This window comes from Mus musculus, chromosome 2 (genome assembly GCF_000001635.26).
Source record: "Mus musculus strain C57BL/6J chromosome 2, GRCm38.p6 C57BL/6J".
NCBI lineage: Eukaryota > Metazoa > Chordata > Mammalia > Rodentia > Muridae > Mus > Mus musculus.
In genome coordinates, this window is record NC_000068.7 from 35399765 (window position 1) to 35519980 (window position 120216).

General features: G+C 47.6%; 1 protein-coding gene, 2 long non-coding RNA genes and 2 pseudogenes across 15 annotated transcripts; 1 reads left to right on the plus strand and 4 right to left on the minus strand.

Annotated features, from left to right (window-relative positions):
• Positions 1-414: 414 nt before the first annotated feature.
• Positions 415-64617, minus strand: Ggta1 (glycoprotein galactosyltransferase alpha 1, 3). 13 transcript variants are annotated; one of them, XM_011239029.1, is made up of 9 exons: positions 64401-64617; positions 32750-32868; positions 23468-23648; positions 22416-22504; positions 16708-16743; positions 14455-14520; positions 13562-13663; positions 8181-8318; positions 415-3038 (listed from the first exon to the last, which is right to left on the minus strand). In XM_011239029.1, exons 3-9 carry the CDS (start codon positions 23561-23563, stop codon positions 2345-2347), a joined length of 1221 nt encoding a protein of 406 aa, XP_011237331.1. In that variant the 5' UTR covers positions 23564-23648; positions 32750-32868; positions 64401-64617; the 3' UTR covers positions 415-2344. The 13 variants fall into 13 exon arrangements, with proteins under 13 accessions (XP_011237331.1, XP_011237328.1, NP_034413.2 ...); XM_011239026.2 differs by lacking the exon at positions 64401-64617 and adding an exon at positions 62581-63029; NM_010283.4 differs by lacking the exon at positions 64401-64617 and adding an exon at positions 61431-61685.
• Positions 64618-83415: 18798 nt separating this feature from the next.
• Gm13444 (predicted gene 13444) lies at positions 83416-84138 on the minus strand (annotated as a pseudogene).
• Gm13445 lies at positions 91443-92165 on the minus strand (annotated as a pseudogene).
• A 5992-nt stretch (positions 92166-98157) lies between these two features.
• Positions 98158-105072, minus strand: Gm35260. The gene is made up of 2 exons (XR_374283.3): positions 104461-105072; positions 98158-98550 (listed from the first exon to the last, which is right to left on the minus strand). It is a non-coding gene; the product is annotated as a predicted gene, 35260 (long non-coding RNA).
• Positions 103760-106328, plus strand: Gm35202 (predicted gene, 35202). The gene is made up of 2 exons (NR_168303.1): positions 103760-104260; positions 106109-106328. It is a non-coding gene; the product is annotated as a predicted gene, 35202 (long non-coding RNA).
• Positions 106329-120216: the final 13888 nt, after the last annotated feature.

The window sequence follows — 120216 nt, forward strand, 5'->3', positions numbered from 1 at the left end:
TGCAAATACAGCACTCATTTTCATAGAAATCAGATTGTCCAGAAACCAGACTGCTGGCGAGAAGAGAGCCACATGTCCTAGGTGAACACAGGGCAGCTGGACAGTGCTCTCATAGACTGTCTTTTCATGAAGGCTCTGCCAGGCGATCTCACACATGTACACATGTGTACACACACACACACACACACACACACAGAGAGAGAGAGAGAGAGAGAGAGAGAGAGAGAGAGAGAGAGAGAGAGAGAGATTGAGAGAGAGCACACTTTATAATTTGAGAATAAAGCCTGTTCTTTGTAATCTTGTCTTTGTGAAGCTCATTCAAGGTATCGTAAAATCCTTTATGATTATGGACAATCACAACTGACACTTCTGAACATCTTCAGGATACAACGCATAATCCATACCAGACCAGAATATACTGAGAAAATAATTTATTCAATTATAAACAAGAATTCTTATTTTGAAGAATGTCTAAAAATTACCTTTAATAAAATCCTAAGCTTACTCATTAGAGATTTAAACTTGGATCAATTTTATTTTAAAAAAAAATCCCCTCAAATTCCCCAGCCTTTTTGAAACTTTCAGACCATTGAACTGTCCCACTTTAGACGGATCCAGCACAGTGACAGAGAGGCAGAATTTTTAGCAGATGTGCAAGCTCTGCTTCCATTGGCATCTCCCATTGGTTCAGGAATTCTGTGGGTTTTGTTGCCTCTGGGTGTGCGACCTTTTTTGTTCACAATTGAAAAGTAAGAGGTAGAGCCCTGTGGACAAAGGTAAGATCCTATTTTTTATTGAAACCCCTCATGCTGTTCACCAAGATGGTGCAATGGCCTTTTAAATAAACTGCTTAAAGGAAGAAACAGATGACCTAAACTGGAAGACAAGCAAAATATAAATATATGCATACACAGAAACACAGAGCGACAACCCCCTTTGCAATAATTTGCTTAAATACCCAAGTAGAGCTATGCTTCTCAACTTCCCTAATGATGTGACCTAATGTAGCTCCTCATGGTATGGATGACACGAACCCCAGAATTATTTCCCTTGCTATTTCATAACTGTAATTCTGCTACTGTTACCAGTCAGAGTGGAAATATCTATGTTTTTTAACCGTCTTAGGGGACACCTGTGAAAAGGTCATTTAACACTTCCCCCAAAGGGGTCGCGACCCACAGGTTGAGAACCACCTATACAGGGGCTCCTGCAGGCTCTCAGAGCGGGGAACAGAACCTTCAGCAGCTCCGTTGTAGTGACTGCGGCTCCCATTGCCATAAAGTCAGTTCCTATGTTGTCCAGTACATCTGGCTGGCTGGCTGTCACACTTGCATAGTACTAGAGCAGGGGAAATGAGGTCATGTGACAGGGGGCTTTGTCTTCAGTCACCTGCTCCATACAGGCCCCCACACTGGAACACGATGGGCTGAGGAACTCGGAGGTTCAGAGCAGGTTGTAGGTAGGACCCGATGATGAGAGATTGTCTTCTGATATAATAGGGTGCTGGTCCTCAGTCCGCTGAGGTACTCTCCTTCCCTGATACAGTCACACCCTCTCCACAGGGCTCAACACACAAAGCTAACAGCATGAATACAATTTGGGCAAAACAAAATGAACACACTTTCCATTCAATTCCTGCTGTTAGTCATCCTGAAGAAAGCTGTCTGTGTTTGTAACTCAGTTCAATCACCAACCCCAAGTCCTATGTCCCTCTAAGTGGTCACCCTGCCATTTTTCCTGGACTCTGAACATGTGCCACCAAAGTACCTATTGGCACTCTCTGCCTCCTTTATGCCCAGGACAGAAACAATAGCCTAGTGGGGCCTGGACTGCCAGCGGCTCCTGGAGCCATCAGCTTTTACAGACTGATGGTCACATTGGCATCCTTATTAAAGGTCTCTGGCTGCAAAGCCTCTCTGGGTTGCTTTAGAATCTCCATGAGGAGGAAGATAATGAAGCCAAAGGGATGGAGCCGTCCAACTCTGACACAACCCACACTGTTCCCTAATGCTTCTCTCAGCACCTGGCCAGTGGTGAATTGTATGACAGACTGGGAAGAAGTTTCCGGCATCTGCTTTTCCTTTGTCAAATTAATTTTGATTTCTAGAATCAAGTTTTCCCAAGACCCAGAATATATAAGAAATCATTGAGAATTTATACCTGATTACTTGCCATAGACTCTTTCTCACATATTACAGGCTCAAGGTGTCAGGAGAAATCATCTGTTTGCCATGGTAGTGGGTTTTGGTTTTGATTGTTTCTTTTAAAAGTTGAAATCAAGTGTTGCTACTTGTTTGAGGAATTAGCCAGAGTAATAGTGTCAAGTTTCCATCACAATTTGAAGTCAGACATTATTTCTAACCAAATTATACTCTTTTGTCTGCCAAGCTACCTTGACACTTTTAATATCTGAAGGCAGGCCTATCTGATAGTCCCAGCAATACTCTGGAGATAGGATTTTAGTGGGTTTGTTGAAAAGGAAGTATTTGTTGAGGTGGCTCTCATCATGCCACTGGGCTTCTATGTCATGTTTCTTGTCCTGGAGGATCCCCTTAAAGCACTCCCTGGTGAGGTTGAGAATGTGAGTAGGCGTTCCTCCAAAAATGGCCGCGTGGTAGTAAAAATCCCCCTCTCCGAATGGAATGTACGCGGCCGACAGTTCCCGCCTCTCATAGGTGAACTTCTCGGGACTGGCCTTGTACCACCAGGCCTGGAGCTGTGCTACCAGCTGGCCCAGAGTTTCCACCCCGAAGTTGTCTTGAAAGACTTGATCCACGTCCATGCAGAAGAGGAAGTCGACCTCGTGCTGGATGTGGGCCAGGATGTGCTCCCCAATGGTCTTCATGCGCATCATGCTGATATCCTGCCACCTCTTCTCAGACCTGATCTCAAAGACTTGTAAGGAATGTAGAGGGTTCAGGTGCACGACAGGCATCCGGGAGGTGTCGTCTATCATGACGTAAAATATGACCCGATGGCCAACCATGAAGTACATGTCAGCAGACTCCAGAAAGTCTTCTAAGTAATGCTCAATGTACCTGAAATAGAGAGGGCTACATTGAACCACCACGGGCTATCACACTTATATATGGGTACATATATACATGTAATACCATACTTAACATTACAGTAGATGATCTGTATTGTATGTTAGGAGGGGATGGCTTCTCCACATACCACTCGACACTAGCTGGTCATTGTGTCCTTGGGGAAAGTGGCATGACTTATCTCACTGCCAGCTTTGTTAAGCAAACTGGGGATGCACAGCCCCGACCGCATGCTCTTCGATGCCTGCCACACTGAGAGCTCGGTGTTCTCAACTACTCTGCGTTGCAGTAAGGTTCATGCTAAGGCTCTGTTCTCTGATTGAGAAGCTGGCTGTCAGAGAAGGAGCTAGCTCTTGAATATCCAGAAGAGGCCAGTGTATCTGCTAAGCCAAACACAAAGAAAATTCTTCCCAGAATCCTCTGAGCATTCAAAACTCAACCTTACCTTCTCGGTTAGGTTAACCCCAAACACTAGCACTGTCAGCCTCCTCTGTGACACAGAGGATGCATGTTCATAGGATGGACATCTAATTCCTTACTCATGTCCATTCTACAAACCTCTCACGGGCTACCCCAAACACCAGTGGACCATCTAGACAAAAACCATGTTATGATTCCATTCATATACTAGAACAATCTCAGATTGCATCTTATTTATTTATTTATTTATTTATTTATTTATTTATTTATTTATTTATTGGGGGGGGGGGGAGACAGTGGGTCATGTATACCAGGCTATCCTCAAACTTACTATGCGGTCTCGGATGACCTTGAACTTCTCATAGTCTTGCTAGGATTACCAGCAGGACATCTGCTATTTTTAAGGTGCCTGGGATCAAACCTAGAGTGTCATACCCACTATGCAGCCAACCACCTGAGCTACAGACCACACTATAGTTTGCTTATATTTTAACAATTTTATCTTTTTAAAAATAGCATTCTTTGGGGTTGGAGAGATGGCTCAGCATTAAGAGTAATAGTTGCTCTTCCAGAGGACCTGGGTTCAATTCCCAGAATCCTATTTCATGCACCCACATGACAGCTCACAACTGTCTGTAGCTCCAGTTCCAGAGAACCAACGTCCTCAGGCAGGCAGGACACCATTGCACATAAAATAAAAAACAGATATAATGTAAAAAAAAAATTAGCATGCTTTAGAATAATTTTGAATTCTGAACAAAACTGAGCTGAAAGTGTTGAATGTACCCATGTACCTACCTGGTATGTGAATAGACTTCCCTACTAGGGCCACCAGTGCTCCTGGTGGCATGTGTGTGACAGTTGGCACTCACATTAACATAAGGTTATTCTATGTTATACTATGGTTCATGTTGGGAAGTGTGCAAAAGCATGGCATCAGCAAAACCCACCAGTGCTATATCACAAGAGTCTGACTGCATTAGAACTCACTCTCCCAGGCTCCTCTTTTTCTGCCTTTCTCTCACCCCAGCTGCTTTCAGGCACCATTCTTTTCCCTGACACCATAGCTTGGCTCTTCCAGAATCAGAATCAGAAAGTGGACAGTAGAGATCTGTCCTATTTGGGGACAGATTGCTCTGACAGAACACAAGACCAGAAGCAAGTTGGGAAGGAAAGAGGTACTTGGTTTCCACTTCCACATCACTTTTCATCCTAGAAGAAAGTCAGGACAGGAACTCAAGCAGGGCTGGAGGCAGGAGCTGATGCAGAGGCCATAGATGGGCTCTGCTTACTGGCTTGCTCATCATGGCTTACTCAGCCTGCTTTCTAATAGAACCCAGGCCCACCAGCCCTGGAATGGGACCACAGACAGTGGGATGGTCCCTCCCCCATCAGTCACTAAGAATGTGTCCTACAGGCTTGCCTGAGGCTGCATTTGATGGAGGCAGTTTCTCCATGGAGGCTCCTTCCTTTCAGATGACTCTAGCCTGTGTCAAGCTGACACAAAACTGGTCAGCACTGGAACCTTTCCAGCTTGTGTTCTGCACTAAGTAACAATTGACAAAAACTTCCTCCTCCTTCTTCTCTGTGGCTCGACAGCTCACTTTTCAGCAGGAAATATTATCCTATTGTCTGAATTGATCCGTTCATCTTTCCATTTGACTTGTTTGCTCCCAAGTTTTAGCAGTTACAAAGAACATTTCTAAAAATATCTACATAGGTTGTTGTGAAGACACGTCTCAACTCATGTGGGGGAACACCAAGGAATCTGACCAGAAGATTATATTATGATCAGAGCATGTTTTGTTGTGTAAGCAACTTCCACAATTTCTTCTGCAGTGGCTGCACCATTTTGTATTCCCAACTAGCAATAAAAATGGTTCCTATTACTTCACATATTTTCCAACATTTTATAGTATCAGTATTATTTTTCTCATTTTTATAAATATCTCTTGTCAATTTGAATATTTGCTCAATCTAATGACACCATATTGATCATTTTACAAGCTCAAGCTATAGACTGTCTTCCCAAGAAATACCAAGGAGGGGCTGGTGAGATGGCTCAGCAGGTAAGAGCACCCGACTGCTCTTCTGAAGGTCCAGAGTTCAAATCCCAGCAACCACATGGTGGCTCACAACCATCCGTAACGAGATCTGACGCCCTCTTCTGGAGTGTCTGAAGACAGCTACAGTGTACTTACATATAATAAATAATAAATCTTTAAAAAAAAAAAAAGAAATACCAAGGAGACTGCAGGATGAGGGTGACGTCAGAGGGTCCTTGTGCAAACCCTACACAGACATGGACCACAGTCAGTTTGCTGAGCACACAAGTAGCCAATCACAATGTTCTGAATGTAATGAAGGTGGCTTTGGTTTTGTTTCTTTTGTTGCTGTTTTGTTTTTCTCAATGCTTGGGTTTTTCCAGTGGAGTTGAAACAAATTGCACTTTTTATTTTTGGCATCAGGGAGCTCAAAGGCTTGTAGGTGTGACTCTTTAGATGGGCAAATAGGTCTGAATGGTCCAGGAGAGCCTCTGACAGGACCACAAGGATAGAGGTCAGGACACACCTCTGTACTTGGACCTCTAAGGAAACCCAGTGTGCCCTGAAGCTTGGGAAAGAATCCGTAGGAGCAGGGCAGGGAGGGCAGTGTCACCGCAGTGTCTAACAGTCAGCTTAAGAGGCTAAAGTGCTACAGGTGGCTCCAGGCATGGAGCCTGAAGACAGGCAACTACCAATCCCTAAGGTCCAGATGCACTTTCTCTGGCATTCACTGTGGCAGACTTGTCTATCTGGGAGCACAGCTTTCCCCCAGGAGGTGGGAGGGATCACAGGGCTCTTGTGGTGTTCTGGCTTCTGTTTTTCTGCAGAGTTGTGATTGGATGATTGATAGCATTGTGGGACAGTGGGTAACTTTCTGTTCTTTTAGGGAAACACTAGGATCAAATCAATGTGCAATGTGGCTGTCTTGTGGCTTCAGTGCCCAGAGGCTTTGCTGAGTTGAGCCCTGACTCCAATCCCTAAACAATACAAATGCCTCTAGTGAAATGTCAATAGACACTGCTTTTCACTTGATGGCATTAGGCTCAGGGAATGAGCACACTGAGCAATGTCAGGACTTCCCAAAGCCAAGGAGGACTGCTGGCCCCTGGGAGGGGATCCGGGGATATCACCCCAGCATCTTCTGTTAGGTCCTGTCCTGTGAAAGCTCAATGGAAGGTCAACCTGCTCCTTCTACTCCTCTTGTCTATGGCAGGCGAGCCAACTTCCTGTTGATGTGTGTGTGTGTGTGTGTGTGTGTGTGTGTGTGTGTGTGTGTGTGTTTAAATCAGAAGAAGTACCAACACCAAGGGCCTGGGGACAGAAAAAGAAACAAGCCAGAAAGACTTTTCAGTAGGTATGGGTGCCAGACCTGAGCATTGAGGTGGATCCCCAGAACCCATATAGTGGAAGGAGAGAGCCAACACCCCTAAATTGTCTTCTGACACACCCAAACATCCACACCCTGTCCGTGGCCCTGGGCTTTATAAGAAAGGAGGAGCACTTACATCCCAGCCAGTCAACAGCTGGCTTTTGGGGCCTTTCTAGAAAGGTTCTGAAGGCAGGAATGGTCTTGGTTCTGGGTACCAGTGGCATTGAAGAGAGTCTCCCTCCCTTGTGTGGTGGGAATTGGTGGACTTACCTCCTGTTTGGTTTGGAACCCAGGAACAAGGGACCAAGGTGCCTATTTTACATAGCAAAGCAGACCTGGCCTCCAGGTTTTCCCAGCATCCCTCAGTCCCTACCTGACATACCTTACCCCCATGCCTGAACTTTCCAGCCTTCCCCCCAGAGGTTCTTGCCTTTGTAATCCAGACACTTTGCTTGTGATTATAAAAAGATAAAGAAATATAAGAATATGTTCTATGGGGTGTGGTGAGGTATGGGGGGAGGGGGGTGCCTTAATGGACCCATGCCAAGGTGTCCTTTCCCCCTGAGGGACCAGCCACATGGCGGTATAGTATAAAATAGCATTTATTCAGGGCCTGAGGAGGGGAGTTAAAGAGTACTAGAGGCAGAGAAAGGCAGAGAGAAGGAGAGAGTAAAGAAGTAGAGGCCGGCCATGACCATGGTGATAGAGGAGGGAAGGGAATGGGGAGAGAGGGGGAGCAAGAGGCAAGAGTAAGAGAGAGAGAGAAGGGGCAAGCAGCCCGTTTTATTGTGGGCCAGGCCTACCTGGCTGTTCCCAGGTAACTATGAGTAGGAGCATACCTGGCCGTTGCCAGGTAACTGTGGGCGTGGAGTCCAGACAGAATCTTAACATGCACACATTTGCGCTCTCTTTCCCCCAGTCCTCCCTCCCTTCCTTCTGCCCTTTCTCTCTCTCTTTCTTTGCCTCTCCCTCCCTCCCCTCCCACCTCTCTGCCCTTCCCCACCATACTCCCCACGGTGACATCTCTGGCCTCAGTCCTTGGGGTCAGTGACCTCACCTGAGAGCAGCTTCCCAATAAACCTGTATTTAATACAATCTACTCTGGCTTGGATTGGCTCATTCACTGGCAGAGAAATACCTCATCACCTACTATCATTGTTTTTTCTCAGCCATTATAAGAAAGAAGGGGGAAGTCTACTGTCAAATTCCAGCCTTTGTGGGGCCCTGGAGCCCCACACAAATCCTTTGATGCTAGAACAAGAACAAATCATCAAGGGTGAGTTTGTCAGTGGTGCTTACTTTCCCACAGCAAACACTGTCAGCCCCACAGTGAGTTTCTGTGTGGCGTAGTACTTTTCCAGCAGAGCTGTGTCATAAGTGCCTTCCCACACAATCGGCGCCTTCCACGGGGTCACTGTCAAAACATCCGGGCGGTTCCTGGTGAGAAGAAGCATGCAACACCGAGTCAGAAGCATTACACTGAGGTGTGGTGAGAGACTGGCCAAGGAAGGGAGGCCAGTGACTGTCACTGAATCTTGCCTGCATGAAAGACAGGAATTACAGAAGGGGTGGAGTCTTGGCAAGGGCCAGGCACAAATGCATAGGGTACCTCCAACTCTTGGAATAGAGTGAAGTACAAAGATAGTAGGTCCTGGATGGGTGAAATACAAGTTGTGCAAGCTTGCTTGGCCTTGTGGCATTTTCCTGTTATTTAAAGCTAAACCTCACTGGTTCCCAGTGCTGTTGTCTGCAGTATGGACAGTCTGGCCCTTATCTGCCTAAAGTCACACAGCTACTAAGGAGGAAAGCTGTGACTTGAACCCAGAGTCTTTCTGTGGAGTCTAGTGCTTTGAGCCCCAGTTTTCATTGCTCCTTAGATGGACACGTGCTCAGCTGATAAAGTCTGGCTAAACCCCAGATTTGCCTTTGTCCACTCAGTAGCTACTGCAGCATTTCGTCAGCACTGAACTGTGATAGGCCAGTGTGGCACTGGTATTAGGAGCTCACAGGAGGCAGCTCTGAGGGGTGTTCACCTGCAGAGCTTTACCCTGGTAGAACATTTACTCCCTTCCCAGGCTGGCTTTATTGAGTGATGGTATTTCAAAACAAAAAGGAGAAAATAAATAATCATATGCAGATTCTCTTTCTCAAAAGCAGCGTTTGTGAATGTTATCTCCCTCCTATGTCAGAGCCTCATCTGCTGGGCTGTTGACTTTGCTGTCAAGGAAGGAAGGAAGTCTCAGTAGCTCTAACCCAGCCAACCTCCTCAGTCTGTCTTGTTGTTGCTGTGCGTGAACTACAGTGTTGCTCATTGTTCTATATGAGCAGATGATGTTATACTGTGGTTAATGAAAAGACTAGGCCTGTATTTAATGTGTCGTGTATACCAGGAGCTAAGAACAGGCCTTTCCCTCCTGCACTTAGCCCCACACCAGCCATTGCCAGCACTCACTGTCAAGGCAAGAGAGGCTCCGGAAGGGGAAGGGGGCTGAGCCACTGGCCTCTTAATTTTCACAAAGAGCCAAACTGAAGTTTAAGCACTGAGAAATGGTGGAGTGGAAACCTAAGGGTTCTTTGGAAAGTCAGTTAGATGGTGTTTTGCTGGGGCAAACATGTAAAGGAACACTTCGTCAAGGTGCACACAGGTGAAAGACTAAGGCAGACTTTTGAAGGAACGTTTCACTGAAGCAGACAGAGGAGAGAGGATGTTCTACTAAAGTAAGAATGTGAAAGGACTCATGATGAAAAATTCTTTGTATTGGTCCGCTATACACTGCATAGTTGAGGTGCATTTGTCGGGATGCCATAGAGAGAAATGCACCAAAAGAAATTCTGGTGGTGTGCTGTAGTTTGCTGCTGCTTTCAAGGACTTAGCTGATTAGATGCAAGTGCTGAGGCAAAGTATATGGAGGACACGTGATGTTTGGAGGGTATAAATAGGACTCCATGGAGTGACGGAGACAGAACTTGGCTTGCTGGTACAGTTACCTGTGCAACACTTGTGACTCTTATCTTTCCTGATCTTCACTTCCCTGAGAGAGGCAGAGCAGAGACTTTCTCTTGGTGTTCTTATTAGTCCCTCCTGCTGACCCGAGCTGAGGCTGAGCCTGGCTCTCTCTGCTAGGTCATGTAACCACTGTTGCTAACCCGACCACCAAACTGGACTGCTGGTGTATATGTGAGGTGTTTGCGAGTGGATGGAGCTGGCACTCGCTGCCTGCTAACCTGTGAACTGAACTGCTGATTTCCAAACAACACAGACAGGAGTTGTTCCAAAGAACCTTTGTAATATAGGTCTACTTCCCCCATATCCTTTCTTTTCCATTACCTCTGGTGGGTGGTGGGTTACAAGGAAGGTTAAAGCGTTTAAGAACTATCATTAAAAATAGGATTTGAAAAAGTTAAAGTTACAAAATGGCACCCAGTTCTTCCCCTGAGAACCTTCAGTATAGTGGGTGCTCAACCCTGCCATGCCACTCCTCAGCTCTGTGGCCTCTCGGGCCCTACTGGCTTGAAACTGAGTGGAAACCCAGTGTCCACCTTGGCTATTTGAAAGTGAGAACCTCCTTTGAGCAGGAAGACAAAACAGCGCTATTAAAAATTAAAGCAAAATTAAAAATTGAAACATTCTATTTCCCGGTCATTAATTGTTCAGTTCCACTGGCAATTTCAGCATGTCAGTGGCGCGTGACGGAGAAGCCAGACAACAGCCTGGAAGTGCAGGTGGGAGCAGGTGGGAGGCAGGATGAGGGGACTCCAGTTTCTAGGGGGAAACTGTGCCTGAAGCAAGCTCAGTCATCAAAACCCACAAGCACATCCCCTCAAAGAAGCCACTGTGATACTATCAACTGCCTGAGCCAAGACCGCCATGATAAGGTTCTAAAGAGCGGGAGGAAACGGTGCTATGTGACACTCAAATGCCCTTCCTTCTGCACTGGGCACTCAAACTGTGTGACCTCTGTATGGCCAGGTCCACCATAGGGGGCAAAAACTTCAGGAAAATGACCACCTCCTGCAATAGAGCATCCGGGTCTCTAGGTTACTAGGAGTTCATGCCCAACTGTATGTCTTCATGCACAGGTACATTAGTGGTATCCACGGGTTAGCTAGAGGAAGTATTACAATTCTGTGTATTAGGCTGGACAGGTGGCTCGGCAGGCAAAGGCACTTTCGTGGGAGCTGACAGCCAGAGTTTGATCCCAGGAACACACACAGTGGAAGGAGAGAACCAACTCCCACAGGTTGTCCTCTGACTTATACATGCGGGCCTTGCCACACACAAATAAATGAATCGATGTTTAAAATTCTTATGAAGCACACAGTAGACTGAGGAAAGATGTGGAACACACATCACACAAGCTGTACAATCCCAATAGAGAGGTAATGTCAGCACAAACAGCGGAGGTGGCTATGGAAGGGAGAGAGGCTGTGGAAAGAATCTGAGAGGGAGAATTGATAATAGAATTTTACTGTTGGTGGACAACGGAAAACTTCTCCCAGGCTAGGACTGAGGTATTTAAGAAGATGGGAAATGAGAAAGAAGAGGTTGGGGCGGAGCTGAGATATCTACAGCAGCCATCTCTAGCTGTCTAGCCCTGGGTTTGTGGGGGGGCGGGGGTGTCTTACCTCCATAGGCACCATCTCTAGCTGTTTAGCTCTTAGACATCATCCCCATAGCTGCCATCTCTAGCTGTCTAGGCCCCGGACCTCATCCCCATCTAAGAGGCTTAGCAAAGCTGCAGTGCTCCCAACATTTTACACTCATAGTGTCCCAGGCAGCTACTCCATGCCCAGCCTATGGTAAGATACGGGCAGGATGGAATTCTCAGTCTTGCACACTGGCATGAATCTCCTGAGAACTCAGTGGACTTGCCAGAACATCTCCAGTTTCTCCAGAGCCTGAGCTCCGTCAAAAAGAACGAGGCACTGTTCTCTCCTTCCTCTACAGCTGTGCCTCACCCCTTGAGAGGTCTCTTTCTCTGCCTGCTCCTCCAGGGCTGAGACAGAACACACCCGGTCCTACTCCTCTGCCCCAATGACCTCATCTGTGACTACAGATCTCCCTGCTACCTGTAGCCTGATGACACCTCACCTTCTGTCTTCAGCTCATCTTCAGCCAAGCTCATGAGCAGCTGAGGCTTTCCACCCAGAAACTCCTTAACACATACACGACACAGTGCCACCTCTCAGGTCCTAAGCCTGTGGCAGTTCCTAATGTCCATTTCCTAGAAGAACCATCAATCACAAGTCTCCCAGGGCTGACAGTCGCCCTGGGCAGCTCTGATCACACCTTTCCCGTCAGCTGATCACATGACCTTAACATCTACTGCCCTCTAGGACTATGACGTACACACACCCCACCCCTCTACCCACTCCCCACTTCCTGCCCATCCCGTCTCCTCCCTTCTTTCCTGTCTTCTTTCGATATTAGTCCTTGGGATCAACCCAGGGTCGCATGCATGCTAACTACATACTCCGCTACTGAGCTAAGAAACCCCAGTTCTGAGATGAGGAACTTCTTAAACGTATCATAGTGTCCCCAACACAGTGCCTAACACAGTATCTTTTAAAGCTTTAATTTGAAAGAACTACAAGTTTGGTTGTGATCAAGTGAAGAAATAGTTTATATTATATGCAAATAATACACATATGCACAGAAACAAAACTCTACTTACAAACACTCATCCTTAGGGTATGCACTTTGATCATCTCTTATACTTCAATGCTATGTGTAGGTGTGTGTGTGACGTGTATGTAGTGTGTGGGCATGCAGATTCCACAGCCCACATGTGGAGGTCAGAGGACAACCACAGGTGACAGTTCTCACTTCCCACCATGTTTGAGGCAGGGTTTCTTGGGGGTTCCCACTTCCTAAAGCAGCCTGACTGACCTAAGACCTTCCAGGGATTCTCTTGTCTGTATTTCCACCTTTATGCTTGGGCTCACACACGCAGGCCACTGCATCTGGCTTCACACAGCTTCCAGGGGTCTGACCTCCAGTTTGCACACTAGCACGGCAAGTGCTTTGCCCGCTGCACCAACGCTACCATTCCTTGCTTGTTTTTAAAGTCTGTTTAGGCTTGATACTTCGGCTGCTTTCTGAGAACGTGAGTGGGTAGCGAGCAGCAGTTTGGAAAACACCAGCTACCATTTCCTAGTTTCTGATAGACACGCGTTCTCTGCTTGTGTACGGAGTGGATTCCTGGCTCTGGGATCTCCTAGCTCATAATTTCTACCTCATGGATATGTTTTAGCTGAATCTAGAGAGAGTTTTCTTGGCTCACCCTAGACCTTGTCATTTTCTCAGCAGCATCCTATGTGGCCTGTAAAGTCCTTAACACCCAGTGTTTATGTTTAACCTACCACTGGCCATTTCCTGCTGCAATTACCACAGTGTTCAGTCTGGTTCAAAGCACCCAGATCTTAGTTTCTTAGCCAAAGCCCATTGAGGAAGGTCTACCCACTCCTGCCAGCATCCCCTCCTGCCAGCACCCCCTCCTGCCAGCATCCCCTCCTGCCAGCACCCCCTCCTGCCAGCATCCCCTCCTGCCAGCACCCCCTCCTGCCAGCACCCTCTCCTGCCAGCACCCCCTCCTGCCAGCACCCCCTCAGCACTCCCCTCAGCATCTCCTCAGAACCCCACTCAGCACCCCCCACCCCAATCTCCTGTCTGTCCTTACTTTGGATTGAACCAGTCCCATAGCTGAGGCTCTTCAATGCGATCTCCATTTCTACCCTTTTCTCTCCGTCCTTCTACGTTGTCTTCTTGATAACTGTGGGTCCTGTGGACAAAGGTAGGACAAAGTTGGTAAGGACAGGTGGCTTCCATGACTCGTGTCTCAAGGGAAAGAAGGCATCACTCACACCACTGGGTGGACTGGAGGACTCAGGGCACTGACCCCTTGATCCCTACACACTTCTGATAAAAGGTACAGCATTTGCCTCTCTGGCCACCATGTGGGTCAGGGGCTGAGGTTCCAGTGACCCTGTAACCCTCAGTTATTTCAGAAGTCGGTGAGATGTTTCAGAACAGTACTCCAAGGGACATTTCTGTTCTGTGTCTATTCTGAAATTTCCACTTCAGCCTGAACTTCACCCTTAACTGGAGAAGAAAGGGCAGAGGAAGGAGGAAGGCAGACAGGAAGGGGGGGAGGAGGGAGTGGGAGGAGGGGGAGGGAAGCGGGGAGACACTCAGAATTCCACTTGTAAGTTAGCCTCCTCTGAACTGGTGAGATGGCTCATCCTGTAAAACTGCTTGTCCTGAAAGCCTGAGCATCTGAGTCTGGTGATCACACACTGGAACCCGTACTGGAAAGGCAGAATTGCCTCCTGAAAGCTGCCTTCTGACCTCCGATGAGTACTATGGTGTACACACAGCTGCAATCATACACACGTCATACACACAAACACACTCCCCACCCCTCACAATAACAATAGAAGCTAACAACAACAAAAACAACAACAGCAATGAGGAGACTCCATGAGTGAGTCCAGTGAGCCAGAAGAAGGGAGGGAGGAGGCCATGGGTCCTCTGTGGGTTTCAGGGACTTAGGAACCCATCCTGATCCCTTACCCATTTTTAAACCAGCTTGGGAACCACCAGTCCTTCTGCCATCTGTTCTCACCAACCTCTGGAATTCTAGGAAATGAAAAAGAATATAAACACATCTAGAAATCGAGGCGGTCCTGAACTTTAAGGGTCGGGTAGCACTAGAAAAAGTGAACGTCAAGATGCAGCTCATGAAACATGGACACGCAAAAGGCAGCTGAGCTAAAGGCAGAGAGTGGACTTGAGGGGCCTCAGCTGCGCCCTTCTGGGCAGCCCTGAGCACTCTGCTCATCCCTGGGACCCCTGAAGGATAAGGGGCAGGGAAATCAGAATGGTGGAGACCCTGCAGACCTGAGAGCCTGTGGTCACGATCTCCTCCTGCTAGTGGAGTGACTTTGGCATACACTCACACTGTCTAAACTGCCACGTTCTTCTCTGAAAAGGGTAATCAATAATAATCCTTCCACGAAGGGATCTGTAATGACCAATGAGACAGCAGATATGCAAGAGCCTGGTGAACATAAAGCGGCTGTAACGAGGGGTAATATTAAAATAAGAAAAAGCACCTTCCCGAGAATGACTGCATGCGTGTGTGTCTGTGTGTGTCTGTATACATGCATGTATTATAGAGATTAATCTGAGAAAAAAATCCCATTGCCCAATCAATGAAAGCTTCAGGAAATCTGAAGATTGACAACAGAAAAGTTAGAAAATAGTTATATATCAATCTTGGCCCTGACTTTTGATAATCATGGTTAATAATCTCTACTTTCAGGTGTCTCTAGTGAGAGAAAGTTGGATGCAGTGACAAGGTGACTCTGAACAGGCATACAACATTAGGGACCCTGTTTGGAGGTGGGGTCCTGGCTTGTAGCTCAGGCTACCACAGCCGCCCTCCCATGTGGCCTATGGCAGAGACAAGAGGCTCACTCCACCACACCTGGCTAAGAAATTCACTCTAGGCCTCAATTGCCTCTGGAAATGTCTGAGATAGTTAGTGAATTCAAGACGTGCTTATAATAATTGGGAAAGAAAACACACACACACACACACACACACACACACACAAAAGTCATAGGCAATAGAGAAAGGCGGATAAGATATCTCAGTGGGTACAAAGGTACTTGCTACCAAGTCTGATGACCCAAGTTCAATTCCTCGACCCATAAGAGTAGAAGGAAAGAACCAAGTTGTCCTCCAATCTGCGCACGCACACGCACGCACACACACACACACACACACACACACAAAGACACACACACAATTTTAATAAAAGAAATATTAGTGGCTAGGAAGATTGCTCAGTGAATAAAGTGCTTGCTTCAAAAGCATGAGGACCCCAGGTCAGATCTCCAGCACTCTGACAAAATCCAAAGCAAGCGGTACAAGTGTAGAACCCTGGCACTTAGTGGGGGGTAGGGGGGGAAACCAGGAGTCCTGGGTTGGCTGGCCAGCTGGTATAGCCAAAATTAATACCCAAATTCAGTAGGAAGCTTTGTCTCCAAACTTGAGGTACAGAAGAATAGAATAATAAACCTTGCCCTCTGGCCCACACTGGTACATGCATAGGCAGGCATAACCATAGACACCCACTCACACACGTGCACATACCACACACATACACCAAGAAAATGCCACTGGTTCATTTGGTTACCCAGTGTATATTTTCGCATGACCTTGGCAATCTCAAATTCAAGTTTCACGTCTATTCTCCTCTTTACGGCTGAAGTGAGGGCTCAGTGGGTTTGAGTGTGTGGCCAAGACCCCTCAGCAGGTAAGGATACAAGGCAGGTGTAACACCAGGGAATGAATTACACCCAAATGAAGGCTACGTGTGGTGAAAGCTGTTACAAATTATTTCTTCTGAACTTCCTGGCCACCATGCAGAAGATAAGAAACTGGAACTGAACGTAAGTCCTCCCTCAGTGCCTCACAGCAGCACTGAGGGTACACACTACAGCATGCAGTTCCCTGGGCTCTTTCCCTACGTCAACCAAAAATGGTCCCCATGACAATATTTGAGGAGAGTCCCCTGAGCAGAACCGAGAGCAAAACTCATCACTATTCTACAAAGACCAGTTTGGGGACTAGCAGAGTTGCAGCCCTGACCCCAGGGCCCTAGCAATCCTCCTCCCTGTCCTGGCCTCTCTCCTCCCTTTACTGTGGCCCGAGCACTACATTGGCTGGCTTGAAGAGAGGAAATCAACTTTAGGGGCTAAAAAAAAAAAATCAAGTGATCCAGACATCCAATAGATACACAGAATTCAGAACACTTACTTTGTGTGATATATCCACAAGAAAGAGCCTTCTGGGCTAAGGACAAATAAGAAATAGAAACGTCATATACTTTTAATTCTCAGAAAGGCTTCACTGCAGTGGTTTTCCTTAAGCGTTTGGGTTCTCAGGGGATTCCCACAAGCATCACTGAGGAACAGAAGTGGGCACCCAAACACTCTCAATTCTTGTTTTTATTTGGGGGATTTTTTTCCCTCTTTCTCTCTTTTAAAGTCACCCAGCTGTTTGTTACATGACAGGAAGGTCCTCTTCCACCACAGTCCCAGAAGCTGGGCAATGAGGAAGGCGGGGAAGGTGGAAGCGCCACGGCCAGCCACCTCAGGCTGAGGATTCTTCCCCACAGGAAATAGCCGCCACATTCAGCTCAGATCCCTTCTTCTGAGCAGCCCCCATGGGTGTTGCTTTAACCAGAAGGCTAGGCCAGCTACAACTACTTTAGGGCACTAGCTCTCATCAGTCTTACACGTGCTAGGCAAGTCCTACACACCGAGTGCTGGGGCTCATGAAAAATATACAATGTAACAGAGAAGGCAACATACAGCAACATACATCCTGGCTAGGGAATTTGCCTGGGAAGAACTGGTAGAAAGCTAGTGTGGCCAGAGAGCAGCAATGAGCATAAAGAGTTGGTGTGGAGAACAGTTAGGAAGTGGGCAGTGGTCAAGGCAGCCATGGCTGGTGACAGTGCTGACCAGAGAGGCTACTGGAAAATGTGTGTGGTGGCTTGGTGCCTCTAATTCCAGCCTTGAGCAGCAGAAGCTACAAGTTTGAGGCCTCCCTGCTCTGCATAGCAATGACCAATGAGAAGTGTCTCAAAAAGACAGGACTTAGTGCCATACTGAGTAATTTGGTGCTGGGCAGAGGCACTGTGCCTAAACCCTATGGCTGACTTTGCTCATCCCATCGTTAATAGTTGTTTCAGATTCTACCAGGGTCTCTTTGGCTCTTATCTCCTCTCCCCACTTCCTCCCCACACCAGAGATCAAGCCTCCTCCCAGGGAGCAAACATCTGCCTTCCTGCCCTGTTACCTCCTCCAGCTTTGCCCCAAGATCCATACTCCAGGACAAAGCCCTAATGTACCTAGCTCCTAAATCAATGTATTAATGTAGTGCTTTGGTGAGCCTAGCCATGCACTGTTCCACGCAGTTGACACACAGTGGCTTTGGGAATCCTCACACCACTCTGTCCCCAGCCTTACTCTGGAGGGCAGGGGCAATCCATGAGTCTTCTCAAAGTCATTCTACTAATGAGGTGCAGAACCCCACATCTGAGCCTGTGGAGTAACTCCACATCTTACCATAGGAGGAGGAGGAGGAGACAATGAGAAGGAGAGGAAGGCAATGAGGAAAAAGGGGGAGACAATTAGAAAAGGGGGGACCATGAGGAAAAGAGGGCAACTATGAGAAGAGAGGAGAAGACAAGCCAACATTAAGAACACTACTTGACATTGGGGCACTATTTTGTAGTTAATGGTTGCCATCATGTCTTTAACAGCCTTCCTTCTAAATTTTACCATCTTCTCCTAGAATCTGCCAATGATATTCAGGCTCAACTGTCACTTTAGCAGCACTAATCCTCCAGGCACAGCTCAAAAAGTCACCTCTTCTGTGCCCTCCCTGATCTGATCCTGGCATGGCACTTGGCCCACAGAATGTGTTTTACAAATGTCTATGAATCTCTTTCCAGGGCAGGCAGTCTCTGCCTCCTTGTCTCACAGTCTCTCACGGTCTCCTCTCTACCTCAACTCCCTTCATTCACCTTAAATCACAGGCTCCTTATGCACGGAGCTCACCCAATCCATACTGTAATGCCCTATGGTGAAGGGCTCTATTCGGCTTTCATGTGGCCCTTGAGCACTCAGAAGACGGGAGCACTCTTCCATGGAGCCTGAGGCGGAGGATCTCAAGATCTAATACTACTTAGAACAAAGATATAAACCACTACTGACCACCCCACCCTGTTCCCCTGCAAGGCTGGCCCCCAGCAAGGCTGGCCTCCACTCTGTCATCTGCATAAAATGGCCCAGCTCAAGGACAGGCGTGCTGTAAGTAAAAGAATGGCTCACAGGCAGGCAGGCAACAGGGGCTCAAGTCCTCCCCAAACATGACCATAAACTTTAATTGAGCATTCTTGAGACTTGGTGTTGCCATCAACACACACACACACAGAGTCATTCCCACTTTGCGGAACCATTCTAAGAACAGGAGTGACACAGCCTGGGTATCCACACATGCTCAGTAACTCCGGCCACCTTCACCACCTTCTTTATCTCAATGGTTATACTAACCTGTAAGATTCCTTCTGGCTCTAAAACATGGCACTGGATTTTCAAAAACCTTGAAATCAAATGCCTTCCTGGACCATATTCTCCTTATTCATTTATTATTTTCTTTAAAAAAATTTATGGGAATAGGTATTTTGCCAGCATCACTTTCCACAGAGGCCAGAAGATGGCATCAGAGCCCCTGAACTAGAGTTACAGATGGTTGTGAGGCACGGTGTGGGTGCTGGGAATCAAACCTGGGTCCTCTGAAGGACCAGGGAGTACTCTTAACCACTGAGCCATCTCTCCAGCCCTTATTATTATTTTTTGAAACAGGATCTCACTGCAGTCCTATTTGGCCCAGAAGGCAGTATTAGTTTTAAATGACTTATATACTAGTTCTTGGATATAGTCAGTTATATTTAAATCCCTTTGAGCACAGTGCCACCTGCCTCTCTAGGGTGAATGCCCTTGGTCCACCTCAGGTCAGTGCATAGCCAGTTTGGATAGTGCCAGAGACCTGTTCCCCTTTCTGTACTCTGGCAGAAAAACAAGTGATTTCATGAATCAGAAAAACAATGTATCTAGAGTCTTAGTATCAAACAACTGCCTAAAAAGTAGCCAGACCACCTACAGCCATGATGCTCAGAACATATGCCTGGCAACAAAGATAATAATGCTCTTTCAGAGATGCCACACCCGTATGTATGTACTCTTGAGCTTTCAACTCTCCTCTCCTCTCTTCTTCTCTCCCTCTCTCTCTCTCCCTCTCTCCCCCTCCCCCCTCTCCCTCCCTCCCTCCCTCCCTCCGTACCCCCCCTCGGTGTGTGTGTGTTGCGGGGGTGAGGGGGGGATGCTGATGTGTGCAGTGCCTATGGAGGCCAGAGGAAGTCACTGCATCCCCTGGAGCTGGAGTTACAGGCAGCTGTGAGCTGCCCAATGAGGGTGCTGAGAATTGAACCCAGGTCCTCTTGAAGAGCAGCAAGTGCTCTTAACCACTGAGCCAGCTCTCTACTCACCATGTCTTCATTAGTGAGCCACTCAAAAAACAGAGGCATGGCTCTAATAAGACAACACCAAAGGTGTCTAATCAAACTCCGTTCAGAGCTTGCTGGTTATCTAAATGAGTGTTCCAGCCCCAGAGGACAAGCCCAGTGAGTGGTTGGAGACATACCTTCTAGACACCACAATCTTGATGCATGTTTTGCCCATCAGAGCAAAGACTGCTACGGTGTAGTGAATGTGTCTGTTAAAGCCCTGTCCCCAAGATGTGGCACTTGGAGGTAGGCATCTGGGAAGTATCTAGGTTTAGATGGGAGCCTAAGGCTGGGGCCTCATGATGGATTTAGTGTTTTCATAAGAAAAGGAAACAATTACAAGTTGCTTATTCTCCATCATATGTGGGTCTGGGGAGAAGGTGGCTGTCTACAAACCAAGGAGAAAGGTTCACATGGGAACTGACAAGGACGGCACCTTTGCCTAAGACACTCTGGTTGAAGCCACCACACAAGCTGTGGTACCCGGCTATTATGACAGAGATGACCAAGATGAGGATGATGAAGGCAGTGGGAATTTTCTTGTTTGCTCATCAGTGGTACAGGGATTCCTTGCAAAGCTAGGCAAGTGCTCTACCACTGACCTGTGATCTCTACAGTTTTGTTTTTAGGGTTTTTCTTTTTCTTTTTAAAACGGAGTCTCATTCTGTAGTTCAGGCTGACCATAAGCTTACTATGTAACCCAGGTTGGCTTTAACTCACAGTGATCCTCCAGACTCAGCCACTCAAGTATGGGGATTGCAGGTCTGATCCACCATGCTGGGATATTATCCTCATTTTTTAAAAGTAGGGAACTAAAGAACAGAGTAGCTGAGTAACTTGCCCAAGGCCACACAGGCAGTAAATGGGCGTCCAGGACCAACCAGGCAGTCTGGCTTTAAGGTCTAGCCAAGATGTTCTTCAGCCCAAGAGCCTAAGGGTAGCCATATCCAATTAGTGAATCATCTCTTAACTTGAACTAGCTTCCTCAATTCAAATGGCCTACTCTCCAGACCTTTTAAGTTGGTCACACCCTATCTTGTCAGGCCTTTTCTCAAAAGTGGCTATTCAGAATGAAACAACAGAACATCCCAGAAGTGGTTACATGTTTGCTACACTTTGAAACTCTTATCTTGCTCATTCCGACTGGAAGGTTGCCCCTCCTACTCCTGGACCTAAAGATACAGTTTTCTTTTTGTAGCCCCAAGAGTTCTGCTGGCTCATCTGATTTTAAAACTCAAGAGTCTGAAAGAGATAAATCAGATGGCTGACAATCTAGATTAAAGAACTCTCGGGCCACTAAACACTTCACCTTTAAAAAAAAAATGTATTCTTCTGAGAAAACTCTGGACCAGCTGAAGTGGAACTGAGCTCAGGCAGTGCTCCTTCTTAGGAGCCTGCAGGGACTTTTTGATGGAGACATATCTCCCCCTGAGGCCTCAAACAGCAGAGCTTCCAGGAGCAAAGGCAGCTGATAGATTTTAATTCACAGATGCATTTGACAACCTAGAAACATTTCATTCACCCTTCTTTCCAAGGGAGGGCGGAAGAGGCTTTCAGCCACTCACGAACGAATCACTGGTAAAACTTGGTATTTTTTTGCAGCAAATCCCAGCAACTTGGATGGTCCCTTTCATCCTGCAAATATTTTAGGACTGCGGGACTCAGAGCTGGTTTCTTGTGGAAGTCCTACCTGGATCATTTGTTTATCTTTTTTTCCTTTCTTTATTTTTCGAGTTTATGAGTATGTGTATTTTGCCTGTGTGGATGGATATGCTCCATTTGTGTTTCTGGTGCCCAGGGAGGCCAGAAAACAATGAAGGAGTCCTGACACTGGACACAGGAGTTTGTGAGCCACCAAGGCATGTGGGTGCTGGGAGTCAATCCCAGGCCCTCTGACAGAGCAGCCAGTGCTCTTAGCTGCTGAGCCACCTTTCCAGCCCCTTTATTTTTAGAGTCAGGGTCTCCTTGTAAGGCTACAGCTGGCCTGGAAGTCACTATGAAGACAAGCTTGGTCTTCCATTTGTATGATGCTCCTGCCTCTGCCTTGCAAGCACAAGGACTCCATACATGCACTACCCTGCCTGGCCTGAATCTTCTGGGATCTGCTTATACAAATTACTTGAGATGGTGGTTTTGGCTTAATGTACTTTCTCTCTCCATCTAGCTTACAGAAATTCGAGGTTTGAGGAGCACGGCATGAAAGAGGATAATTACTAAGGCAGAAGTGACTTGGATGGTCTACAGTTTTAATGGCCATCTGGGGCTCAGGAACACAGGAAGACTGGACTCCTGCTCACGGCTCCGTCCCTTATGTTCAGACTGATTGGTCACTCAGCTGGCACCAGTCACAGGGAATGAAAGCAGCCTTTCTAGCTGGCTTCATAATTACCTGTTGACATATTCCCAAAACACGACAACCACGGTTGAGACAATCAGCATCAACAGGATTACTTTTCCCTTGACATTCATTATTTTCTCCTGTAGAGGCAGGGAGAAAAAAAGAGGGGGAAATAGATTAAATAAACTAAATCTGGAATGAGAGATGGCTTCTGGGGCTGGAGAAACAGCTGTGTGGTTGAAACACCTCAATGAAACACCTGCTCGATTCAGTTCCCAGCATCCACATTTGCAGCTCACAGGTGTCCATAACTCTGGTTTCACAGGACCTGATGCTCTTCTGGCCTCCATGGGGTCCACATATACAAGTGGTACATATACATACTTGCAGGCAAAACACTCATACCCATAAAATGTTTGATGCAGTAAAGATAATGAAAGGCATCTGCCCACATCCTTCCTAACAGGATACATTTGTAACTCACTCAGCGACAAGTGTCTCCCCTCCCCCTATCCCTCAAGCACACAAACTAGTCATGGCCAATTAGGCCAGCACAGTTAATGAGGCTTCATGATCTGAAAGGATGCTGAAGCCCATCCATGTGGGCATTGGAAAGAGAGGAAGTAGCTCTAAGATGTTCCGTAGAATTCTAGTTACCTCTGAGGCTCCCATTCAAAAACTGTTGTTGCTGGAACACTGAAGACTTGCTCTAATGGCTATAATCTAAGCCTGCACCCACTTTTCAGCCCCACCTGGTTCACCCCACTACACCCCCCACAAGCCAGCAAACAACTGGAACTACTGAAGGAGTCAGGTATTTTTTAAATTCTGCATAAGATTGTGAAAGAAAGGGAAGAGGATAACAAAAGACTGAGAAGAACTTTGGGACGGTGATTGTTCAGGAAGGCAAGATGCAGAGTGGGAATGACAGTTGTACACTGGAGATGAAGACAAGAGCTGCCACAAGAAAGGGGTGAGAGCCTCAGGGGCGCGCGGGGCGGGGGGCAGGGGGCAGCCTCCACAACGGGCTTGTGATGGCTATTCCTAGTGGTCAACTTGACTACATCTGGGATGAACTATAATCCAGAAACAGAAGGGCACACCTGTGATCCAGATCTTGAGGATGGAAGACTTGTTTCTGACTTGGATCTTGACATGGAGATCTTGTTGACATGGAGATCTTGAAGCATAGTGATCATGAAAATCTTAGGTCCAGGCAAATGTAGTACAGGCCTTTAATTCCAGGAGACTGGGGTAAGCAGATCTCTTGAGTTCAAAGTCAGCCTGGAACAAAGCAAGTTTTAGATCCAGGCATGGTGGTAGACACCTTTAATCTGAGCCACACCTTCTGCTGGAGGCCTACATAAGGACATTGGGAGAAGGAATATTCACTCTTCTTCTTTCACCTACTTGCCAGTACCATAGGATGATCACCAAGAACAGCAGCAGCAGTGGAGTGGAGTCAACTAGAGCCTAGAGTACTACAGAGGGCAGAGATGGAGAAGTGACCCAAGCCCTTTGGAGGATCCCAGAAGATCAGGTGTGGATCCCAGACATTGAAACAAGAAGCTGTGAAGCTGAAGTTGACTTGGGTACATCAAGATCTTAAAGATGCCGGAACTGTGGGATACCTGCTGAAGAAAGCTGCTTACAGGGAGTGGAACCAGCCCAGGAGAAAGAAGTTTGGTGCAGTCAACAAAGATGAAAAAGAAGTTGGAGATCTGAAGACTGCTTTGATATCAAACATGGAGGCACAGAGTTTGGAGTTTGCCTAGCTGGTTTCCTGTTTTGCTTTGGGGATTATAGTTAAGTGATTGGGTGATTCTCAAAAGAGACTTTGAACTTTGGACTTTTAACATTGTTGAGACTGCTACAGATTATGGGGACTTAGAAGTTGGACTAAATGTATTTTGCATTATGCTATGACTAGGTATGACTCCCTTAGACTCATGTGTTTGAACAAGCCTATGGGGACCAGGGAATGGAATGCAATGGTTTGTATATGCTTAGCCCAGGGAGTGGCACTATTAGGAGGTATGGCCTTGCTGGAGGAGGTGTGGCCTTGTTGGATTAGGTGTGTCACTGTGAGCTAAAGCTTTAATACAGGATGCACAGAGCTCTCAGTGGCCTGAGGGGAGATTGGCAGATGTCAGAGCCTTTGGGGTAAAGAAGAACTGGATCTGAGTTCAAAGAACCTTATTCACCTGTTGAGGGGTGGGGGTGGAGTACCAGAACCCTGGCATTACTGGGGGAGTCACAGACAATTCTAATGGCCAAAGAGAGAGGACAATTGTAGTGTACACCTCATGTTGCTGTTCCTATATTAGGAAGTTTTGTCACGACATTTTGATCCTTTTCAGCACTCTCCTGTCTGAGGAGAAACCGTTCCTCAAGACCAGCTGGCCCTTTGAGATTCTAAAAGCTCAGAGAGGACAATCCTTTGGCCCACAGATGAGCCAGGCCTCCTGTCTGGCCCACATACCTCACAGGCAATGGGTCCTGGCCTTGTCACCCAGAGCTCTGAGTAGATCTTAACTGCTCCCTCTGCCCTGCCTGCTGTTCTGCACGCCCCAATTTCCAACTCATAGTATCACTAGAGTGGCACTCCAGAGACCTCAAGGCTAGGTAGGGCACTCAGAAGAAAGCAGGCTGAGCAAGCCACGGAGAGCAAGCCAGAGCAGCACGCCCCCATGACCTCTATGCATAAGCATTAATGTGCTCTGTCTCTTGGTTCAGAGAATGCACACCACAGATGTCAAGCTATTCATGCGCGCCAAAGTCTGAATTCAACCCAGAGCTTCAGATTAGGCACCCCGGGTCGGGAGTGGGAGGCTCTGCTAGATCAAATTAAACTAGTTTTCTTGTTTTGACAATGGGGATAAGACTAGTGATGGAGGGGTGCAAATTTGAGGACAGCCTGGGCTATACACAGCAAGACTATCTCAAATAACAAACAAGGGCCAGAGTGATGGCTCCGCGTGTAACCTTTTCTGAGAAGTCTGCTGCCTGAGCCTGATACCCAAAATGTACCATGGAAGGGGAGAACTGGCTCCTAAGTGGTGTCTTCTGACCATCAAATGCACATTCTGGTACATGAGCTGCCAGCACCAATCACCACCCCCACACAAGCACATGTACACGCACACGCACACACATTCGTGCACATCTTTAATCCCAAATCTCAAGAAACAAAACTATGCTGCCAGATCAGCCAGGCTTACATAGTGAGACTGCCTTAGGAGGGAGAAAGAAAGGGAGAGGAGAGATAGAAGAAGGGAGGGCAGAAGAGAGGGAGAGACAGAGAGGGAGGGGGGAGGGGGAGAGCAGTGATTTCAGAGCCATGCCATAACAGGATACATGCTTTTCCAAAATGTTAGCCTTCGTTACTGATGTTCATAAAAGACGCTGCTGGGAGGATCTGCTGAAAACGAGGACTGGTCCTTAGAAAGTGCTCAGAACACTTGGAGAAAGTTCTGGAGTGCTGCAAATGGATGAGAACGGGGGACATTCAAGGCCTCGCCACCTACTCTAGCCCAGCCTGAGCTAGAGCTGCTGCCAAGAGAGATGAACTTTCATTTCTCTGATCAAGTCTAAAGACATCCTGGGCTTGCTGGGAGATAAGGGCAAGCCCAGGCCTCCAGGCTCAGCCGTGCCAACCCCACTTACCTAGGATCAAATCCAAAGCCTCTTCCTAGTAGAAGGAGCAGGACACAGAGAAACAGAGTCACCCGTGCCACCAGAGGCAGTCCAGGCTGGTACTCCTGATCCCCACCCTCAGCAGCCTGGTAGGGGTGTGTGTGTGTGTGTGTGTGTGTGTGTGTGTGTGTGTGTGTGTGTGACTTTTGTAGATTTCAGGAATTCATATCAGAACTGACTCCCAAGGTTGATTTCTTCCTGGGCTTCACTAATGGTTTGGAACCACATGCCCTTTGGCTGTGGCTAACTGAAAGCTGTCAGAGCTAAGTGTTAGAAATGGACACAGCGGGATGGAGAGATGGCTCAGTGGTTAAGAGCACTGACTGCTCTTCCGAAGGTCCTGAGTTCAATTCCCAGCAACCACATGGTGTCTTACAACCATCTACAATAAGATCCAACACCCTCTTCTGGTGTGTCTGAAGACAGCTACAGTGTACTTGTATACATAAAAATAAATAAATAAATCTTTAAAACAAAACAAAACAAAAAAGAAACAGGCACAACATGTTCCTAGGATCTAGACCCCAAGTTCCCAGGGAAGCAAGGGCTGTCAGCATGGCCAATTGGTCTTTTAAAACCATTTTGATTTTCTCGCTGATCCAATATGAGACATTTGCAGCCAGCATGGCCTAAAAGTTCTGTGTGTCCTCAGAATTTTCAAACTGCAGTTCTGAAGATTGGTGGATGACCATCTTGCCTATCAGGTAAGAAATGAGTTTGGCTTCTTTCAGATCTTGGCTCCAAGATGACAATCATCATCAGGAGGAGGAGGAAGAAGAGGAGAAGGAAGAGGGGGAGGGGGAGGAGAAGGAGGAGGAGGAGCAAGAAACAAAGAACCAAATAATGGTTCCACCAAAGCGGGCCGAGGGCCTGCACAAACTGTGCCTGGCATATGCTCACTAGAGGCCATTAAGTTTGCCATTCAGAATATTGTAGAGGCCACCTTGAAGGACCAAATACCCCCAGCATGATTTAGACACTGATGCTGCCCCACGACCTCCACTAAAGCCCCTGTGAAGAAGTGGCTTCAGATGGACCTTCACCTACGCTGTTCTGCTTGCTACTATATAAACACCTGCTCTCATGTCTCACCTGTTAACTGCATGGCTTTACAGAAGACTTATACAGTACGTCCTTATAGTTTTAGAGAGCCCAGTGAGCTTACTACAATAATTTTTGAAAGAGGAAAAATAAAAAGGCATCTCATATGTTAGATGGTTGCGTTTATAAAACACGAACATTTCGTATGGGTCAATCTGAGATCAAGCTCTCTAATAAGTATGTTTATCTCTTTTAAAAGTGAATGTGTTGTCTCTCCTATAATTTGTAAAAAAAAAAAAAATCTGGGAATAAAATAAAAATAGGAGTTACACTTTAAAAGAAAGAGGGCAAGGTGTGGTGGCCTGCACCTTTAATCTCAGCACTCAGAAAGGCAGGTGGATCTTTGAGTTCAAGGCCATCCTAGTCTACAGAGCTAGTTCCAGAACAGCCAGAGAAATCCAGTCTTTTAAAAAAACAAAAAACAAAATAAAATACATCAAAACAGAGAGACAGACAGACAGACAGACAGATAGACAGTGGTGGCTGGAGCCCTCCTGTAAACTCTGAGACCCTGTGACCCAATGTTCTTGTCACTTCTCACTTGCTCCTCTGGCCACTCCCAGAGTCAACCCTGCAGAGCTTTGACAGATTAGCACCTGTGTCCCTCCTCCTGGGACACACCAGTGTTAGTGGCATCTCATAAGGCAAGCCTCCACCTTCCTGGATCCACTTCATGGCTCAATGAACACCCCTCAGGAGAACCTCAGAGACCCACTAGCCAGATGGAAACATTCCTTCCAAACAATCCCTCTCTGAGGCAGACACTGGGCGCTGCTGTTTTCTCCATTTCAATCAGGGTGAAAGGTGAACCTCAGCTGGACACACAAGGTTCCCTGGAAAAGCCATTATCGTTGCCTTGGAGAGCAGGAGACAGGCAGGGAAGAAAGCACTTGCCAAAGAAACCAAACCTCCTAGGATGTGCTCTCCACCCCCTGGGCCTGGAAGCCACTCTTTCCTCCCCAAGGAATGAGCAGGCAGGATGAGTCCAGATTGGCACAGACCCTGCAGGGGGCTTGGTAGATGCACCCATATGTTTGTGGCATAAATAAATCAATGAGAGTCCTGAGGGACTTCAGTCCTGCACCACTCTGACCCATCAGCCACCATGAACTAGGTTACTGGGCACCAGTGGGCTCTTGAACACAGAGGCATGCGAGTAAACAAGGCCACTGGGGACCCTCCATTCCCTGGGGGCTGGGGGGGGGGGTCGAGGCAAAAAGCTAAAGAGTGTCAAGGAGTGACAAACGTTACAAAAGCAAACAAAGCAATAGAATGGCAAACTGGACATTGCCTGTTAGCTACACACACACATACAGGCACACAGACACATCCAGACACATATAAACACAAAATACACACTCACATATAGGCACACATGCACACACACATGCACACATATGTGTGTGCACACACATGCACTTGCACGCACACTTTCACACATGCACAAACTCGCACACTAACATACTTGCACACTCTCACACACACACGTGTGCACACTTGCACACACTCACACATCCATATGTGTATGCGCATGCATGCTTACTCACACACATGCACTTGCATACATACTTTCACACATGCACACACTTGCACATTCACACACACACGCACACACACATTTCTAGTGATAGAACTCTCTATACTAGTCATGCTAAGAGAGCACTCCACCTCTATACTAATCCTCTGCCTATAGCACCAGCCTTTGGTATCCCCAAACCCTCAATTATATCCAAGAGTGTTTTAATCCAGCACTACAGGTAAAGATCAGACTAGGTGGTGACTCTGACCATGGCAGGGTCCCAGATGTATCCCCTGGGGAAGTTGCTTTAACCTGAGGTTTTGTCCCATGTGTAATATAGAGACACAAAGATCTCCCTTAGGGCTTTACAAAGGACAGAAATAGACTGTGCCTGCAAAGCATGCTGTACCAGGCAGTCAGCGTGTTCTCCACAACCGGCAGCTATAACCTGACAATGTTCTTAGGGAGAGAGGTTCCAATCAAGAATGCAGAACTGAGTGTTCACCAGAGACAAGAATCTTAGGCTCATATGACACCCCTCACAGAGCAGCTGGGATGAGCCCGAGACCCCAGGTGCAGGCTGAGAGAAGCCTCCCATGAGTGCCCACAGAAGGCATTTGCCAACATCAGGCAGGAAAGTGGCTGAGGGTCACTCTTAGAAGGCCAAGGGTCAGCTTCCTGCCCTGGAAACAGAGTTTCACAGTCCATAAAGAAGTCATTTGCAGCAGGCTTCTCTTCCAGGCTTCTCCACTTACCCAGGTCTGGATGGGAAGTCAGTCCCAGGCATCTATATTCCTTAGGCACGCACAAGGGCTCACCCTGCTGCCATGGCCTGTATGCTTTAATGATAGACTCCTCAGTCCTGGATGATTTAAAGATAGACTCCTCAGTTGACCAATGTATCTGTACTGTGGTACAGATGCTAGCTCACCAGGCCCCAGCAGCTTGGGCCTCTGGGTCCCCTCACAAGACAGAGCTTTATTTATATCAGAGTACAGGTAGCTCTGTCTAGCTCTGGTAGCTGTCTGGGGCTATAGGAGGAAGCAAGGAACTGCCCCACTTACCCACCAGGGTCCCAGAACCTTGTATAGCATCCAGACCTTACTTTCTTCCTGTTCAGGGGTCACGATGTACCAAGTCTCCAGCGCTCCCTCAAACTGGTACCCAGCCCAGCTGTACTACCTATCAAGGTACAAGGACTATACTCTGGGGATCTGCCTGAAGCCACCTGAACAGGAAGCTGCCCAGACCATCCCAGACACAATAACAACAAACTATGAGGCAAAAACAAGTCTGCCCAGTGCTACGTAGTAAGCAACAACCACTCCTGAACATCAGCTATGACGGAGACCAAATGAACTAACCTGTCTTCTGGTTTCCTCCTCTCCTCTCCCTCTCCCTCTCCCTCTCCCTCTCCCTCTCTCCCTCTCCCTCTCCCTCTCCCTCTCCCTCTCCCTCTCCCTCTCCCTCTCCCTCTCCCTCTCCCTCTCCCTCTCCCTCTCCCTCTCCCTCCTTCCTTCCTTCCTTCCTTCCTTCCTTCCTTCCTTCCTTCCTTCCTTCCTTTTAAAATTTTGCTTCTTTAGTGACTTCCATTCCCCAGGTCCTGGGGTCTTACATGATAGAGAGAAGTAGCTGCTACAAGTTTTCCTCTGACCCCCACATACAAGGCACAAATGCATGCACACGCACGCGCGCGCGCGCACACACACACACACACACACACACACACACACACACACTAAATAAAGTTAATTTAAAATAAAAAGAAATTGCCACTGGAACAGTGGTTCTTAATCTTGGGTCATGACCCCTTTGAGGTTGAATGAATGGCCTTGTCACAGGGGTCATCTAAGACCATCAGAAAACACAGGTATTTACATTATGATCTATAACAGTGGCAAAGCCAGTTATGAAGTAGCAACAAAGATAATTTTATGGTTGGGGGTCACCGTGACATGAAGAACGGTATTAAAGGGCCGCAGCATTAGGAAGGTTGAGAACCTCTGGTCTAGAATATCCTAGTAAAGATACTAGGTCTGCGGCCCTGGGGCTGGAGAGCTGGCTCTGCAGGTCAGAGTGCACACCGCTCTCCTAGCATCCCTATCAGGCAGATCATAATCAACTAACTTGGGGAATTCAACCTCTCTGGCTTCTGAGGGCACCTGGACTCATGTGCACATGCGCACATACCGTTACACTGACACACATACCTGGGCATAACCAAAAGTAGAAAAAAAATTACTTTTTTTAATTTGCAGCCAAAATATAGTACATGTATCACGCAGCTCCACACATCCCATCCATTTTCCAACTTTTCCATCATTTTATTGATTTCTGAGTGTCTTGTTTGAAGGACTTGGCCGTACTCGCTTACATGATATACCCCTTTTCACAGTCTACATGTTCACTTCCCTAGGGAATATTGTATCTATGACTTTAAATTCTTTTTCTTAAAGTGCCCCGTCCCCCATCAAGTCAGCTCCATACCTGCTTCCGTCCTGAGCCAGGCCCAGGCTGAAGCATTCTCCAGCTGTCTTTCAGTTCCGCTACAATGGTCCTGGGATGTAACTCTATTAATCCCATTTGTGCATACATGGAAACAGGCTCGTCGGGTTAATCAGCTTACCTGTGTGCACAGCAGACAGCTCTGGGGCTGGGATTTCATCCCAGGAGTTGGCCCCCGAAGGCCCTGCCAACCATCATGGGAAGACTCAGATCTCTTTGTGCTACTCAGGATTGCCTTGTTGTTGTGACTGTTGCCTCCCCACACACCACCCCCACCCCCAAAGAGCCCAAACACTAGGTAGGGTCAGCTTCTCCTCAGATGAACTGGGGGGCCTGACTCAATCACTTTTCTGCCATTAGCAGGGATCTCCTGGTGTGCTTGGTGTTGACTGTCCTCACTTGTATGTCCTATCCGCCTCACACTCACCAATGGCCATCGTGGTGCCCATGGCTCTGTTTTCTGGCCGAGACCACACTTGAGTGAAGAGGTGGCTGGCACGAGGTTGCTGAACATGTTCAGAAGCAATGATCTTAGGTCACAGTGTCTACCTCTAGGTCTCGTTTTGGGCAGTGGGGCAGTGTTGGAATAAGGGGAGACCATTTTATTATAAAATTCCCCATGGGGAGAAACATGATACAATGGATGGGGAAAAAGAAAGAAAAACTAGCTTTCAGTCATGTTTTCATTAAGAAGGTTGGAATCGGAGTTGGGGCTGGAGAGATGGCTCAGTGGGAAGAAGGCTTTCTGCTTCTACAGAGAGACTACAGCTTGGTTCCTAAAACCCACACCAAGTGGCTCTTAACTACCTATAGTGCCAGCCCCAGGGATCCAATGCCCTCTTCTGGCCTCTATGCCCATAAGTACACATATGTACACACACACAGAGAAAATATTAATACTATTAGGGTCAGAATAAACACAGATACAGGAAAGTGAGAGCCAGGACTCTGACTAAATCTACAGACACAGCCATCACACACCACCATGGGCAGTACAACCTGTTCTGAAGTACACCTGCCTCACCACCTCTACTTCAGTCTCCTTTAGGAAGTCTAACGTTAGGATCCAACTACAGTTTTTCCTGGCTGCCCCCAGGAACCACCATCAAAGCATTTTCTACAGCAGAGCTGCTAGGGGAGTGCCGGGCTGTCCCTGGGAGCAGTGTCATGTGGAATGCAATCAATCTCAAGTGATACCTCCCAGGAACAGCCAGCCAACGGACATGTACGAGACAGCCCAGAGCAGAGAAGACTCAGCACCCTCCCACCGCGCCCTGCCCAAGACTCAGCCCCGCCAACCCAAACCCCACACAGAGAACTCCAGGCTGCAGCCTTGACTGGCATAGCCCCGGGGGCTGCCAAGAGAAGCAGAATACCAAAGTCCCCAGCCAGCATTCCACCAGCCCCTGTTTCAGAAACAAAAGGGAAAGGACAACAAATCACAGAAGGGACCAAGGAAAGCTTCGGAAGAGAGCAAGGGTCCTCCCTCAGGTGGAACCATTTGGTGACCTAACAGTAGCTCGCAGTGACCCAAGGCTGGGAGACACAAATCCTTTAAACATACCTCATCGTCAGCTGTGTTCCCTCCAAAGCAAACAGCAAAGCAACCGAGTTCTGTCGAGCTCTGGCCTGCCTAAGGAGGCAGGGCTCAGCAGAGGAAAGGAAGGTACAGGGTTCCAACTCCTGTCAAAAGAATAAACAGCTGTTTCAGGAAGAGGAGGGGTGGGGTGGGCAGACAGATCCCTCGGCAGCAGCCACAGGCTTTGTTCCCTCAGCCCCGGGAAATGGGCTGTTTATCAGGGCTGTTGATTCAGGTCTACGCAGCAAGGCAGAATCAGGGCTCTGGGTTGGTCCTCTGACTTCCTCACCCAGAGGAAAAACTGCAGGACCAAACCAGGCCAGGAGTCACAAGCGATGAGGCCACCACCCTCCACATCACCCAGTCCCAGGGAAAACTGGGAGCCCTGTGAGATGCACTCATTCTCAAGTGATGCCTCCCCGGAGATGCGTATGACACAGCCTGGGGCAGAGGCAGGTGAGCGGACAAGGCACTTTGATGGGACGCCAAAATGTGGTTCTGAGATAAGCTCTTCCTCCACAGCCTGGCTCTGGAAGCCACACAGTTATGTGGAACACTGCACTTTAGAAAATGGTGTAAATCTCCATAGAGAAGCCTTTACCATATGCACTTGGGACAGCCTCAGAAACCCATACCTGCTCCTGAGGGACAAGGCTTAACCCTGCCCACCCTTTGTTTGTTTGTTTGTTTTCCTTTTTGAGATAGGATCCCTAGCAGCCTATGAACTCACTGTGTAGCCAACGACAACCTAGGGCTTCTGATCTTGCCTCCCCAACAGTCCTAAGATGATGGGTATGCGCCATAACCAGTTATGTGATATGAGGGATGGAACTCAGGCTGTGTGCACACTAGGCCTGCACACTGTGTGCACAGAAGCGCCCTGCGATCGGCTGTGCTTTTCCAAAAGCCTATTGTTCTCAGAGGCAATGCTGTCTATGGCACACATTGGCTCAAGCAGGGAGATGGTACTCAGGGCCCCCTGTCCCATTCCCTCCCCAAGTGACTGGGACACTGCCGGGAAGTCTGGGAACCCTAGACGACAGGGAAGGGGCCAATGCCAGACAGGAAGGAGTCAAGGCCTGGCCCCAGGTCACGCAGCCTGGAATTGAGCCTCTTCCTCCTGTTCTCAGAAGGAAGTTTCACGGCTTCCTCCTCTGAGAGCAGGAGCCAGCTGACCATAACCTTCAGGGACTGGAAGTTCTTCCTAATAGCTTGCTGAAATCCTCTCTGATGGCATCCATTCAACCCACAGGGCACATTCCTGAGACAAAGTCATTCTCTCAAGTCTATTTCCAAGTGATGAGCATCAGCTACATCCCACACTGGACCAAGACCCAACAGAAGCGGGAAGTTGCCACCAATTGCCACAATGGCAACCTTTCTGTAGCGATGAGAACCAGCAAGCTGCAGCCAGGTCACATCAACAAGGGGACCTCAGCACTCAGTACTCAGCAAAAGGAGACTGATCCAGAGGACACATTCTTAAGTCAGGCATGTCATGACAGGGCCTATCTGTCTAACACTTGGGAGGGGTGGACAGGGTTCCAAGGCCAGGCCTAAGTACACAGAGAGCTTGGAGCCAACCTGGGATACATGCAACCTTGTCTTTTTAAAGGTGGGGGAGGGGGTATCAGCTATATGCTTCAACTTAAAGTCCTACACAAGTAAAATTAACTTATGGTGTTACAAGAGGGGACGGCAGGCTCCTTAGGGGTGGCAAGCTCTGGTCTGGATGGTGGTTACACAGACCTGTCTGCTTGATTAGAACACACAAGTGGGCCTCATTAACAGGCTTTTTCCATGTGTATTGTTAAGGATGGAAAATTCCAGAAAGCTCCCTGTGGAAGCTTGATATACTCTGACACCATCTCCCCAACCCCCACCCTGCCCACCTCACTCTCTAGGGTCCCAGGATCATGGGTAGACCCTGCCTCTTCCATCTCCTGGATTCCTCATTGGGACTGAACTCCTTGGGAGGGTGCAACTAAGGTCTTCCATGGGAGGGAGGCCACTGGGGAAGGGACTGGCCTCAGGGTAGTGGGGCCTCTAAATGTTTGCAGTGCTGGAGATGGAACACAGGGCTCTGAGCATGCTCCTCAAACTCCTCATCAACTGAGCCATTACCAGCTCCCCATGGGGCCTCCTGCCGATCCCAACTCTCCCACACTCCAGAACACAGGAAGCAGCTTCCCTCCTTTAACTCAGAGAACCCTCACTTCTGCCCTCCACATGGCCTTCATAAAGGGAGATGCTCTGAGAGTCAGCCCACCCAGTTAGGATACTCCCCCGATGCATCCCAGAACTGCCCTTCCTCCCTGGGGGCCTCCAAGGGATGCTCCCCAGGTCAGCTGTTGCGCTCAGTGCGGTGGGCAGGTGGGTACAAACGGGAGAGGGGTGAGGAATGTCACCATGCCACCCTCAGGCCTTGGTCTGTTCACACTGTCCATCCAGAAGTGGCAGCTGCAGCCTCGAAGTGGGGAGCCCTGGTTTTGTTTCAAGTCACTTCTGGCTGTGATTCCTACCCCACTTACCTCTATGGGAATGTGGGGATTAAGTGTTCTTGGCAGAGAGCACTAGTAACACAAAGCTTGCTAGCTGTCATTTGTTCAGTCCCAAATCTATTTGGGATGGTCACAAAAGGCAATCTTGCTGAGCCAGGGGGCAAAGTGACTTGGGTTTCTTGTCCTGTGTGATGGGGATGATCATGTCTCAGAGTGATGGAAGGGCTGGAGCAGGCTGGATAAGAGATCAGAGATCTAGGGTCTGGATGCCAGTCATGGCTCTGCCACGTGAGGTGTGCTATCCTGGGAGGCTTACTTGATGCCGCTGTGCCTGCGCTGCTACATCTGTAAAATGGGAATGATAACATCTGTGTGGAAGCTGGCACCTACTGAGAGCCACATATGCAGAACATCAAGAGCTAAATGGCTTGTCCTCATGAAGGACAAGTGGGCTTGTCCTTGAGAAGGACACAGCTTTGTCTCCGAAAGCACCATCGTGATTAGCGCAGTGCTCAGTCCCACCAATGCTGTCACATTTGTGTGAGGAAAGTGCCTGTGTGTCAGCCTGCCTCATCGGTCTTGGGAAGAGATTTCTAGCCTGATGTTCCCATGGCTATTACAACTGGTTAGTTTTTGTCAACTGGACACAAACCAGAGTCACTCAGGAAGAAGGAACCTCAATTAACTGCCTCCATAGGCTGGAGAGATGGCTCAGCAGTTAAAGAGTACTGGCTGACTGCTCTTCCAGAGGTCCTGAGTTCAATTCCCAGCAATTATATGGTGGCTCACAACCATCTCTAATGGGATCTGATGCCCTCTTCTGGCATGCAGGTGTACATGCAGATAAAGCACTCATACATTAAATAAATAAATACTAAGTAAGTAAGTAAATAAATGAAATTGCCTCCACTAGATTGCTCTGAAGGTATATCTTAATTGCTGATCGATGTGGGAAGCCCCGCCCACTGTGGCCTGTCTATATGAAGAAGCTGAGCGAGCCAAGGACAGCAAGCCAGGAAGCAGTACTCCTGCATGGTCTCTACTTTGGTTCCTGCCTCTGAGTTCCTGCCCTGACTTCCCTTCATGCTGGACTACGAGCTGTAAGATTAAATAAACCCTTTAATCCCCAAATTGCTCTGGCCATGGCTTTTCTCCTAGCAACATTTCTGAAATGATGGTGGCAGCCTCATGAAGCTCTGTGGTCAGGAGCATAGGCTCCTATGAATCTGCCAGAGAGGACACTCAGCTCTCTCTGGGAAAATGGAATTATTACCTTTTTTTTTTCTTCTTTCAGTTTTTTAAAATTTACATTTGAGCAATGATAGCGCATGCCTTTAGTCCCAGCATTCATAAGCAGAGGCAGGCAGATCTCTGAGTTCAAGGCCAATTTGGTCTACAGAGTGAATTCCAGAACATTCAAGGCTACACAGAGAAACCCTGCCTTGAAAAGAAAAAAGTAGGAGAAAAACTATGTTTGTTTGTTCTTCTTCTTCTTTTTTTTTTTTTGCATGTTATTTGGGGATACACAGCATACGTGACTAAAGTACAACCTTTGAGATTCTGTTCTCTCCATCTACTGTTAAGACCCAGGCATCAAATTCTGATCAGGGTGGCAGCAAGCACCTTTACCCACTGAGCCATCTCATGGGCCCCTACCGCATCTTCCCAAGTAATACATAGCCACACATCTTGCACACCGCCTGCCCGGTCCAGCTTTAAGACAGACCTTCCACTGTGGCCTAGAGTTAATCTAATCCCTTCACGCTTTAAGTAAGGAAGAAACCGGTCCTGTTGACACTTTATAAGGTATGCACGCTGTGTTCCACAGCGAAGGGCCCCAGGCAGGTCTCCTACACCAGCTCTGTCCCAGCTCTCCCTTCCACTTCCATTCAGCAACCTCTGTGTAGTCTGCCTGCTCAGCTCCCCCACAACCCTACCAGATGAAGAGGGTAGGCCAGCTTTTCTCTCCAAATATCGGTAATGCAGCCCTGGGGGATCCCTGGCCCCTAGAACATACAGCTAGGCTCCAGGTGAAGGTTCTGGGCTTTGGAACCAATCATTGCTCCTTCAGAGCTGGAAGACATGCTGTAGTCTAGGGCCAGGAGAGCTACTTATCAATGATGGGAGGACATCAGTCTCTGGGCAGAGGAAAGCCATTCCACCCAGGGAGCAGGAGCAGAGAACACGCTTTGGCCATGCAAGGAGAGCAGCAGGTCTCTGTCTAGTCAGAGGCACAGCTGCTGAGAGTCAGAGATTTCCAGTCTGGCCTGTGCCTGTTTCTTAGTGTCCCTCCGAGCAGATGTCAGCTTTCCCAGGGCTAATTCCTACACCTCAACCTTGCTGTCTCAATGCTGGGCCCCTAGCTGAAAAACAGCAGGGCCTTCTAGATGACCTAAAAGGAAAAAGTCCATTCACCATCCTTGCTTTAAGTCTCTCCTGTTTTTTATGCGGGTGGTAACTGGTCAGTCCCCCCAGGCTTCCACTAACCCTCTTTCCCAAGCCCCTTGATCGAAGCCTTCAGGAATGGGGAACTGCTCATCTTCACAAGATGCTTCAAAATAAAAGCCAGGTATGGTGGTGCATGCCCTTCAAGCCAGCACTCTGGAAACAAAGGGAGGCCAATCTCTGTGAGCTCAAGGCCACCCTGGCTCCAAACCTGTCTCTCTTCCTCCCCTCCCCACCATATATATGTATGTACATACATGTTTTTAATTGTGTGCATGAGTGTTTTGCACATGTGTGTGGTCCCCAAAATCCAAGAGTGGTCAAATGCCCTGGAACTGAAGTTACAGATAGTTTTAAGCTGCCAAGGGGGTCTGGGAATCAAACAGGGTTCTCTGTATGAACAGCAGGTGCTCTTAACCTCTGAGCCATCTCTCCAGCCCCAAGACAATCTCAATAATGGTCTCATTCCACCCTCACCACAGCCATTGGGCAACCTGCCTATTTCTCCAGGCAGGGAAATTGCAGCTCAGAGGTTGGGTAACATGGGCAAGGCCCCAGAGCCAGGAACTCCTCATATCCACATGAGCGCCACCCTTCCCACTGAACATAACAGTTTCTTCCACTCATACCTCAGGGATGCCTTGAGTGCCGGATATTTTGGGTCAGCTTGACACAAGCTGGAGTTATCTCAAAGGAGGGACCATCAATTGAAAAAATGTCTCCTTAAGATCCAGGTGTAGGGCATTTGCTTATTTATTGACTAATGTGGGGAGGGCCCAGCCCACTGTGGATGGTGCCATACTTGAACTGATGGTCCTGGGGGCTATAAGAAGCAAGGCAGTAAGCAGCACCCCTCCATGGCCTCTGCATCGGCTCTTGCTCCAGGGTCCTGCCCTGTTGGAGTTTCTGTCCTGACTTCCCTCAGCGATGGACTATGATCTGGAAGTGGAAGCTAAATAAGCCCTTTCCTCCCCAGCTTGCATTTTGTCATGGTGTCTCATCAGAGCAACACAAGCCCTGACTAAGACACTTGCCCAGGTTTATTCCTGTTGAGAGTCAGCTGACAGATGGAGGAGATATCCCAAAATTGCCCCTCCCTCCCCCCCCCACCCCACCCCCCTCCGTGAAAATAGTTTAGTAAAGTGTGACTCAATGGTGTCATCTCCGGGTACCCTTCCAGACTGGGTCCTCTCAGGCTGTATTTTAGTTCTTGAAACAGGGCTATGTGGCTCAGTCTGGCCTGGAACTTGTGACTCTCCTGCCTCAGCCTCCCAAGTGCTGGGATTACAGGTCTGTACCAGCACACCTGACTGGGTCTGTTTTTAATACCCATTGGTCCTTTCAGATGGCAGCTGAAATCTAGAGTCCTTCCCATGGTGGCACAGAGGCCCAGTTCTTGGAGTAATGTAGTTGTCTTGTCTTCTACCAAAAAGCAAGGAAAGGCAGTCTGTTGTCACTGATTACAACCACAGACATGAACCCCCATGCTCAGCTAGCTGAATTTTTTAAAAGGGGAAAATTTATTTTTGTTTTTAGGTGTGTGTATGTGTGTGTGTGTGTGTACACTCATGACAGATATCCCTGGAGGGCAGAGGTGGCCGGTTTCCATGGAGCTGGAGTTACAAACTGTTTGTGAGTTGCCCAAGGTGGGTGCTGGGAACTGACTTGGGTCCTCTGTGAGAGCAGCATGCAGTCCTAAACACTGAGCCTTCTGGCCCCTGATTTCTCCTTTGTCATCCGTCTAAGATTCCAGGACACAGAATGGTGCTGCCCAGTTGGGGTAGCTCTTCCATGTCCAGTTCAACCTTGTTGGAAGCATCCTCCTCCTAGACATAATCACAGGCATGTTTCTATGGTGATTTTAAATCCCATCAAGCTGGTAGTCACAATTAACCATCACCAGCCAGGTATGATGGCACACAACTGGAATCTCAGCACTTGAGGGGCAATGACCAGCAGACCACTGAGTTTGGGGCCATCCTGGTCTACACAAGGAGATCTTGACTCAAAAGTGAGAGGCGCTAACCATTATACATTCCCACCTCACTCCTCCTGCACCTCTGCTGTCCTTGCCTCTCTCTCTTATAACTTCTGCGACTTGCCTGACTTGATGCTCGAAAGGGGGGAGACAGACAAACTGACTCAAAGTGAGTCGTGTATGGCCCAGGGGTGTTCAAATCTAAGAATTTACTAGAAAATCCTGAGATTGTTCTGTCTTGGATTTTTTTTTCCCTCCTATTATATTTTTCTCAAACTCTTATAATGAATTGACTCAAGCGTAAAAATGCTTTCAGGAATTCATATCTAATAGAAGAAGTTTTAGCAGAAAGTTTAAAAATAATGCCCTCGCAAACTAACAAGCAAGTAAACAAACAAAATAACTCAAATTCGGGCCACTGGGGAATGCTATTTTCTGTCTGTTCTTGAAATGAGACAGCTCTTGTTCACGGACTGGAACATTTCTTGCCCTGTGATCTGGACATGCACTCCCTGAGACTGTTTACTAACCTATAAAGCAGGGGTAATAGAGTGCCCTAAAACACTTAATTGCCTAGCATAAGTGAGGTCTTGGAGCCCTAGCACTGCAGGAGGAGAGCAGATGGAGTAGACTGAGGGATGCTTTAGCCAGGCTCTGTGGCTCAAATCTATAATCACAGCAGCTTTTAAAAGGTGATTTTGTGAGCCTAGGAATTCAAGTCAACCTGAGCGACGCAGCAAGACCCCATAACCGATTTTTAAAAAGTCATTTAGTCCTTGAATTACCAAGATCAACAAATCCATCTGTAAAGTTCATGGAACCCATAAAGTACTTAGGGAACAGCAGCTTGTGTTACTGTCCCTTGTGCCTAAGGAACAAACTGTCCCTACCTCCCCATCTGCCAGGCGTAGAGCCTACATCTACAGGAGAGCCTGCAGTGTTGACTGAATGACCTCAGGCAACTCTAAACACTTGGTTTCTCCTGCTTGCCTGCAAAGCCACTCTCTCAGACACCGGAAAGAGATGGCACCCATGAAGTGCTGGCAGAAGTCCCTTTAACCAGTTCCCAATAAACAACAGTTTCTCCATTCACATTGATGATTATTCCAGAACTCTCCCTCACAGACTCTGGCACATTTTGCTCTGTGTGTCTCCAGAGTCCACCATGTACCCATAGCCTGAAAACAGCTAGCCCGGCCTTGGCATGGACTGAGCGATTCCCAGAACACTTCTGAATCACCTTCCCTACCCAAGCCTTGACCACAGCCTTGGATGGCGGCAGGGCCATGGCTCCCACAGCAGGAAACCCCAAGGACTCTGGTGGCTGTCCTGAATGACTTGGTGGGAATGCATGCTGGGTTCAGGCAAAGCCAGGACCTCTTAATTACCTGCTCATATCCCAGAAGAAGAAGTCTGCAAACAGAAGCAGCAAAATGGCTCAGTGAACCTGTTCACACCTGGTGACCTGAGTTTAATTCCCAGGACCTACATGGTGGAAGGAGAGAGCCAACTCCCACAGCGTTCCCCTCAACTATACACACACACACACACACACACACACACACACACACACACACACACGCGCGCGTGTGCGCGCGCGCCACACATAAATATATTTAATCTGGAAGAAGGTTAGTGGGGAGAGATCAGTGGTAGAGCACTTGTCTAGCAAATGATAATTTTTTAAAATAAAGCTGACCAGCCACTGGTGCAAATCAGAGGAGGCTAAGTGTTGGTCTGCTTACTCATTTGTCAGGTAAATATTTGTTTTGTACCAGGACCAACACCTAGCAAGTGTCAGGCTCGACAATGACACAGCTCATGGGTCCCAAGGATCTCCGTGTTCAGTGGAAAACGGGCCCTGAGGTAACCCATCGCCCTGCGGAGGGGAGTGTCCAAACAAAGGCTCCCTCATCGGTACCTTGCTCACCTGTTCACTTTGAGCTCCGTGGATTTCAAGAGGATTTTGAGGCTACCTTGAAGGCCTGTACTCTGCATTCCTTCCCTCTCAACCAATGCCCCCAATCTTCTGAGCTACCCCATTTTACACGTGAGTAAACCGAGGCGTGGAGGAAGGGAGGGCAGCATGCATGCAGTACAACTCGGCGTGAGGTAAAGATGCTGCCATCCAAACTGCCCCATGAGACAAACTAGGAAACCACAGAGAACAAGGAAGGGGGGTTGGGGACTGGCTTCCTAAACATGTTCAACTGTCTGGAAACATTCCAGAAATGTCCACATAGCTCTGCTTCCCCCAAGCCCCGTTCTGGGCTCTCTAATGAAAGCACAGGCCATTGCAAAAGTGAGCTTCACTCTCAGTGACACATGGATAAGGCAGGTGAGGTGCTGCCCTGTGAGAACCTGAAATAGGTACTCCATTACCAACCACCGCACAGCTGGGGTTACGGAATCATCTAGAAACCCAGCTCTGTCTCCTTGCTTCTGCCTTCCCCACAGGTCCCTCAAGGGTCCTCAGCCTCTTAGTGGGTACCACTGGCCCCTTCATGGTCACCTCTCCTACACCCAGCTTCAGGCCTCTGTTCCACCAGAAGCGTCAGCAGACAGCCCTTGAATACCTTTTCTTCTCTGCGGAGAAGCAATGTTGGGGTTTTCTTCTCTGGTTGCAGTTCCCCAGCCTCTGAGCAAAAAGGTTGCCCTGTGTGGAGGACCCAACACAGTCTTCAGCTTCCTTAGCTGCCGTCAGCAAGCTTGACGCAAAAAGGAACACCCAACCTTGGGGACTTTTCAGGGTTGTTTGACTAGTTATATCTCCAGCTCTCTCTGCCTTCATGGCAAGAGCTCAATTCCTGGCCCGCTTCCAGGGCTCACCTTCTTTGTGTCACGGAGCAGATCCAAGAAGGTGATTGTACTCACCAGCCCCCCAACTGATCCAGGATGACTTGATGACCTAACCTGCTGACTGAGGGAAGGATGGGGCACCCAATACCCCCGAGGAGCACACTCCATTAGCCCCGTCCAACAGAGAGGGGAACAAGCTCAGAGCACACTTGTGTCCATCAGGGTCAAAGCCGGAACCAACTGGGCCTGGTCAGCATGGAGAACTTCCCTCTCTGAATTATTCCCCTGGCTAAGCATTAATTTAGCATCCCTTACCTCTTCCCTCAGCAACCACCACACCTGTCTCCTCCCCCATTTCAGGTTGTAAACGTCTGAAGACCAAGGATCTGTAGCTTATATGATCACATTAATTTGGATGGTTATAGTAACCGCAGCCATTGCAAATGCTCTTCACTGACAACTCAGGTTTCGTTCGCCAGGTGGGCTCCTGAGCACTCAAGCATCAGTTCTTTCATCTGCTGTTCAGTATGCCTCAGCTCATCTCTCTGCCTGCTTACTATACACACACACACACACACACACACACACACACACATACACACACAATCATATATATATATATATATATATATGTATGTATACACACACACACACACACACACACACAAGGTACACAGAAGAAGATTCTGTCCTCTTCCAACTCTGAGATTCCAGAGTCCCTAGCTGCTCCAGGGTAAATGGTCCATCTCCACACAAGAGTGGAGATGAGGCTGCAAGACAGCTTGGTGGGCCAAGGCACTTGCAGCCAAGCCTGACAACCTGAGTTCTGTACCTGGACTCCTGCAAGTTATCTTTTGACCTCCACTTGCACACATACCGTGGTGCCTGCATTTGTGCACACACACACACACACACACAAATACACACACACAAAGAATAAAATAAATAAATAAATGTTTTCCCCACCTTTGGGTCATAGAACAATTAGAAGTAGATTTTTACAAGTAAATAAATTCAACTTTTTAAAATATATTAAAAAAAAAAAAAAGACAGGTCTCACTATGTAGCTCTGGCTAGCCTAGAACCCACTAATAGACTAGGTAGACCTCACACTCACAGTCTACCTCTGCCTCCTGAGTGCTGTGATCAGAGGCGTGTGCTACCCTGCTGGGCTTAAAAGCAATTTATAAAAAGCAGGGACTCCTACTATAGCCCGTCCTCAGTTAGGTTGACCTTGAACTTAAGCAATTACATTCCATTTGTAACACTAATCACAGTTGCCATGTTTACTGCTTCCTCAATAAAAAACTCAACTTTCAGCATCCAGTAAGCTCACTGGGAAGTACCAGTTGCTGATTCAAAGATGCGGTAGGGATGGCTTATAGCAGCTACCTCTCTACACAACACTGGCAGAACCCATCTCAGGGTAGGCATCCCTGCAGACGCTTTTAGCATCCGTGTGCTGGCACTCACATGCTGAGTGTCCCCTGCACTTTAGACTGAACTTACTACATAAACTGCAGGTGCCCAAAAGACTCTCAGGCAGCAGCAGTCTACAAATATTGGGAAACTCCTGGCTGCAACCAGATGCTGTGATATCATCTCAGAACAGTATCTCCCCAATCTCACCAGACTGCTGGACTTGTCAGAAAAAAATCAGTGCTGAGTCCTGAGACCCTCAGGTACCTGAGGGATCATGTGATCTCCCACACCTGCCCATCTGGGCTTTTCTGTTCTCTAAATACTGGAAATGCACCAGATCCTGTTCCAAGAAATAAATAATTATGAAGTACCTACTGTGTACCAAGCCCTGTGGAAGATGCAGAGACTGGACAACTCCCTCATGTTATCCCCTAAAATGCTAACACTAATGCGAAGGCGCGGCCTGGAAGCAAAGGAAACTGACCAGCAGGAGGTATGAGCAGAAGAAATGGGGCCACAGAGGGAGGAGGGAGCCTCTCTGTCTGTGGAAGGATGGCCAGGGCTTCCGCTCTGCTCGCTGCATTGGCACAGTCTGTGATGAGAACATACGACTTTTGTAACCAGACAAAAATGTATTTAAATAAGTTAGATGTTTCCCCAACACTCAAAAGATTAAAATAGAAATAAATAAAAAGTCACAGAGCAAGCAGTGTTGACTTTGCATAAACGTGAGCCATATTTTCTGTCATCCCTTTGCAAAAGAAGCCAAGATCACCAACGCCAAGGGCAGCGCAGTCCAAGCTGCTGCACCAACAGAAACGAGCAGCAAGCAACATGGTCTTCCTGTCTAAACCCTCCGGTTCTCGGCTGTTTTTAAGTAAATTTCAAATAAAAATGGAACCAAAATAAGCCTTCTAATGAGCCTCCCCCGAAGCTGTCTGGTTTGGAAAGTTTAACCACAAACCCAGGAGGAAAAGGGGAAGTGTAGAGACTGGGTGCCAACGGGGATTGTTTTTCCCCTCTCCCTGCAGGACATAACTCACTGCTGCTCGGAAAGCCACTCTGTCGGTCACTTTCTGTCCCCTCTGCATCTGCACAGGTCCTGTATGGGGATGGAACCCAGATGAAGAGCAGACCTCCACCCCTCCAGCCTGCTCTAGGCCATATAAACTGAACAAATGTTTAAAAGAGGACGACACTGAAGGCAGACAGACTGTCTGTTTGCCAGGAAGAGTCTGAGGTGCTGCACATGGATCCCCCGATGTGCAATGGTGTCCTCAAGAGCTCTAATGGGAAGAAGGGTGCCACGCTGCCGGGTTGGTGTGTGGGGGTAAGCCCCGGGATATTCCTTTAAAACATAGTCTTCATGGGTGACCAGGGGGAGGGAAAGCTCCCAAAATACAGTCAGCCACTCCACTGGTGTCAGGTTATAGGGATACAGAAAGTAAAACAAAGCACTGGAGTGGAGAGCCACAGCCACACTCACTGAGACTGTAGGCTGCTCAAGGAGAGCAGCCTACAGTCTCTTCCTAGATCCTGCTCGTGTGTCATTCATCAACAGCCTCCATGGAGCCAATACACAGAGGCTCCAGGCCATTAACACACTGCTCAAGGTCAGCTAAGAGACAGCTAACCTTAGTGATTTCTGCGGTGTTTGTGCATGCATGTGTTTTTATCTTGGTGTATCTGTGTGTGTGCGTGGGGGGGGGGGGGGTGCATGTATGTGGCCTTGCATGTGCGCTGCATCTGATCCTCCTCTCTCACCTTGCTTTAGGGTTTTCTAACCCTACTGTGGCACCAGGGAGGAGCAGCACTTTTTAGTACTCTAAGCCTTAAGCAGTACTTTGCTCTTCAGTTATGAGGCTACGCCCTGCGTCCTCCCTTAAATCAGAGTGCAGGGTAGCAGGCTAACACCAAAGCTGCCTTAAAGGCAGCAGATACTAAGTCAGCCTTCCCCTCTTACCCAGTCACCACCTCCTTACCCTCCAGGGTTCTGCCACTCACTGCCAGGAAGTTACTCACCAGGTTACTCCCTCTTGTGCTCAGGCCGCTGTCTGGACACGTGCAACGCGCTGCCTGATGTCCACCCCACACACACTCCCGTGGTAGATATAAACTGCCAGGAGAGGTGGCTTCAAGTGTGCTTGCTGGTATTGACTTGCAAATAATTTGTTCACAGAGCTCATCTCACGAAAAGACTCCTCCCAGCCCAGACAGACACCTGTGCCAGCCCCAACCCCTCAGCTGTGGAATGTGGAAACGAGGACTCATCTGAGGGTTTCATAATCTCACATCAGGACTTTTGGCAAACTATGGGAGCCAGGACAGGTTCTCACTCGCTTTAAACTTCTGTTCACCTCAGTTTCCCTAGCTTCGAAAGGAAAGTTTAGCCTGTTTTGGTATCTTTCCACCTCCGACTGGTGCAATTTTGGTTAGGAGGCTCTATCCACCCTCTCATCTTTCACTCAAAGTTCCACTTGGATCCCAGTGGCAAACAGGAAGTGTGACCTGCATAGTGGGGCAAGCAGTATGTAGCTGGCTCTGTGGCATAAGCTGCCTAAAAGGGACCAAAGAGCATCTGCCATCTTTGCTAAACCCCAGCACCGGGCCCCAGGCCACCACCCTCCTCTTCAGGGTTCCCTGGCCACCGCACTTCACCCATTCATAAGAGGCTGGTAGCATAGAACGAACAATTTGGGGCCAGTATTTTAATGACCAAAGGAGACTGGGTGGAGGGGCTCAGGACTAAGGAGCTCTGCCTGGCCCCATGACCTCAGAGGCCCCGCCCCTTTGTAGGCTGGACTTCCTTTCTCCCTGCTGGCTTGGAGGTCTTCTTTCTGCTGTGTGCACCATCTCATTGCCTTGTCTTAGTCCCAACCCCCTTTCTTCCCATGTGGTTCTAGAGCATTCCTTAATCTGTGTATCTCATGTTCCCCCTTTGTAAAGCCAGAGCACTATCCATCCCTGTCACTTAGCTGCCAGGATGAGGAGCAGGCAAAGATGTCAAACGTGGCCCCGGCATGGTAACTGCCATGAAGAACGAGTAAAGGTAAGCATGAGCTATAGAGAGAGTAATCTGGTTCCTGGACCACCTCCTTCGCCGGAAGCTTGCCCATCTGCAAAAGCAGTGAGCAGATCTCGGGCAGTGAAGACCATGTCCCAAGTGGCATCCCTCTGAGAAAGCAAATCTGAACATCAAGTTAAGCCCAGCAGAGCAGGAAAAGGAAACTGCATGGGAGGAATGGCAGGAAATCCTAGACACGGCCCCAGAGCACCAGGATGAGGGGGCTGGCTGCTGGGTATGGAGAGGCTGCGGTGGACTTTGTAGACTCTTGCTCGGGAAGGCAGAGTGACTTCCGGCTGCCAAAGGCACTGCTTCCGGGTTTGTTTCCGTTCCAAACCTCTCTGCTTCAAACCTTACAAGGTCCAAGAGTCCCAACAGAGTGAACGCCAGCCTCTGTCTGGAGGGAGCCATGTTTTACCTCTGAGGCCTGGAGAGTGAGGGGGACAACACCTCTTTTTCTGCTTTTCACCGGCAGACAGCAGAGCCTCCATTCCAGAGGTTTCCAGACGTATGATGGATGACTTAAAACTTTCAACTTTCTGATGGTAGAGATGCTATCCTGTGCTGTTGAAACCACACTTTGCATTTCAGATCTGCATCTCTTCTAGGTGAATGGTATGCAGTAAGATACCCTATCATGACACTGGGCAGTGGCTGGACCCCCAATCCTGAATCAAAAAACTGAGACCCTACACATACTCCACATAGGGCCCTGAGCCCGGAGTTCCTCTAGCTAGCCACACTCAACAAATTTTCGATTTATATTTATTTTCCAGTCATTATGGATTTGCCCTAGCGCAGCCCCCATCATGAGTCAGCCATAGCTCTACCTGCTGCAGGGATAGAAGAGAAAATGAAAGCAAGCTGGGAGGTTGCATGTCTTCCCCGGGCAGCTGCCCTCGCCATGTGACCCACAGAATCCTGAAATTTGAGTCATTTTACTGTAACAACCAAAACACCAGTTCCCTGAGTGCTAAGAAAAAAGCAGTATGCAAATTAGCAGGGCTGTGTTCTGACTCTCGGGTCCCAGTGAGTTGTGGGTTCAAGTCAGAGTCGTTTCTGTCAAGCCAGGCACCCAGGTTGATCACCTGTCCCCTGACCCTAGCACATCTTGCCTAGCAACAAAGGAAACAGCCTTGCATTTATTTTCAGCTGGCTCCAAGAAAGGAAGGCCCAGCACTGTTGAGAAGGTCTGCTCCCTCTGACCACAGCTCAGGAGGTTAGGCCGAGACTAACCATGGGCACCAGAGGGAAGCCATTTTGAATTTAGTATGCAATAGCCGCTGGTCAGGAGGAAGAAAATGACCTGTCCCGAGAATCAGTACCTCCCTGTTCCTGGAGGTCACTCAGTTGTGGGTCTCTGATATGTTGTTTGGAAGCAGTGCAAGGGGCCCCAATCTTCCCTGGGATGCTGAGCAAATATTAAGCACTGTTCAAAGAATTCATCAAAGTCACAGTGCTACTGAGTGCTTTCTGCTATACTGCAGGCATTTCCTCTGATGTTCCTGCTCCTAAAGAGAAGACCCTGATTCCCTAATTAACAGCCTTCAAACTCTTGCTCCCAGGGCTGCTGTGAGCAAAGTGACTGTCATCCTATTAACCAGCCTACCCTCATGGTGGCAACAGCTGCCTTGAGCACTCAATGGAATCCTTGGGACAATTCCACAGCAACGACTGCAGTCCCGGCTCCTGGAAGTACAGCCTCAGCCAGGGCTGTCTGAAGCAGCCTGTACCTCGCCTTTTGAGAGCACAAGCCTTGATTCACTCAAGATAACACTGTAACCATTTCCTGGTAAGCCAGATGTGGAACATGATCCATGGTGGTCCAGCACCACATGGTGGTTTGTGGCCCCACGTAATGGTGCCTTTCCGAATGAATGAGCCATAGATTATGTGCAACAATGAAAGGCTCTGAACACACAATGAGCTAAACTCAACTTAAAATCAAACATGCAGTGAATCAGAGGTGCTGGCCCAAGCTGCATCGCAGGACTCCACTCTGGCCTGTTCTGAACACACAACATGCTACCATGCCACTTGATCCTCTCACCCCTGACTGCTGTGGCTGCTCAGCTGTCACACCCTGAGGGGGGGGGGGGAAGTCAAGAAAGCAAAGAGTTGCTCCTGTAGGCTCAGCCTGGCGATAATCAGACACAGAGACATTTCACAGCTGAAGGAAACACTAAGTGTCAATCCTCAAACCCTTCTCCTTTACAGATAAACCGAGCCTCAAGGAAAGATGCAGCTCAGAGCCAAGGTGGGAGGGTGGGAAGTCTGGAAGGCTCCTTGAAACCAGGATATAAAAGCAGGGTCTTTGGTGACTATTACATCTCCACCACGATGACATCATTGATGTTCTATGTCTAAAGTCTGCAACATTTCGCACTGGGGACACTGAAATTCTGAGGTTCATTAACATAGCCCCTCCCTCCCAACACTCCCCGGGACCTCCCTGACCACAGACATCTATAGCTCCATGAAGCTCTCGCCTCTAGTACCTTTGATAGACATGGCTGCTGCCCAGCTGGTGTTAAGAACAAAACAGATAAATGTCCCCTTCTGCATCTCCGGTACTTCTGCACATGAATGTAAAGGGACACAGCCCAGGTCAGTCAGAGTGGCCTTGAACTCTAAGGAAGCAGCTGGAGGGCAGTGGACCATCACACTGAGCAAGTCACCATGTCCTGTGCAGACTAGATTCATTCCTTCTCTGCCCTGGTGCTGGAGTCTCCCTCTGCTATCTATGCCACAGTCTCTGAATGGTGCACCTTTTCGGGGGTGCTTGGTGTTTGGACTCAGCCACGGAGCACCTCTGTGGTAATTTTTGAAAATTTGGAACATATAAAAGATGGCGTCCCAAGCACACTCAGTCCTGTTTGTATTTAGAAATATTATTTAGCCTTCCTTTGCACTATATTGTCTGACACACAAAACCAGACTTTCCTAAGGATCCATCAAAATCCATCTTCAACCCCAGACTGTGCTCTTATGCTTGGGGAGCCAAGTGCTGATTTTGCGAGTGTCCTCGCTTCTCCCGGACCTGATGCCAGACAAGTTCCTCCTAGGGACATCTGGACTTCCACATAAGCACTCACCGACTTCTGTTAGAAGGGGGAAGGCAGGCAGCTGTTCTCTGGATGTTGCTAACCCTAATAATACCGCTCTGGGCAGCTGACCGGTACCAGGCTTGCCGCCTCCTCTGGCTTCCTTTCTGCCTTCCAGCCAACAGAGCTCTCAGCTTCCTAGAGCAGATACAGGAAGGGCTGGAGGGTCGGCTCTCACCGAGGGCTCCTCTGCCTCAGGAACATCCCTTGTCACTCTCAGTGTGAAGACCACATCTGCAGGAAGCCAGCTAGTCACCTCAGAGGAGGCCAAGACTTGTCTCACATTCCCTAGGAGACTCAGTGCACACTCAAGACATCTAGGTATGGTCTCCCCTAGGTAAATTCTCACCTCTCCACAGGCAGGTGCAGAGCCCAGTACTTGGTAAGGGCTCCATCAACCCAGAAGGAATTAACAAATTCAAGAATGGATTGAGGGAAATTGTACAAATGTTGCTTGCCTGGCAGAGCCACAGTAAACCACCAGGCAGGTACATCTAGAAGATGGCTTCCTCATATCTACAGTCAAGAACAAGCTGACAACTTGGGATTCCTCTGGGAATAACAAGCACTTCCTCTCTGTGGGTTTTGCTTTGAGAATTCACTTCCTGTGGGTTCGGACTCCTTTCCCTCCGTCTTTTGTTTAGCTGTTCAGGGAGATTATCGGATCAATCTGTGCCCTGTGCTGTCTAGCTGACAGGGAAACTGAGGCTCCCACAACACCCCAACCAGTACCACTAGAACCAAGTGGGGTATGGCTACCTCACTTTCAGCACACAGCCCCCTTTCCAGTGGCCTAGACTGCAGTACAGCCCAGACTAAAGCATCTAGACCAGTGATTCTCAACCTTCCTAATGTTGCAGCCCTTTAATACAGTTCCCCGTGTTGTGGTGGCCACTAACCATGGGAATCATTTCATTGTTACTTCATACCTGAACATCTGCAACTGCTACGGTTGCAATGTAAATATCTGTTTTCTGAGGGTCATAGGCGGTCCCTGTGAAGGGGTCACTGGACTCCCAAAGGGATCACTGAATCATGAGCAAAGCTCTTGAAGAGGGACCCACGGGCTTATAATAATGAAAGGCTTATTAAGAACAAGTCCTAGCGTCTAGGTTGTAGCTCAGTTGGCAGAGTGTTTGTCCAACATCCAAGAGGACTTGGGTTTGATAGATCTTCAGTACCTCTTAAACTAGGTATGGTGGCCTGTTATCAGGCAAGAACATGTGTGAGAAGAACACAGGGGCTGTGTGACAGGATTAGTCCTAACTTCTCTCTCTCCAGCATTTTCAGCCCCGCCCCCTCCCCCTCCCCCTGCCCCAGGCAAGAGTCTCCTCCAGTTCCCTAAGACCCAGCACCTGTCTCCAGAATGCTTTCTCCTTGGAGCTACCAGGGGCTCCAAGACGCACTGTTGGAATTCAAGATCTGACTTGCATGACCCACTTCTCCCACTTCACTCATCATTCTTGGCCAAGACATGAGCACTCTAAGCCTCAGTTTGCCTACAGGTAAAATGGAGAAATAATTCCTATTTTTCTGTCCTCCCAGGACTACACAATCTCACTTCTAGAACTGTCCACTGTGACAATTCTGGATATAGCAACTCTGAGACTCCTCCCCAATTCCCCCGAGATTCATGTAATCAATTGGGAGTCGGGTGAGTTCCTTATTCCAGGACCTGTCACTCTCCAGCCTCTAAGAAGCACCAAGCCCTCCCTTCCCTCAGCTTCCAGGCCTCTCTTTGGTTTAAATGCTCCCCCTCTACCCCAGCTCACTCTGGGTACAGCCATGCTTCCACAGAAGAGTCCCACAGCCTCTCTCATGTCTGCACCCCAAGCTTTGCAGTCTCCATGTGGAGATTGGGCACCAGATCAACCCAGCCCTGGCTGAGACTTGGACAATCTATCCTTACTTCCTCTTTTAGATCCAGAAGGATTCTCAGAAATAATTCTGGGTAAGTAAGCATATTAAATGGTGACCTTTCTGGCCTACATGGTGACCAGTCTGGCCTAAATCTCAACAACTCTTTCACTTCCCCAATGCCTCCCCTCCCACCAGCCTCCTCTCAGGAGAGAAGGCAACGTTCCTAGTAGCCAACCGATGGAGCAGGACTCAGATCTCATAGCCGTCAAGGACTGAGGCATGATGCTAGAGAGATGGCTCAGAGGTTAGGCGCATGTGTTGTTCTTCTAAAGACCTAGGTTTGTTTCTTGAACTCACATGGTAGCTCACATCCGTCTATAACTCCAATTCCAAGGGATCCAATAGCTACTTCTGACCTCTGCAGACACCAGGCACACACACAGCGCACTTAGCACACGTTAACAAAAACTCTTATACAATTTTTTAAAAAAAAAAGGGCAAGCAAAGGCCCAAAGCAGGTCTCCACAGGCCACACCAACACTGGTGTGTGCCAACCAGAGAACTCTGTGGTCTATAACGCATGCCAACCATGAATTCTCAAACTCTTATCAGCTCACAGTTCAAGAGGGAAGAAACAGTGACCCCTGGCAGACATGTAGCTGAGGCCCACCCTGCAGGATGCCAGACTCCCCACCAACAACACAATGCAGAGTCTGACGTCAGAGAAAGGGCAACGGCTCAACTGAGTCTTGAAGGATGAGTAGGAGTCTATAGAGGGTAGACTTGGGAGGAAGTAAAGGAACATTGTAAGCAGGGGAAGAGGGCCCAAGGAACTGCTGTAATTTCTGAGGCTGGAGCAGAAGTCAGAGTATGCGGGACAGAGGTCAAGAATTAGGCTAAAGTATAACCTTTGCAGAGCCCTGAAAGTCACATGTGCTTAGAAAGATCAAAATATCCAATGAGCTTGGTGCCTTGTCTTCTTGCAAAATACAAGGTTGGAGCCGAGGCTGGAGAGGAGGAATCAGCCAACGTGGGTTGCTCTATCCTGTGCTACGCTACCATCAAAGCAACCAAGTCAAGCAATTAGGGACTGAAACTGCTGAAGGCATGAGCCCAAATAAGCCTTTCTTCTTGGTTTTGTCACAGTGGAAAGTGGACTAATACAGGAGGAAAAATCAAGGGTGGGCCCCCAAAAGAGGAGTCCTGTTTGCAAAGCTGTAGAAAGCTGAAGAGCACCGGGTGTGGTGGCGCACGCCTTTAATCCCAGCACTTGGGAGGCAGAGGCAGACAAATTTCTGAGTTTGAGGCCAGCCTGGTCTACAGAGTGAGTTCCAGGACAGCTAGGGCTACACAGAGAAACCCTATCTCAAAAAAAAAAAAAGCTGAAGAACAGGTTGAGAGCTTGGTTATCTACAGTAAGTCACAGTCTGAAATATTCAATGGAAAATTCCAGATACAAGCAAGTCATGGGTTTTCAAATGTATACCATGCTTCACACAATGAATTCTTGTGTCATCCCAATGAAAACAGCCCAGGACAAGAATTATTCCTTTATCCAGTGTATCCCCAGTTTGTGAGACTTGTAATAACTCCTGAGGCTGGGGCAGGTCCTGAGGGGTGATGTCATAAAGACAAGAGTGAGGTCAGAGTGTAACTACAACCCTTGACAGAGCTGGATGCTGGGAAGGATCATAACAGTCACAGCTTGTTATCTGGTGACATCACAGTGATACTGCCCTGGGTTCCAGAGAAGCTACAGAGGAAAACACAGAACACAGAAAATCCTGTAGGTTTCAGGTAGTCACTGGGGTCTTCAAATGTACCCTTGATAACTAATGAGGAAACTATTATATTAACAAACATATTGTCAATTAGATGAGTATCTCCAAGTACTGATTCCCTGAAAATAAGCAAGGGGTAAATCTGTACTCTTTACTTTGTCATGTGACTGGCTGTGACTACTGGAAACTGGGTGAGAGTGCAGAGAGGATGCTGAAGCAGGCATCTACAGAGAGGATGCTTGGATGCACGTCCACAGAGGGTGTTTGGAGAAGCATTAAATCATCTTTTCTTGATCTCTCACTATAAAAATGATACACACCAAACAGAAGTAGCTCCCTCAGCCTCTAGGTCTCAGAATAAGAGTTCACTTTGGAACAAACCTTCTGGTTGACTGACAACTAGAGAAAAACCACAAGACCACGGCCCTGCACTTACAGACAGCTGACGTCCTCTGTGGGAAAAAAAAAAAATCATCACTTGAAAAAAGAGCTCTAGAGTTGGTTACACACCACAACTGTAACAAAAGCTAGCTGGCTGATACACACTATAGACAGAGATCTCAAGTCCAGGTTATAAAGATGCACACATGCTCTCATAAGGAACTGTGAGCACGGGAGTCTCAACAGTTTCCATTATCTCTACCCCTAGATTAATTTAATTTAATTTAGTTGAGACGGGTATCATTATGCAGCCCAGACTGCCCTGGAGCTCACAGAAATCCAGCTGCGTCTGCCTCTTGAGTGCTGATATTAAAGGTGTGTGACATCAAACCCAGCATGAACCTAGATTTTACTAATCTTTTCCACTCTAAAAAACCCTGCCTTGGCCTTAACTCCCTGTAGCTCCGTACTGCTTAATCTCTTTCTTGGCCTTCCCAGGTAAAAGTCTTTAAAATCTCTAGTTTAAGAAAACTGAAACAAGCCAGGTGATGGTGGTACACACCTTTAATCCCAGCACTCAAAGAGGCAGACACAGGCGGATCTCTGAGTTCAAGCCCAACCTGATCTACAGAGCCAGTTCCAGAAGATCCAGGGCTACACAGAGAAATCTTGTCTCAAAAACATACATACATACATATACACATACATACATACATACATACATACATACATATACACACACAAAGATTGAAAAATTTTAAACATACCTAAAACACTGAGATTGAAATAATAGTTAGAAATCTCCTCACAATGAAAAACTCAGGACCTTATGGATTCACTGCTAAATCCCAAACTTTTTTTTTCAACAATGTTTTTTGTTATAATAATTTAATTTATTTGATATGTATGAGTGGCTTTGCTTGCATGTAAGCCTGTGTACCACATGCAGGCGGTTCCTGTGGAGTCCAGCAGAGGATGTCAGATCCTCTAGGATCCCCTGAGACTGGTGTTACAGAGCGGTGTTGTGACTGAGTGCTGGGCACTGGACTCTGGCCCTCTGGAAGAACACTGTCTCTCAGCCCCAAGTTCCAAATGTTTAAGGAGGACATAAGAACTGTACCTCTCAAATTGTCCCACAAAGTAGGAAAGGAAGAGACACTGACAAAAATCACTCTGTACAGCCAGTGTGACTGATACCAAAACCAGATAAAAACACAAGAGAAAGAGAGAAAGAGGGAAAGAAAGGAAGGAAGGAAGGAAGGAAGGAAGGAAGGAAGGAAGGAAGGAAGGAAGGAAGGAAGGAAGGAAGGAAGGTCCAATTTCCCTGATGAACAGAGATGCAAGAATTCTCAACAAAATTCAAGAACACATTAATGGAGCTGCAGAAATTGCCCAGCCATTAAGAGCATTCTCCTGCAGAGGAGCCAGATCTGCTTTCCAGCACCTACATGATAGCTACCAACTGTCTGTGCCTCAAGTTCCAGAGGGTCCAGTATCCTCTCCTGTGCTCCAGAGGCACCAGACACACACACAGTGCACATACATACATACATACATACAGGCAGGCAGGCAAACACACAAATAATTATTTTAGTCTTAGTTCTTTTTTTTTTTTTTATAGTGAAGGGATCATACATCGTGACCAATTGGTTTCATCACAGGGATGCAAGTCTGGTTCAACAAATACAAAACCATAAATAGAACATATCACATAAACAGACATAGGGCAAAATAGGCATGATTGGCTTAATGGATACAGAAAGACACTTGACAGAGTTCAATATGCCTTCATGATGAAAAGTCTGAAACTAGGAACAAACGGAATATATGTCAACATAATAAAGATAATATGTAACAAATCTGTAGCCAAGATTACACAGGAGAGAACTGAGCATCTCCTTTAAACTCTGGGGTGACACAAGGGTGCCCACAGGTGGCTATTTTCCCCCTCATGTTCAGTGTAGTGCCCCAAGTCTTAGCTAGAGCACTCAGACAAGAGGAAGATACAAACAGAATAAAAGTAGACAACAAAGAAGCCCGATGGTTCCCGCTCTCAAATAACATGATCCTACACTTAAAATCCACCTGCTGGTTGGGGCTCAACTTTAGGCCTAGCGCTTGGAGTTTGAGGCCAGCCTGGTCTACAGAGTGAGTTCCAGGACAGCCAGGGCTACACAGAGAAAACTTGTCTTAAAGCAAACAAACAAACAAACAAACAAACAAATCTTACAGACTCCACCAGAAAACTTTTAGATCTGATAAACATTTTTAGTAAAGTTGCAAGATAGAAATATCAACATATAAAAGCCAGTAGCTTTTTTACATATACCAAAAAAAATTAACTCACTGAGAAAGGTATTAGGAGAAATATTCCATTCTCAATAGCTTCAGGATAAATAAATAAATGAACAAATGAATGAATGAATGAATGAATAAATAAATAAATAAATAAATGTACAATATGCCTAGGAATAAGCCTCTAGAGTGAAAACTTTAAGACATTGAAAAGTAAGTTGAAGAAGACAATTGATAATGAAAAGACCTTCTGTGGTCATAGTACAGCAATCCCTGTACTTCAGACAAAGGTTACTATCTACACTATATAAAGAATTGAATAAAAGTAAACAAGCCAAAAAAAGCCCTGCCAAGTAATACATGGCCACTAAGCCAACAGTTCTCAGAAGCGGAAACACAAAAGACCAATGCTTTGCTTTGCTTTGCTTTGGTTTTTAATGTGCTCAACATCTTTAGCCATCAGAGAAATGTAAATTAAAATGGCTTCCAGAGTCCTTCCCACCCTAGCCATTGGCTATCACTAAAAACACAAATGACAACAGATGTCTGTAGGCAAGGATGTGAGCAAGAGAGGTCCTTATTCACTGCTGGTGGGAATAGGAACTGGTGTAGCCACTATGCAAACCTGTGCAAGGGTTTCTCATAAAACTAATAACAGCCACGAGCCCCAGGTCTACCATTCCTGGACTCTCTGTCATAGGCGGAGATCCTTGGCTGCCCATGTCAACAGCCGATCTGTTCATAAGCAAAGAGATGAAATTCAGCCTAGGTGTCCATCGGCTGGTGAGTGGACATCAAAGTTCAGGGTATACTAATATGCACGGGAATCTTATTAAGCCTCAAATAAAAATGAAATTCTCAGGAAAATGGATGAAAATGGAGACTAGTATATTGAGGTAGCCTGCCTGGCTCAGAAAGATGAATACCTCACATTCTCTCTCATGAGCTGATATATATGTGTGTGTAGTTATGCGTTTAGGTGTTAGCTATGTAAGTGTGGGCGTAGGGTATGAAACTAGAAAGGGGACATAAGAGGAGAAAGAGTTTAAAGGAACGGAGGGGGACTACCAGGGACAGAAGGGTCCAAGTGAAAGCATGGGAAGGAGGGAGCGGGGAGGAGGACAGAAAGGGAGGAGGCAGGGTGGGAGGAGGGGAGGAGGGGAAAAGGGAAGGAGGGAAGAGAGGAGGAGGGGAGAGCAAAGCTTTGTATAAAGATATCTCAACCAATGGAGGAGCTAGAGAAAGTACCCAAGGAACTGAGGGAGTCTGCAACCCTATAGGTGGAACAACAATATGAACTAACCAGTACCCCCAGAGCTCGTGTCTCTAGCTGCATATGTAGCAGAAGATGGCCTAGTCAGCCATCGTTGGGAAGAGAGGCCCCTTGGTCTTGCAAACTTTATATGCCCCAGTACAGGGGAACGCCAGGGCCAAGAAGTGGGAGTGGGTGGGTAGGGGAGCAGGGCGGGGGGGAGGGTACAGGGAACTTTTGGGATAGTATTTGAAATGTAAATAAAGAAAATATCTTATCATGAAAGAAAAGAAAAAAGATATCTCAAAAAACTTGTTTTGTATGCTAATTAAAAAATAAGCAGCTGAAGAGATTGGTCAGCAGCACTGGCTGCTCTTCCAGAGGATACAGGTTCAGTTCCCAGCACCACATATTAGCTCACAACTGTCAGTAATTCCAGTTCCAGGGATCTAGCGCCCTCTTCTGGTTTCTAAAGGCACTGTACTTGTGCGCACATAATCACATACAGATATATATATAGGTAGATACATATATATAATCAAAAATACATATTAAAAAATAAATATAACAAAAATACTTGCTTAGGCAGGTGAGGGGGTATGTGCTTGGGAAATGGGGGGCAAGGGGATTCAGAGAGAGACTGAAGCTAATCTGGGATACATAGACTATACTGAAAAGGCCTGTCTCAAAAACCTACTTCTTCGGCTGGGTGGGCATGGTGCTGTATGTCCTTAGTCCCAGAACTGAGGAGGCAGAGGCAGGTGGACATCTATGAGTTTAAGGCCAGTATGGTCCATGTATCAACTTCTAAGCCAGCCAGGAAACTATCTGAAAACCAGGTTCCTTGGGCTGGCCAGTTAGCCCAGCAGGCTAAGGCACTAGTTATGAAGCCTGAACATCTGAGCTCGAGTCCCAGGAACCACATGGCGGGAAGAAAGGTCAAAGTTCTACAGACTGCCCACTGACCTCCACACAGGCACCATGGCACGCACACACCCATCCACATCCACATACAATGAATGTAATTGTCATTTTTATAAAATGCCACTGTTCCTGCTGGCTCCGCTTCTGGGATTCAACTCACTCACTGCTCCTTCCGCTCTGTCCTCCTCTCTTTGTGTATTTTGGTAATCTATTTGCCCAATGGAACCTCTCCATCCCATCCTGTCCTTCTCCCAACAGCCACCCCCTCCCAGCACTGTTCTGCAACACTTAACAATGAAGGCAATTCATTCCTTTCTCTGCCCTCCTTCCTGTCTTCTCTCTCAGCTACCGGCACCATCATTAATCCAGTGACCCTTGTCATATGTAAAGCCAGGAACATTCCCGAAACTGCCTAGATTGTTGACTACAAGAACCAAGTCTGAAACTCCCTAGTTGATAACACAGAAGACTCTGGAGCCCAGGAATCTCTATGCCTAAAGCTGGTCTGGGGCAGACAAGCACAGGAGACAGTTTAGCATCCCACAGTGCAGTTGACAACCTAGTTCCTTCACCTGCACACACTACACACACATACACACACTACTACTCTCCTATGCAGTCTTCAGCCCTTCACCTGCACCCAGCTTTTGACAATTCCCATTCAAGTGCAGGAAGAACAGAACCGCCAATCCAGCTTGAACTGCCTTTTGAATATGTGGGCAATAAGGCAAAACTAAGCCACCCAGTAGCCTTTTAGGGAGAATCTCCCTAGGTGGACATATGATTAAAATTAGATACATTATAGGAAAGAACACATACAATAAGAAAAATTAGATCTGCCAGGCAGTGGTGGCGCACACCTTTAATCCCAGCACTTGGGAGGCAGAGACAGGTGGATTTCTGAGTTCGAGGCCAGCCTGGTCTACAGAGTGAGTTCCAGGACAGCCAGGGCTACACAGAGAAACCCTGTCTCGAAAAACCAAAAAAAAAAAAAACAAAAAAAAACAAAAAACCAAAAAACAGATCCAGGAAGTCCCTGAAACTGACCAGATTCACTAGGCCCCTCCCTACAAGAGCAAGCAATAAAAACTGAGAGTTACTCTCAGACTGATAGAAGCTGAGCTGCAAAGAAGACTCTGAGACCAGACCAGCTGCCTGGAAGAAGCAGAAACCAGCTGGACTGCCTAGACCAGGTTTAGATCAGTTACCTGGAAAGGGTACTCTCCAACTATTGAATTATCTGAAGGCTATGCTCCAGGTTCCCAGCTTTTGTGACTTGTCACCTGTCCTTTGATGATACAGCTATCCATGAGTCATGTATACTTCTGTAAGTAACCCCTCACCTATATTCCCATAAATAACATTAATAAAGCTCTGGGGTCCGCCAAGTTGGATTTTGGTGGTATCCGTATTTTGGTCTGCCCTGGACTCACTATCCAGGTGAGTAGACAGGTGTGCTGTATCCCCTGGCAAAAGTTTTGTCACACAAGACTTCAGCCACTTCTCAGAAAATGACCAGCCTAGACCAAACACAAGGACTGTCCCTCTAAAAACCTTCCAACTCATTAAAACCAAGAATGCTTACGGTTTATGTATTTTAGTGTACGTAAATTAGAGTGTAATTAAAAATTAGTAAATAACTTGTAAAGACCCCTGATTATTTATCAGAAAGCATATTCACTTCAAAAAATAATATTTATACCTGAACTGCACCTGTTGAAATGCTCAGCCCCACCCACTACCTCTTCCCTTCCACTCTCCCCAGCCCTTCCCCCCAGAGTCATGCCATCTGTTCCTTAGTCGTTTTCTTGCCATGGTGGGAGATGCTGAATAGAAAGTGAGCAACCAGGTTGTGGTGGCATACGCCTTTAATCCCAGCACTTGGGAGGCAGAGGCAGGGGAATTTCTGAGTTCGAGGCCAGCCTGGTCTGCAGAATGAGTTCCAGGACAGCCAGGGCTACACAGAGAAACCCTGTCTCAAAACAAAACAAAACAAAACAAAACAAAACAAAACCACACACTCCAAACAAACAAACAGGAAGCACACAAGCCTTAGAGGCTGGCTGGAGTGCATTCCAACCTCAGATTCAATCCAAACCCTGAGCACCCATAAACCAGTGACTTGGCTTCTCCCAACTTTGATTTCCTTCTCTATAAATCCAGCCAACAGTGCCAAGCTTATCCTGTTAGGCTGGGGAACCTAAGAGACCCATGTACACTAAAAGTTTCACCAAGACCCAGAAGTGCACAGGGAATAAAACCCATGGTCAGCCCCTGGCTCAGAAGTGTCAGAAACCGGGCAAATGGCTGCTCAGAGTCAGTATGGCCAGTGCAAGGCGGCCTTTCCTGCTCTGTGACTGAGAAAGCTTCCGGTAAAGTTTAGCCACAGGGGGCCATTGACAGTAATCAATTGATCTCCCGCCTTCTGATCTCAGGCATTCCACTGAAAACTGACCCTAATCACAGGGAATGGGGACAGGAGGCCTCCCCAAAACATCCTCTTGGGGCGTTCCTAACACAGAAAGTAGAAATAAAAGAATCGGTTCTATGTAGTAAGATCACAGGAGCAGGAGCCAGGGTCTCCAGGTACCCCTCCTAGGCCATTTGGGGCCTGCGCCAATACTCAAAGTCCCTGGAACCAGGTAATCCCAAGTGAAGTGTTCAGCCCTGCATTTAGTCACCAGACACCTGTTACTTGCAAAAGATAGCTTGGACCCGCACGCGGCTCCCATCAGGAAGAAGCAACTACTCCCAAAAATAACTGTAAGGAAGCACTATCAAAAGGCAGAGACTCCCGTAGTCCTGATGCCCCAATCCCTGGACAACCCGAGCCATGGCGAGCCCCCTCGCCTTTGCCTACCCAGAGCCTGAGAGCGCGAGGTCTTCAGCAGAATCGGTACTTCTCATTCCAAGAAGAGTCTACAAGGGAAGGTGTCAGCCAGCTAAGAAAAGGCAGGGCTAGGGCTCCACCCAGAATCTCCAGCCTCCTAAGACACACCTATCTACCTCCGGGCGAATGAAAGAGGCAGTCAGATCTGTTCTGGGGCCGATAGTGGCCCAGACAAGCAAAACTACAAAAATAAGAGTCCCTGGGGTCCTTCCTGAGGGAGGAGCTAGTGGCGTTGACATCCCCGCCCTCCTAGCCTCTTCCTGGCCCCCGCAGCAAGGAGGACAGCACTCTCTCCAGTCTCTGTTCTCTCTCCTCCGCGCCCCCCCCCCACAACATTATTTCCCGCTTTGCTGTTTCTTGGATGATTTTCAAGAGTTTGTGCAATCGCATATGTATGAAAATGCCATAATGAAACACAGTACTTTGCATGCAAAATAAATATAAAATAATAAAACGTTTGTGTGTGTGTTTTGTTGAGAGGTTCCCCTGCCATCTTCAAACACTTGATGGTGTCTCCTTGCAGTGGGAACGAGGTGGTTTGAAAAGTTGTGACGAGATTACCTCCCATCACCCAACACAGCAAAGTTAGTGCCTGAGACTTTGCCCAGGCTTGATTTTGGCTTGGTCCTTCCTTCACTGTTAGGAGTCTGTCTGTCTCTCAAATTCGAGTGTCTCTCACTTTGCCCCTACCTGCACCCCTTTTCCATCTTGTCCATAAGAAGAGCCAACCCGCCCTGTCCTAACTACAGTAGGAAAAGACACCTCCTGCTTTCTACACTCACTGGTTAGTACCGGTGGTCCCAGGATCTGATCTGCCCTACTCGCCCTGCCCTGCCCTGCCCTGCCCTGTGCTGCCCTGTGCTGCCCTGAATATCAGCTATTCGGATAGCGAGGGAAGGTGGCGGGAGACCCCAGTAAGCAAACAGATGCAGCGACACTGTTCAGGGTGGGACAGAGCCTAGAGTTCAGAAGTGGATACAGAGGAAATGATCGAGTGACCAGGACAAAAGCAAGGACCGAGGTAGGGCTGGGCCGGAATAGCGGCGCTCCCGCTCGCCCACACCTCCTCCCCACTGAAGCCCTCGCGTGGCTTCAGTGTCAGACGCCCGGCGGGACCCACCTGATCCGCAAAAGCAGGCCGGGTGTGTGTTGTCTGCTGCGCTGGAGACGGGACCACGCGGGCGGGCGGGCGGGCGGGCGGCGCCCTGCGCTGTAGGAGACCCGGCCGCTGCTCTGTCCGGGTGTGTCGGGTGGGGTGCGCGCCTCTGGCCCCTGCAGAGCTCGGCGGCCTAGGGCGCAGGCAAGTGGCGTGCGCCGACCCGAGGAGTGGGAGCCTAGAGAGTCCACTCCCACCCCCACCCCCAACACAACGTCCGGCGTGATGCACGTGTGATGCATCGGGTGTCCCTCACTTTACCCCAACCTGCACCTCTTTCCCATCTGTGGGAGGAGTGATGTTTCATCTCCACTCAGGCAGAAAAAAGCCTGAAACCAGCAAAAAAAAAAAAAAAAGAAAAGAAAAAGAAAAAGAAAAGAAATCGCTCACGGCCGCCTGTGTCTTCTGACCTGCCCATGGTGATAGGGGCTGCAGAGGAGGAACTACGGGTGTGTGTGTGGGGGGGGGGGGGTGTTACTGGGTGATGGGGTGGGGAACCGACACCCTATGCAATGAGGAAAGGTCTCATGGACACTGGCTTGGCTTACAGCCAGACACCTGGGAGCCTGGAAGGTCTTTCCACACTGGGTGTTTCTCTGGGAAGAAAGGAGAAAGGCCACGGGCTACAGGCTAAGGACTGCCCATGGATGCTTACTAGGCTAGGTCTCCCAGTCCTGAGCTCTGGGGTGAAAACTGGCCAAGAGGCATCTAGAGCATAGCTTGCTTGTGGCCTTCGAGCCTTGGGTGTCCTCTGATCGGGTTATACAGAGCCACTGCGACCTTCTGTAATTATTTAGAAAGGAACCCAAAATAATCGTGGCAGAGTTTATACCTCTATGCCCAACAAGCACATCTGCCCTCATCTGGTTTGCTCCACCCTCAGGCTCAATTGGATCTGTTTCATCCCCAGATAAAAGGGTATAATTTTGCTTTTGTTAAAATATCCACCATTGGTTATAGTTTTAAAAAAAATAAGATTTTTAAAGTTTTTGTTTGTTTTATGAGTGTTTTGCATGCAAGTATGTGTATGTATATATACAACGTGTGTGCTTGGGTGTCCCACAAGTTCAAAGGAAACTACTCGGAAACCCAAGATCTGGAATTCAAGATGGTTCGAGTCACCTTGTGGGCGTGGGAACAGAACCTAGGTCCTCTTTGTAAGCCCCAGAAGGCTCATGAGTAGCTAGGCCCCTCCCCTGAGGACCTCCTTACGCCAACACTCAGGTTCCGCCCACAGACCACTCTCACTTCCCTAATGGTTGGTCAGACTCAGCTCGCTGCCCCTCCTCGTTCCCTCCCCGCCCCTCTCAGCCCCCCACCCCCACCCGCGGCCAGCCATCAAAGTAAAAAGCCCAAACTCTATGGAAAGCTCCGCCCCAAGGAAAGCTGTGACAACACTGTTTTCATCTACTGTCTCTGCTGCTTCTCCCCCACAAGCCGAGGCAGCCACCACCTTCCTGGGTTCTTGTGCCGGGCCAGAGCAGAGTTATAACACTTGCAGCGGGGAAACACTCTCCCCACCCTGGAGGAGCTGTAACACTAGCTAACACTATTCCGGTCAGAGCTGTAACACCATTCTACAAGAGCAACAGGTGCGCTTTAACAGTGAGCTATCTCTCCAGCCCTTGAACATCATTGTCACAGACTAAGAAACGTATTAAAGTTTATTAACTTATTAAAGCTGTAACTTGATGTCGTGGAGATTGCACACATTGTTGAGGGTCCTATGCCAAAGGAAAGGGGACACAAGGTTCCTGAGGTAAGCACAGAGCCTACGTACTCACCAAGTACAGCGGCAGAACTTGGAAAACCCCAGTGGAACACAGCAGCAGCAGAATGGAGTCGTAGGCCCCACACAGCGGCTCAGGAATGTGGAGCCATGCAGTGGTACTGGCTAGTTTGTTTCGCCAGTTTGACACAAACTGAAGTCATCTGAGAGGAGGAAACCTCAATGAAGAGAATACCTCCTTAAGATCCAGCTGTAGGCCATTTTCTTAATTAGTGACTGATGGGGGAGGGCCCAGCCCACTGTGGGTGGGGCCACCCCATGGCGGCGGTCCTGGGTTCTATAAGAAAGCAGGGTGAGCAGGCCTTGGGAAGCAAGCTAGTAAGCAGCACCCTTCCATGGCCTCTGCATCAGCTCCTGCCTCCAGGTTCCAGCCCTGCTTGGGTTCCTGTCCTGACTTCTTTCAGTGCTGTGGAAGTGTAAGCCAAAGAAACCCTTTCCTCCACAGCTTGCTTTCAGGCTTGGTGTTTTATCATAACCATGAGAAGACAGGCAGCCAATACAATGAGCCCTTTGCTGGAGATCAATCCTAGCATTGTCTTGCCAGTGTGCTCACTGGAGCTCATTAGTAACCACAGTTCAAATAGTAAGCCGAGGCGCCAAGTGCTTTCATTTCCACTTCTCAGTTACCACAATTGAGAACACGCTGTCAACTAGACAGGAGGAGCTTTTGTTGCTGTTGTTTTGTTTTTATTAAAATAATATTTTCACTCAAGGTTCTGATCATGGTTTGCCCTCTCCAGGTCCTACCTACCAAAGCTTTATAGTTTGTTTGGGAATATGTTGCTTAGCTCGGGTTGGCTTTGAACTTGTCACAAAACTATGGCTGACCCTGAACTCTTGCCTCCACCTCCCAAATACTTAGAGTTTGGGGGGGAGGGTGCGCGCTCCATTACATCCTGCTTGGGGTGGGGGATTGAGGAGCAGACATAGCACCACACATCTATAATCCCAGCATTCGAGAGGCAGAGGTGGGAGATTGCTTCAAAATCAAAACTAGCCCAGTTGATGTAGCTAGGGACCCTGCTCAAAATAAGAAAACAAGGGCTGGCCAGATGGCTCCGTGAGTTAGGTTTGCTTGCTACTATGCCTGAGGACCTGAGTTCAGTTCCCAGAACTCACTTGGTGGACAGAGAGAACTGACTCTGTGGAGTTGTTCTCTGACTCCACACATGAGCTTCTGCCTCTGACACTAAATAAACAACTGTTGGAGAAAACAGTGATAGTTCTACAAAAAACAAGAGTCCCAAAGGAGTTGCCATGTGTTACTAGGGAAATTGAAGTCCAATCCTGGGCTCTTAGTCTCATTAATAAAAATAATTTAAGAATGGACTCAAAAGGAAACTCAAAGACAACTTTATTAGAGTTCAAACAAACAAACAAACAAAAAGGAAAACAAAACTCCGTGACAGCTATTCTGTTGCTGTGAAGAGGCACCATGACCAAGGCAAGTCTTAAAAAAAGAAAGCATTTAATTGGGGGCTTGCTTACAGTTTCAGAGAGTTAGTCCATCATTATCATGGTGGGGAGCATGGTCCAGGCTCATGCATGCAACCATTCTACCTTCAAGTGACAAATGTCCTGTCTTCCTCATTTTCTTCACCTGGGTAGCTGCTGAGATTCACAGATTTTCTCTTGTGGTTTGAATAAGATACCTCCTACCCCTCCTGCAGGCTCCTATATTTGAGTGCTTAGTCATCAGGATTTGGAACTCTGATAGGTTAGAATGTTAGAACAGTAGTGGCCTTGTTGGAGGAAGTGAGTCACTGCAGGTGGGCTTTTAGGGTTCAAAGTCCTCTTCAGGCCTAGAGTCTCTCTCTCTCTCTCTCTCTCTCTCTCTCTCTCTCTCTCTCTCTCTCTCTCTCTCCCTCTCTCTCTCTCTCTCTCCCCTCCCCCTGTCCTCTGTCCCTGAGAGTTAGCTTAAACAGTTTGATCAGTTTGATCTCCAATAAGCCTTCCTTTCTCCCCAGAAGTGGTCTAGTTCAGTGGTTTCACTGTGCCCTGACTTACAATGATATAGCTCGATTGATAGTCCATTGTGATTACAATCAAAAGACGAAGGTCAGGAAGATGCTCAGCAGGTGAAAGAAAATGCTTGTCACTCAAGCCTGAGGACCTGAGTTCAATTCTAGCACCTGTAATCCAGCACACACACAATAATATGGGAGGGAGACAGGAGAACTGGCCCAAAGTCCACGGACTTACTGTCCTAGAGTGCACATCAAAGCTGTAGTAACAAGAAAGACTCTGCCTTGGGCTGGAGAAATGGCTCCACAGTTAAAATTGCATAAGAGTATGGGCTGGCGGGGCATGGTGGCACACGCCTTTAATCCCAGCACTCAGAAGGCAGAGGCAGGTGATTTCTGAGTTCGAGGCCAGCCTGGTCTACAGAGTGAGTTCCAGGACAGCCAGGGCTATACAGAGAAACCCTGTCTTGAGCCCCACCCCCCACCCCCAAAAAAGGATAGTATGGGCTAGAGAGATGGCTCAGTGGTTAAGAGCACTGACTGTTCTTTCAAAGGTCCTGAGTTCAATTCCCAGGAACCACATGGTGCCTCACGACCATATATAATGAGATCCAATGCCCTCTTCTGGTGTGTCTGAAGAAAGCTACAGTGTAGTGATATAAATAAAATAAATCTTTAAAAAGAAAAAATTACTTAAGAGTTATGAGAAACTTGTGGGTGTGGTTCCCAACAGCCACACTGGGCAGCCCTAGGGAATCAACTGGCCCCTTCTGGCTCCCACAACCACCTGAACACACACACGGAAGAGTTGAAAGGAGAGGGGAGACAGACAGACAGACAGACAGACAGAGGAAAATCCCTGCCTAAAAACAAGGTAAGAAAGAACATTTTCCCAAAACATTGCCCTCTAGTCTCTACACTAGTTCCTGACACACTAGTACCTGCTCTCCTTCCTTTTCTTCCACACGGAACACATAAGAAAGAGAGACAAAGTAAAGGGGACTAGAGAGAGGCCAGTGAACAAGAACTCACATAGCTTGCTTGTACCAGGCCCTGGATTCAACACCAGCACCACCAAAAAAATGGGGAGAGGGTGGAAGAGATGAGGAAACAGAACACTTTGCAAACATACTTTGTTGTTGGAAACTGTTATAAATGGTATATAAAATTAAAAGACTTCTGCTTCTGTGTTCAGAAACTCAAGCTGAATAGTCCATCTCCAGCAAGTCTTCCAGGTCTAATAAAACAACCTGTAATCCAAAATAAAGAAATTAATTAATTAATTAAAATATAATACAGAAAAATGGTAAGTGTGAAGCACAATGTCACAAGTTTAATCTGTTCCTTGATTTTATGCCATTTGAAATTTTTTAAGGGCTGGTGAGAAGGCTCAGCAGGTAAGAGCACTGACTGCTCTTCCGAAGGTCCTGAGTTCAAATCCCAACAACCATATGGTGACTCACAACCATGTGTAACAAGATCTGACTCCCTCTTCTGGGGTGTCTGAAGACAGCTACAGTGTACTTACATATAATAAATAAATAAATCTTTAAAAAAAAAAGAAAAGAAATTTTTAAAATTTGATGCTAAAGTTTTTATTTGCGTTTGTGTTGTGGACTTGTTCAGTTTATAGAGCCAAGGGCAGAAAAAAATTCATGCGTTGTTTAGATTTAAATTTGCTTCCTTAAAATGTGAGCTAATACCATGGGTCTGCTTTAGATATGTTTTTAATTCTTTGAGAGAAACCATCAAGCTCTCAAAAGTTAAACAACTAGCTGCGACTGAGTAAATGCCTTGACTGTTAGTTACCAGATTTTCTGTAACACTGCTTCTGAGGACACGTCAGTATGCAGGTCACCCCGGGTAATGAACCAACAGCAAACCCAAGTTAAGGTCATTACTGACTGTGCTGGAGCAGCCACTCCCAGTTTGCATTCTCCCACCTCTGAACAAGGTCCTTCCTCTTGTCAGATTCTCCTTATCTGAGTGCTGAGGTCAGGTGGCCTTTGGGAGAATCTGAAATATCCATCCAGAAGATTCTGACATGGGAAATTTCCTCCTAGCATCTTTGGTGGGGAACAGAATTAACCATAAGGAGTGCAAGGTCAGTGTTAGGTGAGCCTTTCCCACAGAAACACTGGATGAAGGAAATCCTGTGCAACCAGAAAGCCCTGGATTCCCAAAGACAGCCAGCCTTACCCTCATAGACAAACGCAGAAGTGAGATGTAGGTAGGGAAGTGACTTCTTCAAAGCCAAAAGTGTGGGGTTTTCAGAGCTAGGATCTGTCCTAGGCCTTTCCCCAGCTCCTTATCCAGTGACAGGTAGGGAAACTCACAGGTCCAATGTGGGTTGGGAGGTGTTTTAATAAAGACGCAAAAGAGATAGTGTTAACTCCACAGAACTGCAGGGTAAATATGAGACCCATATCTAGGAAGAAATGGGCATGAGCAGAACACTAGAAAAGGGAAACTTAGTCATGGTACCTCAGAGGTGGCCTGGGTCCCTGTAGGAGACAGTGGGGCACAACACATCTGAGTAGTCCTGTCAGAGACATTTACAGAAAAGGCCAGGGACTAACAACCATTAGTAAGGTACTCCCAAGAAGGGAGTATGGCATGATGGAGGTTCTGTATCAACAGGATACTCTCATCTTAACCATCAGTCATTATAGGGAAATGACATCAGAAGGAAAGGGGAAAAGATGAAGGAAACAGAAAGAGGTAAAAACTGAAGAAATAAAGGGGGTTGGGGAGGAACTTTGGAGGGAGGGAGGGAGGGAGGAAGAGAGAGAGAAGATGTGAAGGAATAATGAAAAAGAGAGAGAGAATGAATGTTTTAAGCTGTACATGCTCTAAGATATCCCATGTCACACAGCAGAGTCCCCTGCAGGGCTTTGTCCTGAGTGACCCCATCTTTCAACCAGCAGTTTTCTCCATTTGGGGCACCAATGCTGAGGCAGTGAGTCTGCATCTTACTTGTGTCAATAAACAGCCATCTCCTGGGCCAGCAGGATGGCTCAGCAGGTAAAGGTGCTTGCTGCCAAACCCAAGGACTGATTCAATGTCTGGGACCCACACAGCAGAAGGAGCAAGCTATGATAAGTTGTCCTTCAATTTCCACATGCCTGTGTGCTACCCCTAAATACTATCTGCCCCGTGTGCATCATGAGGTGCTGAATAAGTAACTTATTTACACAAATGAAGCATTGCCTCTTATGAACTTACCAAATTAAACCAGGAACGTGTGGACACATAGATATTTCAAAACCACTCCAGATTGCCCATCTCAAACATCGCAAAACCAGCAGATCAAAGGATGATGCAATTCTCCTCATATGAGATACAGAAAATGGAGGAGAATATATTAGTCAGGGTTCCCCAGAGGAATAGAACTGAATTAACAGGATAAATATGTGCATATGTGTGTCTGAGTGTCTGTATGTGTGTGTGCATCTGTATGTGTGTGTATCTGTGGGGGGAGGGGTGTATGCATCTGAGTGTATTTGAGTATATCAAGATTTAGTGAGTCTAATATAGATATTTTAGTGTAGAGATTTAATCACTCTTATGAGTGACCTACAGGAAGTGGCTGTGTAGTCAAACAGAGGCTGTCTCTCAATGGATTGGCTAACAGCTGTTTAGTCCATGAGACTGGATGTCTGACAAGTCTCAGTCTAGTGGAGAAGTCCCAGGGGATTCCTAGAGAGCTGTTGGTCTTCAGTCTACATTGGAATCCTGAAGAAGTAGGTTCAAACACCAGTGAAGGAGTGCATCAGCATCAGTGTCCACATAGATGAACCTGCCAGCAAGAGCCAAAGCAAGCAGGCAAAACCAAAAAGCTTCCTTCTCCCACCTCCTTTTATGTGTGCTGCCACCAGAAGGTGTGGCCCAGATTTAGGGTAGATCTTCTCATTGCAAATGATCCAATGAAGAAACTCCCTCACAGGTAGTCCCAGACACTTGGGTTTTAGTTCATCCTACAGTTTTCCTGTTCCTTCTGAGGGACCACAGGATACATAACAAGTTCTGGAAGAGCCAGGGCAGAGAAACCTTGTCTCAAAAAACTAAAATAGATAGGATGGTACATGATAGATAGATAGACAGACAGATAGCAAAGAAATACAGAAAGCATGACAACAGAAAAGCTATACAAGGTACAAACCAAAACTAGAGACAGTGTCTCCCTCAGGAAATCTTGGCACTAAGATGTGATGAAATGACATATCAGAACGTTACAGCTATAGAAAACCAACAGTCAGCGACCCTATAGCTAGGAGTATAGATGGGTTTATCATATGGACACTACTGGTATCTTGAACATGGAAGCCTTGGTAAAAACCTGTACCCAGTAGAAAGCTAATCTTTCACCTGTAATCCAATCTGCAGTTGTGACATCTGTGTCAGAGTATGACATCTATCTCAGACAAAATGTGATGACACTGTCAGCCACTCACATCCTAACCCTGTGTGGCACCATAACTATCAGACTCTCAGACCAGTTTTGTCCAGAGAGCTGTTGTTGACCATCCACTGGTCATTGACCTGTGCTTGCTGCTAGAATGACCAGTGACTCCCATGACAGATACAGCCACTTGCAGCACAGATGCACGCCGCTGCTGGAGCACATTAACTAGATCCTTAGTGAAGCTGAGACACTGACTTGTGGTGTCTTAGCCATTACATAGGGTTTCTATCGCTGTGATAAGCAGCATGACCAAAATCAGCTTGGGGAGGAGAGGGTTTGGCTCAGCTTACAGTTCCACAGCACAGTCCATCACTGAGGGAAGTCATAGCATGAGCTCAAGGTGGAGGCAGGAGCTGAAGCACAGGCAAGGAGGAGGGCTGTGTACTAGCTTGCTGTCTGTGGACTGCTCACCCTGCTTTCTTACACCCCCCAAGACCACCAGCCCAGGGAAACCTTCCATAGTGGGCTGGGCCCTTCCATATCAACCATACATCAAGAAACTATCAGCCATAGCACCCAGAGCTGATTCTGTGACACAGCACTCCATACCCAAACACCACTGGGAGAGAGCTGGTCTCCCAGGGGTGTAGATACACCTGTGAGCACAGGTAAGACCACCACTTCTGTTCAGAGGGACCCGCTTGGATCCCTCAGGTCACAGGAACCAAGGAACAACCAGAGACAGGATACTTCCGGTTTCTGTCTGCATCCCCAGACTGACCCTGTACCACAGCTGTCCATACCCAAATTCCTGTTGGAGAGAATTGGTCTCCCAGGAGTTCTAATGCACATGCAGGAGGGACAAGCTACAGTCAAAAACAGCAAGAACAACTAACACCAGAGATAACCAGATAGTGAGAGACAAGGGCAAAAACATAAGCAACAGAAACCAAGGCTACTTGGCATCATCAGAACCCAGCTCTCCCACCACAGTGAGCCCTGAATACTCCAACACACCAGAAAAGCAAAACTCTGATTTCAAATCACATCTCATGATGATGACAGAGAACTTTAAGAAGGACACAAATAACTCCCTTAAAGAAATACAGGAGAACACAGGTAAACAGCTTGAAGCCCTGAAAGAGAAAACACAAAAATCCCTTAAAGAATTGCAGGAAAACACAACCAAATATGTGAAAGAATTTAATAAAACCACCAAGGATCTAAAAATGGAAATAGAAACAATAAAGACATCACAATGGGAGACAACCCTGAAGTTAGAAAACCTAGGAAAGAGATCAGGAGTTATAGATCAGCAACAGAATACAAGAAATAGAAGAGAGAATCTCAGGTACAGAAACTACCATAGAAAACATTGACACAACAGTCAAAGACAATACAAAATGCAAAAAGCTCCTAACCCAAAACATTCAGGAAATCCAGGACACAATGAGAAGACCAAACTAAGGATAATAGGTATAAAAGTGAGTGAAGATTCCCAACTTAAAGAGCCAGTAAATATCTTCAACAAAATTGTAACAGAAAATTTCCCTAACCTAAAGAAAGAGATGCCCATAAACATATAAGAGGCCTACAGAACTCCAAGTAGACTGGACCAGAATAGAAATTCCTCCTGTCACATAATAGTCAAAACACCAAATATATAAAACAAAGAAAGAATATTAAAAGCAGTAAGGGAAAATGGTCAAGTAACATATAAAGGCAGACCTATCTGAAGTACTCAGAAGTATTATACCAGACTTCTCACCAGAGACTATGAAAGCTAGAAGATTCTGGGTAGATGTTATACAGACCCTAAGAGAACACAAATGCCAGCCCAGGCTATGATACCCAGCAAAACTCTCAGATACCATAGATAAAGAAACCAAGATATTCCCTGGTAAAACCAAATTTACACAATATCTTTCCACAAGTCCAGCCCTACAAAGGAAAATAGATGGAAAACAACAACACAAGGAGGGAAACTACACCCTAGAAAAAGCAAGAAAGTAATCTTCCTTCAACAAAGTCAAAAGAAGATAGCCACACAAACATAAAAATAACATTAAAAATAACAGGAAGCAACAATCACTATTCCTTAATATCTCTTAATATCAATGGACTCAATTCCCTAATAAAAAGACATAGAATAACAGACTGGATATGTAAAGAGGACCCAACATTTTTCTGCACACAGGAAATGCACCTCAGTGTCAAAGACAGAGTAAAGGGCTGAAAAACAATTTTCCAAGCAAATGATCCCAAGAAACAAGCTGGCATGGCCATTCTAATACTGAATAAAAGCAAGGAAGGACACTTCATAATCATCAAAGGAAAACCTACCAAGAACTCTCAATTCTGAACATCTATGCTCCAAATGCAAGGGCAGCCACATTCATACAAGAAACTTTAGTAAAGCTCAAAGCACACATTGCACCTCATACAATAATAGTGGGAGACTTCAACACCCCACTCTCATCAATGGACAGATCATGCAAACACAAACTACACCGAAACACAGTGAAACTAACAGATTTAATAGATATCTATAGAACATTTCATCCTAAATTAAAAGAATATACCTTCTTCTCAGCAACTCATGGTATCTTCTCCAAGACTGGCCATATAATCGATCACAAAACAGACCTCAACAGATATAAGAAGATCGAAATGATCCCATGCCTCCTATCAGATCACTATGGATTAAGGCTGGTCTTCAATAGCAACAAAAACAACAGAAAGCCCACATAAACATGGAAGCTGAACAACGCTATACTCAATGATATCTTGGTCGAGGAAGAAATAAAGAAAGAAATTAAAGACTTTCTAGACTTTAATGAAAATGAAGGTGCAACATACCCAGACTTATGGGACACAATGAAAGCAGTGCTAAGAGGAAAACTCATAGCTCTGAGTGCCTCCAAAAAGAAACTGGAGAGAGCTTACACTAGCGGCTTGACAGCACATCTGAAAGCTCTAGAACAAAAGGAAGCAAATATACCCAGGGAGAGTAGATGGCAGGAAATAATCAAACTCAGTGCTGAAATCAACCAAGTGGAAACAAGAAGAACTCTTCAAAAAATCAACCAAACCAGAAGCTGGTTCTTTGAGAAAATCAACAAGACAGATAAACTCTTAGCCAGACTAACCAGAGGGCACAGAGACAGTATCCAAATTAATAAAATCAGAAATGAAAAAGGATATATAACAACAAAAACTGAGGAAATTCAAGAAATCATCAGATCCTACTACAAAAGCTTATACTCAACACAACTGGAAAATCTGGATGAAATGGACAATTTTTCTAGACAAATACCAAATAACAAAGTTAAATCAGGATCACATAAACCATCTAAACAGTCCCATAACCCCTAAAGAAATAGCAGCAGTCATTAAAAGTCTCCCAACCAAAAAAAGCCCAGGACCAGATGGGTTTAGTGCAGAATTCTACCAGACCATCAGAGAAGACCTAATACCAATACTCTTCCAACTATTCCACAAAATAGAAACAAAAGGAACACTACCCAGTTCATTCTATGAAGCCACAGTTACACTGAGTATTCTTCCTTACACATGGAACAGTTTCTGTCTGATCAATAACTTGTCACAATTTCCTTTTATAGAGAACTTCATAAGAGTTTTTTTTTCTACTTCTATCATGTTTAATGCTCCAAATATATTTTAAAAACTGGTTGAGTGTATATTACTTTAGCTTCAGAAGATATCATACATATTTAAAGGGCATTTAACTATTATAAATTATTTTGATGCCTTAAAATGTCAATACTGAGTTGTATATTTTAAAATAAATTTTATTAGTTTAATAAATAAAAAAGAAAAGAGAAGAAGAGAAGAGAAAAGAAAAGGAAAAAAGAAAGGAAACTGCCCCACAGGCTTGCTCATGAGTCAGTTCGGTTGGAGCATGTTCCCAGTTGATGTTCCATCTTTCCAGATGAAGCACACTCACATCCTAACCTTAACAAGCTTATGTAAAGTTGACACAAAACCAGCCAGCACTCCAAGCACAGTGGTCATACCCTGTCATTTCAGAACTTTGAGGGGAAGATCTCCATCAGTTCAAGGCTAGCCTAAGTCACTGGGTGAGGCCCAGTCTCAAAACAAACAAGCCAAATCCTTGAAAGATGCATATTTAATGTACATGTTATAAAAACCATTCTATGGACATGTGATATTTCTGGGCTTTCAAGGTTTTGTTTATGTGTATGACTGTTTGCCAGCATGTATGCATGGGCACCATGTGTAGGCATTGCCAATGGAGGCCAGCAGAGGGTGCCCCCTTGGTTATAGAGATACCATCATAGCATTAGGAAAGTAACTAATGGGAATGGCTCCCACATTGTTGTATTGCAGTCTAACACTGCAATACAACATTATAATCATATCTCAGAGCACAATGCTTTGATTGTCATGAACTCAGAATGCTCAAACCTGATGTATGTTGTGTGGTTTAGCTGAGAGTGTTCCTCTTAGGGTCACAGATCTGAATGCTTGGTGACCAGGGAGTGACACTATTTGAAAGGATTAGGAAGTCTGGCCTGGTTGGAGGAAGTGTGTCAGTGAGATGGGTTTTGTTTTTGGTTTCAGAAGTCCAAGCCAAGTCCAGAGCCACTTCCTGCTGCCTGCAGATCCAGATGTACAACTCTCAGCTCCTTCTCCAGTACCATGTCTGCCTGTGTGCCACCGTGCTTTCCACCATGAGTATAATGGACTAAATCTCTGAAGCTATAAATAAACACCAATAAAATGTTTTCCTTTATACGAGTTTCTGTGGTCATGATGTCTCTTCATATCAATAGAACAGTGATTAAGATAGAAGTTGGTACCAGGGAGCAAGGTACTGCTGTGACAGCTGACCATGCTGCTTTGTTGGTGAAATGTGGGCTTTCACATATTGGATTAGGAAAGCAGTTGAATTAATTAAGCGGGCTTAATCGGCCATCTTAGTAGGAGCAAGGAAGACAGTGCTGAGGACAATTTGAACTGTGGGTTCAGCTCAGAATGTTTCACGGGGGGAAGAATATTAGTAAGTAGCCTAGAGACTGGTCTTGTAATATATTGGCCAAGAATGTGGCTGGATTTTGCCCTTGTCCAAAAAGTCTGAGGCTAAATGAAAGGGTTTTAGATTAATGGCCTTGGCGAAGGAGTTTTCAAGACAGTCTGGTGTTGACTGTGTAACCTGGTTACTAGTGGTCACTCATCTGCAGATCTACAATGAAAAGAAGCAAGCGGGGCAGGGAGAAATACAGAACGCACAGTTTGAAGAGAAAAGGAGCACCAACATTGGTATTTGAATGAGGGGGTCATGTTCCAGTCCCAGCAAGCAGCAGAAATTGGCAGCTTCAGCCACATGGTTCTGGCTTTAGAGTCAATGACATAAGAAAAGGGTTGTAGAATCTCCCTCCATGGCTAAGAAAAGCTGCCAAGCCAGGCATGTATCAGGGGAGTCCATGAATGGAGACCAAGAGTGGCCATTGTGTGAAGCTGAGAAAGACTGGATTTTGTTGGAGATGCCAAGATGTTGGAGATGCCAGGATTGTGGGATACCTGCAGCACCTTCTCTAGCACCATGTCTGCCTGCATGGCACTATGCTTCTCACCACAAGAATAATGGGCTAAACCTCTGAAACTCTATGTAAACCCCAATTACATGATTTCCCTTATAAGAGTTGGTCATGGTGTCATTGCACAGCAATAGAACACTGATGGAGACACATGTCACCTCATGCACTCAGCCGTAGACTCAGAAAGGCTTGCCAGGGAGAATCCTGAAATTCCTGTGGATTGACACACAGACATTATAATTGAAACGAACCAGGAGGAACTCAATATGCATGTGTGGTGGTTTGCATAGGGTTTGGACCCACATAGATCATGTGTCTGAATGCTTGGCCACAGGAAGTGGCCTTTTGGAGTGGGTGTGGCCTTGTTGGGGGAAATGCACCACTGTGTAGGTAGGCTTTGAGGTCTCCTAAGCTCAAGCTTTGCCCAGTGTGGAATCAGAGCCTCCTCCTGGCTGCCTCTGGAAGTTAGTATCCTCCTGACTGCCTTCAGATCAGAATGTGGAACTTGTGGCTCCTCCAGCACCATGACTGCTTACATTCTGCCATGTTTTCCGCCACTATGGTAATGGGTTGAACATCTGAAGCTGTAAACCAGCCCCAGTGAAAAGTTTGCCTTCATAAGAATTACCTTGGTCGTGGTGTCTTCACAGCAATAAAAACCTAACTAAGAGACTCTGCAAAGCAAATGTAAAGTGTTCAATTAGATACCAGGCATGGTACTAGACTCCTGTTATCCCATGAGAAGGCAGGAGGATGAGATCGATGCTCAAGGTCATCCTCTGGTACCTAGTGAGCTTGAGGCCAGCCTACATTTCAAGAAACCAATTTTAGAAGAGAGGCTGTTTGGTATAACCTGACCAGTACAATCTGACTCCATCTGAAAAAAAAACAAAAAAACAAACAAACAAAAAAAAACATCAGGCTGGGCATAGTGGCCCACACCTGTAATTCAGCACTTAAGAGAAAGGGACAGGTGGATCTCTGTGAGTTCAAGACCAGCCTGGTCCTGGATAGCAAGATCCAGGTTAGCCAGGGCTACATCGTGAGACCTTTCTCAAAGCAAAACAGACAGAAGCAAATGCACTAAACGTTGTTCTTATTACTCACATTTAGTGTGGATCCTACTTACTTAAACTGTAAAGCGTCTTGTAAAAAGAACAATGTTGATTTTCTCCATGTGACCCACCCAGCTCCCGCTCTCAGGAATCAGGGGGTGGGTTGGGAAAGCTTTGCCCTGTGCTGCATAACATATTGCATAGAACAGCTTTCAGACTGGGCCTTGGCCTGGGTGACTCCATTTTATGTGACATCAGTTTGCTTCATCGTGAGTGCAACCCCTCAAGGAGAGTGACTCCACATGTCATTCGTGCTACTAAACAACTGCTCTCTGCCCGGAACAGATGGGGGCACAGATGGGAGCCATCTTGAGAAAAGACTGAGGAATAACTTTTTCTACAAATATCTCAGCTATGAACTTGTCAATGAATCCTGGCGCACAGGAACACAGAGGTGCAGCGAATCCACACCAGAACGAGGTAGACTCATGAGCTTATGAGCTTAGCCCTTCTTGATTCTATAAAGCACAGTACCAGGGCACCCATCAGCACATCCTTAGGTCACTGGTGCAAGGACCACAGGATCCTCAGGGACACACTCTGCTTGTCACCGCGGCTTTACCTTAGCATGGTCGCTATATTCACACATTTGCCATTTGTCTGGATCCAGTGAACCTGGAAACCAATCAGTCCCCTTCAACCTGCTCCGTGATTTGGGGCCCTCATGGCAGAAAATCTCTATGCCTGGCTTTGAAGTGACTCTCCTTTCAGCTCCATCAGCTCTTCCATCTTGCTTTCAACATGGCACCTTTGAGCCGTTCAGCCCCTTTCGTTCTCTCAGCATTCTGTAACCTACAAGGTCCTTGTCTGCAATTGCCTTTTGACTGATCAAGAAAGAGCCAATGATCAATGGTTGGGCAAAGGGAGATGGAGCTAGGACAGAGAGGAAGAGAAAAAGGAGGATTGTCATGATGAAGTGGAAGATGAATCATATTTAGAGATGCAGGAAAGAGTGCCAATGAGTCATGTAAGCATTTGGGTAAACGGCCACTAGACACTTCCCGGATTGAGCCAAGTTAGCAGGCAAAGAATTAGAACTGCCCAGCCATTGAACTAGACAGCATATTAAAAATAAGCTAATGTATGTGTGTCTTTCATTCTAAGATCCAGGGAGCTGTTGGACGGGTGTCTGGAGGAGTGCAACCCACCGGAAACACAAAGTGTAGCCAAACTCCACGCTACAACATGTGACATGTGACCTGAGACTTGATTACACTAGTTAAGACTGGGAAAAAAAAAAACCCAGGCATAGTGGCTCATGCCTGTAATCACAATCTCACACCTGAAAGTCTGAGGCAGGAGGATTGCTCTGTATTTAAGGCTGGCCTGGGCTACATGCGATTCCAGGCCAACCTGAGCTCCAGAGTGAGACTTTGTCTGAAAAATAACAAATTAGAATAAAAGAATCTACTGTGAACGGCAGTGAAGCCAGCAGGGCTTGGTGAGTCAGAGGTGAGGACATTGATGGCATTGTTTGTGAATTTACCAGAACTCTAGAAGCCGCAGCAATGTGGAAAACGACAAATATGCAGGCAGAGAGAGAGAGAGAGAGAGAGAGAGAGAGAGAGAGAGAGAGAGAGAGAGAGAGAGAGAGAGAGAGAGAGAGAGAGCCTCACAATGCAGGCCTGGTATCCACGATTGCTTTTCTTCCAGCCTGACAGTAAGTCACACTAGGAGGAATGAGCTGCCTGTCAACGCCTCTTGCCCTTACTGCTTCCAAGTGAACACTGTTCAAACCACCACTGCTCTCTTTTTACCTACCTGTGACTTGCAAGTCCTTTGTTTTCTAATGATGTTAAACCGCACCTCTGGTACTTTCACATTTCTAGTTTTAAAAGGCAGACACAGAGAAAGCCAGGTATTTTTATGCTCTTGGGATTCATTTCAAAAACAAAACAAAACAAAACAAAACACCAAGTCTCGGGCTTTCAGGGCCAAAGAATTCCAGCAGTTGACATAAAAATCTTACCTACCCAACCAAAACTTTAAAAGTTGCTTTCCATTCTGTTTTAAATGTTGCTTCTCCTGACCTTTTAAGAAAGGTCATGCAGGAAATTCAATCTATTTGAGTAGAGGTAACGCAATTCTAGATTGTTCCTTTGTACAAATGTACTACTTAATTCTTAAATTAAGTGCATGATATTTAAAAGCACAAATACAAAATGTGAGTAGGCTGGGCCTCCTCAAGAATTAGCGCGCAGTAAAATTAGATTCTAGTCTAAGCCTGAAATTAGCCTGGGCTCATTTCTGGCCCTGCAATTACACACACTGTGCAACCTTAGGGGGGAATTATTATTTAACTACTTATCTCCAAGTGGGTGTAATTCTCTGTCCCTCAGAGAACCTACAAAAATCACCAAAGATGATGTACGTTCTTGCATTAAGGCTCTAGATACAGCTACCATGTGAGCATCTCTTGTCATTTGGAACAGATATGAGAGGATGCTCCGATGTCTTTAGCCACCAAATCCTACAGGGGCAGAGTTTCCATCCACATGGTGCAGTTGCTAGTGATGTGGGATTTGCATGGTCTTAGAAACAGTAACAGCACATTGGGCATAGTGGTACAGGTCTATGTTCCTAGCACTTGGGAGATGCAGGCAGGAGGACCAAGAGGGTCAAGGTCATCCTTGGCTACTTAGCAAGTTCAAAGCCAGCCTGAGTTACCTGGGATCCTTTTTTTTTTTTTTTTTTTCATTTATCAAACACCACCATCACCAGGGGCTCACTCTATAAGGGTGGCCTTGAACTTCTCATCCTACCTCTACCTCCCAGCCTCCGGTCTGTCTGTGCCCACCGTGTGTGTGTGTGTGTGTGTGTGTGTGGTGCTAAGGACTGAATGTAGAATTCTTTGCAGGTAAATCAATCACTCATGTTTAGAGCCCTTCTTTTTCCTCATAATTATTGTCCACTTCTACTTTGTTTACTCCTCTGTAATCAGGTTGGACCTCTGTCCTTTTTCCCTCTCAGAATTGTGTAACCAGTCACAACACTGAGCAGCACAAGAGGCCAAGAGCACACTAGGAGAGGAAGTCACTCACTAACCGACATCTCCATCCTCGGGGCCTGGGAGGCTACAGACCACAGAAAAATGAGAACACAGAGCTCTGAGGCCAGCACTGGGAGGATTAGCTTGAGTAGAAGGCCAGTCTGGGCTGCACAGTGAGGCTTTTTCCTAACAACAGCTAGAATAAGAGGTGCTCTGCAGGGAACAGCATCGATCCCCCAGACTCCTGCACAGCCTCTTCTGGCTCCGTGAACTGAAGTCCCATGCAAAGCTGACATCTGTGCAGGGAATTCAGCAGAGTGAGTGACTAGAAGTTCTGTAGTTAGAAGGAGTTGAAATGTTGTAAATAGAGAGATTAAAATTTTTCTGGGCTATCATTAGTCCATAGCAGTTTACCAGAAACATCCTTTTGACACTCTGGTGACATTTTCAGAACGCATTCCTGGAAATCACCTGACCTACGGGCTCCAGAGCTGAGAATGTCACCAGACAGTCTGGAACCTACAGCAACAGTCCCAGGCGTGGCTGTGAGCAGCTGCCTAGCTGCTGTCCCCGTCTCAACAGACCACTCTGTAAATTAATTGATCTGTGTTTCATTTGTTTTCTTCTGTGACTGTAAAAGTTCTGCTAACTCCTCCAAGGGGTGTCATTTAGGGTACCTATCTGGGGTCTTGGTCAGGTGCATCTGGCTCCTAATAACACTCTCCTATTGTCCCTGAGGCAATTGTGTTTTGATGTGACAACTTCTTTTTTGCTTCTTCCTCTTTGTCACAGCAATTGTCAAATGTCATAAAGCTAAGAGGCGTGCCATGAGCAAAGTTTGAAGGGCTCACTCCAGCAGCTATCTTCCATGCACAGGCTGAGGCTAGTCCACTGAGGAGGGACTTCTAGCCTTCTTTGTTTATTCCAAAATAAACAGGCTTAGTGCAGGGCATTTCCATGATGTTCTGTAGGCAGCAGAGAATTGGAGGAAGGTTATTGTAGAGTACTGTTGGGTTGCTCACATTGAGCGCAAGCTAACACACACACACACACACACACACACACACACACACAGACAAAGGCACACATTCACTCTAGACCTCAGGACATATCTCTGGAAGGTGTATGTAACTCTTCTACATTCCCACAGCAGGAAACAAAGGCTCCAAACAATGATTCTCCCCATGCTCTCTATCCCCCAATACCAGGGATAGCTCTGCCCTTCCTGGATCTGCAAACCCCCTAAGGCCCCTGGGAAGAAGGCTTCTCCTGCCACAGGCAAGCAGGCACCATCCTGCCTCTCATTGCCTTACCCTGCATGTTGCTACTTTTGGCCCCAAAACTGGGTTCTTTGTCCCTTTCAGAATTGTGAGGGGGAGAAAACAAGATCAAGTGCTATCAAGCAATGAAGGAGACTTTTCATTCTTGGCCAAGAATGGGGTAAAGGAACTAATACATGTGTAAAACAGCTTCCTAGCAGCCCCGGGACTCGATGGCTGTAATCGCAGGGTGAAAGAAATGAGAAGCGGGGCGAGGCTGACACAGAGGAGGAGTGCTTGTGTGCTTCTGGGAATGGGCACAACTTTTCCAGCAATGTGGGCACTGCCCCCTTCGACCTCTTCATGGTTCTTTTTGTCCAGTTGTTGTCATGGCAATTGTGAGCTGAAGTGGCCCTGGGGGGTTATGCCATTTTGTGTGCAGATGGCATAGAGATCCTTTGAAGATAATCATCTGCAATCGAACCAGTTTAGGCTAACCCAGGACTTCAAGCCTCCAGTCCTCAGAGATAAACAGTCAGGATGGAGTAAAAATTCAGCTAGCTCTTCTAGGCGGTCTTCAGAGAAACATGCCCTGCTTCCTCAAATTCTGGGACCAATGGATTTATTTATTTATTTATTCATCTGGAGGCAGGGCGTTGTGTGCTTATGGAAGTCCGAGAACAATCTGCAGAAGTTTATTCCCTTCTCCTGTCATGCGGATTCCAGGGATGACACCCACCCAGGTCATCAGGCTTGGCAGCGATCACTGTTACCTGCCATCTTCCTAAGCCTATGAGAGCTTGGATGGGGATCCCTCCATCAACATGGTCAAGAGGGTTAGGGAGTTGCTCTGGCCCCAGTCGCCCATAGGCCTGGCTTTCTACACAGCTGTCTTATGCTAGGGCCATTTTCCTTTTCTGTTGCTTTGTTTGTTTGGTTGGTTGGTTGGTGGTGGTTTTGAAATAGGGTCTCAGATAGACCAGACTGACTCCAACCTAACTGTGTAACCTGGGAGGACCTTGAATGTGTTGATTTTCCTCCTAAATATTGGGATGATAGGCGTTTGACATCATGTCTGGTTTGTATATACTGGGCTTCCAATACAAGTCATAGAGAATGTTGGATAAGCACTCCACAGTTGAGCTAAACCCCTATCCTCAAGAAAGGTTTTTTTTTTTAATTCCTTTTTTTCTTCCCTGTTTTAAAATTGGAAAACCAATGTAACAAACCCACATTCGTTGAAAATGAACTCGGTAACTAAGACTCTGTAGGCTCTGGCTCCAACCAGCATCAAAGTCTCTGCTTGGTTTGATACCAGTTGCTCAAGCCCCAGAAAGGACAACTGTAAGAAACTAAAATCTACCTCTGGGCCCCTTTCGTGCACTGCAACCTCTCCACACCCATAAATTGACAGGCAAACACACTCTAGATTAGCAGGCTGGTTCTAAGCCAAAGGCAAGAAAAGCAAGGTTTTTGGAATAGCAAAGAGTCACTGACCTACTCAAAATCCCACATTAACAAAGGAAGACAGAAGGAAAATCAGCTTGCTGGCCCACCCACTTCCCTCCCGAAACCTACCCCGGACAGCAGCCTCACATTCTTGATCAGCAACACTGAGATTCTGAGACACCAAGGGCACCGCCAGCCCCTGAGCAATTGATTACTGCAAAAGGTCCAGAGGTGCAAGTGGGAGGCGTTGCCCTACTACCAGTTCAGCATCAGCCAGCCAGGCTGCTGTCCTCCACCTGAGCCTGAGGAATGAGGACATGTTTGCAGCCCCTCTCTCCTCCAGAATATCTGCAGCTGAAAACCAGTCCTGCTCCCAGAGAGAAATTGGTTCCAGGTCCTCTTCCCACAACCTGGAAGGAAGGTCACCTGTGAGACTTGGGACAGCAACACCAACTTCTTGGCTTCAAAAAAAAAAAAATCTCTTGAGGTGGCACATCTGCCAGACATCAATGGCCACGAGGCTGAGAGTCTGCAGGATGGACCGCCATAGCGCTCGCTGGTTGGTGCTTTCGCTGGCTTGTCTGAAACTCCCCTCTCGCCACTGCTGGTAGGTCTGCTCCTTTTGGATCTGCTCCACTTGCTCCACCAGCCGAGAAACTCTCAGCTGCAGCTCACTCAGCTTGTCTTTGGCAGCAATTTCTGCACAGTTGTTCGCGTGTTCACCCACTTCAAGGTAAACTCTCAGCATCCTTTCTGCAAAGAGGGAGAACTTGGTGGAATTGGAGTGAAGACAGGAGCTGGTGTTCACCAGGGGTGTTGAGGTGAATGTGAACCTGCCCTCAGAGCCATACTGCTGGGCCAGGATGACCTTGTCCTCTGGGTCTTTTACCTCCACGAACATGCCAAGCCCAGGGGTGGCTGGCCGGTACTCCTCCCGCTGTTTGTCATAGAGCTGCATCCAGTAATTTCCTAGAGACCTTCTTTATTCTTTTAAAAATGATTAGTGTGGGTATGGAAACAATATGGTCTGCACCCTCACTGGGCTGGATCCTGTGGGAAGTAAGTAAGTAGGTGGTGGAGTGAAGAGAGAAAAAGAAGCAAGCAAATAGGTGCTGGAGAAGCAAGGGGCAAGAGGCCATTTGTGCACTATGAAGAGAGGCAGAACTAGAGACAGGAAGGCCATTGCTGTTCTTGCTCCTTGGGAAATGGTGGATTACACTGTCCATCAGTAGAGCCAGTGATGAACGCAAGAACCAGTGACCTATGTCTTCTTCCTTTGAGAAAGTCAACCACCATGTGAGTCACTGCGACCCCCCAGAGCTACTTACCAGCCCAGGGAGAAAAGCAGGACCTGCAGAGTGGAGACCACAGCTGTATCAACATGTCCTGCTGTGTTTAATTCTCATTGTTGGTCTATCTGCTTATCTCTCTAGTTTATTGTAATGGTGGTTCAACCATGAGATGGGACGACTCTGTTGAATTACAGTTTTTCTGTGCTGTGTTTGGCCATGTGTTTGGCCAATGTATTTATTTCCTTTGCAATTTTAGGGTTGGACAGACATTTGAAGACACCCAGAGACTCTGTCCACTGTGTGCCCTGCAGCTCAAGCCACTACAATATGCGAATATGGTGGACAGATTGGAGAGGAAGAGAAGAGGAACACTGTGAGCACTGTGAAGAGAGGCAGATCTGGAGACTTGAGGCTAGAGAGGAACACCATTTGTGAGTAGCCTGTGATGCCACCTGAGGCCATGGTTAGGTTGTGGCCTTGCTGCTGCTGTTGAAGGCCATGGCTGGGTCTGTGATCATGTAGCAGCAGGGGTCTGCATCAATGTCCATGGCCCAAATTACCACCAAAGGCCATGCAGACCTTGGTCCCTGGTCTGAGATGCCACCTGGGATCGTATTAATATACAAAGGCTAGGTAGAGCTGACCCCACCCCTTACTGGCTGCAGCATTTGGGAGAGCAGTGTGCTGCTGGGAAACACAGTAGAGCTGGCCCCGGTGGTGGGAGTGTGGGAGAGTTGGTGGGCTGACCAACTCAGCTACCACCCAGGCCCAGATCCTGGGCTCTGAGTTGGCCCACCCCAGCATCTACCCCATCTATGAACTGCTGGAGCCCACGAAGGGGCCTGTCCTCAGATGTGTCCAAAAGGCCACATATAGTTTAAGCATAAATGGACTAAGATATCAACTGAGCCTTGTCCAGCTGCTGATTGGCCCAGAGTGAGTAAGCTGCAGACCCCCCTTCACTTTGCTAATGCTTTTTGGTTATGAGAAAGGAATGGGGCTTTTGGTAACTAAAGAGCTGGCTGCTTGAGTGAGGGCAAAGGGACAGAAGCCAAACAGGAGCCGGGCACGGAGGCCTAGTGGAGTTAGATGGGTTGCTAAGAGATTGTCCCAGCAAGCAGGTCAACAGCTTTGTACTACACAGATGTCTCTGTGTCTCTATTATTGAACCCCAAGCAGGACCCCGCAAAAGCTCCCCCAGTAGACAGGTTGTGTTTCCCCACAAGCTTGGATCTTTCTCCCCATTCACAGAGCCCTGGGGCTCCCCAGAGGTCTTCCTGTTCCTGGAGGAACAAGTCACAGCCTGTCAGGATCTGAGAGTGGCAGACAGACAACTGAGCAAATAAAATCCCAGATTGTAGCAGGGCCACCTCCTGCTCTGCTCCATCTTTTCTAGCTGGGAGCTTAGAACAAGGTGGTGCCCTTCATAGGTCACTGTTCCGCTCAGTGTGGTGATACAGCCTACAGTCCCACTAGGGAACTGGAGATAGGAAGATCAGGAGAACAAGGCCAGCCTTGGCTATATAGTGAGTTAGAGGATAGCCTGGGCTACATGAGACCTTGTCTGACAAGAAAGAAAAAAGGCAAAGCTGAGTGTCTTTATTTGCTGTGCTGATGACTTTTTGTCAACTTGACAAAACCTAATGCCATTTAAGACGAGGAATCTTCATTGGATTGGCCTGTGCAGCAGTGTTTGGAGTCAGGGTCTCACTGTAACTCTGGCTGTTCTGGAGCTCACGATGTAAACCGAGCTGTCCTCGAACTTTCAGAGATCCACCCACCTCTGCTTCCCAAGTGTTGGGGCTTTAAAGGCATTTTATACCACTGCCTGGCTTCTTTTTTAAACATTTTCTAATTGATGTAGGAGGGCCCAGTCTACTTTGGCTGTGTCATCCCTAGGCAAGTGGTCCTGGGCTGTTTAAAAGGAACTGAGCCAGGCAAGAGAAGTAAGCCAGTAGGCAGCATCCTCGGTGCTTGGTTTTGGCTTCGAGCTCCAGTCTTGAATTCCTGCCTTGACTTCCCTCCAGGATGAACTGTAATGTGTAAGATGAAGTGAACCTTTTCTTCTCAAAGTTGCTTCTGGACAGTGTTTTATCACCGCTACAAAACAGTAATGAGGCTGTGTAGATAGCCAGGGAAGAACCTAGAGAGGAGCCATGGGCCCTCAGGAAGGTACAATGGCCAGATGGGCTGCATTTCTGATTGGACTATGGGCGATGACCAATGTCTCACACCCAGGAACCTGGCTTTGACTTTCTCACACAGGAAGATGTGTGTCAGCCTTCAACTTAAAGGTTACACTAGGGGCTAGTCTCTCCCCTGCTGCCCATTGCCTAAGACAGAACCGGACTGTTTCCTGGGTCTTGATTATTTCTGGAAGATCTTGGAGATTTAGTCTTGCTATGTAGCCTCAGACCCACCTCTAACTGGTGAGCCTCTGTTTCCTGAATGTCGGGATCACAGGAGTGTGCTAGCACTCCCAACGATGGCTTTTTCCCCCTCCAGGAGTATGGGAGTCCTACTAAATGCTAGACTCTAGAACTAGTGCCATCATTTTCTGACCCCATTTCACAGGTATGCTTGTGCCCTTGCATTGGATGGAGTGACAGTGGCCTTATGCTGTGTTTTCCATATATACCTGAGCATTAGTAGCTGATAAATTTGATGGGTGAGGACAGGTTTTGGGGGGTGTGGCTGCAGGCTGAGTGTTCAGGACAGGCTGTTGCATGTAATTACAAGTTTGCCTTCAAGAGTATACCTAGGCTCACTTCTGGATTCACGCATGGGGTGTGTGTGTGTGTGTGTGTGTGTGTGTGTGTGTGTGTTGCCTCTGAGCTTGCATGCACAGGGAACAAGCAGGCTCTGGATTTGTTTTTCCTGCTGAATTGAGAAACCTCTCAGCATTTGCCCTCAGGGCTCCAGTGGTCTAGCAGCTGCCTCACTCTTCCCTTTGTTTCTGCTTCCTTTTTGAAACCCATAGGAGCAGTGGCCTCAAGAGATTAGCCAAAGCTTGTCCAGAGTCTTGGAGGTGGGTGGGGACAGACCACAGTTCCAAAGAAGGGTCTCTCTCTCCCTGTCACCAGTTTAAAAAGTTGCTCCAGTTCTGTTAAATGGTGACAATTCCCCCCACCTCCCCAAAGCACACTAGTTAGCCTCACAGACTTCTTTTCCTAGATTCCTGTCAGTGGCCCACTGCAGAACCGCTGATAACGGTTAGCCATAGGAAACATCTGTCAATCACTGACATTCCTTCCTCACTACTCACCCCTTCCTTGGTCACTCCTAGCAACGTCCAATATCTGGCCAAAAAAGGGAAAGTTCGACCTCCTCCCTGGCCCTCTAACTACCCCAACTGTGGATGAGATGGTCCACAGATTCTTTTTTTTTTTTTTTAAGATTTATTTATTATTATATGTAAGTACACTGTAGCTGTCTTCAGACACACACAAGTCAGATCTTGTTACGGATGGTTGTAAGCCACCATGTGGTTGCTGGGATTTGAACTCTGGACCTTCAGAAGAGCAGTCGGGTGCTCTTACCCACTGAGCCATCTCACCAGCCCAGGTCCACAGATTCTTACAGGTCCCCTAGCAAGGTCTCTCCCCAAATCAGGGCCTACACTGTCTTTGTCTTAAGACTGTTGTCCTTCCTTCCTGAGGACAAACCACTCCCATATCCCAGGTCTCTTAGCTGTATAGCAGGGCGTGGCTACTCCCTAGCCTGGTGAGCTTGGAGGAATGTAATGGGAAGAGACCCTGAGGCAGACCACACAGGTTGGAGTCTGTGTGCCTGTGCCAGGTCCGCTCCCCCTTCCCCCAGTCCCCCTCTCCTACTGCCCCCTCCTCTGCCACTTCCCCACTTCCCATCCCCCCCACCCCCCAACTCTCCACCCCACAGACAAGGAGGCTTTGAGCAGTCACTGAATGACTCCTCCACCAAGATGGAAGCTTTCTGTAAGTAAGGCAAGGCACAACTGGATGCTGCCGGGGCCCTATCTGGGTCAATTGCCATGGTGACCGGTTCACTTGTTGCCAGGCTCCACGAGTATTTCCCTCTAAAGTCACATCTTTCTACCTGCTGAATCCACCTTACCCCACCCCAACCCCCCCTTTTTTTTTTGCTTGGGCCTTAATATACAGCCAGGCTAGCCTTGAACTCACTATCTCCCAGAGTACTAGAATTACAGGCACGCGTTCAACAAATACTCTTAGGCTGGCCAAGTGGCTCAACAAATAAGAACACCAACTACCAAGTCTGCCGACCCATAACTGCAGAAGGAGAAACTGAGTCTTACAGGTCCTCTGACTTCCACATGCATACCATGACACATACCAGTGTGTGTGCTGGAGAGTGTGTGTGAACACACACACATACACAAACATACACACACATATGTTTTTAAGTTTATTTTATCTTGAGACAGGATCTCACTACATAGCCCTGACTGACCTGATACTCAGAGAGCCACCTGCCTCTGCCTTCTAAATTCTGGGATTAAAGGTGTGGGCCAGCTTAAAAAAATTTTTTTTTAACTAAATATTCTTAATTACTCACTATGAAAGACTGGAAGAGGGAGACTGATGAAAGAGAATAAACATCAAGAGCTAGCCTTGCAGATTTCAAAATGCAATCCTGCGTGGTGTCGAAAGGCAGGCTGCGGGTACCTGGAGAGCTAGTGAGGAAATCTAGAACTGTTTGAAAGGACAGAGGAGCCCTCGCTGGGGACCTGACAACTGAACTGGCCTCTGAAGGATATAGAAAATATCACAAAGGGGATGTGAGAAGGAGATGGGGAGGGAAGAGGGAGAGAGGAGCATTGGAAAACGCAGAACAACACCTAAGAAGATCTGTGGCAGGCAGGCAGCAATGGAGAATGTGGGTGTACAGAGCTGACTGTCAGGAGCCATCATGGGACAAGCTAATAACTAGCAGCTGATCATCCTGAAGTGGCCTGCCTCGGGTTATTATATAATCTGCAACAGGTGAGCCCTCATTAAACAAGGCTGTGAGGGACAAATTTTAGGAAAGATTCCTGCTATTAATATGCTTTTCCTGTTATTATTAAACATATACAACAATCACTAAGTAGGAACACACCCCTTTGGAGCAGATCTCTGCAGATCCACGAAGATGTGCTGTCTTGTAGTGATGCTATATAGACAAATAGATGACTTAAGTCTTAATGATGATCCTATGAGAATTCCTAAAATTATATCTGCGATTATCAAGCTCTTTTGTAACGGGACTTCTACTAGGTCCTTTTCTGATAGTCAAAGCTGCAGTGAGAACTCTGACAGTCTCCCAAGTGTCACCAGCTAATCGATGGTAACCAGACTTTCTCCTACTCAGAGCACATTCCAAGAGGTTGTAAAACAATTAACCAAAGATCATTAAAAGGCAACTAACAATTTATTGTAGGTGCTAGGACAGAAGATAAAATACCAACTGGGTTTATCTATACAAAACTGCACTAATAAGTTAGTTATGGTTTTAAACCTTCTGTGAACCTGTGGAGCTGAGACAGGTGATGGATGTTTAGCCAGATAGTTACTCCTAATGGATATGCATGTAGACATTTGCCGTTGTAAACTTCTACTTCAATTTATGATTTTGTTTTGTTTTGTCTTGTTTTGTTTTCTGAGACAGGGTTTCTCTGTATAGGCCTGGCTGTCCTGGAACTCACTTTGTAGACCAGGCTGACCTGGAACTCAGAAATCCACCTGCCTCTCCCTCCCGAGTGCTGGGATTAAAGGTATGTGCCACCACACCCGGCTATGACTTGATTTTTTGTGTGAACTTGTGATGAACTTTGTAACATGTGATCGTGTATTCTGAAAGATGTATAAGTACTGAGGACAAAGAGAAGCTCGAAAATCATCAATAGAGCTAAGATCAATAGAGGAGACATTTTTGCCTTTCCCCACTTAGACTAGATTCTTTTCCCTTTCCCCACTTAGAGAATGTTTCCCTTTACCCACTTAGGATCTTTCTGCTTTTCCCTTTAGATAGCTTTCATAGGAAACTTTTTACAACTTGGTAACAAATTCTATAATCACTTATCTATGTATTTTCTCTTCCTGCAACTTGCAACTAGCAGGCTGAAAGTTAGAGCCCAGCAGTTCCTGCTGAAATAGACAAGGCTATTTACTTAATCCTTTGAGGCTTGAAGAAGAGGTGCTAGGTGCCAGAAACTGCAGTTTCTGGCCTCAGAGGATCACAAAAGGCAGGTCAGCTGCAAAAGCATAGTAACTTAGGCTTAGATAAGTAAACTTTTTATTATACAGCAACCCTAAATGTCTCGACAAAGTCCTACCCTACGCCTAAGCTTCCACCCTCCCCACCCCCCAGGCTGCCTCAAGAAGAATCAACAAGAAAGAAGAACACACCACGCCGGGCTGCCCCACCCCCACCCCGGGCAGTTTACAAGAGAGAGGGGCAGCTGGGAAGTTAAAGGAGAAAGGTCAGTCAGGAGCCCAAGTGCACCGTGTGCCCCCAGCACCCCAGACCGGGAAGGCCTGAGAGGGGTTCCGAAGTTTCCTGTTTATTCCTGGTACCAAGGATTCAACTTGCCTGTCTCACGATGAAGTGACTGCTCCCCCACCCCACCCCGCTCTGTGACATTCCCTTCTAGCATTCTTGGGCTTGTCCTAGCAGGTGCTTTGTGTACCCCTCCATGCCAAGTGACTCACAGAGACACGCCCAAGGGTGATTGCTGACTCTGCAAACCTCACCGCTCAGGGTCTCATTCACAGCACGTGCTGGCTGATTCTTTTAACAATTAATTTAATAATGAAGTAATTTATGCATGTGTGCTCTCCAGAGGCGCGCCACTACACACGCAAGTCTGAGAAGAGCTTGCGAGAGTCAGTTCTCTCCTGCCTGGTAATTTGGACTTGGTGGCAGTTGCCGTCTCTTTACACGCTAGGTCATTTTTGGGAAATCTTTTTTTTTTTTTTTTTTGAACGATCTTTTATTCGGGTTCATTAATCCTTCTTGGCCACCGCCTTCCTCATGGCTGCCAGCACGTTGCTCAGCTCCTCCCGCTTTCTCTTGGCGTGGATTTGCGTGCCCACCCTCTTCTTGATGAACTTGAGTGCACGCTTGTGCTTGGACACTGAGCAACTCCATGGCTCGCTGCTCGTAGGGCGCGAAGCTGCACACCTCCCCATCATGTCCCACGCGAACTTGGTGTACTTGGTGAGGCGCCCTTGGCGCCCGCTGTGTCTCGGCTCGCTGACGTTTTTCGTCACCTTGTGGCCCTTGTTGAGGTCCACAGCCATGGGGTAGCGCAGGGCCCTGGCTGTGGGCAGCGGGGACAAGACTGCGGCTGAGACATGGTACCTCGGTCCGCGTCCGCTCGCGTGCCAAGACACCCTGAGGGGCCCAGAGGCCCAATGGGCCATGATGGAAAATCTTGATTGTCAATTTGACATAATTTGGAATCAACGTGGAAACACAGTTCTGAGTGTATCCAGAAAGGTTTACAAAAAGGAACGAACCACCCTGAGTGTGAGTGTCACCACCCTATAGGCTGGGATCTCAGACTGAATTCAGAGGAAGGAGTGAGCCGAACCCCAGCATCCATCTCTGATTCCTGTAGAGTCAGTGTGACCAGTGTCCTTAAGCTCCTGACACTGTAACCTCCTCACTATGACAAAGCCTTCCTTAAGTCGCTTCTTGACAGGTGGGGCTGGAGAGGTGGCTTGGTGGCTAAGAGCACTGGCTGCTCTTCCAGAGGACCTGGGTTCAATTCCCAGCAACCACATGGTGCTCACAACTATTTGTAATTCCATTTCGGGGGGGGGGGGGTCCAACAACCTCTGCTGACCTCTGTGGGTACCAGAGACACAAGTGGTGCCCAGACATTTGTGCAGGCAAAACATCCCTACATATAAAATAAATTTAAAAAAAGAAAGAGAAGTTAAATACCAGGAAGGTGACTCAGGGGACAGGAGAGTACATCTGCAGCAGTCAGAGGAGCCCACATGAGAAACCTCTCTAGCCCCACGTGTCACCTGCACAAGTTCTCACACTTGAGAAGTGGATCCAAAGTGCTGATAGAGGATGTGATGTCCACATCTTAATGCCCAGTCCCAAGACTGTGTTACGGCACATGCCAAGGGAGAACTGAGGCCCTGTGCTTAACTAACTTTAAACCAAAACTGTAGAACTGGGGTGTATGTAGCCCAGTGGCAGAGCGCTTCCCTAGTGTGTGCAAGGCTCAGGAATCTAGTGCCACCATCATAAATAATACCAACGATGAATAAAACAAACTTCAAACTCCTGGGTTACTCGGGTGAAATGGACTGTACGAGGCGTTTTAAAGTATATAAGGTAGACTTTTAAACGTGTATAAGTTCCCATGTAATGGTCTGAAACTTCAGTGACTTTGGTCACCTTGGAAGGACATGGTGGTAACCCCTTATACTGTAGACCTTAGCCGAAAGCCATTGAGGCATGTTCAGAACCCCTATAGGTAGAATTACAGCCCTTACAACAGGGAGAAGCCTGCTGTAGCTGCTAAGCCCCAGGTCTTCGGTGTATTATGCCCCTGGCTATGGACCTATCCGAGCAGCCTAACTGGACTGAGTCCGGGTAAGCCCAAGACAGAGTCTTTCAAAGCAGCAGAGGGAGGTGGAAGAAGAGTCTGTTCAAAAAGGAAGCAGGGGTTGGCATGATGGAAAGCCAGGAATCCTTTAGTGACTCCTGGAGCCAAGGACAGAAGGAGGCCATAGGCTAGGGATGCCAGCAGCTCCTAGAAGCCAGAGAGCAAAGAAACACACTGTCCCTAGAACTGAAAAGAACACACCCCATGACAACCGGCTGAACCGAAGAACCATAAGGTAACACACGAGCTAGTCGTAGGCACTACCTATTTGGTGATGGCTACAGCAACCACGGCACATGAACAGCCATGGGGTAGTGTTTCTGAGGACCACTGGGCTGCACAGCCAGCCAGGCTGTGCTGTAAGAATGGGCTCCTACCCAGGTGGAGCCAGACGATGGGAACAGGAATGCTGGTTGTGAGGGTACCCCCAGGGGAACTTGGAATGATCACAGACACTTCGCAAGCTGCATGGTGTCCTGTCTTAGGGCACTGTCCCTACCAGCTACCAAGTACAGATTTGTGCTACACTGAGGATCCTAGGGACACAGAGACAACCAAGACAGGCACTGGCTTCTTGAAGGTTATGGGGAGGAGGAGCGTGAAGCACAGAGACAAATCTGGATTCAAAAGTCACTCAGAATAACAGCACCCTTACAGCAGAGGACAGGGCAGACAGTGACCACACAGAAGGCCTTCATGATTCCGCATGAGCCACATGGTCTACAGTGACAGGATGAGCAGACGTACCATGCAGGCAGCTTCTTCCTTTCTGGAGTCCACACTTCCGTGTGTTAGAAAACCGGCACTTCCTTTCCCTGCCTTCCTTCAGCCTCCAAGCCTGGGGAGAGAGAAGAGAGCTAGGCTGGCTGTAGGACAATCAGTCACCTTCACACCCAGCACCTACTGGGTGCGGACTCTGGCTGGATCGGTCACATTGGTCACATTCTTCAATGATTCTTCAAAACACCCTGAAGCAGATCATGCTGGAGGAGGGGATGGGGTGGATATTTCATGGTTCCATTTACATGAGGTGCTTGGGAAAGACAGGAAGCAGCGAGATGGGTGGGTGGGACAGAGGGAGGACTGAGCAGAGGGTTGGTGTTTGGAGGCGCTGTGTTTGTGTTTGGGAAACTGAGGAAGTTCCCTGGGAGATGGACGGAGGTGACAACTGATGCAGCAAGTTTGTGGAACTGGATGGTCAAAGCCAGTCTGGGTTAGACATACTGTATTCTTTAAGGATTATTTAAATTAGCACCTATTTATTTAGTACGTGTACATGTGTAGAGGTCAAGGACCAGCTTTCGAGAGTCGTCTGCTTCTTCTATCACGTGCGTTCTGGGGATGCAACTCAGGTCATTAGGTTATAAACTATACTTTTACCTGCTGAGCCATCTTGCCAGCCCTGTCCCCCAATTTTAAGCACCCTTAATTGGTATGACTTGAATGCAAATGTCCCCCCAGAGACTCTTAGTCCTTGGCTGGAGGTACTATTTTGGAAGAGCATAAAATTGCTTTGGAAGTGGGTGAGGCTGGAATGGCAGAAGGAGGCTTGCCTCTGCTCCCCCAAGCCCTGGATTAAAGGCAAGCACTACCACATCTGGCAGAAAACAAGGTTCTCCACCCCTTAAACCAGCGCTGCTTCATTTTCTTTGCAGATGAAGGAACAAAGGCTCAGAAGATGATCTCTTTCCCCAGCACCTCATAGCAGAGAGCAACAGAGCTGGAACTCGAACCCCAAATCCAGATTCATTTCTCTGTTCCCCCAGACACCACAGAAGTAAGGCAGAAGTGTGGTTCAGGGTAGGGGACAAGGGACATGAGGTAGAGGCTTGGACCTGGGTCCTGGGCAGGCTGTCAGCAGAGCAGGGACCACACATTTCACCCCATCCCCAAATCCAGATTGCCTGCTTTTCTGCGTCCCCTTGACAACCCTTGCTTTCCATGATGACATTGGAAGCAGTTGGCCCAAGAGAGCAGTAAAGGAGGGAGGAGGAATTGTGGACATCCACTGTTCTCTGTGGCAACAGTAACTAGCTAGCATCCCTAGCAATCTTGCCACCCAGAGGCAGGGGACAAGCTAGCGCTCACCAGGAGCACCCAACAGACTCACAGAGATTTTCAGAATTAGCATCTTTCATAACCTGATCCTGCCTGGATCTTCACCCTCCTCCCAACTGGGATGCTCCAGAGGACAAGGATAACACAGAGAGAAGAGAAGGGGTGTGGTGTGACAGGCAGGACCTGCCTCCACCTGAGGCGAGCCCAGAATGCAGGAGAGGTGTGCCGCTTGTTTTCTGTCAACTTGACACAACCTAGAGTCATGGAGGAAATGGGCACCTCAAATGAGAAAATATCCCCAGCAAACAAGGCTGTGGAGTGTTTTCTTGATTAATGACTGGCATGTGTGGGTCCATTTCAGGGGTCCTGGATGCTATAAGAAGACAGGCTGAGCAAGCCATGCGGAGCAAGCCAGTAAGCAGCATTCCTCTAAGGCCTCTGCTTCAGCTCCTGCCTCCAGGTTCCTGCCTTGAGTTTCCTCTGCCTTGCTTGTACAATTATCGACTGTGGTTGGATCCCATACGTCGAATGAACCCTTGATGCCCTGTGTCGCTTTTGCTCCTGGTGTTTATAAACACTAGAAATCCAGGTAGGTCAACAGATATATAGACCTAATGGCCACAGCAAAGCAGGAAACAGAAGCCTTGGAAGGCATGTGACCTCTGCTGGCGACTCTCATTGTCAGCATGAAGAACAGCAAACCCAGTACAACCGTTTCCTGTGACTGTGTCATAGATCGATTACTCAAGGCTGGGTGGCTTGAAACCACAAGCATAAGATCTCCATTGCCAGGGTCAGAAGGCTGGGAAATAGCTGAGTTCTCTGGCAACTCGGAAGGAGATGGAAAGGCCTGGGTTGAGGAAATGTGTCACGTACATGAAGTCACAAGGCATTGTCACGAAAGGTAGCCACACACGGACCACTAGGTTTAAGTCGATGCAACCACTTCTGCCTTAGCTGCCTGTGTGTTCTCCTCCAACTCATCTCCCGCTCCCACACTGCTCCCTTGTTTCAAAGTCCCAGAATTCCTGAGTTGTGCCACAGACAGACACCTCTGATCGTTATTGTCCAGTCTCGTTTTTCATCTTGAACCGTGCACATACAGCATATCATGTTGGATGTCTTCTGGAACTTTCCTTTCCCCTTGACATCCTGTCTCTGAAAATCAACTTCATCCTTGCATCTGGTTTCAGTTCCTCTGTCTTTGCTGCTACACCAGTCACTGGTGAGAACCGGAAATAGGTACAATACATTGTAACGTATCCACTTGAGGTTTGGGTGTTATTTTTAGTATGCAAATCGGGGAGGGCTGTCAGTAAGCTCTCCTTTTGCCTAGTAAATGGGTGCCCAGAATGATTTTCTTTGAGTTCCCTAGTTTTACAATCTCGAGTCTTCAGCAAACCCACCAGCTAAGCATCCCACCTCCGTGAGCTCCTATGAGACCAGGTATTATTTTCTGAAGGGCATGAGCCACAAGACTGTTCTTCCATGAACTGTCTCCCTGGTGTCTGAGTTCCCCCTCCCTCTCCCCTCCTTTCCCTATGAAAGGTAATACCCTTAAAGAAGTTGGCCGTGGCTCTGCCCCAGCCCACACCCTCCCTTCTTATAACACAGTTGCCTCACTCCCCCTCTGCCTTCTCAGAGCCTACATTTCTACGCTCAGCTCACCACAGAAGTAAGACATACATCTCTATCACCCAGTGAGCCCTGTATCATAGCAGCTTTGGCTTGCTTGGGTGTTACTGCTGTCCCCACCAGGGATATGGAAAAGTTACTCTGGCAGCTACAACTCATGTCAGAGGCTCCCACCCACTCCCACGGGGACTCCAGCCATAAGACATATTATACGAGTCATCCTTGGGTCAGTCCTGCCTGCAGCTTCCTGACACAGCCAAGGATCTTGGCTAGTAGGAAGTGACTGATGGGGATCCAGCTTCACTGCTAGTGAACTAGCTATCCCCTGAGCCTCCCTGAGACTCTGCCACCAAGTTTTAGCATGTTGCTCTGTCACCTTCACTCACTGCCATTAGAGACCACCATAGAAGAAACTCCCTCCTTTGGGGGCTCCCCTCTGCCCAGCAGGAACTCTAATGGGCTAATGTACTGATATGACTCCCCCAGCACCCACCAGGACCAGGATGAGGACAAGTCCCAAGAGCAGCCATGCTGAGCACTGTCCAGCCCTGTAGCCGGGTCTGCTCCACGAGATGGGGGTGGGGATCCCTGTCCCCTTTGAAAAAACCTGAGTTCCTTGACATCCATCCTGTTGTGTTCCTGTCTGGCACATGGCATGTATGTTCGAACTTGGACTATAGACAGTGGTTCATTTCAGGCTACCCCTCAGCCCTAGCTAAGGCAGGCAGTGGGTATACCAGAGCTGAAGGCTGAACCTGGAGGAAGACATTGACTGAACATATTAAAAATGGGTAGAGACAGGACCCCCCAGCATATAAAAGTGATGGTCTCTTGGTCCCCATTTCCTGATGACCAGATATGTGTGTGTCTGTGAGTGTGTGTGTGTGTGTGTGTGTGTGTGTGTGTGCATAGTGGTAGAGGGGAGCTCACACTACAGCGTGCATGCAGAGGTCAGAGGACAACTTCATGGAGTCAAGTCTCTTTCCACATTTACAGGGTCCCAGGGATTGAATTAAAATAGTCAGGCTTGTTCAGCAGGCACTTTATCGGCCGAGTCATCTAACTCACCATTTTTATGCAACTGAAGGTGACAGATGAAAAAATGGCATTTGAAACCTTTATTAGTTCCTTATAAGCCTCAAGAGGTTTTGCCCTCATCTGAAGATAGCTGGGACATTTTCATGTCTATGTGACAGCAGTTTTGTGTACTCAATCCTGAGAGGGGACATACAGAATGTTGTCAGCCAGCTGAGGGAATGTTCTGTGTTGCCAGATCTCCTGTGGTCATAACTGTTGTGTGACAAAACCTTTTCCCGGGGAGATACAACACACATATCTGCTCACCCCAAATAAGGATCCCATGATAGCAAAAGTACAGATACCACTGAAGTGCAGCTTGGTAAACCAATAAGTGTTATTGGGGTTACTTACAGGAGGAGACATGACTCAAAGACAGCTGCATCATCAAAGCTCATCCTAGCACAGGTGACAGTTCACAAAAGCTAGAAACATGAAGCACACTGAACAGCCTGCAGATAACTCAACAAGTCGAAGTGTCCTTTCCAAGTAACTGATCTAAGCCTGGTCTAGGCAGCTCAGTTGGTTTCTGCTTCTTCCAGGCAGCTGGTCTGGTCTCAGAGTCTTCTTTGTTAGCTCAGCTTCTGTCAGTCTGAGAGTAACTTTGAGCTTTTAAACTTCATTCTGGCAGGGAAGGGCCTGTGAATCTGGTCTGTTTCAGGGACTTCCTGGAGCTGTTTTGAGTTGTTATCTTCTTGTTTAAAGAGCGACCCTGCAGGACAGAGTGTTTCAATCTCAGAGGAAACCGTTATGGAACGATGACTGCTCTCAGCCTTGGAGTCCTTTGTATGAGCAGAACTCCTATAAGGCTCTTAGCATCATGAGAGGTGTCTGATGTCCCTTGCATCCCTCCCACCATTTGGTTCAGACTAAACACACAGTGATGGGAACTGAGGATGTTAGGGTCATCTGGGACCTCACCATGCCATTCTCCATCCCCCTGCTCTATAACCTTCAAGAGCTCTCCCTTAGCGGCAGGATACACCAAAGGCCCTTTTGTGATGTTCTGGGCCCAAGGCCTGATCTATCTCTATAACCTCATTGATTTGTGTACCACTCAATTGTCCAACCCTTGTCATATGGGACACAGTGTTTACGCTGGGATTCATTTGGAGAAGGAGAGTCATTCGGAATATAGAGAAGGAAGATGGGTTATAGCAAGCTAACCTAATACAGGATAGGCACTTGCCCAGCTGCACTGCAATCGATACCCAGAGTTTTGTGGCCAGCAGGATGGAGAGCTGGCAAGGAAATACACACAGGTGGGGAGACCAACAGCACTCAGCTAGAACCCACACTGGTCTCCCATTATGCCCCAGCCTAGAGCTCTCGTGTGAGGGTTGACCCACAGGAAATACTGGAAATGTCTTCAAAGAAACAGTCTCAGAAGATGAAGAAACTTGCAGAAATCAAGTGTGGCAAGGACAAATGCAGAGGCAGCTTTCAGGCCATTCCTTGTGGCCAGGTGGACCGTGTCAGAATGCTTGGGTTGTCTCAGTGTCTTCTCTCTGTCCTGGTTTTCTGATTATACATGTGGCTGTTTCACTTCCTCTTTGATGCTCAGATCCCTCTATGGACAACCCTAGCCCAAAGGAGATTTCAGGAAAAACACGGCAGCGCTTTTTATTGTTTTGTTATGTTTTTTAGGTTTTTTTTTTTTAATTTTTTTTTTCAGACAGGGTTTTTCCTGGTTGTTATGGAACTTGCTCTGTTGACCAGATTGGCCTCAAACTCACAGAGATCCACCTGCCTCTGTGACCCAAGTGCTGGGATTAAAAGTGTGCACCACCACACCGGGCAATGCAGCTCATTCAAGTTTGACCAGACACAGTTCCCCAGAGCTCTTCCTTTGCCTAGAATATTCCACATTCCCCTCCTGAACAGTGTTCTGCTGTACTTGCCACAGCGGCACTCGGCTGGCTCTTCACTCCCTAGTCGCCCAGGACAGTCAGTTAGTACTTGCGGGTCTGTAACTCAGCACACTGTCTTCTAGGAAGCTCTCTAACATCCACCCCCTTCTCTCAGATGCGGGGGCTGGGACACCATTGGATGAACGCTGTGTCAGCTGGTGCCCTAAACACTTACTCTTTGAGGCAGATGTTGCTATGACCTGTATTTTGCAGATAAGGAGGTTAAAGCTCCTAGAGGCAAAAGTGTTTCACTATTGTGTCGCTGAGTTACTGAGAGACAGACTCTAAATCCTGTGTGATCCAGAGCCCAAATTCTTAACTACCTGTAATTCTTTTTAAAATCTTTTATTGTTTGACATTTTCATATACATATGCATATGTATTTTGATCATAACCATCAAGACTCCTCTCTTACTTCCCCCAGTTGCTTCCTGATATGTCCATAAAATAATTCTTTTTTTTAATTACATGTATTTCTGAACTTGTTGTGTGGGTACACACACGCCCTGGCATGCACGTGGGGTTCAGAGGACAACTTGGGGCAATCGTGCTCTCTTTCCAACATTACAGGGATCAAATCTCGATGTCAGGCTTGGTGGTGATTGCCATTATCTGCTGAGCCATCTCCCAGGCCTGACCCATCCAGTTCTTAAGTAGGAAATATACAGCACAGTGGAAAAGATGAGCAGCTTTTAGATTGGCCAGAATGGGGCCTTCTTTTAGAAGGAGAAGTCTTCAGTTTCATTTATTTATTTTTTAGATTTATTTTTCATTCATGAATATATTTGCATATCTGTGTATTGTGAGCATGTGAGTGCCAATACCTAAGGAAGCCAGAAGAAGGCTCTGGGTCCCGTGGAGTCAAAGACAGTTGTGAATATGCCCACGTGGATGCTCAGAACTGAACTCCCATCCTCTGCAACAGCAGCTAGCTCTCCTAAATGTTGAACCACCTCTCCAGGTCCTCTTTCTATTTTTAAATTATTTCTTTCCTTTTGTTTGCTTTGAGACAGCATGTCCTGTACCTCAGCTAGCTTTAAATCAGGCTAGCTTTGAACTCATGATCCTCCCACCCCCATCTCTGTTATGCTGGGATTACAGGGGTGTATCTCTTGGGATCTTTATCTTTAAAAGGCAGAACTGGGACACATCAATCATCCCCGGAGAAAGTGCTCTGTGCACTGGGAAGCTGGAGAGGGCTAGAAGCCAGGGTGGGGTCCAAGGCCCACAGATCTCCAAGCACTGAACTTGTGCGTGTGGAATTGGTTTTGTAATTGGCCTTGTTCTTCAGTTTGTCCCTCCTTAGGACCAGGCCCTCTGTTATTTAGAGTCCTTCTTCCTATATGGTTGTGTTGTTCGGAATGAAATGGCCCCCATAGGCTCATAAGGTGTGGCACTATTAGGAAGAGTGGCTTTGTTGCAGGAAGTATGTCACTGAGGGTTGGCTTTGAGGTTTCAGATGCTCAAGCCAAGCCCAGTGTCACTCTCTTCCTTGTGCCTGTCAATAGAATTCTCAGGTACCACTCTAACACCATGTCTGCCTGCATGCCGCCATGTTTCCCACCATGACAATAATGGACTAAAACTCTGAACGGTAAGCCAATTGAATATTTTTCTTTATAAGAGTCACTGTGATCATGGTGTCTCTGCATAGCAATAGAAAGGTCTACCATGAGTCTGGGACCAGAGCTCAAAGCTAAGACTCACAGAATGTTCTGGACAGAATGACAGACTTCTCTGAGTGGTGCCCTATTGGGATGGCCTGGATACCTGTATTAGGGTTTTACTGCTGTGAACAGACACCATGACCAAGGCAAGTCTTAATAAAACATTTAATTGGGGCTGGCTTACAGATGCAGAGGTTCAGTCCATTATCATCAAGGTGGGTGCATGGCAGTATCCAGGCAAGCATGGTGCAGGTGGAGCTGAGAGTTCTATGTCTTCATCCAAAGGCTGCTAGTGGAAGACTGACTTCCAGGCAACTAGGGTGAGGATCTTATACCCACACCCACAGTGACTCACTCATTCCAACCAGGTCACACCTATTCCAACAAGGCCACACCTTCAGATGGTGCCACTCCCTGGTCCAAGGATATACAAACCATCACAATACCCAAGCTAAGATCAACAGAAATAGAATTCAGGTCTCCTGGGGAGGGCTTTGTCCAGGACCACAGGTGACAGAGAAGAGGACAGTGATTAGAATCAGGTCTCCAGGCTCTGGGTAAATGGGAGACTTGAGTGTCAAGTACAAGATCCACTTAAGGCAACTTGTGTCCTCTGATACACACCTTGTAAGACAGGAAGGGAGATGCGCAGGGTAAAATGAATATGAAACTCAGCAAGCATGCAGTTGCTTTCAAAGCATCATACAGATGCCCTTCCCTGGCCATAGCAAGGTGGCACATTCTGGGGACAAGCCAGTGCCTCGATGAGAGGCTGTTTCATTCGCTGACACTTTTCTCCTCTGGTGTCTGTTTCTTCCTGGGTAAACTAAGATCACGAGGAGTCCCCCTGGAGCTACTGAGGATGTGAACAAAAGGCCAGAGTAAGTGATCTCTGGAACCCACCTCTTGCTGCAGCAGCTGGTAGCTGCCTTTACATGTGATCAACACGGGGGTAGGCTCCTTGGCCAGGTGCCTCAGGCTGGGCATCTGTGTTGGAGCAGAGGGAACACTCTGCTGGATGGGTGGGGGTGGGGGAGTGGGGAGGTGGGCGTTGGGGGGCGTGGAGGAACTCTTGGATAGGAGTGGGAGGAAGGGGAGGGAAGGGAGCAAAAGATGAGCCTGGCAGCAGAAGCAGTAAGAAGGATTAAGCCCCAAATTAGGGAGGTAAGACAAACAGAATTCTACCCAGGCAAGCTATGGGAAATAACCAAAAAGTGATCTGAAGTTGCCCCAAAAATGCCACACCTAAACGGGGCAGGTTGATGCTTGTCTGTAAGCCCAGCACTTGGAAGGTAAAGATAGGAGGATCAGTGCTTCAAGGCCAGGCCAGACTACATGAGAACATGCCTCTCCTGCGCTCTCTCTCTCTCTCTCTCTCTCTCTCTCTCTCTCTCTCTCTCTCTCCTTTTTCCTCTCCCTATCCCTCTTCTTCTCCCCCTCTCTTTCACACACACACACACACACACACACACACACACACACACACACACACAGCCAGACTACATGAGACTATGTTCCCCACACACACAGCCAGACTACATAAGACCATGCCCCAACCCTCCTCCCCCAGCCATATCTATGTTCAAGCATGACTAATTAGAATTTTGTGACTGCAGAGAGCCTGAGTATTGCAGACTCAGAACCAAATTATCTTGAGCTGTCTTTAGGTTCCTTAATAGCTAGCTATTCACTATTCTCTTCTGCATCAGACCTAAAATCGTCCTGAGTCTGTCACATATCGGGTTGTCGTTTCCACCAGTTCCTAAACAAGAATGTCATCAGATATCTAAAATCCACTTTACTACAGACCTCCTACCTGATGTTTTTGCCAATATATCTGAAAAATGCCCAGACACATGTCAGGAAGAGAAAACCAGGGATTTGTGAGAGCTGAGACCATGGCAGGAAGAGAAAACCAGGGATTTGTGAGAGCTGAGACCATGCGCGCGTGCGCACAAGTTCATTCATTTCCTCTCCCTGGACCCATAGCCTGCTGCTCTCCCAGCATCCTTTGCAGGAGGCAGCAGAACCTGCCTCTGTGTTAGCCAATGCCCTTCTCTCTGGCCTAGCTCAGGAAACCTCCCATCGCATGGTCCCAGCCCCTCTCAGTGCTTGGCATGGTTTTGAGAGTCATATGTTTACAATGGCAGAGCCACAAACAGCCTGGGAGCCAACCCGGACTCCCAACCTGGAAAAATAAGCCAGAGGAAAAAAAGTTTTCGCGGTAGCAAGCTATGACATTCTGAGCCCAATGTCAAATAACTGCCGCAGAAGCAGTTAGCTTAGGGGAGGGCTTGGAACTTCAGCAGACTAAGAATCAGGGTTGGGAGTGGGGGAGGGGGGTGACTGTTGGACATCTAATGTGGAAGCCATGTGTGAAGTTTTATAAGCTCTTGGAGAGCGACAGCGATTCTGATGAGGGTGCTAAGCTTAGTTCATCCGCCTCATTGACTGGACCTTCCATGGAGCTGAGGGGCCCACAGGGTTGTGGATGAGTTATTGGCTGAGGAAAGGTCCTGAGAGAATTCAGCTTGGCTTTTGAAAAAATTTTCCCCTTCATTGAGTTATGCAGGATCTGATGAAAGCAAGAAGGGGTAGTTACCTCAGGAAGACACAGGAGGCATTGCCCCCTTGGGGAGTGGAGCTGTGAAGTAGAGAAGGGCTCTCTGCGTTTCAAAGCTCCCAGCTTTCCTGTTCTGACTCTCTCACTGCAGAGCGGGGGCAGACCCCTCCCTGAATGCTTCCAGGTGCAGGTCCTCCCTCTTGGAGCTCTTGGAAGGACTGGAGACACGAGTTGGTCCCCCCTCACCACCTCTGACACCTATGGCAGAGGGCACTCTGCAAGGTTGGTGCCCCAGTAGCAAAATAGATCAGCAAAATAGGCTGGGAGTTGTCAGCCTGAACTGCTTCGAAAGAGTACCTTCAACCCTGACCAGAAACAGGGTGACCTAAGACAGCTGCAGTAGATAGATACTGGTGACTGTCACCTGCTTGGGGACTGGGGAGCTGGGGCTGGGGAGAACAACATACGCTGAAGGGGCATACTTGCGGTTGGCCTCCAGGATGCTGGTGCCTCTCAGTCCAAGAGCTTAGTGCAGGACTTCCTGTACAGCTGGTGTTCGTTAACCTGAAGCCTTGACATGGGAAGGGAGGAGTGAAGAAGTCCAGATGTGTCACCAGCATTTAGAACAGAGGCCTACTGGAGCCTGGGAAGTAGAAGCAGATTACGTCTGCCAGTCTGCACCCGGTGGCCTTCTCCTTCCCACTTCTGCCTGTGTGCACTACCTCAGCCTCGCCAGGAACAAACCAGACCTAGGCAAACCAACCTTGGAGAAGGCTTAGCCCCCAAAACGTGTTTCAGCTCTGAAACCAAGGCAAAGAGGGTGGAGTGGGGCGGGACGTGAGAGGGGTGCAAAAGCCCAGGCAAGAGCAGAAGTACGTGAGCTACAGGATTCTGTGAAGGTTCAGAATGGCTGATTTCAGAGATCTTGGCTGGGTAGGGAATCTTATCACCAACACAATGCCCGAGAATGTGAAGTCCAGATTCCATCTGTCTCACAGACAGCCTGTCTCCACAGTTGGAGCTGAGAAGCTGAGGAAGGGAGGTAGCCAGGAAGCCTGGTAGAAAGTCACCCCTTCTGGTTCGTGGTCCCCCAAAAAACCCTTCCAGAAAGCATACTGTTTTTAAGGTAGACTTCAGCTCATGCCCTCATAGAAGGGTAGGTTTACATGCCAGCCTTGTTGCTTACTTGGAGATTTCTGAACCCCTGTGTTTTTCAGATGGGATCATAGCAGTTGGCTGGGCAGGTTCATTGTGGAGTACCAAACGAAAAAATGTGCAAGCTATATATGTCTTAGTTAGGGTTTTACTGCTGTGAACAGACACCATGACCAAGACAACTCATAAGGACAGCATTTAATTGGGGCTGGTTTTCGTGTTCAGAGGTCCAATCCATTATCATCAAGGTGGGGGAGCACTGCAGCATATAGGCAGGCATGGTAAAGGAGAAGCTAAAAGTTCTACATTTTCATCTGAAGGCCACTAACAGAAGACTGGCTTCCAGGCAGCTAGGATGAGGGTCTTAAGCCCACACCCACAGTGGCATTCCTACTCCAACAAGGCTACACCTACTCCAACAAGGCCATACCTCCAAATAGTGCCACTCCCTGGGCCAAGCATATACAAACCACCACACCATGGGTCACCATCATGACACAGTGACTTTAACATCGAGTGGCAGGCCTTTGGTCTCCTTCATCAGGATCTTACTTGACAGCTGAAGAACTTGGGGCCCATTGGGGTATGGAGTAGAATGAGGAAGAGTCTGGCCTGAAATCCAAAGCAAGACTGCAGTGTCCAGGCTTAGGCCTCCAGTGTGCAGAACAGTCCGTTCTCTGTGCACAGGGTGAGGCAGAAATCCACGTAAGGTGGTGTCAAAAGGAACTACTCAGAGAAAGATTCCAGGAGTGGGCAGAGTCTGAGCTGAAATTATCTAAGGCAAAGTGTGTTCATCAGAGGAAGGGGAAGTAAGGGGAGCCTCTCTGCAGGCCGCGGTGGATAATGGAGCAGAGTTCAAGTGCAGGGAGGGGAGACACACCAGGCAGGTCCAGAGCAGAGACATGGAAGTCACAGGGGCAGAGACCTTGGCAGAGGCCTCAAAGAAAACAGGTTTTTGTTGTTGTTCTTTTACAGAAAGAAGCCATCAGTTTGGAGAGGGGATGAATTAAGGTCTCATGTAGCCCAGAATGGCCCTATGAAGCTGAGGATGTCTTTAACTCCACCAGGACCTCCTATCATCACCTCTCAAGCACTGGGATTACATGTGTGCAGGGGCCATTGCCTTTATCTCAGCTCCTATGACATCTTTATCAAACAATGAGCTCTACATTCCATAAACAGAAACCAGAAGGCACATCTCTTTTTTTCCTTATTTATCTTTACTTTTTTTTTTTTTTTTTTTTTTTTTTTTTTTTTTTTTTTTTGGTTTTTCAAGACAGGGTTTCTCTGTGTAGCCCTGGCTGTCCCGGAACTCACTCTGTAGACCAGGCTGGCCTGGAACTCAGAAATTCGCTGCCTCTGCCTCCCAAGTGCTGGGATTAAAGGTGTGCGCCACCACGCCAGGCTCTTATCTTTACTTTTGATAGGTTTATGTGTGTGCTATCAGACAGACAACTTCAAATTTCCCATTAAAAGCAAGCAGGCTGGCAGGGCAGAGAGCTGGCAACAGATAAGGAGTATGTCAGCCCCCCACAAGTGCCTATCTCAGGACACACACACACAATGGGAAGAAGCCACAACTGTCCCCCCACCCCACAGCTGCACGCTGAGCTGCTGTTGGGAGAGGCTCTGCCAGAGCTACCCAAGTTTTACAGGTAGAGCTGTGCTGGCTACTGCTGCTATAAGCCATCTTTGAAAGGACCTGTAAAACAAAATCAGCTTTGGGAGATAGAGCGAGCAGCTCACTCTAAAGCTTTAAAGCAAGCATGCTTACTGCCTCTGACAGAATAAAATACTTGTGTTCTACCAGAAGTGAAAGGCGTGCGCCACCACCGCCCAGCATGTCCCATGCTTTTGTTTCCTGAGTCTGGCAGCACACTCTGCAGGCTGGCAATGGGGTTAGAGGAAGTGATATAAACACATCTATTCACAAGTAATCACCTCCTTCCAGTCTTCTGCCAGAGACCAGGCTAGATCCTAATTAAGGAACAAAGTCACTCTTTCTAGCACTAGACCAGTGCCCTCCCCCTCCCCTCCCCTGCCCAACCCTCACCCTCACCCCTATCCCAGCCAGCCACAGCTCTTTGCAGTGTAAAGGGTTGTCAATCCTTGGGAGCTACTTGCTAGCACACAGTTCCTGGGAGATTTAGAAGGTGCTGTTGGTAGTAGGTGCTTCAACTTTCCATCTCAAAAAACCCCTTGCTGTTGCCTTGGTGACTTCAACTACATAGCATTTGGCAGCATCCGAAGAACACTTTCATGCATTATCTCATTCAGTGTCCTGATGACTCTGAAGCGCATATGATTCCTCTCACTTTGGGGATTAGAAACTGCAGTTCCCAGTCTGAGAAGACTGTGCAGACACCCAGCCTGTTAAGCGGCACAGCTGGAAGTCACTTAGCCGCAGAGGAAGTACCCAGGGTCTGCTGCGCGTAAGCAGCACTTAGCGTGGGCTAAGCGCTTTACAAACCTTATCCAGTGAAGAAGCCTTAGAACTCCTTCCGAAGTGTGCATATTGGCCCCAGGGGATCACGTGACACACCCAGACTCCAGTGACTCAGGAATGTAGTGTTCAGAGTGAGACTCTACTGCTGTCTGTGGTAGAGCAGCCTTGGGAAGCAGGTGAACAGGGCAGTGCCAGGATGTCCTTGAAAACACCCCGGGGATAACCACTTTCCTCCCAGGTGATTGCCTTTTCTTTCTTTTATGTGAGTGTGCTATCTTCAGACACACCAGAAGAGGGCATCAGATCCCATTACAGAGGTTATGAGCCACCATGTGGTTGTTGGGATTTGAACTCAGGACCTCTGGAAGAGCAGTCAGTGCTCCTAACCGCTGAGCCATCTCTCCAACCCCTCATGTGGTGATTTTCACATTTCCTTCTTGTACCTAAGCTATCATTAGTACACTCTGGTATGGAAACAGACAAGATGATTCACTGGGTAAAGACATGGGCCTACATGTCTCATGTCCTGGCTCCAATCTCCAGGAATCGTGTGGTAAACAAATGAAAAAGATTCTTGAGAGTTGTCCTCTGGCTTCCACACATGCTGTGGCACGCACATATCACACACACAAAATAAATAAGAAAAAAACTTAAAAGACAGTCTAGAATGGTTAGGCATCGTGGTTCATGCCTATGATCCTAACGTTTTGGGGGGGCAGGTATGCAGAAGCAGGAGGGTCACCCTAAGCTCGAGGTTAATCAGAGCTCTGTGGGAAGACCCTGTCTCAGAACAAACAAGTTGAGAAAAGACACTGCATTGATAGAGCTTGCTCCCCTGAGGCCTGCTGCTTACTTCCCATGTACCACCCCCCCTCCCCCCCGCCCCTCTAGGTGAGTATCTCTGCAACGGCCAGCAGCAGAGAAGTGATGGTTAGCACTTGCCTCTAGCCATGGAAAGATGGAAAGAACATCATGGCAAACTTAGAACTATCCTCAGGAAGCAGAGGAAACTGCGGCTGGCCATGTTTGATGTGCAGTGGATTAGGCTAGCCCACTCATTGTGCAGTGGACCAGGCTAGCCCAGATGCCTGTCCTGTTCTCCTACGAACTCTTCCAGGACCAGTTTCTTTCTGAGGATGTTTCCCAGGCTGCAAGCTCCTTTGGAAAGTCACCAGAGTCCCCCCAAAAGGACCTCTTGGATCATACTGTCTGTGACTACCCAGGGGTGACATCAGTTATAAAGCACAGCCTTCCCAAATGAATGCTTGGGATGCTCTCAAATGTCACAAGAAGAAGGGGGGAATGGCTACGAGCTTACTTATGTTCGCTTCGGGCAGCTGTGTTTTGCAGGCCCTCTGTGGGGTGTTTTCTGCAGTCCTGAGGGAAAAAGGCTTTGACTTATTCCAGCACAAAACAGCTATTTATAGCCACCAAGCGTGGGAAATGCTGGGCGTGGGACACTTGGTCGACAACCCAGTAAGAATCAGGCTTACAGAAACAGGCCACAGAGACCTGGAGAACACTTGGCAAAGCCTGTGGCCACATGGACTCTGGCCACCCACAGGCATGGACTAGGTACCTTGGAACAAGTTGCAGAGCTGTCCTGACCTCAAATCCCAATGTGTAAAAGAACAGAAATTCCTGCCACATGTGGTTTAAGTAAAGAACAAATGAGATAGTGTAAAAAGAGGATGTTCAGTAATGTCGTGGGTGCTCCGTCTCCATGACTTCTGAGCCCACGGCTTCTCCATTCCTGGATTCAGCCACCCCCCCAGAGCAAATATATTACAAACACCAGAATCACACTGCAGCCACATGTGCAACGATAGCCCCTCTGTAGTGAGCATGGACCAATTTTTTTTTTTTAACCAGGATTTCCTAGACAATACATTTAGTCTCTTAACCCTTTCCTTGTGTTAGGAGTCAAAAGTAAGCTTAAATTATGATTTAAGTAAACAGGGGTGAGGGAAATGCTCAACTTCTGTGGCTGTTTGCCATCTCATCTAAGGGACTGACACACCCACTACTGTTGGCATTCCAGGGAATCCTGGAACCATGGATCTGTGACTGTTGCTGTTATCTACAGTCGATAGGTGAGAAGACTGAGCGGGGGTGGGAGAGGAAGTAGGGAGAGTGACCTTCTCTGACCCCATCTGTTACACAGGTTGATTCTTAGAACCGTGACAGCATTCGCTCCACACACACCCCACCCCCACTCCCCATAGATAAGTACGTTAGCCAGGAAGCAGAAGAACATCTGAGACCCTCAAGCTAGAGTTATAGGCACTTAGGGAACTGAACCCAGGGCCTCCGTATGAGCAGCAAGTGCTCTTAATTGCTGAGACATCTCTCCAGCCTCATCTTTTTACTTAAAAAAAAAAATGTCTTATCTATTCATGTGTGTGTGTGTGTGTGTATGCATGCACACGTGCACGCCCCCCACCCCCAGGTCAGAAGTCAACAGCATCTTCTTCAATTCCAGCATCTTCTTCAATTGCTCTCTGAAGGGCTGGCTCGATAGCAGGCCTGAGCATAGCAAACATGGTGTCTACAGGCTTTTACTTTTCTCTCTCCCTAAAACTGTTAGATTACATTCCTAAAGCTACCCTGGATGAGACAGGCTGACTCCATGACCGGCTTCAAATTGGCAGTTCAGGAGATTAGGCCTAAAAGCCCAGGCTTCAGGCAGCTAGTCAGAAACTGCCCTGCCATCAGAAACTGCCCCACCACCTGACCTGAAGCAAGGGCAATGGGTCAGCAGTTTCCAGGTGGCCTCCACACCCCGGTAATGGAATGTCCTCAGAGATAGCGTAAAACACTTACCCTGGGATTCTCCTAGGGTGCTTTAAATCAGGCCTGCATGCTCACTTCAGAGTCTCTATCTTGGTAATAGGAGACTCCAGCAGGCAGGACTTCTGCAGAATAAAACCCTCTTTGCGTTTATACACTATTTGAGTTCAGTTCATTCCTGAGACAAAACACTAAGGACCAGCAATCAAAATTCATTATTTGGCTAACATGTTCAATCAAGACTTAGCAACTCTCCCTATCACAGACTCCTTTTCTCCTTAAAAAGCCACGAAAAAGCACCTGCTGCTGCTTGGCCATGCCTTTGCCTAATGCAGACACAAACAAGCCTACCCCCTTCGGCCCCCCCCCCCCCAGCCCTCCAGCATAACAAATCTTCTTTGTGCTGAGTTGTACTAAGAAGCTGGTGTTTGGTGGTGTCCTGACCCCCAGGGGCCACCCCACCCCTTACATGTTCCACACTTATTTATTTATTTATTATTTTAAAGACAGGCTTTCTTGTCTTACCAGGTGGCCAGAGATCCTCCTGTCTCTGCTCCCTCACTCAAGCATTGATTGAAATTGATTACAATGTCCACGTGCCGAGTTTTAAAATGTGTCCTCATGCTTGTGTAGAAAGTCCCTTTCTGACTGGGCCATCTCCCCAGCCCCGTCGTGACATTCTTCCTAGTTTTTCTACACACATATGATGATGCCCTTCAATCCAATTCAGCCTATTCATCGGGGCGGCAGTTCATGAGAGGCAGCCTTTAGAAGAATTTCTTTTCTAAGTGTCCCTCTTCCCCTTGTTGGATCAGAGCAGTTTCCTGCCTAGGCCCTCTGGCCCTTCTTGATTACAGCCCTTCCCTTCAGGGAGCCCAGGTCCTCCCCACCAGGCAGAATCTTGCCAATAAAGCCTACACAACTCAGGGGTCCCTCAGGGTTGGGCTCTCCCTGGTCCTCAGAGGGCCTCCAGCTGTGATTTTGGAAGCCTTCCAACTAGTTCCTGGCACCTGCAGCAGGCTAGGCTGAGCTCAGATTCCCTACCCTTCCCCAAGCCAGCTTTCAGAGTCATAGTTACCTGTGAGTGACCTCTAGTCTCTGCGGATCTGAAACTCATTGTAGGATTTCAGCTTCTCTCTCTCTCTCCCTCCCTCCCTCCCTCCCTTCCTCCCTCCCTCCCTCCCTCCCTCCCTCCCTCCCTCCCTCCCTCCCTCCCTATTTCTCTCTCTCTCTCTCTCTCTCTCTCTCTCTCTCTCCTCCTCCTCCTCCCTCTCCCACTGGACCAGAAGTCATCATGGAGCCCAGGCTGGCTTTGAACTCATAACAATCCTCCTGCCTCCAGCTTCTAAGGACTGGGATTATAGGTATACGTCACCATGCTCAACTTTTTCTTAGCATAAGAAAGGTAGGGGCGACTTCCAAGTTCTTAACCTAATGTTAGAGTGAAAATGGAAGTGTGCACACTTGCGAGTGTGGTAAAGTGTGTGTACTTATGTGTCTCTGCATGTACCTTTGTGTTTATGTGGCAGTATGAGTGTAACCAAGGTTAGAATGTGTGTGTGTGTGTGTGTGAGAAAATATGGGAGTGGGTTTCTCTGTGTGTGTGAGTGTGGGTATATGAGAGTATGTGAGTGGGTGTGTGGGAATAAGTAAACTGGTGTGATTTTGTGTGTATGAGCAGTTGTGTCCAATGAATGTGAATTTGCCTGTATATTCTCCAAGTATGAGAAGCTATGTGCTTATGTGTGTATGTATATGACATGTGTGTGACTATATTCATGTATACATTTTGAGTGTGGGTTATGAGTGCAGAGGTGCAAATGTGTCCATAAATGAGTGTATGTATGAACATGTCTCCATGAGAAACTGTGAATATGGGAGTGTGGGGTGAGACAGCATTGCACATGTGTGTGTGTATGTGTGTGCGTGTGTGTGAATACATGTCTGTATTTGGGAGCATGCATGTGATATGAATGTGTGTGTGTTTGCAGGAACATGGGTCTGAATGTGGTTGAGTGTGAGACTATATTAATATGTGTGGGTGCTGACATTAATGATTGTTCATGTGTGCATGCATGTATGTGTGTGTGTGTGAGCGCGCACACGCTTAAAATTTAAGTTTTAAAGGGCTAGAAAAGTGGCTCAGCTGTTAAGAGCACTGTCCCCCTTTGCCCCCTCTTTCAGATGTCCTAAGTTCAATTCCCAGTAACCACATGGTAGCTCACAACCATCTATAATGGTGTGTGTGTGTGTGTGTGTGTGTGTGTGTGTGTGTGTCTGTTGCCCTCTAGTGGCACACATGTGTACATGCAGATAGAGCATTCATACACAAAATAAACAAATCCTTTTTTTAAAAAAATTAGGTTTTAAAATCAAGTAAAAAGTGCACTCCTAAGATGGTTTTATGAGGTGTGCTGTTTAGGTTTAGGGATGGGACCATCATACTCGTTTACAAACACTCTTGCCCTAAATAGCATTCACTTATTTACTGAGGTTTTTTTTTTAAATAAAATGCTTTTATTTTTATGTACATGAGTGTTTTAGCTGCACACATACATGTTCAGCATGCGTGTTCCTGGTGCTTGCAGAGGGCAGAAGAGAACATTAGATCCCCAGAGCTGGAGCTATGAGCCGTCGCGAGCCATCAAATGTGTGCTGGAGACCAAGCCCTCTCAAGAGCAAGAGCAGCAAATGCTCTCAAGCACTGCGCTACTGCTCCAGCTCCTGTTTGGGAAGATGTCTGTTGGCAATGCGGGGCTGTCAGGCATGTTGAAGTTTCTTCAACATCAGTCAGCAGGAAAGGCAGTCTGGACCAGAGTGAGGGCAGCCCGGCTGCTCTCACTTTCCCTGTCCGCTCACATTTCCATTTTTGTAAAATGTCTCACTTCCATATTTCTTTGATTCAATCAAGGACATAAAATATTCCGGGGAATAAGACTACATGCATACTGAACAGGTGCTCTGTTCTCTCTCACCATGATTCCTAAACAATACCGTGTGACAGCTAGTCACACGCCTTTTGTATCTTGAATAATGTGGGCATGCTTGAACCTAACAGGAGAGGGGCTTCAGTTATAGACAAACACTGTGAAACCCAGCACTTGGGAGGCAGAGGCAGGCAGATTTCTGAGTTCGAGGCCAGCCTGGTCTACAGAGTGAGTTCCAGGACAGCCAGGGCTACACAGAGAAACCCTGTCTCAAAAAACAAAAAACAAAACAAAACAAACAAACAAAAAAACACTGTGAGACTTCCACATCTGAGGATTTGTATATCTGCAGAGGTCCTACTCATCCCCAACGGATACTGAGAGATAACTATACATTTGCAAACGAGACAGTCGCTCCTGGCTTTGAAGTATCTGTAGAACAGATAGAAAACAGATGAGCGATTAGTTTGTAACGCTGTTGGTTAGAGAGGAGGCTGAGGTGGGCCACAAGGAGGTCTACCAGGGTCAGCCAAGATGCCCCTGCTGAGCCACAGGGGATCAGGTGGCCCAGGCAGAAGGAAAAGGTTCAGGGGACAGTCTTGAAAGGCAAGGGGCTCCCAGCTTTACCTCTGCAGCCCAGGCCACTCCTCTTGGTCCATCTCTGTTCAGTCACTCTCCCTCTTAGCTTGGTTATGTGCACTAGCACTCAAAGGTCATTTTGACTACCGGATGCTCCCTGGAGCCTGTGCAGAGGATAAAGGGTAGGATCTAGCTAGTGAGTCTGGGAGAACTTAAAAGGAGATCTCTGTTGCCCATGGCTTGCTCTCAGGAGTCACAGAGAGGCAGGAGATTGCTCCTGTGCCCTGGTGAGTGTGAGGTGTTTCCCACTCTTGGTCTACTCTAAAGATGTGTGCCGTGGTCCTCTTTTACAGACAAGAAAGCAGAGGTACAAAGGGAAGGTGCAGGGCTGGGATTCAAACTTACATCCTGACTTAATCCCTATTCCTTCCTTTGCAGCCACACCAGGGCTCAAGCTAATGCAGTGTGGCTAAACCCCCACTCTTCACGACTGCCGTTGCCTGTCCCCCAGATGCACAGGCGGATTCTGTGGATGGCTTGGCAGCTGTCCGGCTGGAAAGTTGGCCTCAAGCCCCCATTGTCTCAGCGTTTTACAACCTGGTCCTGGGTAAGGGGCTGGGGAGGAGGCCACTTTTCATGGGAACTCAGGCAGGGAAGGAGGGTGAGCCCCTGTAACTGGGACTCAGGCCAGGAGAGTTGGGAGGCAGCCAAAGCTCTGTGCCTCCTCCCCTGGGAGCATCCAGCTGTGGCATAGCCAGGCAGGACAGACCAGATGTGGGATGGGGCGTGGGTGGGGTGAGGGACGTGCAGGACTGACAACGATGTCGTGTGGTCTGAAGGAGAGACAAAGAATAAAGCGGCGATGAAGATCCAAAGGGTGAGGCGCTGCTGTGCAGGCTTACAGGGACTTCCGGTCACCCAGGGAAGCAGCAAGGCTTCTTGGAAGAGAAGGTTACTGTGTTTCAAGTCTTAGAGGTGAGCAGGAAGGGGCTGGCCTCCCTGGTGGGTCAGATGCAGGGAAGAGAAACAAATCCATGAGCAAACTTCTGGCACTCTTGGGACAGTTTTAAGCAGTTCAGTCTGTCTTAAATTTATGACCCAGAGTACAGTATAATAAGAAACAAGGCTGGGGGCCAGGGTGTGATTCAGTTGGTGGAGTACTTGCCTCGAGCATGCAAAACTAGGGCTTCAACTCTGTAAAACTGAGCAGAGTAGTATACACCTATGACCCCAGTCCTTGGGAGGAGAAAGCTGGAAGTTTAAGGTCATCCTTGGGCTACGTAATGAGTTCAAGGTTAACCTGGGATGCACGAGACGGTCCAGAGAGAAGAAGAGAGCTGCAGAGATGAACAGTGATGGAAAGTCCTTGCTGATCTCGCAAAGAGTAGAAGTTCTACTCCCAGTAGTCATGTTGAGCAGCTCACAGGTGCCTATGAATTGTGTTGCCGGGCATCTGATGGCCTCTTCTGACCTGTGCAGGCACCCATACTTATGTGTATGTGTCCTCCTATATGCATGTACATGTAATTTAAAACACAAACTGAATCTGAAAAGAGCAGAAGCCGGGCAGTGGCCATGCACACCTTTAATCCCAATGCTTGCTTGGGATACATAGGCAGGCAGATCTGAGAGTTCAAGGACAGCCTGGTCTACAGAGTGAGTTCCAGGACAGCCAGGGCTGCACAGACAAATTCTGTCTGGGGGTGGGGGTGGGGGTGGGGGATGAAGGACAAAAACAAAACAAAGGAAAGAGGTGGGGTAGGGCAGGCATGCTGGGGGCATGGAACCTGTCCAAGGCTTAGAAGGTCCCGCTGCACGTGACGCTCATGACATGCTCACACTACAAAAACAGAAGACATCCATTGTTCAGCCTGACTGAACATCCTTTAGTTTTGTTTGCTAAATACTGCGGGAAGCCGTTACAGAGTGGCAGTTACAGAGTGGCAGTTACAGAGTGGCAGTTACAGAGTGGCAGTTACAGAGTGGCAGTTGCAGAGTGGCAGTTGCAGAGTGGCAGTTGCAGAGTGGCAGTTGCAGAGTGGCAGTTGGCTACAGCTGGCCACCACACATACATAGCCAGTAAAGGTTCTTTTGCCAAGGTGAGGTTTTGAGAATTGACAAAAGTTAACCAATCAGATGAGAGACAAGTTAACCAATCAGATGAGAGACAAGTTAACCAATCAGATGAGAGAGAATGCCTGTCCTAGGCCTATAAAAGCAGCACCAGTTCTGGGCTCGGGGTCTTTTCGCCTCTACAATCAAGCTCTCCCAATAAACGTGTGCAGAAGGATCCTGTTGCAGCGTCGTTCTTCCTGGCCAGTCGAGCGCACACAAGAAAATACAGTCATTCTGGCCTTGGGGGCGATTTCCAGTGGGAGCCACCACCACTGTTAGGTAGAAAATATGTCATTGGATTCGTGGAGGAACCAAAGAAGACAGTAATATGGCTCCGGACAGGTGTCCACTGGGAGACTGAGGCCAGAGCTGTCGGGATGACACGTGTGTGGACAGATGAGGATTTGTCAAAAGAGGTCAAGTCCATGGGCCTCAGTGAGTCATTAAGAGTAGAAACTGAGAAATTGAGGCAGTCAAGGATGACGCTAGACAGATGGTGGCAACCTTTCCTGATCTAGGAAGAAGAACAGGAGAAGTGTGGCCCAGCTTTTGGTGCCATGATCCTGAGCTGGGTCGCAGGGGTAAGGGTTGAGACAGTTGGAGTCCAAGAATAGAGTGCGGGCTCCCTGCCAGCACTGGGGTATTGGGGGAGTGTGGGGGGACTCAGTGAGGAAAACCAAAACCATGGATGAGATTGTGTGTGGAATGAGAGAAGATGGGGCCAAGATGGGAACCTGGGAGGTGGGGTGGGGGATAGGCACAGTCTGGAGAAAGCAGGAGAGAGGCCAAGCCAGGGTCAGAGCCAGAGGCCAAGGCAGAGATGTGGGAAAACTGGAGAGTCTCTTCACAACACTGGAAGTTAAAACAGGAGGGTGAATGAGTGTGAAGGCCACCAGAGTGGCAAGGAGCCCAGTGTGGTCGAGGTGGAGCTCCGTGGCTAGAGGGTCTGCTTACCCACACAAAGCCCCAGATCCACTGCCAGCATTGGATCATGGAGTGTGGAGGTGCACCCAGGACCCAGAGGGCTAAGGTAGGAGGGAGGCCTACCATGGGTTTGAGCTCTCAAAAAAAAAAAAAAAAATCAAACCCAAACATGACGATACCCATTGATAAAATATAGTCCCCCTGGCTGAGGCTACTGGTACCAGAAGAGGGAGCTGCAGTGGGCCAGTGGCTACAGGACCTGGGCACAAGAGATGAGGGGACAATGGAAGGGGAGACCTGAACTTTGGCTGGAGAGACAGCTAAGCAGTTAAGAGCATTTGCTGTTTGTCTTAATCAGCGGTTCTATCGCTACAATGGAACACCCTGACTGAAAAGCACGTTAGAGAAGAAAGGGTCTGTTTGGCTTACGTGTCCAGAAAATTATCTACCATTGAAGGAAGTCAGGACAGGGACTCAAGCAGGGCAGGAACCTGGATGCAGAGGCCATGGAGGGGGCTGCTTACTGGCTTGCTCCTCGTGGCTTGCTCGTCTGCTTTCTTATAGAATCCGGCACCACCCGCAGCGGGCCAGTCCCTCCTCATTGATCACTAATTGAGAAGATGCCCTACAGTTGGAACTCATGGAGGCATTTCCCCAACTGGAGGCTCTTTTCTCCATGGTGACTCTAGCTTGCGTCAAGCTGACACAAAACCAGCCAGGACATTATTCTTGCAGAGGGCCTGAGTTCAGTCCCAGCACCCAGACCGTTCACAACAGCCTACAGTTTCAGATCCAGCGATCGCCTGACCCCGCTGGTACCTGCACTCACACACACATTTCCACATACAGACAGATTTAAAAACAAAAAGAATTCTTGAAAAAATATCCCAAGAAGCCAGCTCAGTGGACGAGCATGGAGCAACGTGAGTCTGAACATGATCTGTCACCGGCTCTTTGTGCCCCATGCCACTAGATGGTTACACCCACAGGCCCAAGGACACCGATTCCTTTTTAAAGCCAGAAAAAAAAGAAACCAAAAGAACCCCAGACTTGCACAGGTCAGGCAGGACAGACAACAACACTGCCATCAGGGACTGAGCCTGGTCTCCTAATGATGGCACTTCAAGTCTTCCTCCATGACCTGCCCCCAGATGCCCACCAGACAGTGAATACCAACAATGCCACCACATGTAAGACACTGAAGGTCTTTTCCTTGAGTTCCAGAGGATGGAGACTACAACTGAGGATGGTGGTGATGAAGAAGAAGATGATGATGAAGATAATGGTGATGATGATAGTGGTAGTGGTCATAATGGTGATGATGATGATAATGGTGATGATGATGAAGATAATGATGGTGGTTATAGTGATGGCTTTGCCCACCCTTCATTCTTTTACCAGAGCCTATACATGGACATCAAATCTCAAAGCTTTGAGAGCCTTCCAATTGAAATGTGAAGTCCAAGTTGGGGAGATGGCTCAGTGGGTGAAGCACTTATCATGCAAGCATGGTGATTTGAGTTTAAATCCCCAGAGCCCACGTTAAACTGCATATGCTGGTGTGTGAGTGTCTGTAGTTCCAGAACGGCTACAGTGAGGCTGGAGAAAGGAATAGAAGAATCCCAGAAGTCCTTGGACTAGCCTGGAGTACACAGCAGTGAATGGCAAAGAAACCCTGACTCTAAACAAGAAGGCCCAAACACACACACACACACACACACATATACACACACACATCCAACCATGTGTGAGGTAATTTAAATAGCCATATGGAAAAGCCCATCTACCATCCCAGACACTAACCAACAGCGAATGCCCTGAGACGTGTGACTGAGGAGTGGCCAACATGTGATTCCACTTCATCCCCAGCCAGTGTCTGGAAAAAAAAAAGGAAGAGAAGCTGCAGGCAAAGGCATGGTGCAGAAACACTAAGACCTGGGGCAGCAGCAGCTGTGCACGCCTTTAATCCCAGCACTTCAGAGGCAGAGGCAGGAGGATCTCTGTGAGTTCAAGGCCAGCCTTGTCTACAGGGCAAGTTCCAGGACAGCCAGGGATACACAGAGAAACTCTGTTTCTAAAAACCAAAAAAAAAAAAAAAAAAGAAAAAGAAAAAGAAAAAGAAGAAGAAAACCCGTGTGTCTGCCAATGTTCTGACCGTTCCTTGAACCCAGGTGTGTGCCCACTGCTGCACCTCACTGCCAGGTGTTTGTGATATTGGTTGCTGGGATAGAGTTGGAAAATCTCCCTAGCAACCACAGTCAGGACCAATCCGGAGTTACTGCACCTTCATTAGACTCTTTCCTTGTTTCCCTCCCATACCCATTTCTTGAGAAATCAATCTTTTTAGAATAGACATTGTATAGATCTGGAAATCCACTACTCCCTCCTTCTCCTTTCCCCCTTGAGGACCTATAAAAACTGGGACCCATTTTCCCCTCGGGGTCGACTCCTCTACCCCTGCGTGGGATACGAGAAGTCCCCCAGAGCTCTGACTTTCCCCGGATAAAGCCTCATGTGGTTTGCATCGTTTGGTCTCTCGTGAGTTCTTGGGGGTCTGCTATTATCCCGAGACTTGAGTAAGGGTCTCCCTTCGGAGGTCTTTCATGAGCAGGGACTAGAAAGGTCAGACCTGGAGCTGAAGCATCCAGGTGACGTCACCGGCATGGACTGGCTATGAGCAGATGAGGCCTTGAGCCAACTTGAAGTGAGCTAGAGAGAGACAGACAGACAGACAGACAGACAGAGACAGAGAGAAGGAGGGGGAGAGGGAGAGTCGAGGTTGGGAGGGAGTGGGGTAGATCCTCAACACAGCAAACACCCTTAGAGGGCAGAAGCTCCAGGTGTTATGTTGGGAGCCGCGCCCACATTCGCCGTTACAAGATGGCGCTGACAGCTGTGTTCTAAGTGGTAAACAAATAATCTGCGCATGTGCCAAGGGTATCTTATGACTACTTGTGCTCTGCCTTCCCCGTGACGTCAACTCGGCCGATGGGCTGCAGCCAATCAGGGAGTGACACGTCCGAGGCGAAGGAGAATGCTCCTTAAGAGGGACGGGGTTTCGTTTTCTCTCTCTCTTGCTTCTTGCTCTCTTGCTTCTTGCACTCTGCTCCTGAAGATGTAAGAATAAAGCTTTGCCGCAGAAGATTCTGGTCTGTGGTGTTCTTCCTGGCCGGTCGTGAGAACGCGTCTAATAACAATTGGTGCCGAATTCCGGGACGAGAAAAAACTCGGGACTGGCGCAAGGAAGATCCCTCATTCCAGAACCAGAACTGCGGGTCGCGGTAATAAAGGTTCCCGTAAAG

What these genes read in the sequence shown, in the direction of transcription:
- Ggta1 (XM_011239029.1), bottom strand. Translation starts at nt 23,563, where the DNA reads ATGATCACTATGCTTCAAGATCTCCATGTCAACAAGATCTCCATGTCA. An exon ending in TGGGACTGGTTCAATCCAAA is followed by an intron (nt 8,319 to 13,561) that starts GTAAGGACAGAC and finishes TCTTCTCACCAG; the next exon opens with GAACCGCCCGGATGTTTTGA. An exon ending in ACAGTGTTTGCTGTGGGAAA is followed by an intron (nt 3,039 to 8,180) that starts GTAAGCACCACT and finishes TCTCTATTTCAG; the next exon opens with GTACATTGAGCATTACTTAG.